General features: G+C 41.7%; 4 protein-coding genes and 1 non-coding gene across 9 annotated transcripts; 2 read left to right on the top strand and 3 right to left on the bottom strand.

Moving 5' to 3' along the window:
* Nucleotides 1-10,817: 10,817 nt before the first annotated feature.
* On the bottom strand, nt 10,818-32,553 carry LOC136826841 (glutathione S-transferase Mu 4-like). The gene is made up of 5 exons (XM_067084332.1): nt 32,020-32,553; nt 25,762-25,902; nt 21,113-21,292; nt 20,850-20,945; nt 10,818-11,314 (listed from the first exon to the last, which is right to left on the bottom strand). The coding sequence occupies exons 1-5, from the start codon at nt 32,053-32,055 to the stop codon at nt 11,117-11,119; spliced, it is 651 nt and encodes a 216-aa protein (XP_066940433.1). The 5' UTR covers nt 32,056-32,553; the 3' UTR covers nt 10,818-11,116.
* Nucleotides 32,554-67,327: 34,774 nt separating this feature from the next.
* Nucleotides 67,328-96,300, bottom strand: Dek (protein). 3 transcript variants are annotated; one of them, XM_067084302.1, is made up of 8 exons: nt 95,328-96,300; nt 85,012-85,228; nt 83,438-83,592; nt 83,085-83,239; nt 80,187-80,325; nt 79,752-80,072; nt 73,458-73,610; nt 67,328-68,095 (listed from the first exon to the last, which is right to left on the bottom strand). In XM_067084302.1, exons 1-8 carry the CDS (start codon nt 95,361-95,363, stop codon nt 68,084-68,086), a joined length of 1,188 nt encoding a protein of 395 aa, XP_066940403.1. In that variant the 5' UTR covers nt 95,364-96,300; the 3' UTR covers nt 67,328-68,083. The 3 variants fall into 3 exon arrangements, with proteins under 3 accessions (XP_066940403.1, XP_066940412.1, XP_066940419.1); XM_067084311.1 differs by having other exon boundaries at nt 95,058-95,452; XM_067084318.1 differs by lacking the exon at nt 95,328-96,300 and adding an exon at nt 95,152-95,250.
* On the bottom strand, nt 91,296-91,402 carry LOC136829036 (U6 spliceosomal RNA). The gene has a single exon (XR_010850280.1). It is a non-coding gene; the product is annotated as a U6 spliceosomal RNA (small nuclear RNA).
* A 5,849-nt stretch (nt 96,301-102,149) lies between the features above and the next one.
* On the top strand, nt 102,150-122,325 carry LOC136826826 (tyrosine-protein kinase Src42A-like). Its single transcript, XM_067084286.1, has 11 exons — nt 102,150-102,791; nt 107,204-107,324; nt 108,965-109,064; nt 110,359-110,465; nt 110,763-110,884; nt 114,457-114,620; nt 116,488-116,656; nt 117,694-117,852; nt 119,756-119,937; nt 121,372-121,528; nt 121,886-122,325. Exons 1-11 carry the CDS (start codon nt 102,674-102,676, stop codon nt 122,095-122,097), a joined length of 1,611 nt encoding a protein of 536 aa, XP_066940387.1. The 5' UTR covers nt 102,150-102,673; the 3' UTR covers nt 122,098-122,325.
* Nucleotides 122,326-124,687: 2,362 nt separating this feature from the next.
* On the top strand, nt 124,688-139,798 carry LOC136826811 (tyrosine-protein kinase Src42A-like). Of its 3 annotated transcripts, none has more exons than XM_067084275.1 (11): nt 124,688-125,635; nt 129,866-130,046; nt 130,416-130,515; nt 132,086-132,198; nt 132,801-132,922; nt 134,111-134,274; nt 134,948-135,116; nt 135,460-135,618; nt 135,882-136,060; nt 136,565-136,721; nt 137,822-139,798. In XM_067084275.1, exons 1-11 carry the CDS (start codon nt 125,515-125,517, stop codon nt 138,031-138,033), a joined length of 1,677 nt encoding a protein of 558 aa, XP_066940376.1. In that variant the 5' UTR covers nt 124,688-125,514; the 3' UTR covers nt 138,034-139,798. The 3 variants fall into 3 exon arrangements, with proteins under 3 accessions (XP_066940376.1, XP_066940359.1, XP_066940367.1); XM_067084258.1 differs by having other exon boundaries at nt 130,386-130,515; XM_067084266.1 differs by having other exon boundaries at nt 125,088-125,635; nt 130,386-130,515; nt 135,882-136,064; nt 136,569-136,721.
* The last annotated feature ends 4,381 nt before the right edge of the window (nt 139,799-144,179 follow it).

The raw sequence follows: 144,179 nt of genomic DNA, 5'->3' as shown, positions 1-144,179 counted from the left end.
TTTCTTCATGCCTTTCAAACTTTTCAGCAAAAGGAGTGTATGGATGAGTCATTGTAGTGGCCACATGTCACAGTGAAAAAGCGGATTGTCTGGCTCCTCCATTCATCAGTATAAAAGCAAAACACAAAGATCGATACATTGTACTTGGACCCTGCTGCAAATTTTATTTTCATATGGCGTAATACAAAAATTTAAAGTATATATATATATATATATATATATATATATATATATATTAGAAATAATCAACACACAATCACGTGTGGAACAGAAATAAATTTCTGAAAGTTCTGACTCACATCAGGATCGAACCCAACTTCTTTTAGACTTGTATGGCCTAGTGGGCAGCGCCCTTGCCTTTCAATTGAAAGACCTGGGTTCGATCCTAGTGTGAATCAGAAATTTATATATGTGTATATATATATATATGTGTGTGTGTGTGTGTGTGTGTAGAATCTACTGGTCACTTTTTACCAGATACATATGTAATTGTAATAGCCACAATGCCCTCTTAACTTTCTCGAATTCTTCGCGCTTTTTGGATACGCTTGTCACTACAAAGCCTTAAGATCCAAGTGCAAGAAATATGAAGAAATTCTGATGACCGGTGGCGGGAAACGATCCCAGGTTCACTAATCAGAACGAGGTACCATTGTCCACCTGACCATCGTTTCCTGCTACCGGGTATCAGAATTTCTTCATATTTCTTGCACTTGGATCTTGAGGCTTTGTAGTGACAAGCGTATCCAAAAACCGCGAAGAATTCGAGAAAATTAAGAGGGCATTGTGGCTATTACAATTACATATGTGTGTATATATATACTCGTATGCCCGGAGATACTGTTATATATGGGGACTCTTGAAACAGAGGGCAGTGAGAAGCTGGTCACCGAGGGAGCGTGTGAATGACGACAGCCATGCCCCGATACTGATTTGTGAACTTATAAAAAATTTCAGTGTACCTCAGACTAATAAGTGAGAATTCTAAGTCCAAGTTGCAAACTTACAGAATATTCACTGTGCATAAGATAAGTCTCTGTCATAATAACAGGTGGAAGAATTTATAACTTTTAAGACACTAATAAATTTAGAAAGGGAATCATAATTTCATTCAGAACAAAGATTTTCACAACACTTTATCTCAGCACGATAAGTTAAGCCCAAGAAAAAACTACAGCGCAAGCAAGTTTGTTCCTACTGATGTGAAAGCCCACAGTGAAACAGATCTAGCTTTTCCAAAGAATAAATCTCTACTATGCACACAAACACATACACACATATATACATACATATATATATATTTATATGTATATATATATATATATATATATATATATATATATATATATATATATATATATATATATATATATATATATATATATATTTATATATTGTATGTAAAAACAATAGCTAAGACTGCATAGCTCGAATGTGTCCATTCTCGAGAACAATCAAGATTAACCCTGTACCTTTTTGGATTGGGATGAAATACCTCCTTCTGCAAGATGGGAAACAACCCTCTCCCCCTCAAGACTAACAAAATTTGAACTTGCTAGCAGCGTCCCGAGGAGCAACTATAAAAATAATGACAGACGATGAAATATATTGGTGTCTTCCGAGATAATCTTCAGCTCAAGAAAACCTCAAACTTTCTCGTGACCAATAAATGGTGAGATAGGAAAAACATTACGTAGAGTTGATAAATGTGAATAGGATGAGGGATCAAGATGACAGGGGCGACCACCAAAGCGGGTGAAACTTGGGAAGTAAGAAGAGAGTGGCAATGGCCATCTACTGCACCGGGGCGAGGCCACCAGGATTATGACGCGGGTCGAGTATTCAAAGGGCTTGCGTCTGACTGGGCGATTATTCCAGTGAACTTAAAATTCTGGAAAATTCGTGTCATTCAAACACATTTCACCATTGCTCCGGGATACAGAAGTATTAGTATTCTAAATACATGGTTGCAACGTGTATGCAGTGTTTACTTGTGCATTTTTATCTTCACTTACTAATGCACTCGGATGTAGAAACCTGATTGTGTAAGCTTCTTCTTCTTCTCAACAGTTGTTAAAACAGAAACACTCCAAATGTCTACTATTCATATTTCATCTATATATATATATATATATATATATATATATATATATATATATATATATATATATATATATATATATATATATATATATATATATATATATATATATATATATATATATATATATATATATATATATATATATATAATTTCTTCATACATCTTGCACTTGGATCTTAAGGCTTCGTAGTGACAAGCGTATCCAAAAAAGCGCGAAGAATTCGAGGAGTTAAGAGGGTACTGTGGCTATTTCAATTACATATGTATCCAGTAAAAAGTGACCAGTAGATTCTACATATATACGTATATGTAAATTACATATATGAGAGAGAGAGAGAGAGAGAGAGAGAGAGAGAGAGAGAGAGAGAGAGAGAGAGAGAGAGAGAGAGAGAGAGAGTAGGAATACCAGATGAAAAACAATGCGAAGCGAACAAGTTTAAAGTGTGTAGTGAGGTTTTTTTTTCACCAATTTCGTATAAACAGCAGACAAATTCAAGAGAGCTGAGATGAAATGAAGAATGGAGATCCCAACTACATCAAATGGAGAATACGGAGTCTAACCTCCCTCGATATAAAACCGCAACTTTTAATTACGATAAATACGATTTTCCAATTTTCATAGGAAATGAAAATCACGTGACTTCGAGAAGACTCACTAAACACAAACGGCATACCTGTACTGTTGTATATAGTAACAGATTTAAAAGATCTTCCCAGTTAACTCTACAACTTCAGCTATATAGTTATAAAGCATTTAAGAACAAAGCTGTACAACGAAAAAGGCACTTATAAGAATTTCCTGACAATGTCTAAGTTTTGTATATATCAAGCGCAACGTGGCATATGACAAAATCTGTATCAAACTGAAAATTATGGGAAAAGAAAGATACATATAAAAAATATTTAAGATACACGAGACAACGGTGCAATTTCGTTCATGTGAGCGAAAATCACCATGCTATTAACAGGACAGGGACAAAATTGTTGGCGAGCTCTTAATAGTCTGTTAAATTGCAATATACGAAAATTAATATCCATCTAAAAATGCATAAACTTGATCCATTTACTTGTAAAGAAATATAAAGGAGTGTAAGCACTGTAGAATATAGAATTTAGGACAAAGGCCAAGCGCTGGGACCTAAGAGGTCATTCAGTGTTGGAAGGGAAATTGGCAGTCAAAAGGTTTGAAAGGTGTAACAGGAGGAAAGCCTCGCAGCTGCACTGTGAATCAATTGTTAGGAGAGGGTGGACAGTCAAATGAAAGACAACATGAACGGCGGTACAGTAAAATGAATGAAAGGGGTTGCAGCTACTCTCCAAAGGGACGCTGCAAAGAACCTTGAGCAATTCTTACATTGCACCGCATGAAGTGCACTGACCGCGCTACCACCCCCCTACAGGGTATGAGCATTGTAGTCCTAACATCAAAAATCATTTACCAGAGAATTTTCCCTTTGAAACTAATGCAGGTGCAAGGAAAGCAGCCTGTCGAAAAACAAGACTTGTAAATAACATGATCACCTGGCCATGAAAGCAGCTTAGACCTCAGCTATTTTAAAGGTTTACACATTTTTGCCTACCTAGATTATACAGTATATTGTAAATTTCCGCAGTGTACCAGTTCTCTTGCAAATGTCTGGTTGAGACTATGACTTTTGGTTAATTCTTCATTTTGTGTATATATGTGATATATATATATATATATATATATATATATATATATATATATAATGTTGTATGTCATAATGTGGTTCGGATTCCACAATAAGTTGTGGTCCCGTTGCTAAGTAACCAATTGGTTCTAGCCGTAAAATAAGTCTAATCCTTCAGGCCAGCCCTAGGAGGCTGTTAATCGCTCAGTGGTCTGTAAGTAAAACTAAGGTATTTTTTTTTTTATACATATCACACACACAAACCCATATATATACAAATATATATATATATATATATATATATATATATATATATATATATATATGTATATATATACATACACACATGTATATATACATGCTATATACACACACACACACACACATATATATATATATATATATATATATATATATATATATATATATATATATATATAATATATTATATATATATATATATACATACACATACATACATATATAGTATATATATATATGTATAAATATATATACATGCACACATACATATGTAGGAAGGTATTCACTTCTTATAAACTGTCTGTTGTACTGCTTGCTTAACCACTTTCTTTGTAGGAACAAGTTGCTCGATAATTAACTATGCTGGAGCTTGCTTATCGTGCCTTCAGATGTTGTATCTTCCAGTTTTTACAAGTTCTCCTTTATACATTTTGTTTAAATGAAATTTATGTTCCCCCTTAAATACATTTATTTAGTCTTTAGTTAGTTATAAATGATTTGTTTAACCAGACCTCTGAACTCTTTTAGGGTTCTTCTCGGGCTGGAATATTTAGTCTTTAAACTGTATAACTTTTCCACATTTCAGTGGGTAGGAGTGACCGAGTCTTTATCTTAAAAAGCACATTGTAAAATTCCTGGACTTAGAATTTCACTTGCTATGGGCATTCAGAAATTTTATATATATAAGTTCACAAGTCTCTTCGAGCTTTCACTGTCACTTCTCCACACATCTCGCACAGTCCCTGCCCTTTCTCTAGTCCCTCGTTGGACGAGTCGGTAGAGTTGTTGGCTGGCACTCTGCTAGGCCCGAGTTTGAGTCTCCGGCCGGCCAATGAAGAATTACAGGAATTTATTCCTGGTGATAGAAATTCATTTCTCGGTATAGTGTGGTTCGGATTCCACAATAAGCTGTAGGTTCCGTTGCTAGGTAACCAGTTAAGGCTCTTAGCCACGTAAAATAAGTCTAATCCTTCAGGCCAGCCCTAGAGGCTGTTAATCAGCTCAGTGGTTTGGTTAAACCAGATATACTCATTTCTATGCTCTAACTCTTGCTTCCAGAGCCTCATATATGGGTTTGTGATGCTCAAATTTAGTATAATTTTCCCTAAAAGTTTCGTCCAGATGGGCTTCCTTTTCCATTAATGTTTCAACGTTTCAATTGTCTATACAATGCGATTTTCAACGGTTGCTACTGAGTTAATGTTGTAATAAAGTAGAGAATCACCGGCGAGGTCAAGATCTAAATTAGTTCATCTTTTTGCCCAGTGTTGTATGAGGTGAACACTTTGGTTCTCAGGCGATGAACGGTTAAACTCGGCATCTTTTATCACTTTGTTTCGTTAACGTCTTTTCTGTTTTGCTCTCTCTGTCTTTATCAGTGATTTTCTGTGTGCCCTTGTGCATATATCAAAATATTTAGTTTATTCAATTATAGACTCGATTCTATTATATATACATACAGATATATGTATAATGGAAATGAGTCTATAACTGAATAAACTAAATATCTTAATATACGCACAAGGACATACAGAGAATCACTAGAGAGGAAAACAGAAAAGAGGTAACTTCGAACTAAGTGATCCCAGACTGCTGCCCATACGAATTAAAGTGTTTATTTCATACAGCACTTGACAAAAGAACTAACTGAGATCTTGGCCTCGCCCGCTGACCTCTTGCGCACCATAACATTAACTAGATAACAACCGTTGAACAAAATGTAAAGATATATAAACGTGAAACAATAATGGAAAAGGGGAGCCCTGTATGGACGAAACTTTGGACAATTTTACCAGATTTTGGCATTGAATGAATGCCATATATACAAAGACTCTGGAAGCAGCGTCGGTTGGAAAAAGGCATCAGGGCAGGAAGTGTGCGAGATGTGTGGAGAGGTGACAGTGAAAGCTCAAGTGTCTTGTGAACTTGTATGAAATTTCTGAATGCCCACCCATAGACTAAGTAAAGTTCTAAGTCCAAAAAATTTAAAATGTGCCTTTTAAGATAAAGACTCGGTCACTACTACCCAGGTGGAAAGTTATGTAGTTTTGAAGACTAGAATAAATGTATTTAAGGGGAGACATAATTTTCATTTTAAACCGAAATTTGAAAAACCACTTGTGAAATATTGAAGATAGCTGATATCTGAGCATGATAAGCGTAAGCTCCAACATAGTTAAATATCGAGCAACTTGTTCCTACAGAAGTGAAAGTGCACGGTATAACAGACAGTTTTCAAGTAAGTGAATATCTCCCCATCATTATATATATATATATATATATATATATATATATATATATATATATATATATATATATATATATATATATATATATATATATATATATATATATATTATTACCAACATATATACATATAAATATAACGTTATAAGGATAAAAATGTCCTTTTTATCCTTATCATAAAAGAGACGTGATTGTTCTTCATGATCATTATAATAACGATACCAGTCGATCATTAAAAATAATAAAATTCTGGATGCCAGATGTAGTTTATATATATATATATATATATGAATTTCAATGTAGCTTATATAATATATATATATATATTATATATATATATATATATATATATATATATATATATATATATATATATATATATATATAATATAGTGTATATATATTAATTTCAATGCAACTCCATTATATCCCCAATCCTGCTAACTTATGTAAAGTTTTTTATTATTCAAATTTTTTAACCATTACCTATACGGAAGGATAACTTGGATATAGTCTGACTTTTTGATTAACTGATGATCTGTATCCTTTAATTATAAAGACATCCTATTTGATGACCATTCTATATATCCTACAGTCCATAAGTTCCTAATGCTAATAAGGGCCCTCACAGATTTCTAGATACTGATATTAGTACCAATAATGAAAAGTTTCATACTAAGAGCTCTGATTAAGGGAATTTTTGTTTTGATATTCCATCATTTCCAGCACGTTCATCTAATAAGCCTATAATTCAACCTTGGAATGGTATTTTCACAATTTGGTCAATTTGCTAATGTTTGTATGGAAGGGCACGACTTTAACTGTCAGCTTTTAGTTTTCCTCTCTTTTTTTTTTTTAAATAAAATTTCTTTGTAGAAAAACAAAGTCTATTAGTAAATGAATTTTTAACAATAGACAGATTTATCATAAGTTCTGACTACAATCTGCACACTAGAATACTAATTTTTTAAATATCAATTCATTAAAGGCAGTAACCTTTGCCCTTAGATAATTTACTATGATTGTATGAAGGATCTATGATCTGGGAGTCGTGGCCTAGCAAGATAAATAATTATGGGGCATACAGCTTTTCTTCATATGGAAAATAAATTTTTTGTGTTTTCTGTATTGTATTACATAATTAATGCAGAAATTTACTATTGAATAAAGACAGACACTTCATAAATGATCACAATGGGATTTGCATTGAACCGAGGACACCATTATGTTGCCTTTTGGCTGTTAGAGGTCTTTTTGATCTAGTCATATGGACAGCAGCTTCGGCTGCTTCTCAGCTTTTTTATTTCCTGTTAACGCCTTCATGTGCAGGGGCCAGACATATGTCAACATTTATACTGGTTACATGAAATTTGTGGAATGAACATAACTTATTGGCCAAGGGGATTTTTTAGACGGTTTTGATGGGGTCTTAAAGTACTTCTTGTCACTGGGATTACAAAGTTATTTTTATGAATCTTAACTACTGACCACATTGCAGAAAATTCTATTGTGAAAACAAATGCATATCCAAGGAGGAAATTCTAGTGTTAGAGAAAGTGCTATGTTTATATTATTGTCTCAAAGATTCCGTTAGCTATGATCCAGTGACAAGAGCTATCATATTCACAAGATGGAAGGGACAGGAACGAGGGTGCTTAGCAGTGACAGCGGGTGGGAACCAATATTAAGAAACAATAAGATAGTCACTGAGAGGGGAAAAATAAAAAAAAACCTGAGTCAAAAGGCTCCCTAGATCCTCCAAAGAAAGGCCTCAGCTAGTGGCTGAAATGACATGAGGCAAAAGCACGGCATTAAATTCTACATCCCAAGCAGCAGCAGCAAAAAAAAAAAAAGATTAAGGTTGCTGACACAAAAGGGAAACCCACGGAAGCTGATAACAAGGCCAAAGAACAAGAGAAAGACAGCAAAACAGAAAAGGGGGAAACATGTTTTGCTCTCAAGAACACATCAAACAGCACAGGCAAAGGAAACTGCAAGTATCAACTGTAGTACAGCCCAGGCAAAGGGAGCACAGCGGACAAGACCCAGTAAGGTGTGCCTCCTAGTAGCATTGTGAAAATCCACATGAAAAATTACTAGAAAATGTAGAGAACGAAGATATGTCATGACTAACAATATCTGACTGTAACTGCTGCCATAGGCAAACCAACAGATGAAATCCTCATTGCAGAATGAAGCACATAACTAGCCCCACGGCAGACCAATGATCAAATGATGAGCTGGGGAGGTTGAGCCCTCAAGACACGGGAGAGAGCCTAGAGAATATGTCCATATTCTAAAAACCTCTACTTAAGAAATGGAAAAGGGAGGTAATGCTGTCACTGGAAAGGTCAACAAACATACTACTGAAGTCATATGCTTCAAAAAAAAAAAAAAAAACACACACGCAAAGATATTGCTTCAACACCACTTTGCTACTGAGAGACCAACATCTCCATTTTGACTTTTCATCGTCAAACTGGAAGGCAGTAACCATAGCACCTCAACAAAAATTCATGAAAAGTCAATAAAAGGGATCATTGCATGCAAAAGAAATGGTGCTCCTAGACACCACTTCTTGACTGAGCAGGAACCAGAACTTAGTATTGTTAATCCCCCAACAAGGTATTGTTGACCTCCCGACAAATCAGGCAAAATGACAGGAAGTTGTGAGCTCAAGCCTTGGATCATGGATACGAAAGACATCCCCTAGGTGCCAACAGCATCTGAAGTTTCTAGGAGGTACCTTATCCAAGTACTGACTTAGTCCCAACGTTTCTAACCATGGATGAGAGAGACTTCTCCTAGGGATCAACAGAACTCGGTGCTCCAGGTGGTCACCTATCCAAGTACTGACCTGACCCAACCATTGCTAACTTCGCTGATCAGATGAGAAGCAATATTTTCAATGTGGCCTGGTCGATGGCTGTTATACCCCGGTCATAGAGACTGAGCCGAATAGTAACATCTTTGGAGTGTTGAGATTGAAGGACTAATTGGCCGTCCTCCTACATTGAACAGTTCTTCAAAATGTGGTGTCAAGACAGATTGTCGATAACACTGACCCTAGTGACCGAACTTGTTTGTTATACATCCATCATCCTGGAATGTGTCTGATTGACCGCTGTGCTGAAATGTGCTACTGCAAACCCATTCACAAATCCTTACTTACCCAGACACATCTAGCATGAACTTAGGCAATCTTATGTCATTAGTTGAATTGATGATATATCATTCCCTAGTGGCAAAATATCTCATTTAATATGAATCAGGGTTACCTTTAAAATCTTTGCAACATAAAAAGGATATGATTGTACATAAAGTTAACTGAATTTCATGCCAATCACAAATACCACAATAATTACTTTATTATACTCGTCTATAATTTATCAAGCAGTTTCAAGAGACAATTGAGCCACATCATGACTTCCAAAGGCTTGCCTGAAGGATTTCGTCTTAATGTGTGAAAATTGGAGCTAAGGGGCAAGAGAGCAAAAGGAAAGAACAAATAAAAAACCACATAATTCAAAGATCCTAAGGGAAACTGCAAAGTCTTTCATACCTTCTATAGTATGTCATACAAAGGACATCACAGGTGGTACTCACTGAAATGCATCCCACAAAAATCTTTAGTTTACCAAGAGGTTTTATAAAGTTCCTTCCCAAGGCAAAAGTACAAAAATCTAGACTATTAGCCAACCTTGGTTTGAGGATGCCTTTGCCCCAGCATACCAAGACAAAGTTCAACCAAACTATAACTTTGGATCTAGCACACCTACTGTTCAACGAACCAAGGGGATTTGACCAAGCTGCTTCATAGGACCTTTGAAACTGACTAGTCTTTAGCTGATGTTACTTTCCTCCATTAAGTACCTATCGCTTGTCAAATTTGCTTTTTTGCTCAACTAGACACTATGGGGGCCCATATGAGTTTTCCCTCCACTTTTAAAAAGTTGCACCTGATTCTTTGTAACAAATTATTCCTCATGTTCCCAAAAGTATGCCATATAAATAGTTACTGTAATTCTAGGGTTGCCAGAAACCGGAGTTTTAAACACTTACAGAAGTATACCTCGAATTCTGACATTCTTCCTGATGCTCTGATAGTTGTGCACCTATTCATCATGAAAATATTTTCATACTTTGTTTCCCTTTAATGTGTGAAATGGTCTTCATGGAAGTATACTCATAAGCTTGACTGAGGTGGCAAACATTTCTTGAAATGTAACATTTCCTGTTATTTCTGACATTTGTGGATATGTATATATTTATGGGGTGATTTACCTTTGTTTATTAACTTCTAATTTCTTTTCTCTTTCTCCACATGTAGGTAATCTACTCTACAGAATTTGCTAGACAAGCTATTGGAAATTAGGTTAGTCTACTTGACAGTCCCCTCTTATATAGACTGAAGATTTCCAACATTACATAATACAAAAAGATTTTGTGAAAAAGTCAGGTATGACAATTTATTATTCATATAAAATGACCAACTTCAAAACACAGGTTACCCTTCCATTATACCAAGACAGTTCAAGGCATAAAAAACAACATACTTTAAACCTTTTATTTCAAAGCAGTTTATATCAAAATATGTCTTCAAAAGACCTTCAAATAAAACTTACATAAGCTTACTCAAAAACAAAATGACAGTATTCTGCGATACTATATTTATCACATATTTGGTTTTACCTAGTGTAATATCAGGGATATCAATCTGGAAATTATTAATTTCTTTAGCATGTAAGTACTCACTAAATTAGGAACTTTTATCACTTATGATGCTGCACATTTGTATTGTAAGCAAACAAAAAAAAATAAATGTTAAACATTTATGCTCTTCACAACAAAGTTAGTTTCCAAACTTTGCCATTTTGTTATTAAGTGGACTCTTCATGAATCGATCAGAGGCCATGTACTTCTTGATGGGTTCCAATTCTTCAAAACGCTTCTGAAAGTCTTCCAGGTTCTTGAAATCCTTAAGGAGGTTTGGTTCCAACTGCAGATGCTGATCAATAAGTTCATACATAATGAAATCCACAAAAGTGATCTGAAATTTGATCATTATGGTGAGATTTATTCCACAGCTCTTATAAATAATTACAGGACTCTACTGTAAAGTTCTCCTGCTCCTGTGCTTTAGGTTTTTAAAAAGTGACCATGCAAAAATGTTTCCCCATATAACTGATCAAAGGGAAAATAATTATATCTACGGTATATCTCAAATACCATCATCCATTAGTAAGGGCCTATGAAAAAGGCTAATGTGATTCAAAATTTTCAGACACATTTTTTTACAATTTTCAAAATCATGATTGCAAGGATAAATCTGCTTATTGGATACAAACAATGACTATCTTTCAGATTCTAATAATGCATTACCTTCTCAGAATATTTCAATGCTTCATATGCATTTTTTTAATACAAAATATTCAAAATAAGGCAAACAATACCCTGTAAATGCTAATGTACAATTTGATTTAATTTAGCTTTCGCTTCAATTAATCCCTAGTGTAATCTTTTTTATTTATTGGATTATTGGAGTGTATTTTATTTTACTGTCATGCTCAAGTCATTAAATGACAAATTATGCAAACTTACTGAACAACTTTCATTATCATACAAAACATCCACAAAGTTCTAAGCAACACAATCATTTTTGCAATATTTATAATGATGTAATGTAAATTAATTTCTCCTTTTAACACAATTCCTACCAATAACTATATTTAACACACTGACAAAGTGACTAAACATCAAAACATCAGGACAAGTTAACAGGCTGGCCTCAGCTGAAGCAGCAAGGCCTGAGATGTATCAAACTACATTAGTTACTATGCCAAAAGAGAGGGGGGATTAGTGTACCTTGAGACTTGATGGGGGGAAATGTACTGCCCCTCCCTATCCCATGACATCTTATTTATTTATTTCCTCATTAATTTACCTAGGGATTGCTGTTGATTTTAGGTTCTTATCTTTTATGGTAGTATGACAGCTATAACTGCAATTTTGCAAAGTAAAGTGCAGAGAAATATTCGAAAAAACATGCGTACCTCACAAAAAGTTACTGCATCTCCCCATCTCAGTAAATCTTGTAAATATTTTACAACAAAAATACTCAGAAACTTTTAGTTCTTATCTGTTACGATTTTGTTTGAGCTGTCATTATTTTACAAAATAAAATAAATATTATTAGAAAAAACATGTACAACTTGGTAAAATTAGCAAATTTTTACGAGTGTCTTGTAAAATAGGCCCCACACAAGGTTCTAAATAGTCACTTTCAACTTCCTGTCAAAGGAAGGGAAAATTTTTTTTAATTGTTTTTCTTATACCATGTGGATTTGCATATCTTCCTCTTTCCATTGATGTGTTTTTTCTTAAACTGGTCAACCTTAAAGTTTGCCCAGTCTGGGGGTGTGCTTGATATATATTTAGCCGTCCCTTAACCCTTAAGGGACGGCATAATTTATCAATGTGCAGCACCCCAGACCGGGGAAACTTTGAGGTCGGCAAAAAAAAAAAAAAAAAAAAATAAATCAATGGAAAGAGAATGACACGTACATTCACACTGTATAAATAAAAAATTTCTAAAAAATTTTCCCTACCTTCCACGAGAAGTTGAAAATGACTATTTACAACCCCTTGTGGGACCTCATTTACAAGACAATCGTAAATTTTATCAACTTATATATGTTTTTTCTAATAAATAAGCTTCTAGGATTTTGTAAAATTATTATTACTGCTCACACAATATCAAAACAAGAAATAAAAGCAGTAACAAATTTTTATATTTGTACCGTAAAATATTCGTAAGTTTCTGAGAAGGAAGATTCAGTAACTTTGTTTTTTTACATGCTTTCTAATATTTCTTTGCAATTTTCTTTGTAAAATTACATTTTACAACCCGACATACTATCGTAAAAGACAAAAACAAAAACAACAGCAACCTTCATATATTTACTAGCAGATTTACAAAAAGACTCATGTGAAGAGAGATGGCAGGTCTGCGCCCTTGAAGTCACAAGCATTACTGATACTGGCCTAGCTCTCACGTCCGTATAAAAGTTGCCATTAGTGAATTTACAGCATGTAGAAGTATTGGCACCTTTGTTTTGAATCATTATTACCATAACATTGGTGCGTAATTCTGCTTCACACTGGAGCGCAATCTGTCCACCTCCACAAACCTGTTTTACTTCACACTCAAGCTCAATCCGTCCACTAAGGGTTAAGGGTTAAATGAACGTGATTTAAAAACATCTATATATTTTTTAAATACGACACCTAAATTGAACAGACTTCCACTTATTGGTTAGTCTAAGTCCAGAAAAACAAAATTACAGTTTGTCCTCAATGGAATAATATAGTAAGCATGCTAAACACAGCAGATCTCGAGACAAATGTCAACTATGCATGCCTGACTAAACCTACAGGTATGGGTTATTCCCAAGGTAACTCAAGTCATCATGCCTCACTCTGTATCTTTCTCACATTAACTTCGTCGTTAGATGATCAAAATGCAATCTTTTAAGTACAATGTAAATTGCTACAAAGCAACCTGGCTGAACCAGTGTCGTACAGCTATGTTTTCTGTTGTACTATTCATTTGGTGTATTTTGGTTGTTCTGTATTTATGCTCACATATCAGTGAATCTATGATCAATTAGTTACTGCAAGTTTTTGCCAAATATTGAAGATCATCCTCATATATATTATTGTTATTTTATTTTTAGTTACAAAGGAGGTCAATTTCAAAGGTGTGTCAAGGCAAACTGTCGACCCCAGAGCCTCACTAACGTTTCCTTTCTCTATTGGAGGAATGAATTCTCAACTTACACTACTGAAGTTCTTGTTAATACCAAACAATGCATACATACAGATGCTTATAAAAAGTGTAATTCTTAATATCAATGCTATAATACATACGTAGAAAAGGTTTCTATTCATAAACAAGCAAATTCATAAATGATGAAATGCAAAAGTAATTCATAAATAATGACAAATACAAGTGACAACAGAAAACAACTGACATCCTTTGATTCTTGAATAACTATAAGTAATAAAATTTCACATTATTGTGAACAAAAATATACAGTAAATATTATAATGTAAAATGGTAAAATATGACAAAATCTGATATAAAACTTTCAAATTACAGTATATCTTACAACGTACGTTTCACATATGCAAAATATTTTGATCATAGATTTTTGGGAAATATTCTCCAATGAAAAGTACTGTGAAACCAAATACTGTACCTATTACATTAGGAGTGGATGAAATACAAAACTTTTGAAGATTACAACTGTTGAAAGAAACAGTTAAGCTGAAATGTTCTGACCTTTATTGATCAACCCACTTCTTTTTATAACACTGACATTTATAACTTTTCTATCTTGGTGCCAATAATGATAAATTCTGAAGGAGATTTTACAAGCTGCTGAATACAATAATGAATGCAACAATAAACAGTGTAAAATAATACAGCATACACTGCATGTGAGTATTTTATGCAGTGAAGCTACTGTTTCTATTTACCAGTTTGGTCCAATATGTCTAAAATTAAAAACTAATCAAAATTTCATCCAAATCTGTGTCCACAGATAAGTGTTATTTGCCTGATCTGGTGCACAAAAATGTACAAAATCCTTACACTTTTACCAGGTAATTACATAGCTATACTTTCCACCCGCACGGCAGTTAAAAATTTGAAGTTCGCGGTAGCGATTAGTTTATTTACAGTGTAGGTAAATATCAGGAACAATAGGTACAACATTAACAGCAATCGTCACTACTTTCGTGCATAATGTCCATCAGAGGGGAGGGAGGGCAGGCTCTTGTAATTACTTGGTAAGTATGTCTGAAACTTAATTTTATTATGAAAATACCATTTTCATATATGTAACTTACTAAGTAATTACATAGCTGAATCCCACACTGATAGGTGGTGGGATAAATGGACATAATCTGTTTCAAAAACAATCTGATAAGAGGATGAATTTGCAACATAAAAATCTGTTAGCACTGATAAAATGCTAGTTGTAACCTTACCTGGTAAGAGAGCAGCAGTAGATGATTACTGCCTTGGACTGTGCTAATCTTGACCTGTAGCAACTTAGTGGAATGGCCATGACAACTTCCTACTTATGATAGGGGGGGAGGGCCTTAGAGTGAAGACTTCCAAACACCCATAAAGCAAAACAGGAAAACTGTCCTTGCCTAGGGAGCAGTACCAAAATACAATTGACCAATGAAAATAGTTATCAACACCAACAACAATAAAGATTAAAACCCTCATGCCACTACCACAGACAGGTGGGCATTCCGGGTATAAGTACCCCGCAAGGCTCCCTTAAAAAACTCAACACCCAAAATTTCAAGGTGAAGGAGTTACGGGTAGGAAGGGTTGCTTCCTATACTTCCTCCTCTAATACTAAGCCAGCCACAGCCACTGATAATGGACCTAAGGTACAGCAATTTTTTTAAGTGGTTTCAATTTCTTTCAGATGGTGCGAGGCAAAAACGGAATTGCATTTCCAGTATGTCAACCGGAGGATAGTTGAGAGTGACATACTTTGCCTAAAGGCAGGCATGAGAAGTGGCAACAGCTTTAATATCGTGTGCTTTCACCTTAAAGGTCGGTAGGACATCATCATCTATTTGAGTGCGTGCCTCGATGATCAGACTTCCAAGGAAAAATGACAGAGCATTCTTAGACAACGGTTTTGAAGGATTTTTGACGGAACACCAGAGGTTACTGGCAGGGCCTCTGATTCTCTTTGTCCTGTCTAAATACCTAAGCACCCTCACTGGGCAAAGGACCCCTTCCTTCTCCTCTGGTCTTAGAATGTCCATAAGATTTTTAATAGAGAACAAGCATGGCCAGGGATTAGACAGGGACTCGTTTTTAGCAGGGAAGCCAAGTACGAAGGTGCACACAGCATCTCCCTTTGAGAAACTGATGCGCTTGTCTACAGCCTGCAACTCGCTTACTCTTTTGGCGTTTGCCAAGGCAACAAGAAAAAGTCTTTTCTTAGTTAAATTCTTGAATGAAATGGTACGGAGAGGTTCGAAAGCAGGACCCATTAACCATTTAAGTACAACATCCAGATTCCATGACATGGAGTTGTCCTTCACCTGTTTATAAGTCTTGAAAGACTTAATCAGATCTGTTAGGTCTTTATTGGAGGCCAAGTCTACACCTCTATACTTGAAGACTGATCCCAGCATAGCTCTATAGCCCTTAACAGTCGATGGAGAGAGTCCTTTGGAAGTCCTGAGAAAGAGAAGAAAGTCCGCTATTGGGCTTACAGTGGTTTAGCACACGAGATGTTATTGGTGCTGCACCGCCTACGGAAGATAGCCCACTTGGCCTGGTACACTTGGCTGGTAGACTTACAGTAAGTCTACATCTAGACATAGCTTCCGCAGCTTGCTTTGAAAAGCCCTTCGCTCTGACGAGTCTCCAGATAGTCTGAAGCCTGTCAGAGCTAGAGCAGATAGTCCTTGATGGAACTTCAAAACATGAGGCTGTTTGAGAAGATGCGGACTTTGAGGCAGTAACCTTCGGACGTCCACAAGAAGCTTGAGACGGTCCAGGAACCATTCTTTGGCCAAAAGGGTGCTCCCAGGGTCATCGATACGTTTCTATAACTCTTCAATTTGTTGAGAACCCACCTCACCATGCTGAATGTTCGTAGAGGTCCAGGTTCCACCAGTCTATCAGCATTGCGTCTGTCACCCATGCCAGAGGAACCAGGACTGGCGAACAAAATAGAGGAAGACGGTAATTCTTTGATGTGGCGAACAGGTCCACTGGAGTGCAGGGTCCACTCTGTTGGAAGGACCTGACCCCATCGACTTAATCCGTCTGCCAAGACGTTCACCTTTCCATGGATGAATCTGGTGGTAAGTCTGACTTGATTCTGGTCTGCCCAAATTAGCAGCTCCTTCACTGTCTGGCAAAGGGAGAACGAGTGGGTTCCACCCTGGTTCTTGACATAGGAGAAAGCCATGGTGTTGTCCGAATGTACCACCACAGTTCTGTTTGCTACTGCTTATGCAATGTGTGCTTCAGGCCAAGGTGAATGGCAGATAATTCCTTGGCATTTATACGCAGCTTCCTTTGATCCAGAGACCAAATGCCGGAAGCTTCCTGAGTGTCCAAAGAGCTCCCCACCCCTGGTCTGAAGCGTCTGCATAGAAGGAGAGGTTGGGTCTCAGAAGTAGTAGAGACGTTCCCTCTGAAAGCCTCTCCCTGGATGTATCACCACCGGATATCCTCCTTTATCTCGTTTGTAATTGGGAATGTCACTGTGTTGGGTTAACGTCTTCTGTTCCAGCTTGTGAGTAGAAAGAACTGAAGAGGCCTCATATGAAGTCTTCCTAGCTTCACAAACTATTCTATGGATAAGAGGGTTCCCAGCAGACTCATCCATCAATTCACTGAGCAAACTGGAAGTGAAAGAAGGTCCTGTACTGACTGAAGGCAGGACTATCCTCTTGGGGAGGGAAAAGCCCGAAAACTCAGAGTTGATCCTCATCCCCAAGATAGAGAATCTCCTGAATTAGGGCTAGTTGGGACTTCTCTTGATTTATTAAAAGTCCAAATACCTCTGTAAGAAGAAGGGTGGTCTGCAGATTCTTCGTGCACTGTTCCTGAGACTGCGAGCAGAGGAGCCAGTTATCTAGGTATAGGCTTACGTTGATACCTAGGAGGTGAAGCCATCTCGCAAGGGGTGACAGGACTTGCGTGAATACTTGCGGGGCAGTGGAGACTTTGAAACAAAGGGCCCAAAACTGGAAGACTTTGCCTAAGAAGTCAAATCTCGGGTATTTCCTGGACTCCGGATATATTGGAATGTGGAAATACACGTCCTGCATATCGAGTGTTATCATCCAGTCGCCCCGTTGGATGGAGGATAATACTGACTGATTTGTCTCCATTTTGAACTTCGTCTTCTGTATGAAGAAGTTCATAGCACTGACATTGAGGACAGGTCTCCATCACCCCCCGATGACTTGGGGACCACAAACAAGTGGTTGTAAAATCCTCTTGAAGTCTGATCCTCCACTACCTCTATGGTGTTCTTCCTTAGGAGAGAAGACACTTCCTCCGAGAGAGCTAAGAACTTCTCGGAGCCCTCTGAGTATGCCGTCAATGCTATCCACGATTTCACAAGAGGAGGGTATTCTAAGAACGGGATTGGGTAACCCTCTTTGAGAACTCTGATCGTCCAAGGCTCCGCACCTCTTGCACTCCACCTCTCCCAGAAGAGGGAGAGTCTGGCTCCCATGGGTGCACAAAGGATAGAGGAGTCACTTTTGGAAGAGGTTTTGGCGAGCACTCTAAGACTGGGAGGCAGTCTGGCAAACACTCTGGATGCTCATATGGGTGCCCAGAAGAAGAAGAGCATTTATGAGCAGAGTGATGAAGTTCAGCATGTGAATGATCGAAGGGCGAACAGGGTTGTGCCACGTACTTGCAACCCGATTGTCGACCAGTGGAATGGTCTTTAGCATGCTTCGGAGAAAAGGGAGACGTCTCTATCATGATGTCAGACGATAACTGATGGCCCTCTAAAAACGCTTTTAATTGCCAAATACCCTGTACCCCTTAAACTAAAACACTTGTAACTGCCTATTTTAACAGTTCACATCTAATTTAATAGTTCAAACAAAAACATACCTTAAATTATCATAATACAACAATTTAATATTTCAAACAAAAATACACCTTACACCATCATCACAAAACACCCAAATTCATCTTACATTACCCTCCTACAACTGTTACTCTTAGGTATATACATCTCTAAACCGCTTATAACTGCCTATTTTAACAGTTCATCGCCAAAGTTGACAGTTCAAATAAAAATATACCTCAAACAATCATCCCAAAACACTGCAATATCATTTCAAAGTCATCTTACAACATTACGTACCAGCCTACAATAATTATCCTTAAGTATCCCCTATAATTCAGACGCACATTTTCTTTTGCCTAACGTAATTTTGCCCCTTGTCTACTGTACCGCGCATGATGTACATACATTTTAATTATATATATTGCTGTGCTGTAAGATTTTGAAACATTTACTGTACAGTATCTATTTTAGGATAGTATTACTGTATAGAGGATATCTAAAATACATGGGTAGTTTAGAATGATGGGACACACTTTCCAAACAGAATGCTAGGTTTGTTACGTCACGTTAGTAATTTTGTGATTACGTAGAAATACATTTATGATAAAAAATGATTTAGTACAGTACGTTCTTGGTTTGCGTTATACTCGACCTAGCCCTATTGCGGTTAATCTTTACCATCTCCAAGAAAATTAATTAAAAAATTCTTGATCCGTCATTCTCTCTCTCTCTCTAAGTATACATAGCCTTCAATGAAATAACACCAAAATATAAATAAAACATTTCACTTACAGAATCCACTTATACCATATTATTATACTGATCTAATCATCTTAAAAATATTTAAAATCCAAATTTCATATGTAAGCGACTCAAAACCATCATTAGCAGGTTCTCCGATGACGGTCTCAGCTCTCTCTCTCTCTCTCTCTATCTAGCACATATCAGTACTGTACTGTACATATCCTTAATGAAATGTCAATTGCTGTACCATAAACAAAAATATAAGAGAATAAACAAACCAGGAAGTTCACTATGAGCAAGTGCATATGTACGTACATGTTGCCATATTTTTTGGTTTGTCTGATTTAGTATTATGCCGCATTTCATTAGTTTAGCTGACTATGATTATCATACATATTATAACAGTACACAAGGGAATACTTTATCACTGCTGATGTTTCATCTCTTATCACCGTAAAAATATTTAAAATCCGAATTTCATACATAGGCAACACATTCTTATTCTCCTCCCCAGCTATAGTTTAACAAAGTCTGTAAAGTCTCGTCCCCAGCTAGTTACTGTGCTTTGACTGTGATAAATAAACATCAGCTCTCTTTCTCTCTCCCTGTACATATATCCTTTAATGAAAAAACAGCAAAATATTAATACAACATCATTTCATTTACAGAATCCATCTATACTTTGCTTAAACTTTGATGTAAACACTCAAGTTTTCTTTCTCGCTCTCTCAGTATACATATCCTTTAGTGAAAAAACACAGAAATTAGCAAATACACATTGCTTAAAAAAAAAAGTTATAATTTTAGAGATACGGTCCATAATAAAATTCGCGAATTGGTGAAAGTTCCGACATAACAATGAAAGATATATTCCCCAAAAATCAGCAACAAAGTGAAGTGTGAAAAAGTGGAGTGCATAAAAGTAGGATTCCACTACTTTTTAAATGGTTTCCAGAATAAACAGCTATAAATGAGCTAGTGACTTTCTACTTCTCATTGGGGATGTCACACTTAGCTGACATGCACAACAAACTACCGTAAGCTTACGAATATTCTAAATTTCCTACATCCCAACCAAAGACAGAATACATAGAGACACATTATAACTATGTACTACCATACCAATGTATTCCTTAAGTGTTCATATAAAAAGTGAAAAGTTTTACCAAACACACTCAATACTTTACTTACATTATCACCAGCATACCAAGGTCGTTCACCAAGGAATGTTGAGAACAGCTTCATTGTAGTGGGTAAAGCCTCTAGGTAGGTCTCCTTCTGGCTATCCTAAATGATATATTGAGATTATAAAAACTCATTCCAATTCAACTAGGCCTCAAGCCATCAGCTAAAAAAAATATATCAATATACACTACTGTCCAAAAATTACGACAAAAAATTTAAATTTCACTGAATATGAATCACACCAAAATGCAAAAGTATAAAATACTCACAAAATCAAGATAGCACAGTCGAACAAAACCATTCCTGAAGTCCATAGACTGGTTCTCCATAATATCAACACGGATTTTCTCAGATTCAGTCTTGCCACAAAGATCGTGCTTCCTTGCAATGTACCGCATTATGGCATTGCTCTGAGTTACTTTCACATCTCCATCAACATAGTACGGGAGCTGGAAAGTATGGCATCGATTTGAGATTCCCTGACAGTCTGAATATAGTAATTCATTTACTACCATGTGTGTTCTGCACAAGTGTACCAGATACTGTACTACACAATATTTTCAAAATATAATCATTCCAACAACTCTTGAAGTACATTGTTTGAACACGCAATGAGAGAGAGAGAGAGAGAGAGAGAGAGAGAGAGAGAGAGAGAGAGAGAGAGAGAGAGAGAGAGAGAGAGAGAGAGAGAGAGAGAGAGAGAGAGAGAGGAAACCAGCTAAAATTCAATATTTCAAATGTTATTCACTGCACCAAGAACCAGAAGGGGTGTCTCTGTCAAACAGTAATAAGACAAACTAAAAATAAAAATAAAAACAAATAAAAATATATATATGTATATACTGTATTATTTATAACTTTTCATAAAATTTATTATTTGGCTATACAGTACTGTATCTACACACAGGCAAGTCAGCATTCAAACATGATGATTACTTAGCTGATATGGATGACTTTCTAGTTCACCTGTTCTCCACCAAGAGTGTTTCGAATGTTTTTGATTGACTGACTATGAAATTTAGGCCTTGAAGACCAAGCACCAGAACCCATCAGGATTATTCAGTGCAGCAATGAAGATGAAATATATAAATTAATCATGTTTGAATGTTCTTAGAGAAACTTCGACAAGAGAGATTGTACTTTTCCGCAATTTGTGGTGTAGTTTTATGTGTTCTTTCTAAATTCACATAAGTGGAAATGTGTATTATGCCGAAGAAAGATATGTTTTGTTGTTTAAATGTAGTTGTGAAAAGTTATTTTTGTGCTGTTTCTTGTATTTAATTGTAAGTATACATGTATCGATGCTTAATTACCAGACAACGGTTGCTGTTCAGTTGTTAGTTGAATGTTTGGTGGGGGTCAAGGATGGCCATAAAGCCAGTCTCATCACAGCCTTGGTGCAGTGTAGTTTTATCTAACAGGGACTCAAGAAAAGGGAATGCAGCCATAGCTGTCTGTGCCTTCAAGTCCACTTACAGTAAGTATTCCTTTTTATCTCAAAGGTCATTCAGGGAAATTTCCTTTTGGAGATATGCATATCTAAGTGTAAGGAGAATTTCTTGAAGTGCACTTCGGATGAGGGTTACAAAGTAGAGATTGTGCTCATGCCAATTTCATTCTAATTCAGGCTAGGAATATTGAATGAACCATCTGAACTAACAGTAAGTTTGTATCTCATAAATGTGTCGTCTATATGAGAGTGAATAACGAAGGCGACCTAGAAAAATTAAGGACTACTTCTGAAGAATGTTCTGTCCTCCGCTTCACGTGCGAACAGTGTTGACGGTGCCCTTCCCTTCCTGGATGTTCGAGTACAGCAGACCCTGACGGGTTATACCACAACTGTATACAAGAAACCCACAAACCCGGGTCTGTGCCCTAATGGGTCCAGTGAGTGCCCGGACAAGTATAAAAAGTTTGTAGTTGAGCCTACATCCTTCGCACCCTCTCACACTGTTCCACACGGAAAGGGACTACGGAAGAGATCGACAAATCAACACACATACTCATTAACAACAACTTCTCTAATCACATGATTGAACAACAAACCCGAGTCTCTATAAATAACTGACACCGGGATAGCATGACGGGCACCGGAAACAACCATATTAAGTCCATAAAACTATATTACAGGAACTACATGCACCAAAAATATGCAGAAGGCAAGAAGGCCCTCAGAAATAATAAATGAAAATGTAACCCCTATTGCACAAGATGACAAAATTGTCCTGATGATATACTATAAAAATATGAAAACATGCCAGCTATTACTTTAAAACAACCCTGCGCCACCAGAAACGTCTTTGAAGAGAAGTACAGTAGTGTCACCTACGAACTTACATGCCCTGAGGAAAGATGCCATAGCTCTTATATCCGGATGACTACTAACGAACTCTCCAAGCGTCTCTCCTGTCACCTCCAAGAAGGGGCTATTTTTAATCATTACACTCAAAAACATCAAAGGCAGCTTGGAAGAGAAGAACTCCTAAAGAACAGCAAAATCATTGACCAGGCCATGGACTGCCGACGCCTATGGCTTCTCGAAGCTCTAAGTATTTTAGAAAAAAAAGCCGAACATTAACATGGTGAAGGAAGAGAGAGAGAGAGAGAGAGAGAGAGAGAGAGAGAGAGAGAGAGAGAGAGAGAGAGAGAGAGAGAGAGAGAGAGAGAGAGAGAGAGAGAGAGGTGGCAGATTATCTGAACAACTTATAATCCCAGATAACAGCCACTCCCAAATTCCAATATTGATTAGGTCCAGAGGGTCTTAAAGCCTCCAGGCCCAACTTCGTCACCAACCCCGGACAAACCAAAACACAGCTGAATAACCAACCTGGCAACTGTACACCCACCGCCCCACCCCCACTTGCTATATATACCCTTGTAACCTGCATGCCATTCCATTCACTCTTTGAAAATAAACGCCAGAGCGCATTTGAAACATCCGTGGAAATAAACCTAAGAAAACAGAAATCTTTCTTTCTATGTCATTGGGAAACCTGATCTACCAGCTACAGGCTGAGGAAAAAAAAAGGCAATAAGAACAGAGAGGACTGTATATATTAAATGCCGTGGAAACAGCTACAATTTTTAATGCAACTGCCCTCAGAGAAGGTCTCGTCCCTAATTATTATAATTATTGTTATTACTACTATTCTGTCAAATATTTATCTGAAATATTATGCAATACTCATACTCAAACAATATAGTAATATTTCAGGAATGTGGTCTTGGTAAATTAACGTGACTGCGGAATACGATACAGGAGGGGTCAGATGTGCTTGCCTTATCTGTTGTTGGGTGGTCCAATGACCATGACAAGAAATGATCTTGAAAACTACCCCTTACTTTGGTTTCTGAGCTAAGATGTGAGACATGAGAGAAATGGTCATCAGTGAATTTGGCTACTTCAACCTGAACAGCGACTATGGGTATACTGGCCTGGAGGGTTTCACTCGTACAAACCCTTTTTTAACACTGGAGTGCTGGGTTGAAATGAAGTGTTTAGTAGACGCATTGAAGGGAAGAAGACTAACTCACAGACAGATCCTTTAGGTAATTGTATATTGACAGATGAAAAAGGCCATGCATCAAATACTGGTGTTCTCTCTCGCCCCCTCTGTCATCTTCACTTCAGCCATTCATGCTTTGCCATTAATCTAAGGTAAGGCCATTAGTGCCTTTTAATCAAGGTTGTAAGAAGTTTTGACAAGACCTAAACACTATAATCTAGTAACTTTAAAGGATAAGTTACCTAAAACTATTTTCATGCATTACAAATTGCAATATTTTTGTTATGGACTTTATACAGTGCAGCAAACACAATGATGCTACAGTGTTGGATTGTTACATCTAGCCCATTATACAGATGGGATTGTTTTCCACTTGGGTTCATTGTTTCTGCTGTTATTGAAAGATACTTATAATGATTTTGAGAATATTTGACTTTACTAATCTTTGTAATTAGGTCTATTCTTTTTTTTTTTTATGTACTCTGGATGTGGCAGGCTTTCCCTGATGCAGTGATGATTGTATTTTGTCACTAGAGGTTGATTTATCCTCAACTGTAAGCAAGCATGTGTGGGTTATTTTGAGTGCTGCGGGTTTTCATGTTTATGTGCTGCTGTACAGACTACTGAACTTTTCTTTTTATGAGAAAATATTCTTTACGATTTAATAATGCAGTGGTGCAGACTTACATGAATTATGATGCAGTTGATGGCTCAATGAGCAGAAAAATCCTTTGAAACCAGAAGGAACCAGGCTATTTCATATGGATGGTTTTTGCTTGGGTATTACAACACTAAATTTGTCCCGTGTTGATTTATGTTTCATACCTTAATATTATACTGAGCTTCACAATTTTACTGTGTAAGTGTTACAAGAGGCACAACAAAATAAAAATGGTAAACCCTCAAAGATTTGGATTTTGTGAAAAAACAGACATACTGTATTGTTTGTTAGATCTCTAGTGAGAAACCAAAGATAACTGACATCTGATACATTGTAAGGGGAAAAAATTTACTTTTTCACATCTGGGGTTAGAGAATGAGAGCCACAATTCAAAAGGGAATAGGTCCTATACATATATTAATTTTATCACTAAATGGTACACAATCGAGCAAATAATTACAGTATCTTAGACATAACCATGCTCTCCTGCATTCCTTTGTACTCTAAAACTTTCATTATTTCTAAATTAAAATCTACTATATTCAATCCACTATTATTTTACCATTAAAACTTTGCGGGGAGATAAATATTATCAGGGTAAAATTAGTGTTGTCTTATGATTGTATAGTCAATTATAAAAAATTGCAAAGATCAACATCTTCCCAGGAAGATTCCAAAACAATTAGTCTCCATCTTTGAGAGCTTACTGTACAAACAAATTTCAGTACAAATATCAAGTCATACTTACATTAGGAAAGTCAAGGCCTAAGGAGTACTTGATATCAAACCAGCAAGATTTGTCAAACTTTGGGGCTGGTCCACACTCATACATCTTGTCTTCAAACTCTGTTCCAGTGTATTCCAGAAGCAGCCTAATGGGCTGGGCAAGCTGAAAAAAAAAAAAAGTATAAGGATAGCACCGCAGTACGTTTCTCTCATTCAAATTACTGTAAGCAGAACCTTTAAAAGCACTAAAATTCCCAAATGTGAAAGTTGAGGGAACAAGAATCTCATGGCAAACAAAATATATTGCAAATGTAATAACTCTCCCATCTTCCTCTTGCCTTCCTTTCAGGCTGGATCCTGAGGAGACTAAAAAGATTAGGGAAGGTTCAAGTTCATGGGGATGATGGAGGTTGGCCTTCCTATTGAGGTTTTGATAATGGGCCTTCTAAAAATCCTATGCAGCAGTATTGTATAGCTGCCCCTCAAAGGCTTGGCTGTAGTTGTCAAGACTTGGGAGACCACATCCTGGGTCAAGGCATCCTGCTTGTGGGAACACTTTTTCCCCCACCACCACCTCAACCTTACTCTTCAAAAAGAATAAATAAGTCTACACCAACCCATTTTGCAAAAAGAGGCTACTCTTAGCCAAAACTTGTCAAAACAAGAGTAAGTTCACCCACAGGTGAGAAAGGCAAGTCAAGAATCTCTCCGATCAACACCAGCCACCTCCAAAACTTTGCCTGGTTTCCCTAAAGTAAAGTTGGCAAACATGCTCAACCACTGTCAAGCCATGGTACTACCTGGAAGGCCATGGCAACCTGGCTATAAGTAGAGAATGAACAACTTTCACTCTAGTCCCTCTGGGAGGTTTGCCAGACCTCAGATAGACATGTCAACCTGAAGGGTGATAAAGTATCTCCACACCATGTTGCCCAGTAAATTTTTTTTTTATTCAGACAACCTAATTCTGAAGTATCCCGTCATTTTGCCACACTATGGAGTCATTTTGCCCCCCAATGGAGTGATTTCACCCACACTGCGGAGTCATTTCGCCCACACGGTTGAGTTATTTCGCCCAAACTGTGGAGTCATTGGTTACAAGTTGCTTCATATTCCGTTTCATTTGTAATTGTCCATACAACCAAACCAATCAGTGTAGCATAATAGTACCAAAATAATAATAATAATAATAATAATAATCATAATATTAATACAGTAATAATAATAATAATAATAATAATAATAATAATAATAATAATAGGACCAGTTGTAGCTTGTAGCTAATTGTGGTTGTCACTACTGTCTTCACTGACACCCATTTTTTTCAGTCAATCAGAAACTAGTGCACAACGCTGGTAAACTCGTTCCCCTCCCTTGTTGGTTAAGGAAGGGAAGTAGCTTATCAGCGTCAGGCACTAGTTCCTGACTGACTGGCCTTGTGTGTGTGTGTGTGTATATGTTTCTGTGCAAGCACACATTCATGGTTCACTTACCATACTTGTTTACTGCGCATTTAGTTTCGAGTTTGTGGTTCATTTACCAATGTTTTGTAATTGGTCATTATCATAGAATTAAAACAGTTCCTGGCAAGATGGTAGACTACCCAGATGAGTATATTCAGTGTCTTTTACCTGTACGGCCAAGGGAAGAAGGTCTGCAGTGCGACAGGTGGCAGCACAGGAAATGTAATACTGGTGTATCTCGTGCTGAATACTGGACAGGTGTGAAATCCGGTATTTCTATTGATTGGAATTGTAATGCTTGCACCTTCACTGACGAACCAACCTCCCATCAAGTGGAGGACCCAGCCACCCCAGCAATTGAACAAGATCCACACGTCCCTGCAGTTGAACTAGAGTCTTCAATTGATGACCCACCTGACTTCCCAATGGAACTAGAGGATTCACTTGGGGACCCAGCTATACAAGATACTGAACTGCAGCCAAAAAGTGAAGTTACATTCCAGCTCTTTGAGAAGGGCACACAGCGTGGTAGCGACAAGCTCGCTGACAGTCACGGGTACACTTACAAAAAAAAAAAAAAAAAAAAAAAAAAAAAAAAAAAAATCAAATGCAGCTTACTGGCAGTGTACTGTCTGCCCTAAAAATAACCCGTGCAAGGCACTAGTAACTCACAGAAATGGAAAATTTGTAAAACACAACTTATGTCACAACCATCCATCATCAACAGGCTCTGCTATCGCCACTAAAGGAACATTACAGGTAAAGAAATTGGCAGCACAAGACCTACTTAAACCAGCATCTGCTATAGTGGATGATGATGTTCTACAAGAGATGGGAAATGCACCATGCCCTAGTCTGCCTAAGCCAGAGCACTTGGTAAGAACAGCAAACAGACAGACAAAATTTAAGACTGACAGAGCCCAAAGACCTGATTTTGAACTTGATGCAGCTCATAATCCTGACGACTTTCTTAAGAGGTGACGTATCAGTTCGTGAACGCTGCCACTTTATCTTCGAAACAACTCGGCAAATAGGATATCTAACCAAGGCGAAGTCATGGTACATTGATGGCACATTTACGCTATGCAGGCACCCGTTTATGCAGCTGATGACAGTCAACGCTATTGTGAGAGCAGAGGACTATGCAAAACAAGTCCTCTTCCTGTTTGTCATCATGTCTGGGAGAAAAAAAAAGTGATTACCAAAAAGTTTTCCAGGAACTTTTAGCCAGTCTACCAAATGAGCCTTCTGTTCAACGCATAAGTCAACTATGAGAAAGCAATTTGGAAAGTCTTGCCTACGGTTTTGCCTAATGCCAAGGTCAAGGGATGCGTACTCCATTGGACACAGGCTATTTGAAGAAAGGTTAGTCAATTTAATTGCCTACAGACTTTTTATATATACCTGTCGAATAGCAGTTTCAAAACAAATTTCATCAACATAATGTGACCAGATTTTTTAAATGAAAAAGCAGGACATTATATACTTGTGTATATATACACATATACTATACTGTACCTAGCAGGACAATTTTACCACTTTTGTACAGTACAAGGTCTAATTTCTTTGTCTTGATATAAGTTCAAGAGGTTGGTCTCCATGCATGCCTACACACATGATGACAAGGCATACAAATACTTGTGTAAAGTGATGACCCTTCCATTTCTGCCTGAGGCAGACATAGTTCCCATGTTTGAACGTCTCTCTCGCCAAGTTACCACAGCCCAGTTATAAACTATAATGTAGTATATTTCAAGAGCATGGATCCACAGCTGCACATGCCCACCTTCTAGCTGGAGTATTTTCAATCAGTCTGTGCATACCAAAAATGACACTGAGGGCTGGCACAATCAACTAAACAAACGTGCTGCAGTTAGATGCAACCTCAAGTTTTACCTCCTTGTAAACCTCCTCCAGAAAGAGGCTAAATTGACAACTGTCTACATAAGGCTAGCATCTGAAAAAAAGCTACGAAGGGAAAAAAGTATGGAGACTTACAGGGTAAAATATTCACTCTTTGGGATGAGCATGTGAGGGGTGAGAGTCTTCATATTAGCTGCTGAAAGCGTGTGCTCATCTCAATGGCCCAGTGTGCAGCTGAATCTTGCATGTACAGTATGTATTTTTTATTAAAAGTTTCTTTTTTAATTCTGTCACCAAGTTCATTCTCATCCCACAGAGTCATTCTGGCCTGGGGCATTATTCTTTGTAATAAAAATACATGGTAACGATGGTAAATAAATACTCCAACAATGTATAGCGAGCGGTGGACATGACATGGAATATGTGTGGAGAATGAACTTTTATGTGGACGAATTGATTCTTATATGTGGGCGAATTGACCCTTATATGTGGGCGAAATCTTGTGGGCAAATTGACTTGGGGGCGAATTGATGTGTGGGCGAAATGACTATAAACCGATTCTGATCACGAACAAATTCCATACAAGACACATCACAAAACACTTAAAAGCTTTTCTGACCATACACTGTAACATGAGAGAGAGAGAGAGAGAGAGAGAGAGAGAGAGAGAGAGAGAGAGAGAGAGAGAGAGAGAGAGAGAGAGAGAGAGAGAGAGAGAGAGAGAAATAATGCATTTCCAATACAGTAAATCTATGCTACTTCAATTATAATCTTCTATTTTCTGCCAATTATTGCTATGGAAGTTTGTAATGCCACATACAGTATAGCCTATATGCACTACACTGGTCATTTTATATAGCATAATTTCTATATATATATATATATATATATATATAATAAAAAATATATATATAATACCCCAAAAGAAATCACTGTCATCATTTGCCATGAATGCATGCAATCTTTCCTGGAAGTGTCAGGGACATTTTACAAAATATTATGACCTATTTTACTCAAGGCAGGGGAAACAAGAATGCTTTATTGTTAAAGTACATCTGGCTTACTGAACTACACCATAAAACCACTACTTTAATATAAACTTCAAAACAACAATCTGTAACCAGAGCAGAAGAGCAGATCTGAATCTGATGGCAGCTGTAGAAAAAGTTTCTTTGCTTCTGACTGCTGAGTAAGCAGACAAGTTTAGATCTGACAATTTTATCATTTATATTTAGGCTGCCTGTTAATGAAGAAGTTTGAAGAGTTTAAAAATTTCCACAACACTCTTATGTTACCAGACTTCCACTTCTTATTTTCGTGAAATATTACAAGCCAATTCCATTGCATCATGTATATTATTCAAGAGATTTACCTCAATCAAAAAAACTTTAAGAATTCAGATTTATGAATAATGGCCCACAATTGTTATCAAGTAAAAATGTTGTGATAACATGGCCAGGGGCGTCATTTAGGGGGGGACTGGGGGCAGTCCCCCCAGACTCAAGTTGCCCGCCCCCAGCCTCAACTTGCCCCCCTCACCCCACCAAGCCCCAAGAAGTAACAGCAGCTGCTTTTCCATTATTCCTACTGAAATTCAAATGTATCACATTAAGTTATATCTTTTAAGTTATATCTTTCTATCTATCCACTTCATGTGCTTCACAACGCACATGAAATAGCTCAAAATCAAAAATAAACCCAGCTGATTAGACTCGCTTCGCTCGCCAAACTGCCTTTGACCCGGCCCCCATCAAAAATCTGAAATGACACTCCTGAACATGGCTATATCTGGAAAGGAGATAGTCTTCTAAACTCCATATCGTGCACGGAATCAAATATGGCTTGTAGCATTTTTCAATCCTTCAGGGCCGGCTAACCAATTTTTCAAGTGACTGGTAACTAATTGCCATGCAGCTAATGAGTTAACATTTAGCCCTTCGCCAGCTAGCCTACTGCTTGCTGTTTGCAATTAGGACCATGTGTGAAAGTTAATGAAAAGATTAATTCCTTTATTTCACTTTCCTGCATTGGGTTATGATAATCAAGGCAGGGCGAGGATTGGGGGAGGGGAGATCCTATGCAGGTAAGGGCTTGGGCTAGGTAAGGTTGGGCAAGCTGAGGTTTGGATTCATATCTGTAACGGTCCTGCTTTACTTTCGCGTCTTTTGTAATGGATACTAATTAGGCTAAGGACACGAACCATGTATTATTTTTTCAATTATGTACCTTCTTGTTGGGATAACTCGCTAATTTCAAAGCCTTCAGTCAAAACATAAAAATAATGCTGTCTCCTTACAATTACTAGGTTGCGGAAACAAAAATAACCGTGGCTTCAATAACAATGCCGGTTAAAATGGCATAGAATGCACGAAGTCAGGCATCATTTAAGGTAGTTTTTATGCGCAGTTGCCCATCCTCCTTTCGAAGGTCGCGGCCTGCTTGAAAGCGGATTAGACATAATATTAATATTACCTAAACGGACAACTTGACATATTACCTAGACATTGACAACATGACATATTAACTAGACACATTTCAACATGGACAATTTTACCAATATCCTTCCTTTCCTTTAACCTAACTATTCTAAGGCACCGCGCCCGGACTCGACCTTGAAGGGGGGCAGGGGGGCAAGCGACAATCCGACCCCCAGCAACATGACATCAAGCACGGCGAACATGGACGTAACTATTCTGTGGCAATTAGCCGGGATGTGCGCTTCCTGTTTTAGGTTTGGGATTAAAGAACTGCATTGGCTTATACACAACAATAAATAATAACGTGGCGCATAACTGATATACAATAAATAATAACGTGGCGCATAACTGATATACAACAATTAGTAACGTGGCGCATAACTGGACGTGCTGAACATGTTGAAGCGGCAGTTCACTACTGCATGACAATCCCCCCTTGAAGATCAAGCGCCAACTACAATAGCCGTTATTACTTACGCCTCGAATGTTCCAATAGGCAAGAGTTGGTGCCATCTTCACGGGATCTTAACTGGTCTCGGTAATACACCAAACAAATGTTATGACAACCTCTGCTTGAAACAAAGTACAATACAAAACAGAATGTTTTCACGTAGGTGTCGTCTGCCTTCTACGACGGTTGGTTGTGAACTGTGGGCCGCGGCCGCCTCGGCGAGTCGGCGTGAGTCGGCGGCCGCTGAATGATTCGACGGTTAAAATGACGGGGGTTGTGGGAGGGGGTAGCAGAGGGAGGAGGAGGTTGTAAGAACAACAGCCGGCGTGCGGAACAGTGTTGCGTTGAGTCATCCTTCAACGGTAACCTTCCTGATGCAACAAGTTGAACCTGAAAACGACGTTGAAAACGGACCTTACATCGGGTAGGGATAAGGGCGGAAATGTCCAAGCACTTTACCCTCCCGACGGCGTTGTGCTTGTGGGCCACCTTTTGCAGACAGAAATAAACCGCATAGAAAAGATGGCCTCCCCGTGCATCAAAGCACCAAGTTCATGTACATCTTGGTACCAACAACATGGGGGTTGCCGGACGTTGGAATTACTCCAGGGCTGTCTAAAACGACTGAAGTGAAACCATCACAGTCATTAAGCAGTTTTGCCAACTTACCGGAAGACCAACTATTTGTAGGGAATTCGATGACATTGGCGGATTTCAAACCGCAAATGCGGGAATCTGGCGGCTTTTGAATGATGTTAGCGGATTTTGCCTGAAAGTCCAAAATGCTTGTCATTCTCTAGTATGCCCTTGTTAACTTACTCATTCAGATGTAAGTTAATGAATAATATATTTTTAGACTTTAATAATCCATTTAGAAATTTAAACGACCTTGCAATTGGTAAATTTTCATTACCTCTTGCAAATGCAAGGTTGAGACTTTTCTGTCAAATAAATGTGGTAAAAACTAGGTCAAGAATCAGAGTAAGCTTGAAACCAGTATACATTGTTTTCTGTACGAAAGGGACTAAGAGTATAAAGAACTGCTATATATAACGATATTCCTAAAACGTGACGAAGAAAACAGGAACAATGGCTCATTAAATTCAACATATTTTGTTGGGGAAGGGATTGTATCGGCATTGCTTCAATCTCCGGCTGAAGGGACAATAAAAACTTGCAAGGTGAAGATCTTACTTTTTCATTAGATTAATGTGGAAGGTTTCTGTTCACATATACAAAACCAGTGAAAATAATCAGCTGAGCATATTTTATACGTCTGGAATCTTAATTTGGATTCATGAAGTGAAAAATCTAGCGGATTTGGGTCATGATAGCAGATGTAATAGCTGCTTTGGCGGATTTCTGTTATCTATGGCAATAAAGGAGACTCACGCTGCAATCTGCAATAAGGTGCATTGTCATGCGGCGTCTTCAAAATCTCACCTAGACACAACTGAAATACAGTTGGCCACAGATAAAAAAACACGCGAGTAATATATATATATATATATATATATATATATATATATATATATATATATATATATATATATATATATATACTTTTAAAAGCTATTTATTAGAAATTATCATACATACAGATATAGAGCTAATGTTTCACATAATTTGATGTACGAAGTCTCACTGACACTCTTTGACAATTAAACTATCCGGCAATGTGCTCTTCCTAGAGTTCATTGATATTCGCGTCTGCAAACATCTGTGAAAGGAAATGCTTGCTAATCTGCCTACTAGGCAAAGTCAAGTTGTATGTTATAACAGCCAGAGAACCAAATAGACCTGTTTTTACAATGATGCAGATACTGTAGTTCATGGTATAACGGTAACAGATAGAGCAAGCGACGAAAACACTCTTCTAGAATTACATTATTTTATCGTTCATCTTATCAGTTACTCTCGAGAAAGGACCGATGCAGATATGCCTTGCAGAACGATTTGAAATTTCACTTCACGAATCTTCGCTTCTATTTTTCTTAACGTGTTTAATTACTGATTGTGGAACAAGTAAACATGCATGCACATTAACTTTAACGTAATTTTAAGTTTGATTTTCTTTGTGATTTATTTCATGGAATTCGTTACCTTCCGGTTGAGCGTGACTTTTCTATAAAGCAAGATTTCTATATACTGGAGCAGGAGTGTAACACTCAACTTCTGTTCTTTAGATCAACATTACTCATAGATCATCATTACTGTTATTATAACGTAGTATTAGTAGCAATATCAGCATGCAAAAAATGGTGGTCCCTAGAAGCTGAGGAAGAGATGATGGAAATATAGCCTAAAGGTGTTGAAATGGATTGGACAAGTGAGGACTGAAAATAAATTAAGGAATACAAAGCTTTTGGTAGTGAATCATGTGGAGATGTGGCTATTGTGGAGCATATGTTTAGGGTGAACTCGGTGCATGCATTGAAGAATTGCCGAATATTCCAAGAGCAAGATTTTCGTTACCAAAAAATGCATTACAACTGCAAGTGTAGAATAGCAGAATTGAGAACCCAGCTGTGATAGATGGGGAGGTGGGTGGAGGGCTCAGTAGAAGAAAAGCATTTCTGTTACCTTTGGAATATAAAATTTAGACCAAAGGCCAAGAGCTGGGACTTTCGAGGTCAGTAATCCAGTGCTGAAAATAGTGTTGGAACAATTATTAGGAGTGGGTGAAAATAAGATGGAAGAAAGAGAATATGAACGGAGGTATAGTAAATGTGCGGAAATGCTCATCTAAATTATTATCACTACTTACTTTTGCTAAATTTTCTCCTATTACATTACTCATTTCTTTAGGACCAAGTATTCTTTTCCCATCTTTTATTTTGGCATGTCTCATATTTTTTGCATGGGAGTATTTTTAGAGAGATCTGACACATATTTCCTCCATGAAATGATTCTTCCTTGAATGACTTCTCTTTTAAATTTTGCATATATTTTGTTATATAGAGGTTTTAATGTATCAATTTCTAATAATAATATAGTAATTTTTTTGTGAAGTTAATTAATATCGGTAATGTTTTGTTTACTTTACTGAACTTTCTATTCAAGTTATCTAATCATCTTCCAAGTTGGTGTTTTATTTTTATTAATTCTGTTAGTTTTTCAGACCACCATGGGACTTTGTGTTTTGCTGGATGAGATTTGGACTTTGGTATTGCTTTATGTTCCATTGTATAATATAGCTATTGAAAATATTTTGCTATACCGGTCGAGTTTTACTCTTTTTTTTTTTTGTATTATCTATTTGGATTTTTTTCTAATAATTTACTCACGACATTCATTTGTTATTCTTTATAATATACTAAGTGCTCAATGCACATGCAACTTCTTTCATGGGTACTCAAATACGTAGTTTCTTTTTTCCTATACTTCATAAAATTTCTTATAATGTTTGTTAAACGATCTTTTGTTATGCCTTTGTTGTTACTGTATAATTCAATGAAACAATCATTACATCCACATGTATTATCATGCATATTTCTTTTTTCATTTGCTCTTGTACCAATTACTGGAGAAGGAGGCATTCGGGTCGTTTCGGCCGTAAGTCGTTTCGGCCCTAAGCACGTTTACGTGCAAAATGGGCGCCGTGTTTAGTACCAGCCCCTTGGGGGTGTACGTAAAACAAAATAATAACGGTAAATACCATAAACAAAACGGTAAATACCATAAACATAACGTTTTACATTGTTTTGGATGTTACGGCCTAAGTGACTTACGGCCGAAACGATCAGGGCCGAGAAGGAGTAATCTCTTCCTCTTTGACATGATCATTGTTATCTATGGTGTGCTTTTCTTTCACTTCATTGTTTTCGACATCTGCCTTCATAGGTTTTACTGTTATTTTAGGAGATAAAGGTACGTTCTTGGTTTTTTTTTTTTTTTGCTTTTGTTCCTTTTTCATCCCCTTTATCTTTGGTTTAACCGATGTTCTCTCCAAAGGCCTTCTTTTATCTTTAATTTCCAGTCCATCACGACCCTCCTCTGTTACTTCAGTAGTAGAATCCTCCTGTGTTTCTATTTGCATTAATATTTCAAATGGATCGGATAAAATATTTTCCATCTCATTTGCACCTGTTTCTTTATTCTATACCATTTTAGTTTTTATTTCTAATTTACTGATTTTTTCTTGAGATTGACTTTTCTGTGCTCTGTTGCTCTAGTTATTGAAGAATATATGTGTTTCTTGGACGGATCTTGAATTCCTCTCACTTTTAATTCCAACTTAGCCTCTTTTATAGACATCCCCGTTCGTTCTTGTAGTATTTTCAGTTCTGTATTGTATATACAATACATGCATTCTTTGGATCTTGCATGACGATTCTACCTACAGTTTACACACTTAGGTTCACTGCACTTCCACTGTGTGGTATGCTCAGTAGATCCACAATAAGCGCATACCGGTTCATTCCTACAATTTTTCTTTGTGTGCCATACTTATTGCAAGTTTGACACTACAGTGGCTTTGGGGTCTTAACTCTCTAATTTGGCCTGAAATTTTTATTTTTTGAGGTAGATCTTCACCCTCAAATTTTATTTTTGCTATTTTTAATATTTGTCTATTGCTATTTTTACTAGGTACAACATACAGTATACCTCCCAATCTTGGACTTTGGGGTATCTTTTTTGAGAGGGTCTAATGGCAATTCCTTATCGACTGGTTCGTTGTTGTTTTCAGGAAGTACAATGGTACCCTGAATGCTCCTCATAGTATCGTGTTTTTTTCACTTTTATGTTAATATTGTTTTATGTTTTTCAAAGACAGTCTTAAGACTGACTTATTGTTGTGGCTTCTATAAGCCAAGATTTCTCCTTTATTGGTCTGAACGACATATCTGTCGTTGGATGTTTATCTAACAAATAATTTTCTAATTTTAAAGCTGAAATGTTTTGGTAAGCTTCCATGGTTAGAAACTTTGACCAACTTCCACTCCCAAAGAGGAGTCGAAGTGAGTCAAGGTTGGGTCATGTCGGTATTTACTCTTTTTGGGAGTTTTATAAGGTATATATTAAGGCTTTAATGCCACTCTGATTTTGATTATTTGGATTATCCAGAGAATTGTCCATTTCCATGCTAGAAGATTTGCTCTGTGGTGGAGCAGTGGTCGTTATCTGTGCCGGAACAATGCCATCAGAGGGCCAAGGGGTACTTGAATCTTTAAAATTCCTTAGCATAAGATTTAAGAATAAAAAAATGAAATAAACCTGAAAACCTTAAAAAGATATCATCAGCCTTTCATGGAGTTTATTCTTCCACCAATGGCACAAGTGAGAACTGGCTCCATGGGATGGCTCAACATGATTAGAGTGGCCCAAGTGTAAGCCAAACCCACTTGCTAGGACTGCCAATATTATTGGAATACAATCATCCCTACCCTTATCATGTTATGGGCAAACCGGATAGAATACTGAGAGTCCTATCCCCAGAACCAGACCCCCCTAGAATCTGGGGTCCAGCCCTAAAGAATAGTTCCGCCTGATATCTCTCAGGTTCGAACATTATCGGGCAGTTGATGGTCCTACCACAGTTCCCACTATTTAGCTTCGGATATAAACCCAATCCCAGTTATGATGTCTTTACCTATTTATCAGGTCCAATAAATTTTAGCAAAAGCGGAAAATTCCGCAAAAATCAATTCAAAGAAATACAGAATGGTATGTGGGACTCTTGGACTCAAACCCGGGAACAGATTCCACGTCAAGGTGGTCCCAAATCGAGAGGGCCAGGGCCAGAACATCTAGTGGGCCCCCAACCGCTGTTCGCCAGCCAACCTTGGGCGGTCCATGCACTGCGGTTGGTCTCAGAGAGCTTAGGCTTAGTGGGCATGTGCAAGTGCCAGTGAACATCCAGCAGCCCCCAAACGCTGGTTGCCTGCAGACTCTGGGCAATGTGTGCTTGGCCTAGTGGGGTTGTAGGCCAGGGCGACGGTGAGCTCCCAGCAGCACCCGTGCCGCTGGATGCCCGGCAACCCTCAGCAATGCGTGGTCTCCTGGTTCCAGCCCATTGCCTTGGCCTAGTGGGCTTGTGGGCCAGGGCGGAGGCGAGCTGCCAGCGGCTCCCCAGCCGCTGGGCGATGCTTGATCTCCTGGTTTCAGCCCATTGCCTCGGCCTAGTGTGCTCATGGGCTAGGGCAGTGGCAAGCTCTCAGCAGCCCCCAGCCACTGGGTGCTTGCCAGCCCTGAGCAATGCGTGGTCTCCTGGTTCTGATCGATTGCCTCGGCCTAGTGGGCTTGTGGGCCAGGTTGGCGGCGAGCTTCCAACAGCCCCCCAACTGCTGGTCGCCCGCCAGCCCTGGCAGTTGCGAGGTCTCCTGGTTCCGGCTGATTGCCTCGGCCTAGTGTGCTCATGGGCCAGGTCAGCGGCAAGCTTCCAGCAGCCAATCAACCGCTGGTTGCCCACCAGCTATGGCCGTTGTGTGGTCTCCTGGTTCGGGCACTGCATGGTCTCCTGGTTCCGGCCGGTTGCCTCGGCCTAGAAGGGCACGTGGGTCAGGGTGGCGGCGAGCTTCCACTGACCCCCAACCTCTGGAAGCCCGCCAGCCCTGCCCGTTGCGTGGTCTCCTGCTTCCGGCCAATTGCCTCAGCCTAGTGGGCTCTTGAGCCAGGGCAGCGGCGAGCTTCAAGAGGCCCCCCAACTGCTGGTCGCCCACCAGCCCTGGATGTTGCATGGTCTCTGGTTCCGGCTGATTGCCTCAGCCTAGTGTGTTCATAGGTCAGGTCGGCGGCAAGCTTCCAGCGGCCACTCAGTCGCTGGTCGCCCGTCAGCCATGGCCGCTGCATAGTCTCCTGGTTCCAGCATTGTGTGGTCTCCTGGTTTCGGCCGATTGCCTCAGCATAGTGGGCTTGTGGGCCATGGCAGCGGTGAGCTTCCAGGAACCCCCCAACCGCTGGATGCCCGCCAGCCCTGGGCGATGCGTGGTCTCCTGGTTCTGGTGTTGTGTTGTCTCCTGGTTCCAGCCAATTGCCTTGCCCTAGTGGGCTCGTGAGCCAGGGCGACGGTGAGTTTCCAGCGTCCCTCCAACTGCTGGTGGCCCACCAGCACTGGCTGTTGTGTGGAATCCTGGTGCCAGCGTTGCATGGTCTCCTGGTTCTGGCTGATTGCCTTGGCCTAGTGGGCCAGGGCAGCGGCAAGCTCCCAGTGTCCCCCTAACCGCTGGTCGCCCGCCAACCCTGGCCGTTGTGTGGTTTCCTGGTTCTGGCCAATTACCTCAGCCTATTGGGCTTGTGAGCCAGGGTGGCGGCAAGTTTCCAGCTGCCGTCCAACCGCTGGTCACCTGCCAGCTCTGGCCGTTGCGTAGTCTCCTGGTTCCGGCCCATTGGCTTGGCGTAATGGGCTCTTGGACCAGGGTGGCGGCAAGCTTCCAGCGGCTCCCAAACCACTGGTCGCCCGCCAGTCCTGTCCATTGCATGGTCTCCTGGTTCTGGTGTTGCGTGGTCTCCTGGTTCTGACCGATTGCCTTGGCCTAGTGGGCTCATGGGCCAGGGCAATGGCGAGCTTCCAGAGGGGCCCCAACCGCTGGTTGCCCACCAGCCTTGACCAATGCATGGTCTCCTGGTTCCGGTGTTGCGTGGTCTTCTGGTTCCGGCCAATTGCCTTGGCCTAGTGGGCTCATGGGCCAGGGTGGCGGCGAGCTTCCAGCAGCCCCACAACCACTGGTTGCCCACCAGCCATGGCCGTTGCATGGTCTTCTGGTTCTGGCATTGCGTGGTCTCCTGGTTCTGGCCGATTGCCTTGGCCTAGTGGGCTTATGGGCCAGGGCGGCGGCGAGCTTCCAGCGGCCCCCCAACTGCTGGTTGCCTGCCAGCCCTGGCCGTTGTGTGATCTCCTGGTTCCGGTGTTGTGTGGTCTCCTGGTTCCGGTTGATTGCATTGGCCTAGTGGGCCCATGGGCCAGAGTGGCGGCGAGCTTCCAGCAGCCCCACAACCACTGGTTGCCCACCAGCCATGGCCGTTGCATGGTCTTCTGGTTCTGGCATTGCGTGGTCTCCTGGTTCTGGCTGATTGCCTTGGCCTAGTGGGCTTATGGGCCAGGGCGGCGGCGAGCTTCCAGCGGCCCCCCAACTGCTGGTTGCCCGCCAGCCCTGGCCGTTGTGTGATCTGGTTCCGGTGTTGTGTGGTCTCCTGGTTCCGGTTGATTGCATTGGCCTAGTGGGCTCATGGGCCAGGGCAGTGGTGAAAGTGGTCTCATGGTTCTGGCCGGTTGCCTTGGCCTAGTGGGCTCATGGGCCAGGGTGGCGGCGACCTTCCAGCGGGACCCCAACCGCTGGTCACCTGCCAGCACTGCCAGTTGTGTGGTCTCCTGCTTCAGGCCGATTACCTTGGCCTAGTGGGCTCGTGGGCCAGGGCGGTAGCGAGCTTCCAGCGGCCCCATAACCGCTGATCGCCTGCCAGCCCTGGCTGTTGCGTGGTCTCCTGGTTCCAGTCGATTGCCTTGGCCTAGTGGGCCAGGGCAGCGGCGAGCTCCCATTGTTCCCCTAACCGCTGGTCGCCTGCCAACCCTGGCCGTTGTGTGGTTTCCTGGTTCTGGCCAATTACCTCAGCCTATTGGGCTTGTGAGCCAGGGTGGCGGCAAGCTTCCAGCTGCCGTCCAACCACTGGTCACCTGCCAGCTCTGGCCGTTGCGTAGTCTCCTGGTTCCGGCCCATTGGCTTGGCATAATGGGCTCTTGGACCAGGGTGGCGGCAAGCTTTCAGCGGCTCCCAAACCACTGGTCGCCCGCCAGTCCTGTCCATTGCATGGTCTCCTGGTTCCGGTGTTGCGTGGTCTCCTGGTTCTGACCGATTGCCTTGGCCTAGTGGGCTCATGGGCCAGGGCAATGGCAAGCTTCCAGAGGGGCCCCAACCGCTGGTTGCCCACCAGCCTTGACCAATGCATGGTCTCCTGGTTCCGGTGTTGCGTGGTCTTCTGGTTCCGGCCAATTGCCTTGGCCTAGTGGGCTCATAGGCCAGGGTGGCGGCGAGCTTCCAGCAGCCCCACAACCACTGGTTGTCCGCCAGCCATGGCCGTTGCATGGTCTTCTGGTTCTGGCATTGCGTGGTCTCCTGGTTCTGGCTGTTTGCCCTGGCCTAGTGGGCTTATGGGCCAGGGCGGTGGCGAGCTTCCAGCGGCCCTCCAACTGCTGGTTGCCCGCCAGCCCTGGCTGTTGTGTGATCTCCTGGTTCCGGTGTTGTGTGGTCTCCTGGTTCTGGTTGATTGCATTGGCCTAGTGGGCTCATGGGGCAGGGCAGTGGTGAAAGTGGTCTCATGGTTCTGGCCGGTTGCCTTGGCCTAGTGGGCTCATGGGCCAGGGTGGCGGTGAGCTTCCAGCGGGACCCCAACCGCTGATCACCTGCCAGCACTGCCAGTTGTGTGGTCTCCTGCGTCAGGCCGATTACCTTAGCCTAGTGGGCTCGTGGGCCAGGGCGGTAGCGAGCTTCCAGCGGCCCCATAACCGCTGATCGCCTGCCAGCCCTGGCCATTGCATGGTCTCCTGGTTCCAGACGATTGCCTTGGCCTAGTGGGCCAAGGCGGCAGCGAGCTTCCAGTGGCCCCCCAACCGCTGGTCGCTCACCAGCCCTGGCCATTGTGTGGTCTTCAGGTTCCAGCGTTGCGTGGTCTCCTGGTTCCGGCCGGTTGCCTTGGCCTAGTGGGCTCGTGGGCCAGGGCGGCGGCGAGCTTCCAGCGGGCCCCCAACCACTGGTCACCCGCCAGCACTGCCCGTTGCGTGGTCTCCTGCTTCAGGCCGATTGCCTTGGCATAGTGTGCTCATGGGCCAGGGCGGTGGCGAGCTTCCAGCGGCCCCCCTAACCGCTGGTCGCCTACCAGCCCTGGCCGTTGCGTGATCTCCTGGTTCCGGCATTGCGTGGTCTCCTGCTTATGGCCAATTGCTTTGGCCTAGTGGGCTCATGGGCCAGGGCGGCGGTGAACTTCCAGGGTCCCCCACCTGCTGGTCGCCCGCCAGCCCTGGCCGTTGCGTGGTCTCCTGGTTCCGGCTAGTGGGCTCGTAGGCCTGGGCTGTGGCGAGCTTCCAGCGGCTCCCCAACCGTTGGTCGCCCGTCAGTCCTGGTCATTGCGTGGTCTCCTGGTTCCTGCCCATTGCCTCGGACTAGTGGGCTCATGAGCCAGGGTGGCAGTGAGCTTCTAGTGGCCCCTCAACCGCTGGTCACCCGCCAGCCATGGTTGTTGCGTGGTCTCCTGGTTCCAGCATTGTGTGGTCTCCTGGTTCCGGCCAATTGCCTCTGCATAGTGGGCTCATGGGCCATGGTAGTGTTGAGCTTCCAGCAGCCCCCCAACTGCTGAGCACCCGCCAGCCTTGGGCGATGCGTGGTCTCCTGGTTCCAGCGTTGCGCTGTCTCCTGATTCCGGCCGATTGCCTCGCGCTAGTGGGCTCGTGAGCCAGGGTGGCGGTGAGCTCCCAGCGTTCCCCCAACCTCTGGCCTCCCACTAGCACTGGCTGTTGTGTGGTCTCCTGGTTCCGGCATTGCGTGATCTGGTTCTGGCCGATTGCCTCGACCTAGTGGGCTTGTGAGCCAGGGTGGCTACGAGCTTCCAGCATCCCCCAAACCACTGGTCCTGGTTCCAGCCCATTGCCTTGGGCTAGTGGGCTCGTGGGTCAGGGTGGCGGCGAGCTTCCAGCCAGCCCTGGTCATTGCGTAGTCTCCTGGCTCCGGCCGATTGCCTTGGCCTTTTGGGCTTGAGGGCCAGGGAGACGGCGAGCTTCCAGAGGCCCCCCTACTGCTGGTCGCCCGCCAGCCCTGGCCATTGTGTGGTCTCATGATTCCGGTGTTGCATGGTGTCCTGGTTCCAGTGTTGCGTGGTCTCCTGGTTCCGGCCGATTGCCTTGGCTTAGTGTGCTCGTGGGCCAGGGCGGCGGCGAGCTTCCAGCGGCCCCCCCAACTGCTGGTCGCCTGTCAGCCCTGGCCGTTGAGTGGTTTCCTGGTTTCGGTGTTGTGTGGTCTCCTGGTTCTGTCCGATTGCCTTGGCCTAGTGGGCTCATGGGCAAGGGTGGCAGCAAGCTTCCAGTGGCTCTTCAACCGCTGGTCACCCACCAGCCCTAGCCGTTGTATGGTATCCTGGTTCCGGTTGATTAACTTGGCCTAGTGAGCTCGTGGGCCAGGCCAGTGGCGAGTTTCCAGCGGCCCAGCCTAGCCATTGTGTGGTTTCCTGGTTCCAGCTGATTGCCTCATCCTATTGGGCTTGTGTACCAGGACGGCGGCGAGCTTCCAGCTGTCCCCCAACTGCTGGTCGCCCGCCAGCCCTGGCCATTGCGTGATCTCCTGGTTCTGGCCCATTGCCTTGGCCTAGTGGGCTCGTGGGCCAGGGCGGCGGTGAGCTTCCAGCAGCCTCCAAACCACTGGTCGCCAGCCAGCCCTGCCCGTTGCGTGGTCTCCTGGTTCCGGTGTTGCGTGGTCTCTTGGTTCCCGCCGATTCCTTGGCCTAGTGGGCTCGTGGGCCAGGGTGGTGGTGAGCTTCCAGCAGCCCCCTAACCGCTGGTCACCTGCCAGCCCTGGGCATTGCGTGGTCTCCTGGTTCTGGCCGATTACCTTGGCCTAGTGGGTTCGTGGGCCAGGGCGGCAGCGAACTTCCAGTAGCCCCCCAACCCCTGGTCGCCTGCCAGCCCTGGCCGTTGCGTGGTCTCCTGGTTCCGGTGTTGCGTGGTCTCCTGGTTCCAGCTGATTGCCTTGGCCTAGTGAGCTCGTGGGCCAGGGTGGAGGCAAGCTTCTAGAGGCCCCCCAACAGCTGGTCGCCTGCCAGCCCTGGGCGTTGCGTGGTCTCCTGGTTCCGGCCGATTTCCTTAGCCTAGTGGGCTCATGGGCCAGGGTGGCGGCGAGCTTCCATCGGACCCCAACCACTGGTCACCCGTCAGCCCTAGCTGTTGAGTGGTCTCATGGTTCTGGCCAATTGCCTTGGCCTAGTAGGCTCATGGGCCAGGGCGGCGGCGAGCTTCCAGCGGTCCCCCAACCTCTGGTCGCTCGCCAGCCCTGGCTGATGCATTGTCTCCAAGATGTCCTTGGTCTAGTGGGCTAAGGCAGCAGCAAGCTTCCAAGCGGTCCCCAAACCGCCGGTCGCTCGCCAGCCCTAGCCGATGCATTGTCTCCTGGATGTCCTCAGTCTAGTGGGCTCATGGGCCAGGGCGGCAGCGAGTTTCCAGCGGCCCCTCAACCGCTGGTTGCTCGCCAGCCCTGGCCGATGCGTTGTCTCCAGGATGTCCTCTGCTTAGCGGGCTCGTGGATCAGGGTGGCGGCGAGTTTCCAAGCGCTCCCCCAACAGCTGGTCGCTCGCCAGCCCTGGCCGACACATTGTCTCCTGGATGTCCTCAGTCTAGCGGGCTCGTGGGCCAGGGCGGCGGCGAGCTTCCAAGCAGTCCCCCAACCGCTGGTCGCTCGCCAGCACTGGCTGATGCATTGTCTCCTGGATATCCTCGGTCTAGCGGGCTCGTGGGCCAGGCGGCGGTGAGCATCCAAGTGGTCCCACAACCACTGGTCGCTCGCCAACCCTAGCCGATGCATTGTCCCCAGGATGTCCTCTGTCTAGTGGGCTCGCAGGCCAGGGCGGCAGCAAGCTTCCAAGCGGTCCCACAACCGCTGGTCACTCGCCAGCCCTGGCCAATGCGTTGTCTCCTGGGTGTCCTCGGTCTAGCGGGCTCGTGAGCCAGGCGGCGGCAAGCTTCCAAGCAGTCCCCCAACCGCTGGTCGCTCGCCAGCACTGGCCGACACGTTGTCTCCTGGATGTCCTCAGTCTAGTGGGCTCATGGGCCAGGGCGGCGGCGAGCTTCCAAGCAGTCCCCCCACCGCTGGTCACTCGCCAGCACTGGCCGATGCATTGTCTCCTGCATGTCCTAGGTCTCGTGGGCCAGGCGGCGGTGAGCTTCCAAGTGTTCCCCCAACTGCTGAATGCTCGCTAGCCCTGGCCGATGTGTTGTCCCATGGATGTCCTCAGTCTAGTGGGCTCATGGGCCGGGGCGGCAGCGAGCTTCCAAGCAGTCCCCCCACCGCTGGTCACTCGCCAGCACTGGCCGATGCATTGTCTCCTGCATGTCCTAGGTCTAGTGGGCTCGTGGGCCAGGCGGCGGCGAGCTTCCAAGTGTTCCTCCAACTGCTGAACGCTCGCCAGCCCTGGCCGATGTGTCGTCCCCTGGATGTCCTCAGTCTAGCTGGCTCGTGGGCCGGGGCGGCAGCGAGCTTCCAAGCAGTGCCCCAGCCATCGGTCGCTCCCCAGACCTGACCGATGCGTCGCCTCCTGGATGTCCTCGGTGAAGGAGGCTCGTGGGCCAGGGCGGCGGCGAGCTTCCAGGCAGTCCCCAAACCACCCGGTCGCTCGCCTGCCCAGGCCGACACGTCGCCTCCTGGATGTCCTCGGTCTCGCAGGCTCGAGGGCCAGGGCAGCGGCGAGCTTCCAGGCGGTCCCCTAACCGCCCAGTCGTTCACCTGCCCCGGTCGCTCGCCTGCCACGGCCGATGCGTTGTCTCCTGGGTGTCCTCAGTGTCGCGGGCCAGGGCTGCAATGAGCCTCCGGGCAGTCGGTTGCTCGCCTGCCCTGGCCGATGTGTCATCTCCTGGATGTCCTTGGTCTCGTGGGCCAGGGCGGCGGCGAGCTTGCGGGCGGTCACCCAACCGCCCGGTTGCTTGCCTGCCCCAGCAGATGTGTCGTCTCCTGGATGTCCTCGGTCTCGCGGACCAGGGCTGCAGTGAGCTTCCGAGTAGTCGGTCGCTCGCCTGCCACGGCCGATGCGTTGTCTCCTGGATGTCCTGGGCCTCGCGGGCCAGGGAGGCGGTGAGCTTCCGGGCAGTCCCTCAACAACACGGTCGCTTGCCTGCCCCGGCCGATGCGTCGTCTCCTGGATGTCCTCGGACTCGCGGGCCAGGGCGGCGGCGAGCTTCCGAGCGGTCCCGCAACCGTCTGGTCGCTCGCCTACCCCGCCGATCGTCATCTCCTGGATATTCTTGGTCGTGCGGGCTCATGGGCCGGGCGGCGGCGAGCTTCGGGAGGTCCCCAGCCGCCTGTTCACTCGCCTGCCCTGGCCGATTCGTCGTCTCCTGGATGTCCTCGGTCTCGCGGGCCAGGGAGGCGGCGAGCTTCCGGGCGGTCCCCCAACTGCCCGGTCGCTCACCTGCCCTGGCCGATTCGTTGTCTCCTGGATGTTCTCGGTCTCGCGGGCCAGGGTGGCAGCTTCCGGGCAGTCCCCCAACCGCCCGGTCGCTTGCCTGCCCCTCCAACCGCCCGGTCACTCTCCTGCCTCGGCCGATGCGTTGTCTCCTGGATGTCCTCGGTCTCGCGGGCCAGGGTGGCAGCTTCCGGGCAGTCCCCCAACCGCCCGGTCGCTTGCCTGCCCCTCCAACCGCCCGGTCACTCTCCTGCCTCGGCCGATGCGTTGTCTCCTGGATGTCCTCGGTCTCGCAGGCCAGGGAGGCGGCGAGCTTGCGGGCGGTCCCCCAACCGCCCGGTAGCTCACCTGCCCTGGCCGATACATTGTCTCCTGGATGTCCTCGGTCTCGTGGGCCAGGGTGGCAGCTTTCGGGCAGTCCCCCAACCGCCCGGTCGCTTGCCTGCCCCTCCAACCGCCCGGTCCCTCGCCTGCCCTGTCCGATGTGTCGTCTCAGGGATGTCCTCAGGCTCGTGGGCCAGGGTGGCTGTGAGCTTCCGGGCGGTCCCCCAACCGCCCGATCGCTCGTCTGCCCCAGCCGATGCGTGGTCTCCTGGATGTCCTCGGTCTTGCGGTCTCTTGAGCCACTGCGGCTGCGAGCTACTGGGCGGTCCCCCAACCGCCCGGTTGCCCGCCTCCCCCGGCCAATGCGTCATCTCCTGGATGTCCTCGGTCGTGCGGGCTCGTGGGCCAGGGCGGCGGCGAGCTTCCGGGCGGTCCCCCAACTACCCGGTCACTCGCCTGCCCCGGCCGATGCGTCCTCTCCTGGGTGTCCTGGGTCTCACTGGCCAGGGCGCCGGCGAGCTTCTGGGCGGTCCTCTCACCACCCAGTCGCTCGCCTGCCCTGGCCGATGTGTCGTCTTCTGGATGTCCTCCGTCTCGTGGGCTCGTGGGCCAAGGCGGCGGCGAGCTACTAGGCGGCCCCCCAACCGCCCGGTCACTCGCCTGCCCCGGCCGATGCGTACTCGCCTGGCTGTCTGTTCGGGCTCTCGGGCCAGGGCGGCGGCGAACTTCCGGGCGGCCCACCAACCGCCTGGACGCTCGCTTACCCCGGCCGACGCGTACTCTCCTGGCTGTCTCCTCGGTCTTTCGGGTCTAGGGCCAGGGCAGCGGCGAGCTTCTGGGCGGCCCCCCAACCGCCCGGTCGCTCGCCTGCCCCGGCCGATGCGTCCTCTCCTGGCTGTCTCCTCGGTCTCTTGGGCTCTTGGGCCAGGGCGGCGGCGAGCTTCCGGGCAGCCCCCCAACCGCCCGGTCGCTCGCCTGCCCCGGCCGATGCGTCCTCTCCTGGCTGTCTCCTCAGTCTCTCGGGCCAGGGCGGCGGCGAGCTTCGGGCGGCCCCCCAACCGCCCGGTCGCTCGCCTGCCCCAGCCGATGCGTCCTCTACTGGCTGCCTCCTCGGTTTCTCGGGCCAGGGCGGCGGCGAGCTTCCGGGCGGCCCCCCAACCGCCCGGTCGCTCACCTGCCCCGGCCGAGGCGTCCTCTCCTGGCTGTCTCATCGGTCTCTCAGGCTCTCGGGCCAGGGCGGTGGCGAGCTTCCGGGCAGCCCCCCAACCGCCCAGTCGCTCGCCTGCCCCGGCCGAGGCGTCCTCTCCTGGCTGTCTCCTTGGTCTCTCGGGCCAGGATGGTGGCGAGCTTCCGGGCAGCCCCCCAACCGCCCGGTCGCTCGCCTGCCCCGGCCGAAGCGTCCTCTCCTGGCTGTCTCCTCGGTCTCTCGGGGCAGGGCGGCGGTGAGCTTCCGGGTGGCCCCCCAACCGCTCGGTCGCCCCGGCCGAAGCGTCCTCTCCTGGCTGTCTCCTCGGTCTCTCGTGCCAGGGCGGCGGCGAGCTTCCAGGCGGGCCCTCAACCGCCCGGTCGCTCGCCTGCCCTGGCCGATGCGTCCTCTCCTGGCTGTCTCCTCGGTCTCTCGGGCCAGGGCGGCGGCGAGCTTCCGGGGGGCCCCCCAACCGCCCGGTCACTTGCCTGCCCCGGCCGATGTATCCTGTCCTGGCTGTCTCCTCGGTCTCTCGGGCCAGGGCGGCGGCGAGCTTCTGGGCGGCCCCCCAACCGCCCGGTAGCTCGAATGCCCCGGCCGATGTGTCCTCTCCTGGCTGTCTCCTCGGTCTCTCGGGCCAGGGCGGCGGCGAGCTTCCGGGCGGCCCCCCAACCGCCCGGTCGCTCACCTGCCCCGGCCGATGCGTCCTCTCCTGGCTGTCTCCTCCGTCTCTTGGGCCAGGGCGGCGGCGAGCTTCCGGGCGGCCCCCCAACCGCCCGGTCGCTCACCTGCCCTGCCGATCGTCCTCTCCTGGCTGTCTCCTCGGTCTCTCGGGCCAGGGCGGGCGGCGAAGCTTCGGGCGGCCCCCAACCACCCGTCGCCACCTTCCCGGCCGATCGTCCTGTCCTGGCTGTCTCCTCCGTCTCTTGGGCCAGGGCGGCGGCGAGCTTCCGGGCGGCCCCCCAACCGCCCGGTCGCTCGCCTGCCCTGGCCGATGCGTACTCTCCTGGCTGTCTCCTCGGTCTCTCGGGCCAGGGCGGCGGCGAGCTTCCGGGGGGCCCCCCAACCGCCCGGTCGCTTGCCTGCCCCGGCCGATGTGTCCTGTCCAGCTGTCTCCTCGGTCTCTCGGGCCAGGGCGGCAGCGAGCTTCTGGGCGGCCCCCCAACCGCCCGGTAGCTCGCCTGCCCCGGCCGATGCATCCTCTCCTGGCTGTCTCCTCGGTCTCTCGGGCCAGGGCGGCGGCGAGCTTCCGGGCGGCCCCCCAACCGCCCGGTCGCTCACCTGCCCCGGCCGATGCGTCCTCTCCTGGCTGTCTCCTCCGTCTCTTGGGCCAGGGCAGCGGCGAGCTTCCGGGCGGCCCCCCAACCGCCCGGTCGCTCACCTGCCCTGGCCGATGCGTCCTGTCCTGGCTGTCTCCTCGGTCTCTCGGGCCAGGGCGGCGGCGAGCTTCCGGGCGGCCCCCCAACCACCCGGTCGCTCACCTTCCCTGGCCGATGCGTCCTCTCCTGGCTGTCTCCTCCGTCTCTTGGGCCAGGGCGGCGCGAAGCCCGGGCGGCCCCCAACCGCCCGCCGTCGCTCGCCTGCCCCGCCCGGATGCGTCCTGTCCTGGCTGTATTCTCGGTCTCTCGGGCCAGGGCGGCGGCGAAGCTTCGGCGGCCCCCAACCGCCGGTCGCTCGCCTGCCCGGCCGATCGTCCTCTCCTGGCTGTCTCCTCGGTCTCTCGGGCCAGGGCGGCGGCGAAGCTTCGGGCGCCCCCAACCGCCCGGTCGCCGCCTGCCCTGGCCGTGCGTCCTCTCCTGGCTGTCTCCTCGGTCTCGGGCCAGGGCGCCGGCGAAGCCTCGGGCGGCCCCCAACCGCCCGTCGCTCGCCTCCTGCCCGGCCGATCGTCCTCTACTGGCTGTCTCCTTGGTCTCCCGGGCCAGGGTGGCGGCGAGCTTCCGGGCGGCCCCCCAACCACCCGGTCGCTCTCCTGCCCCGGCCGATGCGTCCTCTCCTGGCTGTCTCCTCCGTCTCTTGGGCCAGGGCGGCGGCGAGCTTCCGGGCGGCCCCCCAACCGCCCGGTAGCTCGCCTGCCCCCGGCCGATGCGTCCTCTCCTGGCTGTCTCCTCCGTCTCCGGGCCAGGCGGGCGGCGAAGCTTCTGGCGGCCCCAACCGCCCGGTCGCTCGCCTGCCCGGCCGATGCGTCCTGTCCTGGCTGTCTCCTCGGTCTCCGGGCCAGGGCGGCGGCGAAGCTTCTGGGCGGCCCCAACCGCCCGGTCGCTCGCCTGCCCCGCCGATGCGCGTCCTCCTGGCTGTCTCCTCGGTCTCTCGGGCCAGGGCGGCGGCGAGCTTCCGGCGGCCCCAACCGCCCGGTCGCTCGCCTGCCCGGCCGATCGTCCTCCTGGCTGTCTCCTCGGTCTCTCGGGCCAGGGCGGCGGCGAAGCTTCGGCGGCCCCCAACCGCCCGGTCGCCGAGTGCCCGGCCGATGCCTCCTGTCCTGGCTGTCTCCTCGGTCTCTCGGGCCAGGGCGGCGGCGAGCTTCTGGGCGGCCCCCAACCGCCCGCCGCCGCCTGCCCCGCCGATCGTCCTCCCTGGCTGTCTCCTTGGTCTCGGGCCAGGCGCGGCGAGCTTCGGGCGGCCCCCAACCGCCCGGTCGCCGCCTGCCCCGCCGATCGCGTCCTCTCCTGGCTGTCTCCTTGGTCTCGGGCCAGGGCGGCGGCGAGCTTCGGCGGCCCCCAACCGCCCGGTCGCTCGCCTGCCCCGCCCGATGCATCCTGTCCTGGCTGTCTCTCGGTCTCGGGCCAGGGTGGTGGCGAGCTTCCGGGCGGCCCCCCAACCGCCCGGTCACTCGCCTGCCCCGGCCGATGCGTCCTCTCCTGGCTGTCTCCTCGGTCTCTCGGGCCAGGGCGGCGGTGAGCTTCCGGGCGGGTCCCCAACTGCCCGGTCGCTTACCTGCCCGGCCGATGCGTCCTGTCCTGGCTGTCTCCTCCGTCTCTTGGGCCAGGCGGCGGGCGAGCTTCGGCGGCCCCAACCGCCCGTCGCTCGCCTGCCCCGCCGATCGTCCTCTCCTGGCTGTCTCCTCGGTCTCTCGGGCCAGGGCGGCGGCGAGCTTCTGGGCGGCCCCCCAACCGCCCGGTCGCTCGCCTGCCCCGCCACGCGTCCTCTCCTGGCTGTCTCCTCCGTCTCGGGCCAGGGCGGCGGCGAGCTTCTGGGCGGCCCCAACCGCCGCTCGGTCGCTCGCCTGCCCGGCCGATGCGTCCTCTCCTGGCTGTCTCCTCCGTCTCTTGGGCCAGGCGGCGGCGAGCTTCGGCGGCCCCCAACCGCCCGGTCGCCGCCTGCCCCGCCGATGCGTCCTCTCCTGGCTGTCTCCTCCGTCTCTCGGGCCAGGGGCGGCGGCGAGCTTCGGCGGCCCCAACCGCCCGGTCGCTCGCCTGCCCGGCCCGATGCATCCTGTCCTGGCTGTCTCCTCGGTCTCTCGGGCCAGGGCGGCGGCGAGCTTCTGGGCGGCCCCAACCGCCTCGGTCGCCGCCTGCCCCGGCTGATGCGTCCTCTCCTGGCTGTCTCTCCGTCTTCGGGCCAGGGCGGCGGCGAGCTTCCGGCGGCCCCCAACCGCCCGGCCGCTCGCCTGCCCGCCGATGCGTCCTCTCCTGGCTGTCTCCTCGGTCTCGGGCCAGGGCGCGGCGAAGCTTCAGGCGGCCCCCAACCGCCCGGTAGCTCGCCTGCCCCGGCCGATGCGTCCTCTCCTGGCTGTCTCCTCGGTCTCTCGGGCCAGGGCGGCGGCGAGCTTCCGGGCGGCCCCCCAACCGCCCGGTCGCTCGCCTGCCCCGGCCGATGCATCCTGTCCTGGCTGTCTCCTCGGTCTCTCGGGCCAGGGCGGCGGCGAGCTTCTGGGCGGCCCCCCAACCGCCCGGTCGCCGCCGCCTGCCCCGGCTGATGCGTCCTCTCCTGGCTGTCTCCTCGGTCTCTCGGGCAGGGCGGCGGCGAGCTTCGGCGGCCCCAACCGCCCGGTCGCCGCCTGCCCGGCCGATCGTCGCTCCTCTCCTGGCTGTCTCTCGGTCTCTCGGGCCAGGGCGGCGGCGAGCTTCCGGGCGGCCCCCCAACCGCCCGGTCGCTCGCCTGCCCCGGCCGATGCATCCTGTCCTGGCTGTCTCCTCGGTCTCGGGCCAGAGCGGCGGCGAAGCTTCGGGCGGCCCCCAACCGCCCGGTCGCTCGCCTGCCCCGCCGATCGCGTCCTCTCCTGGCTGTCTCCTTGGTCTCGGGCCAGGCGGCGGCGAGCTTCGGCGGCCCCCAACCGCCCGGCCGCCGCCTGCCCCGCCGATGCGTCCTCTCCTGGCTGTCTCCTTGGTCTCGGGCCAGGGTGGCGGCGAAGCTTCGGCGGCCCCAACCGCCCGGTCGCCGCCTGCCCCGGCCGATGCATCCTGTCCTGGCTGTCTCCTCGGTCTCTCGGGCCAGGGCGGCGGCGAGCTTCCGGGCGGCCCCCCAACCGCCCGGTCGCCCGCCTGCCCCGCCGATCGCGTCCTCTCCTGGCTGTCTCCTCCGTCTCGGGCCAGGGCGGCGGTGAGCTTCGGCGGGTCCCCAACTGCCCGGTCGCTCACCTGCCCGGCCGATGCTTCCTGTCCTGGCTGTCTCCTCGGTCTCTCGGGCCAGGGCGGCGGCGAGCTTCCGGGCGGGTCCCCAACTGCCCGGTCGCTCACCTGCCCCGGCCAATGCATCATCTCCTGGACATCCTCGGTTGCACTGGCCGCTGCGTCGTCTCCTGGATGTCTTCGGTCTAAGCGGGCTCGTGGGCCAGAGCGGCGGCCAGCTTCCAGGCGGTCCCCCAACCGCTGGTCGCTCGCCAGCCCTGGCCATTGCCCCGGCCGATGCGTCCTCTCCTGGCTGTCTCCTTGGTCTCTCGGGCCAGGGTGGCGGCGAGCTTCCGGGCGGCCCCCCAACCACCCGGTCGCTCTCCTGCCCTGGCCGATGCGTCCTCTCCTGGCTGTCTCCTCCGTCTCTTGGGCCAGGGCGGCGGCGAGCTTCCGGGCGGCCCCCCAACCGCCCGGTAGCTCGCCTGCCCCGCCGATCGTCCTCTCCTGGCTGTCTCCTCCGTCTCTCGGGCCAGGGGCGGCGCGAAGCTTCGGCGGCCCCCAACCGCCCGGTCGCTCGCCTGCCCGGCCGATGCGTCCTGTCCTGGCTGTCTCCTCCGTCTCTCGGGCCAGGGCGGCGGCGAGCTTCGGCGGCCCCCAACCGCCCGGTCACTTCGCCTGCCCCGCCGATCGTCCTCTCCTGGCTGTCTCCTCGGTCTCTCGGGCCAGGGCGGCGGCGAGCTTCTGGGCGGCCCCCCAACCGCCCGGTCGCTCGCCTGCCCCGGCTGATGCGTCCTCTCCTGGCTGTCTCCTCCGTCTCTCGGGCCAGGGCGGCGGCGAGCTTCCGGGCGGCCCCCCAACCGCCCGGTCGCTCGCCTGCCCCGGCCGATGCGTCCTCTCCTGGCTGTCTCCTCGGTCTCTCGGGCCAGGGCGGCGGCGAAGCTTCGGGCGGCCCCAACCGCCCGGTCGCTTCGCCTGCCCGACCGATCGTCCTGTCCTGGCTGTCTCTCGGTCTCGGGCCAGGGCGGCGGCGAGCTTCTGGCGGCCCCAACCGCCCGGTCACTCGCCTGCCCGGCCGATCGTCCTCTCCTGGCTGTCTCCTCTCTGCCTCGGGCCAGGGCGGCGGCGAAGCCTCGGCGGCCCCAACCGCCCGGTCGCTCGCCTGCCCCGGCCGATGCATCCTGTCCTGGCTGTCTCCTCGGTCTCTCGGGCCAGGGCGGCGGCGAGCTTCTGGGCGGCCCCCCAACCGCCCGGTCGCTCGCCTGCCCCGGCCGATGCGTCCTCTCCTGGCTGTCTCCTTGGTCTCTCGGGCCAGGGCGGCGGCGAGCTTCGGCGGCCCCCAACCGCCCGGTCGCGCTCGCCTGCCCCGCCGATGCGTCCTCTCCTGGCTGTCTCCTTGGTCTCTCGGGCCAGGGCGGCGGCGAAGCTTCGGCGGCCCCCAACCGCCCGGTCGCCGCCTGCCCCGCCGATGCATCCTGTCCTGGCTGTCTCCTCGGTCTCGGGCCAGGGCGGCGGCGAGCTTCCGGGCGGCCCCCCAACCGCCCGGTCACTCGCCTGCCCTGGCTGATGCGTCCTCTCCTGGCTGTCTCCTCGGTCTCTCGGGCCAGGGCGGCGGCGAGCTTCCGGCGGCCCCCAACCGCCCGGTCGCTCGCCTGCCCGGCCGATCGTCCTCTCCTGGCTGTCTCCTTGGTCTCGGGCCAGGCGGCGGCGAGCTTCCGGCGGCCCCAACCGCCCGTAGCTCGCCTGCCTCGCCGATCGTCCTCTCCTGGCTGTCTCCTTGGTCTCTCGGGCCAGGGGCGGCGGCGAGCTTCGGCGGCCCCCAACCGCCCGGTCGCCGCCTGCCCCCCGCCGATGCATCCTGTCCTGGCTGTCTCCTCGGTCTCGGGCCAGGGCGGCGGCGAAGCTTCTGGGCGGCCCCCAACCGCCCGGTCGCTCGCCTGCCCGGCTGATGCGTACTCTCCTGGCTGTCTCCTCCGTCTCGGGCCAGGGTGGCGGTGAGCTTCGGCGCCCCCAACCGCCCGATGCCGCCTGCCCGCCGATGCGTCCTCTCCTGGCTGTCTCCTCGGTCTCTCGGGCCAGGGCGGCGGCGAGCTTCCGGGCGGCCCCCCAACCGCCCGGTCGCTCGCCTGCCCCGGCCGATGCGTCCTGTCCTGGCTGTCTCCTCGGTCTCGGGCCAGGGCGGCGAGCTTCGGCGGCCCCCAACCGCCCGGTCACTCGCCTGCCCCGCTGATGCGTCCTCTCTGGCTGTCTCTCCGTCTCGGGCCAGGGCGGCGGCGAGCTTCTGGCGGCCCCCAACCGCCCGGTCGCTCGCCTGCCCCGCCGATCGTCCCTCTCCTGGCTGTCTCCTCGGTCTCGGGCCAGGGCGGCGGCGAAGCTTCGGGCGGCCCCAACCGCCCGGTCGCTCGCCTGCCCCGGCCGATGCGTCCTGTCCTGGCTGTCTCCTCGGTCTCTCGGGCCAGGGCGGCGGCGAGCTTCCGGGCGGCCCCCCAACCGCCCGGTCACTCGCCTGCCCCGGCTGATGCGTCCTCTCCTGGCTGTCTCCTCCGTCTCTCGGGCCAGGGCGGCGGCGAGCTTCTGGGCGGCCCCCCAACCGCCCGGTCGCTCGCCTGCCCCGGCCGATGCGTCCTGTCCTGGCTGTCTCCTCGGTCTCTCGGGCCAGGGCGGCGGTGAGCTTCCGGGCGGGTCCCCAACTGCCCGGTCGCTCACCTGCACCGGCCAATGCATCATCTCCTGGACATCCTCGGTTGCACTGGCCGCTGCGTCGTCTCCTGGATGTCCTCGGTCTAAGCGGGCTCGTGGGCCAGAGCGGCGGCCAGCTTCCAGGCGGTCCCCCAACCGCTGGTCGCTCGCCAGCCCTGGCCATTGCATCCTTTCCAGGTTGGTGGCGGAGTTCACCTAGTCCTATTGAACATTCGTTCCATTCCTTTTGCTTTCTTCATTTTCTTCTCGAGACCATCTTCTCAGGCAATCTTTGACATAACATCTGCAAAAAGAGAAATAGAATACGTGTTAGAAACAAAGGTGAGGAAAAGGAAAAGACTGTAAGAAAGAAAGGGATAGAGAAAGAGATTATTTAGAGAGAAAGAGAGAGCGAAAAAGAGATAGAGAGATTATTCAGAGAGAAAGAAATAGAGAAAGAGAAATAGATGATTTAGAGAGAAAGACAGATTGAGAGGTTATTCAGAAATGAAGAGGAAGACTTCAAGCACACTCAAAATCATGCATACTCTTACACTCACCCTCCCTCCCTCCTACCTACCTATACCTACCCTCTCCCACCTTCCTACCTACCTACCCCTTCATATACACCCCCTTACATACACACAAACAACTGAGCGCGCTCACATATCACACAGTCACATACACATATACACATACACAGAAAACTTCAGGTTCAGTCCTCGTCATTCCATTGTTGGTGAGAAGAACTCCTTCTCTTCCTCTCTATTTCATTCATGGTATCCTCTCCTAAGACTGGGACATTCTCTTCGGAAAACCTTCCTCCATGTCGTTCATCTTCGGCGTTATCATTTATTTCCACGGGATCTTTTTCCCTATTTCTGCTTCTCTTCTGCGAACCTCTATACCTTCGGTGCCAGCAAGCTCGCTTTCTCTCGATCCCTTTCTTGTTTCTGGATGTCGCGCTCCTGCTGTACATCTCTTTCTGTTTGATGATACTTCAGCTGTCGATTATCTCTCCTGGGACTTTTTCCTCCCGATTCCCTTCCTGTTTCTGGGGACGCGTCGTTTAGCAGCAGTGAGGCAACCTCCTGCTAAACAAGTGTTGATTGATGATACTTAGTTTTCGAATATGTCCTCTGGGACTCTTTGAAGACGGGTAGGAGGAGAAGGATTCGGGGTTCGAGTCAAGCTTCGGGGAACTTCACAGGACCTCTCGTTAGTGTTATAATATATGTGAAGGATCCTGGCTGCGAATCCAGCTTCGTGGGGTTTAACAAGACCTCGCATTAGTACAGTAATAAATTGAAGACGTCAAGGATTCTGGCGGAGAGAGAGAGAGAGAGAGAGAGAGAGAGAGAGAGAGAGAGAGAGAGAGATGTCATAACAGATAATGACTGGATGTGATCTAGTCTTGAAAGTGGAGAGAGAGAGAGAGAATTGAGACGTTACAGAGATTTCGTTTCGACGCATGAATGGTTGCAGGCAAATGGCATAAGTATTCGATGAATGGTTTTGTCATTCGTTAAATCTTTGATCTAAGGGAACATAGCCAAAACTATTATTATTATTATTACTATTATTATTATTATTCCACCAGATGAACCACTTAATACTGGTTCTTGGATATGTTAAAAATATACATTTCATGTGCATCAAAATGCCTCTAAAATTGGTGAAAAACAAGTCCCCCAGCTGTAGGGGCTCTCTGCTTCGCCTGGATCATCTTCCACGAGAGTAAACCCCCACCCGCCCCCTTACTAAATTCCTGGCTACGCCACTGAATCTATCCAAGTTATAATGTCTATTCAGGTTGTGCTGTCAATCCAGTCTAAGCTGTCTGTTCAGGCTAGGCTGTCTATTCAGGTTAGGATGTCTATTCAGATTAGGATGTCTGTTCAAGTTAAGATGTCTTCAGATTATGTCTATTGAGGTTAGGATGTCTATTCAGATTAGGATGTCTGTTCAGGTTAGGATGTCTTCAGATTAGGATGTCTATTCAGGTTAGGGTGTCCATTCAGGTTAGGGTGTCTATTCAGGTTAGGATGTCGATTCAGGTTAAGCAGTCTATTCAGGTTAGGCTGTCCATTCAGATTAGGATATCTGTTCAGGTTAGGATATCTATTCAATTTAGGGTGTCTATCCAGGCTAAGCTGTCTATTCAGGTTAGGATGTCCATTCAGGTTAGGATGTCTATCCAGGTTAAGCTGTGTATTCAGGTTAGGCTGTCTATGCAGGTTCGCGGGTGTCAATTTCACTCGCAAGAATTTTCTTTCCGGGAAACTCATCTACATCTCTTATTTTCCGTGAGAGATCAACCATCATTCTCACATTGTCTGCAGTCTCTGTTCTGGGTTTCCTCGTTTCATATTTGAATATATATACACACAGTATACATATATGTGTGTGTGTGTCTTTGCGTGCGCACGCGCATGTCCTCGCTTGCATTTACCTATACATATCCAAGTTCATCACGTAATGGACTGCGCAGGATTGCGCTTGGAAGGGATAACATTATCATTACTGTCGTCGACAAAAGACGAGTGCAGTTTTATTACACCCGCTCTCTATCTCCCATTATCGAAAGCGGAGAGAGAGAGAGAGAGAGAGAGAGAGAGAGAGAGAGAGAGAGAGTCTTTTTGAAGATCGAACGGTATAAAAATTTCCGAAACTAATTTCTATAAGGGTGCTCGCCGTAAAAAAAAAAATTCTCTCTTGCTGTACTTTTCAAGTCGCGTTTTTGTTAATGAAAAACGTCATTATCAGGAAATGATTGATGCTGATTGATTCATTACCATCTTCTTGCGTAGGAGAGAAATTTTCTTTATCTCTTGTGCTGAAGATGTCAATCACAAATTATTTCCAATAAAAAGATTGATCAACTTTTGAGACGTTTCTTACCCTGGACATTCCGAAATAATCAAGAAGTAAATTTAATCAAAATTACTTCTTCATTATAGTAAAGCTCTGAGATGTAAAAAATTATGTTATATGCATTTTCAGACCATAAAATTCTCTTTATATTTTGTCTATAATGGAGACTTGACTTGATTCTCGAAACACAATAATTTTGTTGTCTCCTTGACTTAAAGCCTTCAATATTATTATTTGTTTATTTATATAATTAATCATTACATATCTTTACATAAAATAAATCCCTTCCCAACACTTGGATGTTCATTGACGAAGCATTTGAAGTCAAGTACAGTTGTATGCAAATCATTTGTCTTGTATTTTGGTTATCTGTTGATGATGCGTTCCACTAAGATACAGTTCTCTCTCTCTCTCTCTCTCTCTCTCTCTCTCTGTAAGGCTTGAGTTACACTATTTATTGTGAGCTTTGATTAAGTTAAATTTTAGCGTGCTTGGCGAAGCACTTGTGTAGACGGAGAATTAATATAGGCGCTCTTAATTACTAAATGCAGGTTCTTATGCATTTATTTTCAATACAGTCATTTTAAATCTTTGTGCATTTTTATTCAGCGTCTTTGAAAAAGTAATGATGTCATTATGATGTACTGTATGTAAGGTATACACACACACACACACACACACACACACACACACACACACACACACACACACACACACATATATATATATATATATATATATATATATATATATATATATATATATATATATATATATATATATATATATATATATGTGTGTGTGTGTGTGTGTGTGTGTGTCAATTGATTTATACTTTCATACAGTAAATTCAGATATTAAATATTACTCCAACTGTCTGACCTCCCCCTCCCCCCAACAAAAAGCTATTTCTTCTATTCCTCAATCTTAGACTCTTCCAACGCCCTTTACCATTGTTAATGACGCGAGGAAAATTCTATATTTGGCCAAGGGCGACGATGCCCTTGCAAGCGACTGACACGGAGTTTTTTCGCAATTAAGCGCGACCCAAAACGAAACAAGTTATAATTGCGAACCTCCTCCTCATTAGCAGCGAGGCTCAACTGATTTTTTTGTTTTTCTAGGTGGATTTTCTAATTAGCTTTGTCCGGCGCTTACTCATCCATCAGTAGTGTAGCGCCCTGGCTGGATTTGTTTCTGTTCGTTGGCTCTGTCAGGTGAAAAATGGCTTGTTTACATTCCTTGAGGGCCCTTTGCATGCTGTGTTCTCCCTGCTTTTGCCCTTCATTCTTAGGAATGCATGACCATAATCAAGTTCTGTTGGACTTCATGAACTTTTGTTAGACTTCATGAATTGACCTGAATACAGAATTTAGGCCAAAGGCCAAGCACCGGGACCTATGAGGTCATTCAGCGCTGAAACGGAAATTAACAGTAAGAAGGAATGAAAGGTGTAACAGGAGGAAAACCTTGCAGTTGCCCTACGAATCAATTGTTAGGACAGGGTGGAAAGTAATATAGAAGAAAGAGAATATGAAAGGAGGTAGAGTAAAAGGAATGAAAGTAGTTGCATCTGGAGGCCAAAGGCATGCTGCAAAGAACCTTAAGTAATGCTACAGGGCACCGCATGAGGTGCACTGATGGCGCTACCTCTCTACGGGGGTTAGACTTCATGGACTTCTGTATTTCATCTGTATTTCGTAACAAATAATTTCTCATCTTTCACGCTGAGGGTTGTCCCGCCATGAACTACTTTAGGTCAAGCCTATATTGTATTGAAAACAAATATTTTTTGGGTTCATTGGTACTCACACCTTTCTGACCCTCAGTATTTCGAGATTTTTTGTCTGTGTACGTAGGAACATAAAAAGATCTACGTTCATGCATGTTCAGGATGGTTATCGATGTATGGTTTCACCCAGCTACTATTGTAAAGTCACCACATCGGCGCCAGGATAGTGTTTCGGCGGCGCCATTAATTAAGTCTCCGCTGAGCTGTAAAGTCACCACATCGGCGCCAGGATAGTGTTTCGGCGGCGCCATTAATTAAGTCTCCGCTGAGCTTGTTTTCTTTGGTGACTTCCCATTTTCTTCAAGCTCGATTAGTCACGCCTAAAACGTGCCAGGTCACGCATTTTAATCATTTTTACTTTATGGTATTTATACGAATGTCACACATTGTGTATCACATGTTTCTTCATTCACAGGCATCAAGACTGTATCCATATTGTAGCTCTGTATGTTTTGTATTGTAATTTGTACTCGTTCACTGCATATTATTGTTTATTGTTTCGACCTCAGGTCACAGTCAATTCCATTGTCTCTCACGGCCCGGCGTCAGTCGGCCGCAATATAAGCTGCCTGGATCTGTAATAAAGTAGCAGTAACTTTTACCTGCTCGTTTCTTTGACACCTTACACTATTTATGAATGCTGATTTTGAGGGAAGCAGAATTTGTTTGAGATATTGAAGTAGATCTTTTTTGTAGATGTGTCAGTGTTAGCATGTGTTCCCAGAATTTATTTTAGACGGGAAATTGATTTATATTTGTATTTAATTCGGATGCTTCGATGCATTTTCACTTAATGAAGGAGATTTGTCGGGGTGTTGAAATTTTTAAAAGGGACAGTCAGCACAAGGAGGTGCGGGAAAATATTTTGAGTCCTCAGATTTTTTCCCAGGCAGCGCTGGTTGGTCAACTTATATATATATATATATATATATATATATATATATATATATATATATATATATATATATATATATATATATATATATATATAATACAAATACAATATACAGTATATATAAACAGGAAATGGTCAATTCAGTGATAAACCAATTTGATAACTCATTCATCCCCCTCACATCAAAATAGTGAAACTCTGCCCCCGTCAGATTTTCCCGGAGTCATTCAGTTTGCAGCTTTTCAAGAGGGTAACGACTCATCACCTGAGAAATACTGTTCCTTAACTTCCTTCCCTTTTTTTCTCCCTTTGCTTTCACAGAGCTGAGCTTTAATGTGAGCATAGTATTGCCCGTCTCAGTCTCCTAGCTTTAAAAAAATAAGTAACGGCTGGGTACTTACCTTGAGGCAGCGCTTGTAATTTACAAGCTTTCTCTGCTGTTTAAGCAATAACTGTGCGATATATGTTTAACTGTTTTTGGTTAATTAGGTGTTAGGTTACCTATGACCCTTCAATAGACAATAGGAAAGCAAAATATACTAAACAACGCTCCTGAAACCTCTCCCGGGGACGAGATGCCGCGGTCTGCTGAATGGTCATTAGTAATATCATCATTTGCCTGTAAGATATTGGTAAGGATTAGAACAAAAAGAGTTTATTTTAATATTAGCAATTAATTTTGCCGTGAATCGTCACAGGACATTCTCGGGTTATTTTGCCCAACTCTTTTGACATGTACAACAGCTAGGTTCACAGGTTTATCATGTATATGAAGGAGAGTATTAATGACAGTAATATTTAGTAGTACCAGTAATGGTAGTAATGATGCAAGTGATACTGGTGATAGCAGCAGTGATGATAATGCTAATGACAGTTATAGTGATAGTCGCGTTAGTGATACTAGCAGTCATAATAGTGTTAATGATGGCAGCAGTTATATATTTTTCCATGTGTAGAAGTTTTGGTAATATTACTGGTGGCAGTTTTAATGGTACCAGCTTATGTTTCACTAGTAGCGATGGTAGTGCGGTTGATAGTGTACGTATATAGCAACTACCATTACTGTACTAGTACTACTTTCATTGTTACCACTTACTACTTAGATTTAGCAGCCTTGTGCTGGCACTGGCCCTTGCTCTATAGCAGCCCATAAATTACCACTTGATAAGGAGGTTGAATCTGCGAGACAAGCTAAGGTGTACATCCAAGAGGTCAGGCAAAACAATCGAAGTATTTACGTCCATTTCAGGTTCACAGCAAAATGATAAACTGCTGTAAAAATTTACATATGTACCCTATCCACTCTCTATAAAAACAAGCATAGTTCCGTGAAAGTATCACTTTGAAAGTTTTTACTAAAGCAAAAAATTTATATATCTTTGCAAGTGAAATTTGTAAGCAACAATTTCTAATATACTTGATAATTCACAAGAATTGATGCAAAAACGTTTGAGAAACAGTATATATGCATATTTAATATTATATGTATATAATATATATATATATATACACACATACACACCTTATTCACTAATGGCTGACAATATTGTATCTGTTCAAGGTAAAGCCAGGATGTCAGCATGCAAATACTTAGTGATGATTAGTGCAATCTCAATAGATTCTTGATATACCTGAAATTACATGATTTTTAAAGCTTGATAACTATTTTAAAATTTATCATATCAACGGAAGAAAGTTAATTTCTGTACGATTAGACCCAGTACTAGTTTTAGGATAAGCTACCTGTATTCATAAGCTATATATATAATTTACATTTCACTTTCATGTGTGCTAAGTGTCATGATTAATAATGTATAATTGCAACATGCTGTAGTTTGTTATTTCATCAATAATCACCAATACAGTAGACTAATGCAAATACTCAACCTAGATTGGCGAGTCAGTACATAACTGGTATGCAATTTTATTTTTATATTCTAGATTTCCTCAACTTGACCATACCAATGACAGAAGTATATTTCGTTTCAAGTTACAATTAGACCTAGTGCAGCTATAGTCTGAGTACGAAGGCATGAGAATCATGAGATTCGAAGAAAGCCATATTAATTAATGTACACCATAACCTCCTCAATTTCCTCACGTTCATTTTCAAAGGACCCCTTTCAAGAAATCATACTGCGTGTTCTCACTTTCACCCTACTTCTCTGCAGTTTTTCGTCGCAGCTGCAGCTATCACTAGAAAACATCAGCTCTAATGGCCTTATTCGAATCTCTCTCATCTCATTGTAGACAGACTAGCTTTAGGATAGAGCCTAATTGAACTGAGGAGTGTAACTGATATTTCACTAGAATTCACACATGCGCTAACATCACGTAAATTTATTCCATTATTAATGATGTTTCATAAAGGCTTATTCATGAATGGGTTAAATACATGAAAGTACGATTGCCTCACCTCATAGAGGTAGGATATCTGGGAAATCGGCCACAGACAACAAAGTTTCTGCCTCGTCAAATTTTCCGCCGCTCTCTCCAGGCGGTCAGTGAGTGATGGCCCAATTCTAAATGTAATTTATTATCAGTAAACCATTCATAAGTATAGAAATGGTTAAAAAACTCAAATACAAAATTTTGGTATAAAAATTTCATTCTGCAAGAGCTATTTTCCTTCCTTGCCATGTGAATATACATGGTGGAAAAATTTTCCGCCATTTCCATCATCTTTGAAGTGGGACGTCATCATCCGTTTCTCGGACGAATTTCCACTGAAATCAGCACTGCTCTCCAACTATCCCAGTGACAACCCATGTGTTCAAGGAGCGAGCTGTGACGACCCAGAACCAGAACTAGTTACAAGAGACACAGCAGAATTAGAAAAAAATTGTAAAACCTCAAAGATCTGGATTCTGTGAGGAACCAGACATATTTTTGTTACCATCTTTATTTATAAATCAAACATAACCGAAAAAACTGAGACAAGAACTTTTACTGACAAACAATTCAGTATAAATTTGGTTCAATTTTTTTCCAGTAAAATTTGAAGTACTGATGCAAAAGCATGTGTTTGGTAAAGGTATAACCTTTTACTGATAATAAACATTGCAGGACCTATTCCAACTTGATGTCAGAGAATGAGAAGCATAAATCAAGAAAATTAATCCTACACATTTAATATCCATTTTGTTACTACTAATACATTCTACATAATAGTAAATGACAATGCAAAATGAATTTTTGTCTTTTAAAATATATATGCTCTCCCCCATTCTTGTATGCAATAATTCTTTCATTATTTCTTAGTGAAAATGTACTGCAGTAATTTCATATTTATCAGTAACTTTGCTTGAAGATAAAAGCAAAAATTAGTGTTTACTTATGGTTATATCATATGATAGTCTACTATAAACCTTTAAAAAGGTCCACATCTTTAAAGGAAAGCTCCCTCACAATTACAGAAGTGTGGATCTTTAGGGGCTTACTGTACAAACCATGACTCTACATCAAGTCACGTACTTACATTTGTAAAGTCAAGGCCCAAGGAGTACTTGATCTCAAAATAGTAACATTTATCAAACCTTGGGACTTGTCCACATTCAAACCTCTTATCTTCATACTCTGTTCCAGTCTAATGGGCTGGGCAAGCTGAAAAGTAAAAGAAACAAACCAATAAACGATAGTACCAAAGTATAATTACCTTACTGAATTATTGTTCTATAAGCAGAGCTTTGAATTTGGTGCATTTACCAACCATATTTTTTTAGCACCTTGAGGGAACAAAAATCTAACCATTTCAATCACAGCCTTGTGTCAACCCTTGTGGCTCTGATTGGAAACAGAGTCCAGGTACATAGATGCTGAGGACCTCTGGAGACAGCAAGATATCTCCTGCAGAGTCCTGCAGGAAAAGCCTCTCTCTCACAGGGGCTTCTAGATATTCTCTATCTGCGAAGGAAGAAACATTTCATGACTGGTGGTGCCTCAAAATGTCAGGCTTGCAAAGAAGTGTGGGCCATTAAGGAATATCTCTCAGTGGTTTGACCATAAGAGCCAACAGACTGGGGTACCACTGGGCTTGTGGCCAGTGAGGAGCCACAGAGATCATCTTGAACCCTGGGTCAAATGGGATAAAGGCATAAACATCCAGATGATCCCCTGGTTGCTGAATAGCATCTATAGTCTGGTATGGGAAAGCAGTACAAGAGCTTCCAGTGTTCTCTATAGCTCAAATCAGCTTCTTTGCCAAGCAAAATGCCCATAAATTGTGTATATGCCTCACAAACAGAGAGGAGACACACCACCCTCCTCTCCCTGTTAACATATACTCCTGAAGTAATGTTATTGCTCATTAACTCTACCCAAAAACCCCCTCATTTGATCTTGGATTGCTTGAGGGCCAGCAACACTGCATTCATCTTCAAAACGATGTCAATGCCAAGATCGTCTCCTGTCCACACACCTACAGTGCTAGGTCCTCCAAGTGATGAGCAATTTTGTTTGGTAACTGGATGATAGGACTCTGAAGGAGTTCTGCTGAACTCCCTACCTCGAGATATATTCAAGGTCAGCTACCAAACAAAATTGCTCATCACTTCCTGGCCAAGGCACACAGGATGAAAGGAGAGTCACTGGTGGCTGACCAGTGTTGCACCAAAGCAAATGCTGGTTTTGGTGCCTATGTGAAACAAGCTACTACCAAGGTGACAGGTGACCAAGCAGAGCTGGTTGATCTGGTAGATACGAACTAAGCTGTTACCTCCCTGAACCTGCTGACATGAGACTGAAACAACCATACTGCTAACATGTCTACCAGCATAATCAGGTACTTATCCTGCTACTTGGGCAAAAGATCTGACATCCTCCAATTCACTGGTACCCCCAGGTCATGACCAAAGGCAACAAGGAAGTTTCTGTCCTGGAGCAACTGTGCCTCTGAGGATGATAGTCTAAACAAAGAGTAGAAGGCATATCACGTGTATAGGTCCAAGGCAAAAATTCAGGTGAAGAAGCACAGAGCTTTGAACTGGTCATCTGTACTTTCACAGAAAAAGCAGCAGTAATTCATAAAGAATGGTGGATGGGTTTCAGAAAATTTGCATCCTTCAGGTTTACACACAGCATGGTTGTCCTCTGACGGGATCCAACACAAACCGTGTGGTTTCCATCTTGAACAGAATAAGATGATCAATCTTATTTAAGGGAGAAAAGTTACTGTGCAGTTGCCAACCAACCGTCGACTTTTTTAGCAAGCGGAGTTGGCAGTAAAAGCCAAGGGTCAAATTCACTGCATTCTCCAGCATTGTCATCACCTTGCTAAAAGGACCTGAGCTTTGATGGGCCACGGAAGGTAGGCCAGCTTATTAATCAGTGAGCACAAGGAGGGAGGCAGTTCTTGACACAGACTACACAGCTCTGCCCTTTTTCACTACCTTGTTGCCCATTGACATAACAGGTATCCCTCTACTCACAGCAGCTAAAGGTTACCTTCCCTAATTTCCCTTGCCTCGCTTTTAAGCCTGATCCTGAGAGGGAGGGCAAAAGAGCTAAGAAGGTTCGAGCCTCTCAGCAGGGACAATGGTTAGAAATCTTTCATGCTTCGAAGATAAATCTGCCTTCCAAGAACCTTACACCGCAGGCATAGCCACCCTGGAGGATTGCTGCAGTTACTTCAGCAGTTGCTGAAGATTTAAAGGAGGCCACTAAGGTGATCAAAGCATCCCGATTGTCGGAACACATTCTCTCCAGTTTTGCTGTAACCTTACTCTTTAAAAAGAGTAAAGGGGGATTTTAACACCAACCCTCTTCACAAGCCAAGACTATTCTTGTGCCAAAACTTGATAAAGTTTATCTGGCTAACAACTTTAACGCTAGATGACAGCCTGGGGGTGGTAATGTTGTTGCAGCAACTGCAGCAACCACTTCAGGATGATCACCCTCCTCAGTGGATGTAAAAGCAACATAGCAGGAATAAAGGAGAACCATCCTCCTCTGCAGCAGCCAATGGCCCAGAAACTGCAAAAGATGGGCTACTGGAGATGTTAACGGTAGGACTGATCTGCAAACGCTCCACGGATGATGACTTGCTATCTGGAACATCACGATCATTAGTTGGTGTAGGTGAAAGACATACCCGAGTTAGTGCCTCAACAGGAGGCACCAGTTCAAGCACCCAAATCCTTCTCTGACAAGGGTGAGTGGTAGGAAGACCAATCAATACGTTCCTTGCAGGGGAAAATGCAGGTGCAGTATTTCCCCGTGGAAGAGGCAATAACTGTGAGGGTCAACACTTGTGAAGGACATAACCGCAGAAACAAAAATTTATATCAGTTGCCCAGCATTCCTTACAATATTCAAAATATGAAATCTCTTAAATTGAACAAGAAGTTTGAAGGACAAATTGGGGTAGTAACTATATGGAATTACTGTACAGGATATGGTATGTTGAAGTGTAGGGTCTTTGTTACAAGTTGGAATATGCCACTCACCAGAGGATCAGGAACAGAAGCATCCCAAAAGTTGTTAACACTGTATTGAATATTAATTTTTAAAACACATTTTTGTTTGTCATTACATTCCCTGAATTCCATTCACAATCCAGTTCTTTACTCGACTCTACATTTATAATTCAATTAGTTACAGACAGGCAATCATCTGAACAATCTAATAATTTTCTCGTCATTGGTATAAAAAATAGCTAAGTATGGAGTCTGACACTCCATACAGCTATTTTTCAGGGCAATGTATATGTCTGTACACTAATAACTACAACAATAAGTAACAAAAGAACTTTCATGAACACTTCTAGATCACCAAACTTTTCCTAGTCATAAACAAATGAGTTGGATTATAAGGCATTTTATTCAGCTCACTAAATCATTTAAGGTAACCTCTAAAACAAATTTATTAAAATATCTGTAAATTGGACAATCAAATTCACCTTATATTTAATGCCATATACTCCTTAAAAAATGGACAGTGAAAGAGGGCAATAACTAAAGTTTTATTAGAATAATTTTACATTTTAAGACCTTACCGGACAAAGAACAGGAGGGTAAAATCTGGGAAAAAGCATCAGGAATTCTGACCAGTGAAAATGCTATGGTTTCAGTTTCATCAGTGTAACATATTGCGGGTTTCTTATCTCGATAAAAATACTGGTTGCATTTTATCTACATGCCATAAAAGCTTTACATGATTAAAATCAGGTCTGCATCGGCAATTTTAAAAAAATAAAGTAACTATTTCAGTTTCACAATTCTCAGAATCACTGATCATAAACTTGAAAAAAATTAGTTGTTAGGACAGAAGCGTACTTAAGATTCAAAAATTTATATATAAATCTCGACATCTGGAGTAAAACAATGTACTACATACATTCTCAATTTAAATATGAAGTCAAATTGACAAATTAAAGTAACAATTTTAATTTACAATGAAAAGCTGTCAACTGAGTATAAACAACCTACTGTACTCATAGCTCAAAATATCTTACCATCAAAGAGTTGTCAATTTCTAATGGCACGATTGAAAGCAAACCAAGCCAAACCAGTGATATAAAAAAATAATCCAATATAAAGCTACACACTCATGTTTCCAAGGGATAGCTATGATCCAGAAGGCAAAACAAAAAGGACATCGAGCCCTCTTTTGGCTTCTCAAGATGCTGAACTTTCTCACATATTCCTCTGACACATCTATAAAAACCGACAACTTTGTACTATGCACAAATCACTTGTTAGACAGATCACGAGATAATCTGAAAGAAAAAAATTCATATCAGTTACAAGAATTAGATCTCTAGGGCTAAAGGCAATGACTTTTAAAAGCTTCACAAACCAGTAAATACTGTTTTGAGTATTGTTCTCTTTTATCAATATAACAGTAACTCAACAGATGAACAACTCTTCAACAAACACCCTATGTAAATGGAATATAGCACATAAAATTTTATGCTGTCACGCTTGTGATTCTCACGTAGTTGCAAAGTCTAATCGATAAACTTAAAAAAATTTAAAAAGGTGAAAACTATTGGTGACATAACAATTCAATAATTAAGTTTGTGACCTGGATGTTGTGACATAGTGAAATACCTAAACAAAGTGTACTTGTGATACTTATGTTGCTACACATGAACAGACATAATTGTGTCTTTATTCACTACATTCTCAAATCCTTTGGCCATTGCACTTTTTCATCTTTTTGGCTAGTAGCTATAAAACAGGCAGTGTGATGGAAGAGCAAATGGGAGCACCCTTTTGCCCATCCTGTACTTGTAATCATCACTGTCCCTACTATTATTTTTTCTATTTCAATCCTGTTGAGTATGACACAAGTGATATGAACGTACAGGGTAGTGAAGTAAGCTTTAAGGAGGGTCTTAACACCATTACTATGTCTGAAGTGTTGGCCTTCTTACCTACAAAGCAACTTCAAACTTTGCCCCTTTACACTTTTGATCTTGAATGTGGAATTCATCATTCATGATAAATCATCATACAATATTCTCTTCTTCTACCAATCTAGTTTTCTCCTGCCATTATTATATCATAATATACTCTTCAAATAATTTAGTTTCCTCCTGGGCCTATCTTCTAATTTAGCATGCTTTTTTTAACACTTATTTAATTATGCAATTATTTGGAACACTTCTGACGCTGAACTGTCTAAACAAAAATGCTAAAAAAGTGTTCAGAGTACAGTGATGACAAACAAAACTGAACTTCTTTTAATTGTTGAATTCTGTTCTAGTTCCCATAGTTTTCATCTTTCTAACATCTGCATTTATTCATCAGTTATACTTTCCAAATTTGAAAATGAAAACCACTAAATGACAGCATAAAATACATAGTGTATTGCATTATAATAGAAAAAATAATTTTATTAGAGCATGTTAAATTTTAAACATTTTTACAGCCACAAAGTGAAAAATTTATGTATAATCATTAGAGCATCTTATATTTTATGAAGATGGGGGACTGACTCTTTACATCCAAGAAACACGATCTTAAAATACAAGTGCAAATCTTTGTAAAAAATATTTTGACAAATTTAGTAACAGTTACCCTCAAACAAAATGTTGAATTATATGTTACTGATACGAATTAAAAATGAAAAATATCAAGGAACACTGTTATTTTGTAATCTGTAATATAAACATCTAGCTAATATTAAGAGATCATTTGTAAATTAACTTGGAATACTATGAACCCGTACCTTAAAGTGGCAATAAATCATTTGTGTATGTTATCAAAATTTCATAAAAATCTGAAGTAGTTTAGATTTATTACCCCTTAAACGCTGAGCCTCTATTTACAAAAACGTCTCCCGTATGCCGGCAGCGTTCGGGAGTTAGCGCCGAAGCGGAAAAAAAGTTTTTTTTTCAAAAAATCACAGCACGCTTAGTTTTTAAGATTAAGAGTTCATTTTTGGCTCCTTTTTTTCTCATTGCCTGAAGTTTAGTATGCAACCATCAGAAATGAAAAAAAATATCATTATCATATATAAATATTGGAATATATGACAGCAAAAAAAAAACTCATATATAATTGTATACAAATTGCGCTGTAAGCAAAACGGTTAAAGCTAATGAGTTACTTTTTTTTAGTTGTATTGTACACTAAATTGTGATGATTTTGGTATATAACAGATTGTAAAACGATCAAAGCAACACAGAGAAAATATTATCACAAAATGGTGCATGAATTCGTAACGTGGACGTAAAAAAATGTTTTTTTCAAAAATTCACCATAAATCGAAATATTGTGCTGGAGACTTTCCGTTTGTTAAAAAATGAAGCTAATTGATTGAATATTACTAGACTGTAAGTTTTTTAGCTTACAATTGCAGTTTTTTACCATTTCGGTTGAGTTAAAGTTGACCAAAAGTCGAATTTTTTCTATTTATCGTGATTTGTATGAAAATATTTCAAAACTGATAAAAGCTACAACAATGAGTTATTTTTGTTGTATTGTACATGAAATTGCGCACATTTTCATATATAAAACTTTATGTAACGACTAATATAAAACGGTGCAAATATTACGACAACGTGATGAAAGAATTTCTGAGATGTTCGGCGAGTTACATGGACGTAAGGAAAATGTTTTTAAAAAATTCACCATAAATCGAAATATTGTGCTAGAGACTTCCAATTTATTGCAAAATGAAGGTAAATGATTGAATATTACTAGAATGTAAGAGTTTTAGCTTACAATGGCGTTTTTCGACCATTTCGGTCGAGTTAAAGTTGACCGAAGGTTGAAATTTTGGCAGTTATCGTGATTTATGTGAAAATATTTCAAAACTGATAAAAGCTACAACCACGAGCTATTTTCAGTTGTATTCTACATGAAATTGCGCACATTTTCATATATAAAAGTTTATGTAACGACTAATGTAAAACGATGCAAACATTACGACAACGTGACGAAAGAATTTCTGAGATGTTCGGCCGAGTTACCGCGTGCAGACGTAAGGAAAAAGTTTTTTTTTTTTTTTTCAGAAATTCACCATAAATCAAAATATTGTGCTAGAGACTTCCAGTCTGTTGCAAAATGAAGGTACATGATTGAATATTACTAGAATGTAAGAGTTTTAGCTTATAATTGGGTATTTTGACTATTTCGGTCGAGTTAAAGTTGACCGAAGGTTGAAATTTTGGCAGTTATCGTGATTTATATGAAAATATTTCAAAACTGATAAAAGCTACAACCATGAGTTATTTTCTGTTGTATTCTACATGAAATTGCGCACATTTCCATATATAAAACTTTATGTAACGACTAATATAAAATGGTGCAAACATTACGACAACGTGACGAAAGAATTTCTGGCGCGGACGTAAGGAAAAAATTTTTTTCAAAAATTCACCATAAATCGAAATATTGTGCTAGAGACTTCCAATTTGTTGCAAAATGAAGGTAAATGATTGAATATTACTAGAATGTAAGAGTTTTAGCTTACAATTGCATTTTTTTACCATTTCGGTCGAGTCAAAGTTGACCGAAGGTTGAAATTTTGGCAGTTATCGTGGTTTATATGAAGATATTTCCAAACTGATAAAAGCTACAACCATGGGTTGTATTTTGCTGTATTTTACATGAAATTGCGCACATTTTCATATATAAAACTTTATGTAATGGCTAATATAAAACAGTGCAAAAATGAGCGACAAAATGACGAAAGAATTTCTGAAATTTTCGGCCGAGTTACCGTGCGGGTGTAAGGAAAAAGTTTTTTTTCAAAAATTCACCATAAATCGAAATATTGTGCTCGAGACTTCCAATTTGTTGCAAAATGAAGGTACATGATTGAATATTACTAGAATGTAAGAGTTTTAGCTTACAATTGCGTTTTTCGACCATTTCGGTCGAGTCAAAGTTGACCGAAGGTTGAAATTTTTTGTAGTCGACGTACGGTACTCCACTTGGCACCCAACAGACAATTTTAGTCGACGTATGATACGTCCAGTAGGCGTTTAAGGGTTACTAGTTCTATCAATTTAATCAACAAAAATACTTGTATTCTATTTAATTTTTGATAAACTTAAAAAAGAAAGTAATCTAAGATCTTAAACAAGAAACTTGCTCACAGCTCAGTTATTTTCCTCAAACTTGCTGGCCCCTGTTTGTCTAGTGGAAAGAGAAAAACTTCCTAGATATTGGGTGTAATCTGAGATCTTCAACTGTTAACATGGATGCATCACCTATACTTTGTGTTGTTTTAACTTTTGAACCATTTTATCCCAAAATATGTCTTGTGGTATAGCATACCCCTCAAGTTAATAAACACCTCTTTACAGCACTTGCTAACTACATTACAGTATGATGACCATTTTATGCTAGGCCACCGTTCAGGGCAGACAACAAAAAACATCTGATGGGGTAAGGAAATACAGTATTTCTCAACAACATACCATGTTAACTTCGCTGTGTTTATTCATATACTTAACCTGCTTCATTCATTGCTCATGTTTTCATGAGAACTAATTGCAGTGAAGATTTTTCCCCACAGCATGCATTCTGTGGCATGCTTGTTTTGAAGGAATTCAAAACACTTTGAAAGGATTTAGTACTTGTGAAAGATGAAATAAAACTTGTGTTTTTTTATTTGCATTTTCTCTACATGGTAAGTTTTGTTCACGATTATATTTCTAACAAAACAATGAAGCTAAAAATAACTAAATTTTGGTAATGATATTAGCTGCAATTCTTCCAAAAGATTTTGACACTAAAGTACATATGACGATTATCAATTACTATGAAATAATTACTGCTGATTGGTTCTCAGAAGCAGTCACACCTTTGGATTGAATCAAATGGTTCTTAAACACCGACATAAGTGTTGAAGCTGTTGTTTTGGGCGAGAGAGACATAAAAGTATTAAGAGCTGTTTTTTAGGCGAGACAAAAAAGTATTAAAGCTGGAGGGAGACATAAGTATTAGAGCTGTTTTATGGGTGAGAGAGACAAAAGTATTAGAGCTGCTTTTTGGGGTGAGAGACATAAAATTTTGTATTAGAGCTGTTTTTGGGTGAGAGACACATATTGTTTGGGTGAGAGATGTAAAAGTATTACAAAAGTATTAGAACTGTTTTTTGGGCTGAGAGACAAAAGTATTAGAGCTGTTTTTTGGGTTGAGACAAAAGTAATAGAGCTGTTTTTGGGTGAGACATAAAAGTATTAGAGCTGTTTTTTGAAGTGAGAGAGACAAAAGTATTAGAGCTGTTTTTGGGTGAGACAGACATAAAAGTATTAGAGCTGTTTTATGGGTGACATAAAAGTATTAAGAGCTGTTTTTTGGGTTGAGAGACAAAAGTATGAGAGCTGTTTTCTGGGTGAGAGACACATGAAATCCACCAACCGCTTTCTATTTGTGTAGTGCATAAAATGTCTGCAAGAGAGTCGATTCAATATCAAATCACCAGTTTTGTTAGGAATGGATTAAAAAGATAAAAAGTTTAATTGTGACTGTGATGAAGAAAGGAAATGTGCAAGATAAAAAAATTAAAAAACGGACAAGCTAAGGAATAAAGGAAAACTGTAAAACCATAAAACTGCACTATCTTGCACATTGCACTGTTTTACTCTTTCAACGAAATCTATTAAAAACCAAACTTACCGACTTGACAGTTTCTTTTATGAAGTCTTTTTTATGCGTCAAATCAAAATCTGGGTAGCTGTCATAAACTTGTCTGCAAACACTCTTCATTGTTACTTCCTCAAGGTTGGCGCCATCTAAGATCTTCTTAACCATAGCCTTAATTTCACCATCCTGGCAATGCAAAATGAGTGATGAAGCATGACCACATACTGCAACTGAACTTGCTATGAAGTTTCAACAAAGGACACTTAAAATGTCAAGCAGCATAGTCAAGGAAAGGTAAAAATTACATGAAGACAGTACTCTACAAAAAAAAAAATAAAATAAAAAAATAAAATAAAATAAATAAATAAATATGAATCAGATGTTTACGTGACAAGGGAACTGATAAACCCAGTGAAAATACCTTCTACCTAAATACATACTATCAAAAGCAGCTACAGATAAATTCACTGTGGAGTTCACCAAAATACACAAAAACATGACAGAAATGATGGGACCAAAAGTACAGGAAGGACCTACTAAAAGAAGGATGCACAGTCTACACTGATATACTTAACACTGCTTGAGCATGGTATAAAATCCTGGGAGAAGGTGCTGGAGGAAAGGCTACGTACCTACCAACGACAAAATTGTTTTTTGACAAAGATATAAACCACAAAGTCAATCTCTGCAATAAGACAAGGAATTGAAGAAAAAGTCCTGCTGGATATGGCAACTGCAATCATCACCACACAACTGAATAACTTTCTTGAATCTTCTAAGAGGGTTAGCCAAAGGTTTTGTCCTTAATAGGTGGTTGTAAATGGAAAGAAGTTGGGTTTGTTTCATAACTGCATTAATCATGCACTCCTACTCCCATGGACAAGGAAATCGTACTTTCATCAGACTCGCATTAGTTAAGATCCAGAATACCCACTACACAGCTACTGGTACTGCCTCCATTTCACCCTCACTTTTTCATGGAACTTGGTAATGTCAAAAATATCACAAGATTCCCTTCCAACAGCAATAGTGTTGGCAAGTCTATTTTTCATGCATCCCATCTTCTTGCTGTCTTCCTTGATGCACATACCCACTTTGAATCAAGCCAGACATGAATGAGCACAATGGGATGGAGAAGGGCAACAGTCTGGAAGGAAGGAACCAACACATTCAGCAGCATCAAAAGCAGAGTAACCCCCTCATTACCATGCTCCAACAACTGTTTCCACCTCATGCCAAGGAATACTCTTACAGCAAAGGCTCTAGGCAGCATTTCTGTAAGAATTATATTTTAAAGAGCAAATGATTTGATTTCTCAAGAGTTTGCAATTCAGTGAATCTTGGGTTCTTTAATATAGAGTATCTGCAGAAGTTAAAAAGACAGAAAAAATCCAGTAGCTATAGCTTTTTTATAAACTAAAAAAAGAAATTACATGCACTTAGAGTTCAATTTTTTTTACTTATTCATACTGTATTATAATAGGGCCTTATGCTGTCAATGCTCACCTTAAGTGTGTTTATACAGGTTTGGAAATATGGGGGTAGTCTTGTGGTTGCACAGCCAAGGGTACCCTACAACTACTCCTATGACCACACACTGAATGTAATTGGACCCATTAGTGCAAATAATCAAGGGGTCACTAAATCTTGCAACAGGGGAATCTGTCTGACGCTTTTCAACGTGGTGGTGGGAAGGAAACTAGCCACACTACAAGGGCAAGCCAGCCCAACTTAATTGCTGGTCCAAAGCCCAGATAAATACAGGAGGGTTTGAGTCACGAAGGGAATCAGTCCATAAAACACCCTCAGCACCTGAATATTACCTTGCACCTGCAAGTAACAATTTATAGCTGTCGAAACATGGATCTAACATGCTGAATCTTCTTCAAATGGTACCTAGCGTTTCCAATGAAGCCTTGTAAGAAAAGCCTCTCTCTTACAAGAGCCATTAGATCACCTCTAGCTGTGAAGGGCAAGTGACTCAACAGACTGGTGTTACCTAAGCAGATGATGCCAAGGAGTGGGTCATGGGGGTATCTCACTAGGTACTCCACATCCCAGACCCAGTTTGTCTGTGGGCAATGAGGAGCCACCAGGTTCATCCTGAGTCCTAGGGTGATCATTACATGTTTTGATCAACAGATGGATCTACCTGAAATGGGGACCATCTAAATATATTCTAGGTTCCACAGATGCTGAAAAGCAAGGCAGCCCACAGGTCTAGGACCAGGGAACAGAGCAACAGCAGCTTTCTGTTGTGCTGTGCTGTGTTAAGTAGGATCAACTGCACTGCCACAACACAAAGATCCTTCTAGCTACGATATGAAGCAAGGACCACTCAATCGCTAAATCGTGACTCTAGAGACCGAGTTGGTCTGCTATGAAAATGTGTCTGCTCAATGAGTACCTTGCATTTAGGTGAATTGCCATCATGTACATTTTCCTTGACAGTAAACACAGAGGGAAAGAGTCCACCCTGCCCTACTTGCTGACATAAGCCAATACAGTCAAGATGACAATCAACACTACTGAGTGACCCATCAGATGATCTGAAATGATTGCAGCCATGACTTACAAGCTGTTATGCAGAAAATGATCACCAGGGACTGCCTGTGATTACATTGCTATTAGTTTCACTCATCTGGCGGCTAAAATTTTGAAATTTGCAGGTCGCGCTATTTTGCTTTGGGTAGGTGACTAGCCCCGCCCACTTTCGGGGAAAGAGAGGAACAACTCCCAAAAGAGCTTCAATTTGTTTATGCCATATCTTCATGTGAGGGAAGGAGAGTGGGCTCCAATCATGTAATTACTTGGTAAGTATGTATAAAACTTGATTTTATCATAAAAATGTCATTTTATATAAGTAACTTATCAAGTAATTACACTGCTGATTCCCACACTGACAGGAGGTGGAATGCATGGATATATCTACCCCAAAACATTAGGAATGATAATGAATTTGAGAACAGAAAAAACTGCTAGCATTAACATAATGCTTGTTGTTTCCTTACCTGATTAGAGAGCTGCTGCAGGAAGATACTGCCTCTGGTTGGCGCTCATCTTGTACAGCAGCGTGGCGGTATAGCTGTGGGTCGCCTACTATTTTGCAGCAAAGGACAATTCCGATGGTAACAATAACATGTTTCCCCTGCCCTGGGCACAGTAAAGAATATATAACCAGAAAAGATACTGTTACCTAAACCACAAAAAGATTAAAACCACTATCCAACCATAAAAGAACTGGAGAGTACTCAGGGTACACAGTACCCCCGGGCTCCCCTAACATCTCAACACAATTACTTCAAGGCAAAAAACCAAAGGAAGGAATACTTCCTACGCTTCCTCCCCCAACACCACGCCAGCCACCAAAAACGGACCCCAATGTACTGCAGTTATCATATATTGTCTCTATTTCCTCTAAATAATGGGAAGCAAACACCGTTTTGCACTTCCTAAAAGTTGCCTGTAATATGGAAATGAGAGATAAATTACATCTGAATGCCAATGAAGTGGCTGCAGCTTCATGAGCTCTCACTTTACACGAGTGAAATGCATCATCCCCAACCAAGCAATGAGCTTCCAAGAGGAGGTCACTGAGGAAGAATGCCCTGGCATTCTTCGACAGTAGACACGAGGGGTTCTTGACAGAACACCATAAGGCACTTGAAGGTCCACGCACTCCCTCTGTTCTGTGAAGGTAATACTTCAGAGCCCTCACAGGGCACAGAGCTCTCTCTTCTTCACCTGGACCTAAAATTTCTGACAGACTTTTAATGATAAACAGGGAAATGGAGCAGACGGCATTCCCTTGGGAGAAGCCAACTCTTCTATCCATCACATGGGTTTCACTGACCCATTTTGCTGTTGCCGAGGATACCAGAAGAAGAGTCTTCCTAGTCAAGTCCCGTAACAAAATTGAGTGCATAGGCTCAAATTGAGGGCAGGACAGCCATCTAAGAACTACGTCTAAGTTCCATGCGACTATTGCCATCTCCCCCTGCTTCAAAAGATTTAACGAGATCTGACAAATCTTGATTAGAGGAAATATCCACTCCCCTATGTCAGAAGACAGAGCTTAACATAGCCCTATAACCTTTGACTGCGGAAGTAGACAGGCTCCTAGAGGTTTTCAAATGTAGCAGAAAATCTGATATTTCTGCTACAGATGTCTGAGTAGACAAGATCCCGTGCCCTCTGCACCAGGCCCAAAATATTGCCCACTTAGCCCGATATATCTGTCAGAGGACTGCTGTCTGCACTTGGCAATAGTTTGTGAAGCGAAGCTGATCTTGAAAACCCCTTCTTTCTAAGGAGCTTCCTGACAGTTTGTAGCCTGTCAGGGCCAGAATAGACAAACCCTGATGAAACTGGCTGAAGTGGGGTTGTTCGAGTAGAAGTTTTTGAGGTAGCAGTCTTGGAAAGTCTGCCAAAAGGTTGAAAGGGTCCGGAAACCACTCCTTTGTTGGCCAAACGGGGCTACTAAAATCAATAATACATTCTGAAAAGTCTGAAATTTATTTAGGGATGTTTAAATGACAAAAGCCAATGTCAAGAGGCTATCTGTGGCCATATCCCAGATGGCAGTGTTTCCTTATCAGACCAATTACCTCTTGGAAATGCCTTTCTAACTTGGTTCACTGTGGCTAGGGAGGCATAGGGCCCTCAGGCCCTACTAGAGCTTGGCAGGCTAGGAAGGTGACCAAGGTCCCTGAACTGCAGAAGACAGATGAGAAGTGCAAGTCTAATCTGGTGAATACTTTGACAATGGTATAGAAATCTGGGACTCAGCAATGAGCCTTGACCAAAGATGCAGAAACAGACCAGCCATGGTCAATTATTTCATGTCCATGTTGATGACCAGCAACAGAACTGGATCAAGTGCTGCAGGGGTTAAGTAGTCATGAGTGCTATTGTGCCCATGCTGGCTGGTAACTGACCTCACAGGACCAAGGGACCAGTCCCAAACTGATTCTGAACAGACAAATGGAAACCAAGCTAAGCTCATGGATGAGACATACTATACTGTTCTCCTCCAGAGCCCATTCCTGTGAACAAGAACAATGACTGGCCCCTCTTCAAAGAAGAGACCTCTTTGGTAAAAGGTTTCTGGATCGTCTTTAACTTCTATGGCCCAGATGATGGGGTAAAGAATATGCTCAAGGACATATCAGGTTGGGGAAGAACATCTGTGGTTTGACTCCTGCAATGACTTTCACTCTACCCCTAAAGCTGAGGACAATATCAAGGAAGGAGTCTATACAGCACTGGAGATGGAGCAGCAGCAGGGGATCTGTTGCCAAACCATGATGACCATAAATAATTGCTGCAAAAGGCAGATGTAAGCTCCCAAGGCACCAAAGGTAAACCAAGCTCCAAGGTCCACCAAGGAAAAACCAAAGTGCAGTCAGTCCCTGGCTATTGGCAGGGGTTTCGTTCTGATGGCATGATAAGCGAAACTCGCTGATAACTGAAAATCGGCGACTTTCGGCGCTTATAGGCGATTTTTGTTGCATAACGGCGCTGATGACCTGAGATCGGCGCCTCTGTTAGGTATTTATTGGCGCCAATACCCGACTATCGGTACTGATAAGTGGAAAAGGGTGCATGCTGGTACTGGCACTGAAATTCGCCGATTTTTGTCACAAAACAAGCACCATAAAACCAGATCGCCGATAACCAGGGACTGCCTATAACATCGAGAAGTCTCAGGAATCAGAAGGGCACTATCCATAAGGGGAATGGGCACCAGTTTAACACCTGTCCCACTAAGGGCAGACACAGCAGACCTGTCCACCACTGTCCCCCTCTGACAGCTCCCTATGGACAGTGTAGATCCTGGAAAAGGACAAGAAGCAGGGGTCCAAGTAGGAAATGATCCAAAGAGAGGTGTACCAGAGTGAAGGGAGCCCTATTCTCTCCTAAAAAAAAAAAAACTGATGAGACAGCTTATAAAAACTCCTGAGGAAAAGCAGTCTTGTAAAGCAATAAAGTTCACCAAAGGTGAGGATTCAACAACAGTCTGGTCTTAAAGTATGCCACAGAAAGAGTGAGGGTAGGCAGACAGGTGAATGGACAATGACACCCTTCACTCACCTATCTGCTGCCACTTAACTAAAAATAGAAAAATAACAACTCCACCTGATGCTGAATATAGCATGTATAAATGTTTGAATTCTCAGGAACAAACTTCTCAAGTTTCTTGTCAGCTAAGTTTAGCAAACATACTTTCCTCTAATGAATTTTCTTAAATTTCCACAGTACCCACAAGAAAACCAACTCAACATGTCCCAATAAAACTTAGATGCACAAATAAATCAGATAACTTACTGAAGGTGGATGTTTTCCTTTTTTGGTCGGCAGTTCAACATCAGATTCGCTGTCAGAATCTGAGGACACAGCCTTGGCTACATTAGCTTGTGTCTTTGCAGCAGGTTTTTTTGCCGCAGGTTTTTTAGCTGGGGTCTTCCTTGCAGGCGTCTTCTTAGCTGGAGTTTTCTTGCGCTTTTTGGTAGGCTCTTCATTGTTCTCCTCATCCTCACCTCCCTCATCAGAACCTCCTTCATCCTCACTATATGATTCAGTGGAGGTATTCTGGGATTGATTAGGGTCTTTTTTGGGTCGCCCCCTTGCTTTGCTAACCTGAAGTACCTGTAAAGCAAACAAGCCAAATTTACCAAACGCATGTAAATAGCTAAAGCTGCTTATTATTCTTGACAATATCTTCTAAATAAAATGCAAAAAATGAAGTTCAAATATCTTTACCTTTATTTTTGGTGGTTTTTTTTCCATATCTTGAGGCAGTAGCATGAAATCCAGAAGTCTGTCAATGACATCACCTTTAGAACCACCTACTTCCATACCCAAGACCTTTAAGATTTTCATAATTTCAGGCTTCGTAACCCTGAAATTAGAATCATCCTTAGCTCAGAATGACAGTATTTAAAATTCTATCAAAAATATTTATGAGAATTAATACAGTCACCATCCCGCTTACGACCTATCACAATTTTGTTGAAGTATTTATGAGAATTAATACAGTCACCATCCCGCTTACGAGCTATCACATTTTTGTTGAAGTTTACATTCCCGAGGCAACTCAAGAAGTCGTAGATTATATACCGTTTTCACTGCATTTTTAAATCATGCAGTATTATAAAGAATTACTTTGGATGTTAGAAAGGTAAAAAGAAAATAAAATTTAGATTCATGCAACATTCAAAAGTTTAGTATATTTTCCAGGCTTTGAAAGTTATGAACTTTAGAATTTTGCATGACCAGCATCTAACATTGGAAGTTGGTCAAGTAAACAATGCACACTGCCATCTACAGTGGGTCCCGGCTGCACTGCGTATCAGCAATCGCTGCTTTAGTTAATCACTGGTTTTTCTGTGGAGATAAGCTCCACAGAAAATCCCCAAATATATCGGGGAAAATTCACCACAGGCAGTCCCCCGGTTATTGGCAATCCAGTTTTATGGGGCTTGTCTAGTGACGAAAATCAGCAATTTATGGCACCGAAAATCACCGATTTCTGCTTATCAGGCAGACAATTGGGTATTGGCACCAATAACCGAAAATTGCCGATTTTCGGCACCGAAAATTGCAGATTTTCTGTTGTCGTCACGCTGTCAAAACGGAACCCCCACCAATAACCAGGACTGCCTGTAATTTGCTGAATTTTTTCATATAGCAACATTCACTAATTACTGTACTTTCATTTTATTCTCATGACTAAATACATTATAAAAAAATTATTCACTAATTTTCAAATAATATTAATAATGTAAGCAGCAAAATATCAATAAATGCTAAATTAAAATCCCACAGAACCACAAAACAGCTTACCAATGTACATGAACACCTCAGTTCAACCTCCCCTGGGTCCCCCTCCCTTTCTCTCTCTCTTGCAATATACATATCTTTTAATGAAAAAACTGTTGTATAAGTAAAAACCGAATGTCTCGACATCTGTAATTGTTTTTACTGTAAGTACATGTTCCCATATTTTTCCTTTCTCTGATTTACTGAACCATGCTTCGTTACAAGTTTAGTAGTGGACTCTATGATTATCACACACAATATAACAGTACACAAGAGAATATTGTACCACTGTTAATGTTTAATTTCTCCTCCTCAGCGCTGACTAAGTCAAGTCTCGTCACCAGCTGCTGTGCTGAGACTCCCATCCCCAGTTCTCTCTCTCTCTCTCAATGAAATATGAATTGCTGTGCCATAAATTTACAGGTAGAAAATTAAAAATAATCCCATTAATAAATTAATTTCTTTCAGCTACTAAAAAATTATTTTCCTAATTCTTCCGATTGTAGTGAGCCTCAATCAGCTGATTCTCAGAACGTAAACATTACAAATGTGGGACAATCTTTTTTTTTTTATAGGTATTACAATGATAACATATTAAAATAATACAGTATAAATGGATTCTGTAAGTGAAATAACATACTAATGTGTTTACATTAAGATTAATATTTGAAAATTAGTATATCATTGTAACATGTACATACACAAGAGAATATTTTATCCCTGTTGATGCTTGGGAAACATTTTTCAAAAGACAAAAATACACTTCACGACACATATTGATTACTGTATTTTCCTGTGTTTACATTAATATTACAGTAAGTGTATTCATTCAAGAAAATACTAAAAAAAATATGTACGTAGATCGCCGTGGTGTAAGCAAACCTACCGTTTTGTTTGTTTGTACGTATGTATTGTACAATATGTACTAACAGTAGTTACATCGTTCTACAAGCTACCCACGTATTTTAGACATGCTCTAAACTCATCCCAGAACACTTTGCTGTACTGTAATATTTCAAAATCATCTTGATGTGTAGTTGGCCATATCCTCACACAGTTCTCTGCTAATGTTGTAAGTTGACTTTGAAATATTATAATTGGCAATTATAAGCATTTTTAAAGGTGGGTCTTTGGTGTCTGAATTAATTAAATAGGCAGTTATAAGCATTTTTAGAGGGGGATACCAGCAACACGAATTTTTGCTTAACGCAGGTGGTTGCGGTCCCTATCCCCATGAATACCAGGGGGCCCACTGTATTAACAAAAATACATACTAAACTTTTCCTAGGGGGAGAGAAAATATAGAAAATGGGAATTCATCACAGAATGGGATAAACTGGGAAGATGTAAGTAAGTAGGAATATTCTACAAGTATGAACGAGTATTCTCATGACTGTACAAAGACAACATGGTGGCTAACCATGACAACACTCGGGATAATCAAGAGTTGAAGGAACAAGGTCTTCTTTTTCCTAGTGCTCTGTTTTTTGCAAAAATCCTTACTAGCACAGTAGGTGCACAGAGCAAAATTTTAACTTGTGACCCAGTATGTTTGCATCTATGAATGTTTGTTAAGTAGGGTGGTGACTGTATTAACAAATAACACAACAATGCAAATTAAAAGAAAAGAGAGAAAAAAAATACATGGTACTCTAATGCAAATAAAAAAAGAAAGAAAAAAAACTAAGACAAAAATACATGATACTCTAATGTAGTGCTATAGCTTCTCAATCTCACATTGTAAATTTTGTTCTTAGATGTAGAAAAATGCAATGTCAATCATGATATATATAAGGGTTCTCAAACATAAGGGCACATAAATGACTAAGAATCACTTACTTTTCTAAACTTAAAGCCTTTGCTTCAAACTTTCTATCTTCTTTGGTAAATGCAAAACCATTGAATTTTCTGAGATTTTTCTTGATTTCTGCACCACTTCCTGGGCGACCATAGGCAACCCTGTGTAGTATTTTTAGTTCATCTTGGTGTGTTTTCTGAGGAATGAACAATAAATACATGCAGTAAGCAAAAGTTCAATATAAAAAATTACACTAATAAAAAATTATCACCCATTTGCAAATATCACATTAACACTATCAGACATAAAGACAACTTTTGAAGCATCTATTAGTATATTTCACAAAATACATCCAAAAACATTTCTAGCAAAAGCCCAACATACAATCACTTACTTTTAGCATAAAATCAATGAATGGTATATCTCCTAAGGGAGTACCACTTCCTTCAAACTTTAATTCCTCTTTTTTTTCTTCTTGTATGAAACGTTCCACTTTCTTACGATCGCGCTTGCCACTCATTTCCAGGGGTTGGTCATACAATGGTACAGCTGAAATATATGCATACATTAGCACTGTACAATAAGAATATATCAAGCACCAATCTTCAAGTCCAATTTCTTATAAAAACGAGTTACTATAAATCCCGAATGCATAATACACAATATACAACTAATACAATACAGACATATAAATGAACATTTACAGACGTAAGGACAAATAAATCATGAATGAAAGAACTGTAACTTTTTTGCAATGAAGAAAAAAATAAAATCTTAGTTTAAAACTATGGTAGTGTCAATTCTCTCTCAAATGAGGGAGACAAGAGACCTGCCTCTTAACCCTTAATGGACGGGCATCATCATATGAGTATCTATAACAGGTTTTGAGTGATGGATGAGCTAACTCACATGACTTATCAATATTACGCGCCATACGACCTGGATGAATTTAACGGGAAAGATCCTCATCACTTCATTGGTCAATAAATGACTCATGGCAACGGTAGCAGCTCTGCACAGGAGAGGGGGAGGAACAGAGTAGTATGCCTTGAGACTTGATTGGGGAATGTTTTACCCCTCTCTATCCCATGATGTCTTTTTATTTATTTGCTCATAAATATACCCATGGATTGTTGTTGGTGTTAGTTCGTATCTTTTATGATAGTATGTCAGCTATAATTATAATTTTGAAAAAAAAAAAAAAAAAAAAAAAAAAAAAAAAAAAAAAAACTCACAAAATGTTGCAGCATCTCCCCATCTCTGTAAATCTGGTAAATATTTTAAAACAAATATACTCAATTTGTTACTGATTTTAGTTCTATGTTATGATATTGTGTGAGCTGTAAATATAATTTTACAAAATACAATAAAATAAATTAAAAAAATATTTAACTTGGTAAAATTAGCATATTTTTACGAGTGTTTTGTAAAAGAGGCCCTACACAGGGTTACGAGTGTTTTGTAAAAGAGGCCCTACACAGGGTTGTAAATACAGGCAGTCCCTGGTTATCGGCGATCTGGTTTTACGGCGGTTGTCTAGCGTCGAAAATCAGCAATTTTCGGTGCTGAAAACCATATAGATTTCCTCTAATCGGCGTCGATACATACCTAACAGAGGCACTGATAAGTGGCGAAAATCGGCGATTTTCGGGTATTGTCGTGCCATCAGAATGGAACCTCCACCAATAACCAGGGACGGCCTGTAGTCACTTTCAACTTTCCGTGGAAAGTATGGAAATTTTTTTTAGAATTTTTTCTTACACCATGCGCATTTGCATATCGTCCTCTTTCCACTGATGTGTTTTTTTTTTTTCTTAAATTGGCCAACCTTAAAGTCTGCCCAGTCTGGGGGCGTGTTTAACATATATTTAGCCCATCCCTTAAGGGTTAAAAGATGAAAAATAAAAGCAAGAGAATTCCAAAACCAGAAGAAAGATGCCACACTGACGCTTGATTACTTCAACTCACCTTTCTCTGGAATTTTTATTTCTTCTGGAACAATTGCTTCTGTCTTTGGCTCTGGAACCTCTTTTATCTCATCTGTTTCCATCTTTTCAGGAGTAGTTGTTGTGTCTTCTGTCTTGTCTTTTTCATCATCGGCCTTGTCATTTGCCTCCTCCTCTACCTTTTCTTCCGTCTTCTTATCTTCTTCAACGCCATCAGTTTTAATTGGCTCTGGTGAAGGCTATAAAACAAAAACAAAAAATACATTGAGAGAGAGAGAGAGAGACTTTTTTTTTTATCAAACACTAAAAACTTCCAAAACATCAGTGACTGTCTTCCTACTTGGTACCCAATCTTGCCCTCTTACAGTTTAACTTAGTAGTGCTTAGGACACAGTGGACTCTCTTCATAGAAGGTTTTTGTGCTGTGTTTGAGTGAAGTGGACACAAGGACAACCCTACCGAATGCTAGGGCAAACCGCATGTACTGTAAAGTCACCAATTGGGGATTGCTGTACTGTATACAGGTATTATCAAGTTTAACCAGCATCCATTTATTCTGGTAAACAGTAGAAGAGGATACAATGGAAATCTGAAAAATATTTTTGGAAAATATGCCCTTCACTACTGCTGGAAAGGAAGCTCAATTTCTAGGAAAATTACATTTTTATCATAAAATAGTTTTATATATACTTACCAAGTAATTACATAGCTATTAGTTCACTTACATGGCAGCTTGAATTCAAAATTTCACAGGTAACACTTCACACGTATGTGTAGGTGACCAGTTCCGCCCACTAGCGGGAATAGTAGGAACAACTTTAGCAGATAACTTCAAATCTGTTCATGCCTTATGTCCATCAGCAGGGAGGATGGTGGGCTCCGATCATGTAATTACTAAGTATATATAAAACTTTATTTTATCATAAAAATATGTCATTCTTATATAAGTAACTTACCAAGTAATTACATAGCCGAGTCCCACATTGATAGGAGGTGGGATACATGGACATATTCTACTCCAAAAACATTAAGTATTTAATGATTTTGAAAATAGAAAAAACTGCTAGCATTGAAAACCAATGTTGTTGTTACCTATCAGCTAAGAGACCTACTGGGATACAGCCTCTGGTAGGTGCCCATCTTAACTCGTAGTGGCGTGGCAGTATAGCCATGGGTCGCCTCCTACTTAGTGGGAACTTTGCAGCGAAGGAAATACTCTGATGGCTAGCAAAACATGATAGATGCTCGCCCTTGCCCTGGGCATAGCACCACAATAAAAACAACCAGACGACATTGTCACCTACACTGAGATAAAACCACAACCCATTCACCGAGTGGTGGGTGCTTCAGGTACAATGTAACCCCTGCCTCCGCAAAAAACTCGACACCTTATTACATGGTGAAGAGACAGTAGGAAAAACTAATCTTATGCTTCCTTCCGTGGTACCATGCTAGTCACTAGAAATGGTCTCTAGGCACTGAAAGATTAAACACTGTTTAACTTCCATTAAAAAGTGAGAAACAAAGAACGATTACATTCCCAGTAGTTCGAAGGTAGAATGAATGTACAAGGCATAAAATGTATGCAAGCTAAAGACGTAGCAGCTATTAAGACGTCCTTAGCTTTACTTAAAAGAAGGCAAACTGCTCTCTTAATTCTGAGTGTGTTCCAAGTTATAAGTCCATGAGGGCAACACGTTCTAGTCAACAAATGAAACGGATCTTGCCATAACACCATATGTAGAGGATGGTCCCCTGAAAAACTCCAGGACAGAGACCTCCCTATTCTCCCACAGAGCTGGAGAGGGCTTGAACGCTTGGAGAATGATCTGGCGTCAGGCCCTGCAGCCGGCGCCAGTCGAGCTAACAGCTCGGGCAGGAGCTCGTGGGAACTAGCAGGCGCTCAGAGCAAGAGCTGGTGCCAGGCTAGGCGCCAGGCAAGCTGGGAGCCAGATGAGCTAGAAGCTCGTGGCTCTGGAAGCTCTATAGCTGGCACCAGACTGTAGAGCTAGAAGATCGAGATCACTTGATGAGAAGCAAGACGTGGAGGACGACTATACAGCAAACCCCGTCAACCATGCTCTCACGATTCGCAGGATTTTCTATGGAACATATCTAAAAATTATTCGCGAAAAATTCGGCAATTCATGGACTTCTTTCGTTGGGTAATATTCACTAAATTAGTGTATTTTGAAGTTTCATGACTAAATATATTTTTTTATGCTTAAAAATGATTTACTAATTTTCAAATATTATAAAGATTAATAATAATATAATAATAATAATAATAATAATAATAATAATAATAATAATACTCTAAGATCAAGTAATACGTAATCCTGAGAGAACCTGGTTTTCTCCCCCCCATTCAGGACAGACCTGACCTCATTAAAGCGAAGATAGATGCTCAGAATTTATACTATTGAAATATTAAAATTATATTAAAGTACTACTGAAATTATATTAAAATCATGCATAAGTGTTTCAGGATGATAGTACTGTATGAGCATTTTTAGAGGGTACATTTTATAATAAAATATTTTACGGTACGTATAATTTTATAATAATATTAAGTTTAATACAGGTTGTCCATCACTAATCCGGCAATCAGTAGTCCGGAACAATCAGTAATCCAGCACAAATTTTGCCTAGAGTAATTTGTAATGTTTCTGCACTAATTTTCAAATTTCCCGGGTCACTGTGCTAACTCGCTCACTGGCCGCTTCGATTTGGTGGTGCAGTGTGCTGCATCAACAAACTGGAGGTGTTTGTAAACACAGGCATGCTTTTGCTGTTGTATATATATGTATGTAATCAGTACCATCTGTACATATATGGTAGCCTACCTACGATACACAGTATACTCTATACATAACCAGTGTAGTAATTATTAGTGTCAGCTAATTCTGCGGGTTCAATGCAGATTGACTTATGATAATTCAGTATAAAGAGAAACTGAATAACAAACAAGGCTTAGCCTACGCTATGGTATATCGTATTGGCTACATATACGGTAGCCTAGCCTACATTATACTGAACTCTATTCACATATTAACAGTATTATACAAACATCAACATAACGAATGTGCATCTTTTTCAAGGATCTTTTAAAAAGTTATGCTTTACTGCATTGTATCCAACTGCGTATATTCTCATGTTGCTTTTGTATTATAAATTGTGATCAATGTTTTGTTTTGTGAATCAATCACGCGGTGTTTATTTCGCCACATTTAACTCAGTTCAGAGTGCTTTTCTTGCTTCTAGTTAGCGTAAATGTATATAGATACTTTATTTATTTGGGACAATGATATTTTTCGTTATACGAAGTATTTTTAAGTTGAAATATAACAAATACGTCTCGTTGTGAAATTAATTTAGCCACTTTTTCGTTAATAGATGACGTTCGTGGGAATTGCGGCTGGCCGTTTTGGGGCATGTTTGTTTTATGGAGAAAAAAAAAAAAAAAAAAAAAAAAAAAAAAAATTCCCGTTCACTATTTTCTCTCGATTTCATCATAATACGAGCTTTACGTATTTATCTTTTATCGGCATGAAAACAGCAGTAATATGTACTCTTTTATGCCCAGTAGTTTTTATTAAAATACATTCTCTCCAATTTTATTTATGGTCGAGTTTCATCCATGTTGCCGATGCACGATAATTTATAGTCATTAGCAGCTTGAACATTATTTTCTCAGCTTCAACTTGCAGCTTAAAGTTACTGTAGCAGTATATTTCCCTGCCAAGCTTTTCTCCAAAGGAAATAAGGGTATAGTGTAAAAAATATATCAGTCCTATTGTACAGTACTTAACGTCATTTGTAACATAACTACAGTAATTGTTTAACCATACGATGGTTGAAATACAAGCAAAACTGTTGTTCTCCGATACGATTATCATTTTCTTTTACTTTTTTAACTAGCAGATGGAATAGAGATGGAGGAAAAGAAATTAGTCTATTGTAAGTTGGTCTCTCTCGCTGCCTGATTGTACACTGCAGCCTGCGTGAAATCTAAAAATATTTCCTAAATATGTTCGTATCGGTATAATTGCTAACCCCATTGTAAACTCAAAATATTGTAAGTCGAATTATCGTAACTCAAGCACTACCTGTATTTGATAATTGTCTTCTTTATTAACCAACTTGTACTGATCTATGGGATATTTTAATTCTACGATGAGGTGCTTAGCTACTGGGTTTCATGTACTCTAGCCTAATAAATGGCTAATCTGGCACCTTCCAGGTCCCAATGATGCCGGATTAGTGATGGACAACCTGTAGTATCTTTTAAAAGATTAATACAGTGATAGGATAACAATTTAAGATATATTTGATGCAAGTACAATATTTGTGAATTTGGGGTCTGGAACACATCCCCTGCGAATACCGTGGATTTACTGTACTTCCAGTAGGGCTATGTGGAATGGAAGCAGAGACGCGGACGAATATAACTCCAGTAGGACCAAGTTGAACAGACAAAAAGGGCAAATGAGCCTGAAAGCTAAGGAGGAAGAGGCTGCTCTGATGTCCTTGACTTTCACTTAAAAGGCAAAATGTTTCCTTAAGCATTAAAAAATGAGCACTTCAGGATGTGATCTTAATCTGATTCTGTTCATGTAAAAACCAGAAAGCTGTAGGAGAAGGAACGGATCGAGAGCTTGAATAGATCCTTGATATGGCTAACAATCCCAGGGAACCCGAGGAAAAAAGCATCTCCCCGTGAAAATGCCCTCTCTAAACGATGACTTGGATCTCACTAGTGCGTCCTAATCGAAGTTAGAGGTCACTCAGAAGGGTGCCTTTCATGTAAGGTTGCCGAGAAGAGGAACACCGGAGATCAAACAAGGGACTTGTCAGTCATTCAGAAAACATCCAGGCTCCAGAAGACCGGATTCCTTCCTCGCTTGGACACGTCACAGACCAGATATGGTTGTAAAAAGCTAGGCCGCTATGCTTGAGCACTTAGTTAAGCATAGATCAATACCCTTTACTGATGGAGTACCAATACCCTTTATTGATGGGGTACTAAAGATGTATATCTCCTCAGGTACAGAAGGGGTATCCAAAAATGGGCCATAGATGTCTCCAAGAAGAGGGGTAGAGACTGCAACCCCAGCTTCAAAACAGGCCCACTTAGTCTGGTAGATGGGGCTAGAAGAATGACATCTGCAACCACACTAGTTTAGGCAATACGTCTAGAAGAAAAACCTTGTACTGGTGCTTTCTGAAGCTTCGAAGGTTCCTTGAGGTGGCAAATAGGATCACAGACAGTCCCATGGACTCCATAGCTCCCGCCAGACCAGGGGACGTAAGGAAGTACAGTACCTGCTCTCAGTTCATCCACATGAACTTTAAACGACTTGAATGAAATCAAATCCGATCTGTTAACAGTACAGTAGAGGTTCTCTTGCTTGGAGAGAAAATGAGAGAGAAAACAAGCCTTTCTTCTCTACGGATACGATAGGAATGAAATCTCGTCTAGAGAGAACTACCGCAGTGCAGGTGTAAACTAAGGTCAAGAAGCACTGAAGCTCCCAAGAGAAATGCTTGCAGCTCTCTAACATATGTGAGAAGGATCCATCATCTGGGGAGCACGACCCGTGAGTTCCTCGACCAAGATCCGAGGTGTTAAGTAGAAGACTAGGTCTGGGCTTAGAAGAAGGGAGTTCCCTTCATCTATGTATGTACAGCCACCATTACAGGTCCGACTTTAATCCAGGGCTATAGTAAAAAGGCGACGGTGTCCAACTGTGTTACCTTGTCCCAGTTGTAACCAAAGTACTTCGGTCAAGACAGTCGTTCTTGGTCAAGACTGATGTGAAGTCCAGAAAAGAAAAAAAAAAAGGTCAAACGAAGAGAGAGGACTCGTGAGAAGACCTAAAATGCCGCAGAGAGGTCGAGGCACAAGTCCCCGAACTGAGAAAACCCTGTCTCAGAAGACGGGCCTTCTGGTTGGTCTCCATTGTAGACAACTCAGCGAACTCGCAAAGCATCATGCAGTGTCGTGTTCATGCAAACCAACTGCCAACTCTGTGGACTCTTGATGGCCATGCGAACACTTGGAAATCCGGTAGGCTTGACTACACCTCATACAGACCACAAAATTCTGCGGTAGGACATCGTCCTCCACAGGCCAGTCACAATCCTTAAACAGAGAGAAAAAAAAAGCTGAGTGATGAGCAGAGTAGGTGCCTGGCAAAGGGGACTGGTGTCGACTACTTGGAAGATGGAGCCAGGTGTTCCATCGGGAACTAGCGCCCAAGAAAGAACAACAGTGTTTCTAATGAAAAAACCTAGGCGCCAATCGAAAATTGTGGAAGCTTCACAAATTGCATGTCCTTGTGCAGGGGCCACGCTAATTTCCCTGGATCGTTCCAATTGGAGTATATACTGGACAAACACTTGGCGCCAAAAAGAGGCGTCAGCCTAGCAGGCTGAAGACCGGTGCTCTGGAAGACGACAGTTTTGAGTGATGCTCACACTGCACATTGAAACACTACGCTTTCATCATGATGCCTTTCCAGTGGCTGTGTGACGATACCTAGATTACAGGCTCAAAGTTAAGTATACCTTAGTTTTACCAGACCACTGAGCTGATTAACAGCTCTCCTAGGGCTGGCCCGAAGGATTAGACTTATTTTACGTGGCTACGAACCAATTGGTTACTTAGCAACGGGACTTACAGCTTATTGTGGAATCCGAACCACATTATACCGAGAAATGAATTTCTATCACCAGAAATAAATTCCTCTAACTCTTCATCAGCCGGTCGGTGGAATTGAACTCCGGCCCATCGAGTGACAGTCTGAAGCTCAACTGACTCAGCCAACGAAGGGCTGATTACAAGCTCAACTAAGGAACTTATCTAACACTTGCAGGTATGCACATCATTACTGAAAATATTGGTTCGGGAGCGAACGCAATGTTTATAATATTACGCTACTCGGAAAAGGAGAATTAATCAAATGATCGCAAATTTGCAAGAATAGCAAAAATATGAGCTTGAATAAGATCTTGAAAGTAACCAGATGATAAAATACCGATCCTGAAAGGTTATAAGCTTGAAGGTTAACGAAATCTGCGATACTTCACTGAAATCCGGTTATATAACCGGCAAATAATTAACAAAGATGCTGCAAGTACTCGATGATTACACCAAGCACGGCAGAAACAGAATGAATTTGTCTGGTAAGTTGTTCCTAGTATTCCCAGTGGTGGGCAGGACTGGTCACCTACACTAAACAATCAAAGTGTTACCGAGAATTTTGAATTTAAGCTGCTGTGTTAGTTAAAAACTATAGCTATGTAATTACTTGGTAAGTTACTTATTTAAAAATATAAATTTCCTACTGGTGTACAGCATTAGTTTTTGGTTTTCTCCACTCAAAACTCCAAGTTTCCCAAAAGGGTCCCCCATAATGATTGATGATAGGGTATACGTGTAAACATAATGACTGGTTTGCCCTAACATTAATGGTTGTAAATTCACAAAATACAACAGGGTAACCTCTTAGGAACAAGATACTGCTCGTGCATGCAGCTTCAAATTAGTATCACATAGTTAGACGATGTAAAATTCTGTGGAAAATAAAAGGACAATAGCTACAGTTCACCACAGCTTGACCCTCATTGTTCATACAATCAAGAGTATCATCCTTGTGTACACCTATGCAGGTACTATGAAGGATAAACCTACAGCAAGTTAGGTTAGAATAATGGGGCAAAACATGTACTGTACTACCCTAAACCTTGCCAGAAAATTGACACAAACCACATCTAAATAGAATTTTTAGTATAAGACTGGGGGCCCCTTAATCTTTCTGAGAGAACTTGGCCATGTCTATTAACAGATGGTCTAACCAACTGTAGGTGCCTTTGCATCTTTGCCTAACGTGAATCAATCAAGGGTTCTAGAGCCCAATCCCTGTGAATCTGCCCAAAACATTTGAAAGATCCATACACTGGCCAAAATTTTACCCTCCCGAAAAAACATTCGCTGACCATTAACTGCAGGATAACCTACATTAAAATCGTAACCCGACCCTAAACGATTATGTTCTAAAGAGACAGACATGAAGCACTAGCCCTAATTGTATTAGGGAACAGTCATGCATTAAATTATTGATAGCACTAACACAATCAGCCCGAGTGACACTGTAAGGCCTCATTTTTTTTTTTTTTTCCCCTAGACATCTGTCTCAAGCAACCAACTGGGAGGGAAGACCCATGAGAAAAGTCTGTCAAAATCTGTCGTACGCAAAGACAAATCGCATCGATTCTCCTTCGTTCATCCTCAACTCTGTCTGGTTGTGCTGCGATATAAATTTCCCACTGATGTACTGTACTAGTTTTAGGTTTTCCCATTCAAATACCCCACTTTAACCATAGGGTTCCAAGGTGAGGTGCTAACACAATGACTAGAGGTTTAACCCTACCAATAACGGTCGAAAATTTACTAAACACAAAAGATGTCAACCACTCAGGAAAAATATACAGTTTGTGCAAGCAGCTGGCTATGAATTAGTTTACAAAGTATTGGGTAACGGCTAGAGTTCACCCCACTTCGACCGTACTTATTACTACAGCCAAGAGCACCATCCTTGAGTACGCTTTTGGAAGGTACTATACAGGAAATACCTACTGTAAGATAGGTTAATGGGAACATGTACTAGCCTAAACCTACAAAACAATTGACACAAACCGTATCTAAATACATTTAGCATTAGGCTAGAACGTGCCACCTTAACCTTTATGATGAGAGAACTTGGCCATGTTTTCTAACCTAAGATCTAACCAACTATAGGCTCTTTCGCCAAGATACCCGAGTTTTGCCCAACCATAGGATCCTTTGAATCTTTACCTAGGTACCTAAATCCTAACCAACCATAGGCTCCTTTACATCTTTGCTTAACATACCTGAATTCTAACCAACCGTAGGTTCCTTTGCATTTTTACCTAAGGTAACTAAGTTCTAACCAGTCATAGGTTCCTTTGCATCTTTAACGCACGCGGGTTCTAATGAGTCATAGGTTCCTTTGCATTTTTAATGCACCTAGGTTCTAACCAGTCATAGGCTCTTTTGCATCTTTAATGCACCTGGGTTCTAACCAGTCATAGGCTCCCTTGCATCTTTAATGCACCTGGGTTCTAACCAGTCATAGGCTCCCTTGCATCTTTAATGCACTCAGGTTCTAACCAGTCATAGGCTCTTTCGCATCTTTAATGCACCTGGGTTCTAACCAGTCATAGGCTCTTTCGCATCTTTAATGCACCTGGGTTCTAACCAGTCATAGGCTCCCTTGCATCTTTAATGCACCTGGGCTCTAACCAGTCATAGGCTCCTTTGCATCTTCAACGCACCCGGGTTCTAACCAGCCATATGCTCCTTTGCATCGTTGCCTAACATACCCGAGTTCAACCGTAGCCTCATTTGCATCTGAACATAAAGTACCTAGCCAAGTTCTAACCTGTCATAGGCTCCTTTGCATCTTTAACACAGACAAGTTCTAATCAGTCGTAGGCTCCTTTGCACCACTGCCCAACATACCAGAGTTCTAACCACTCATGAGCTCCTTTGCATCGTTGCCTAAAGTGCCCGAGATCAGACCAACCACAGCCTCATTTGCATCTGTACATAAAGTATCTAGCCAAGTTCTGACCTGCCATAGGCTCCTTAGCTAACGCACCAGAGTTCTAACCAGTCCTAAGCTCCTTTGCATCGTTGCCTAACATAACCGAGTTCTGACCAACTGTAGCCTCATTTGCATCTGTACATACAGTATCTAGCCAAGTTCTGACCTGTCATAGGCTCCTTAGCATCTTTACCTAACGTACCCGAGTTCTAACCAGTCATAGGGTCGTTTGTACCTTTGCCTAACGTACCCTAGTGCTTACCAACCATAGGCTCCTTTGCATTTGTTACCTACGGTACCTAAGGACAAGCCACATGTAGACTTGTACACTACTTCGGGTGTTCGCCTAATTCACCCGTGGTCTAAACCAACCGTAGGCGTCTTCGCCTAACGTACCTAAGGTCTAACCAACCGCAGGCCCCTTTGCCTAACGTACCTCAGGTCTAACCAACCGTAAGCTCCTTGGCACACGTCTGACGTATCTAAGCTCTAACCGCCCGCAGACTCCTTCGCATCCCCGCCTAACGTACCCGAGGCCTAACCGAGAAATAGGCTGGCCTGCATCAAGCCCGAGGAACGGAACGGGAGAGGGAGGACCCGTGAGAAAGACCCGTCGTACGCAACGACAAGTCGCATCGATTCTCCTCCCTTCCTCCCCAAGTGTCTCCCTTCGTCCTTACCCTTTCCACTGGTCCCGGTGTCTTACCTCTTCGGCCTGGGGTTTTACCTCGTCCTCGGACATTTTCCCCGATCGTGCGACTCCCACTAGACGTAAATACGGACCAACAGAGACATGGAATGGCGGGTAAAAGAAGGCTGTCAAATCTAGCCAATCATAGGCCAGGTACGGATGCCGCCAAGAACAAATGAAGACTGACGGTGCGTTGTTGCGATCTTTACGAATGTGGTTGGATCGGTTCCTCTTCTGATTTCGTCGCTCGTGCTCCTTTGCGCTTGAATTCTTGTTCGTGGGGTTAATGGAAGCGATATGAATAGGACTCTGATTAAAAACGAATTGTCCTTGTCCTGCCAGTTGATCATAAATGGCTGTAGGCTAAACGTACCCGAGCAGTCAAAAAAATATTTTTTTTTGTCATGCAGTTGGTTACTTCATACAATAAGAATTCAGTAAATTCGAGATAAAAATTTAGGCGGAAATAAGACAGAGCAACGTGATTGAAGTTTTTTATGACATGTTATTTTGTTATTCATTGATGGCATAAAAATAAAACTTTTCAAGCATTGTTTGTGAACTTTTCAAAAATTCTAGTTGTTGGATATCGAAATTCACCGTTGCATTGCATATACATTTTGGCACATGGTCTACAATATAATGACGTTAGTTTTAGAATTAGAGAAGGGAACTATAAACTTTAGATAATTTGGTTTGTCTGTTAACGTATTTTCAATGACGAAAAGATTGTTGACAGAAGATTCCATCCGTCTCCACAAGTGCAGACTGCTCCAGTGTCATGACAATTTTCAGAACTATTTCAGTCATCATTACTTTGAAATCTACAATTCAAATTTGCAAGAAATCATTTTCATCAATAATAATGATTCTGGGGAATTATCAAAAACATTTTGAAATACGACTTCAAAGCAGAGCCTATATATACGAGGCGGCCGCGCCACTTCCAGGATTCCCATTGGATTATAACAAGACACCATGTTTGTTTACATTTAAGGCAAGGTGCACAGCGCTCCAAACGGCCTTGGGACGTAACTATTAACTTAGAGCAAAGCCAGCATATACAGACTCTGCTTAGAGCACTATGGACAGTAGATTTTAATTGATATACATATTTTCGATGTTATGATGGGTTGAAAGGACAGACATACATTACTTAACTGTGCTTTTGTGTGGAACAGAATATTTGAATGCATGACAGGGCCAGTGTGACAGCCTCACTATTACTCATACTGTATTTTCTTGGCCTAGACAGCATTCACTGCCAAAATAGTGTTGCTCTTTCAACACACGCTGCAATATTAATGAAAATATGCATGTGTGCAATATCAGTTACATTTATTTAAACAGCTACGTAGGCAGTTCATATGACATCATGTTATGGCAGTCAACCTCTTCAGCTGACAGCTTCCACCTGTCAAAATTATGGCTACAGAAATGGGTCAAACCTTCAACCCTTACTTCAATGCAATTTAAGTAGCTACTTTCTGAGATAAATTCAGCATTCTTGGCTTTTTCAAATATTTTTCAAAAACTGCAATAGTTCATTAAAATCATTTATTATATATATACAACAATAATGTAGAACATTCTTTTGCCATTGTTTTTACAATCACTATCATTTACAATTATATAGAAAATGACACAATAACTAGCCCAGTAGATATCAGTAATTTCAACAATAAAGCTCTACTGCAAGGCGGATGCACTATGGCATTATAGCGACTATAAAACGGACGCTGATGACAGCATGTACATGATGTAATATGTAAGACATATTAGATAGGACTGTTGAAATATACACCTGAAGGCTACCTGGAGATTGTGAAATAGAATGGACAGATCTCAGCCTGTATAGTATTGACGGGGCCAATTTATTACTATAGACAATAGCAATAAATTGTCTATAGTGCATGAGTCAAATGCATTGACAACACTAACCCCATTAGGATGATGTGAATTACCTCACAACCACTATTTAACCATTATTAACATAGTAAGACATTTAATTAACGCAAAACCACTACTTGAACTTGATATCTTTATGCAAATTGTCGTGTTCAAATGGGATATATTTAAAATCCGGATAACTCGTAGATATCGGCAGCTTACAATGCATACGCCATTATTGATTGTACATATATATGAACATATATATATATATATATATATATATATATATATATATATCTTAAATGACTACTTATTTGGTTGTCTTAAAGGTGTCCAGTAACTTAAAAGTGTGGTACGCATCGTGTTGGTCTCACTCAGGTGCTACCTCAGAGCACCCTTACACACGTGTTCCCACAGAGAAACTCATCATCAGATACGTAAATAACAAGTTCAAACTACAAGTCAGTAAGTGGGTAAATCAAGTAGACCATCTCCAACAAAAGACAAGCACACACATCGGTGCAGTGCCTGTTATAGTAGGCCATAAGATTCGCTGCTCGTCGGATACCAAGAGTAAAATACACTTGGAAAATGCTATGTTATATGCAATTTGTTTTACAAATACGTATGCGATAAAAAGAAGGGATGGTTGCCAATTATAACAGTGCTTTATTCTATTCAGGATTTCATTCATTCATCCATTCACTTCAGCCTTCAAAAGTCCTTTGTTGGATGTAGGCCTTCTCCAGGTTCCTCCACAGATATCTATCCTCCACTGCTCTGTGCCACTGTCGTTTATGTCTGTCTAAGTCATCTCGCCAGCGGGTTTTTTTTTTGGTCTTCCTCGGTTTCTCGGTACACAAGATTCAGGATTTGCTGTTCAGTAAATCTGAAACGTTTTGGCGGACAAAACAGCACACCAATAGTTCAAGTAAGAGCCAAAAGTCCCCTAATGTTTGGTGTTGGTTGACTTAATATTTCTATAAGCGAATCTTTAGGCCTAATTTTGAAAAGTTCGATTAATGTAATGTTCTTCCCTTGCTTGCTTGCATGTCATGTGAATGATAAATAACTAAACTAAGAAAACAGCAGTTTTCTTGGGTTGTCTCTTAATTATTCAGGTTTTGTGTTTTTTAATGCGTGACATGGTAGGCCATATTTTGAAAATGTTTTTGTCCCGGTGCGAAATCATTGTGGCTTGGTTTGGGTTACGGCTTAGAGCAAGAATTCCGTGTGTTACAAAATAAAGGACAGTGTGATGTTTGCATTGTCTTTTTTTTATATACCCGAATAAATATGAAAATAACATTTTTAAAAAATATCTCTGTGATATTTCAAGTCACGTTAAATGTTGTGTATCTACTACAGGTATCATTTAAAAGCCAGTTGCGCCACGCAGCGGTTGAGTATCACGCGCTACAGACTTTAAGTCACCATACGTTCATTTCCTGTCATCCAGTTAATGTTTTGTGGCTCACAATGAGACATTCATCTGTCCGCCAAACGAAGAAGGGTGACAAACAAAGGCAAACTAAAAGGTTTGTCTACAGATATCGACAAAAACGTTTGCTTGATTTCAAGTACAGCATTTCTTGGATGACAAAGCGCATAATGAGCACATCAAAATCGCAAAGGTAAACGTGCGTTTTACCATAAAAGATAAGATATGCTTTTTGTGTGTCATTGCACTCGTAGATATCAGCACGTAAGTCCACATGTTTAGGCTTTACATTGTATGCATTTATGAATTCACTCAATAAGCTTTGTTTACTAAGACAGCATTAGAGTAATGGGAGCTTGAGGTTTAAGTTTAAAGGTAATAAATAGGTTGAAAACAAGTCAACGAACCATAAGTACTGTACACAACGCATCCTTGGCAAATAGGCTACTGGATAATCGCATGAGGCACGTGTGTTTAGAACGTGTTTTACTGAAGTTTGGAGATACACTAACAGAGCAAATACTTTACTGACAGAATGTTCCATTACAATGCATGAACTATTGTTTATTTGCTATTTATTGGTACACACAAGTTTATGGCTCCTGCAGCATCTACTAGTAGGCCTACCAAATATCATCCAAGGTTCCCGGAGTGCTCGTTAATCATAAGGCTTCCTGTACAAACACTGTTGATGATGTTAATAAAATCTGCTTCATATTCTTTGTTTTATCAGGATTTGGAGCCTCATCCGCATTCTAGGACTATGATTCAAAAGCCAGAATGGCTCGAATGTACTATTTCCTTCTGCCTATAAATGGTAACTATGATTCAGATTATCGTTAAGGGATTTCCTGATTGGGCATAAAAATTCCCACTTTCGTTCGAAGTTGAACCCTCTTGAGTTGACAGATGATATATTTTTATCTATGCTAATATCCAAGCAAATATAGTTTCTTCTTTTAAAATTAAGGCACTGTTCACACGAGACGGAAACCACGGCGGAAACCGCGCCGATGCAAAAAGTTGTGACCGGAGACATTATGGCGGTTACCCGCGCTGTCCATTCAAAATTAATATGGAAGCGGAGGAAATAACTTCCGTACGATGTGTTCAAAAGACCGGATCCAAAACTGAGAGAATATGAACCCAGATTCTTCATTTATTGTGTGTGGAGGTATGCACTCATAATTACATATCAATGAACACACTGCATTATGTTATTTGATGAACTATCATCCTTATTCGGTGTGAGTAAATCGTCAAATTATTCTATGGTCATTCTGCAATAAATGAAGAATCTGGATACAGTCTTTTGAACATATCTTGCGCATGTTATTTCCTTTATGGGCTCCTTATATCAAATCTATTATGAGGAGCCCATAAAAAGGCCAAAATGTGGAAAATAAAGGCTATATTTCAGAGACTGAAAAAGTTACAGAAAAACTGTATTTATACCAGAAGGCCCATAGGTCAGCCGTTACGTCACTCCAGTTGACAATTTCTCTTTAATCTTCTTCATTGGTGGTTGGAGGAAGATTTTATCTATAATATCTGAATCCCAGGCTCCTCTTGAGAGATTCATTGCATTTCTTTGTTTAATCAAGGCTGGTTCCACCATCTGGCTTTTGAACCGACAATTGCTGCTATAAATTATACGAGACATATTCCAGTTCATTCTGTGGTTATGGTTATTCATGTGGTTAAAAATAGCTGACCTCTGCTGTCCGTACCTAACTGAACGTTTATGCTGTATTAATCTCTGGGGGAATGGTTTGCCTATAAATCCCGTATAAGATTGGTCACAATCGAGGCAAGGGATTTCGTAAACTCCTGTGTCTTTGGGGACTGGCTTTTGTTGGATGTTAATCAGGGATTTGGCTAAAGTATTTGGGTAGGTAAAAGCAAAAGGGTTAGAGTTTCCAAGTGTCTGTGTCAACGTCTTAATCGTGTCCGGATGTGGGATTTTTATTTTATTGTTGGGCGTCTCTCTGGTCTTGGTTTTCGGGGGGGGGGGGGACCGGTAGAAAATAGTGTTTGCTTTGTGGATCGTTTTCTCAACTAAATGGTCAGGGTACTTTAAAGATGACAGCTGCTTACGGACTAGTTCAACTTCCTTTTCCAGGAAATGCGGGGAGCAAATCCGTATAAGACTCATAAGAATAAATTGCTGGCTACGCCAGTTTTGATAGAGGTGCCATGATAGCTATAAAAATGGATGTATGATAGAGAGAAAGTTGGTTTTCTGTATATGGTAAATTTGTATTCTGTCGAGCCTTTAGTTTGTCATAAGTGTTAGTGTCGCTAAGGAGTTGGTTGATTTTGAGGAGAAGCAGTTTGGTCTCTGAAATATAGCCTTTATTTTCCACATTTTGGCCTTTTTATGGGCTCTTTGTATTTGATGGAATTCTGTTTTAAAAGAAAATATTTCACAGTCATATATATATATATATATATATATATATATATATGTGTGTGTATTTATTTGGTATTTTTTCCTATTTTTATATTTATCATTTATGTTATTATCATCTAAATGTTCAATATTATTATTTTGTCATTATTTTTCATGGAGGGGGGGGACACGTGCCCAGGTGCCCCCTGCCCCCACCCACCTGGATCGGATAATGATTTCCCATGACAGGTCGCTCCCCCACATAATATTCTCTTCCATTTAATGTCTCCGCTTGTTCTCCGCTGGACATTCCACATGTACCGGAGAGGCCTTCGGAATCGACGGGTAATGATCCCAGCCGGAGAAGGCGCGAGGCTCGCAACATCATCCCGAAAGAATTGGCGAGCTTAACACTGTACATCATCACGTTTCACGAGCTGAGAAAACGAAAACGACGGCCCAGTTCAGCAGGATCACGGTGATCATAAGATGCATTTTCTTCCTGAGTGATTGTTTGATTGTCGGCCTGAGAGCGTTTTGTAGGCGGCAGATCGGATAAGTGCTGTTTAGGTCAGGGGGCATTATGAAGGAGAGCATTCTCTTCTCTTCTCTCTCTCTCTCTCTCTCTCTCTCTCTCTCTCCAATTCATTTCTCTCATACCAATTATGATGCCCGGTTTATGTAGGAAATTAGTAAATCAATGGATTAATAAACATTAATAAACGCTTAACTTATTTTCAGTGTGTAACATAAATCACAAAATCGTGATCTCTCTCTCTCTCTCTCTCTCTCTCTCTCTCTCTCTCTCTCTCTCTCTCTCTCTCTCTCCGATTCATTACTTTTGTACCAAGTATGATGCCCGGTTTATGTAGGAAATTAGTAAATCAATGGATTAATAAATATTAATAAACGCTTAACTTATTTTTAGAGTGTAACATAAATCACAAAATCGTGATCTCTCTCTCTCTCTCTCTCTCTCTCTCTCAGCTGCACAACGTATCAAGATTTCCGGCTCTTTTTTGTATATGACATAATCTTTAGAAATTATTTTTCGAAGCTAGTGATTTCTACGTGTCTCGATAGTGAATAAAGCCACCTAACTAAATTCACCGTAGTACGAGTTGACCTTTCCATCTTTGTTTTCTTCACCGGAGGAAATACTGAGACTGATATGCGCTGCTCAGTTCTTTGCAAGATAAAAAGAAAACCCCGAAAGCCCCGCAACCACGAACAAACAGCGCTGTGTATCGTTCTGGCATTTCTGTACATCCTGTGTGACACCAGTAGTCGATAAGACCACCAGAGGAAATTCAGAGCTCGTCTGTTAAAATCAGTGCCAGCCGACAGTAGTCCTAGACCGAGTGCCTTTCTCCACGGTTCCTGTGATTATTTGTAGAAGTGCCACTGGAAAACAGATTCTTAATTCACTGAAAAGCTGTGTTCGAGTGAAGTGTTTGAGAGCGTGTTTTCATCAGGTTGAAAATTAATATTTGTTTGAAGAACCAAGTTGTCTGTTTTGCTTGATACGTCCAATCTTCAAAATATGGTGTAGCATTATCAAACGTCCAGTTCCGTATACTGAAAAGAGACAGGTATCACTTTCCGTAGACAGGGAAGACAGTATCAAGAGCAAAGATGCCTTTTCGTTGGCTGTTGAAGAAGCTTAGGAGAAGATACGAAAGAGACTACGGCCCGAGCAAGGACAAAAATGTCAAAGCGAGCGGCAGACCCAACAGCCTAGGAGATCTGCCCAGTAAGACGGATGTGTAACTTCCACCACTTATTAAATTCATTTAGTACATTAGAACCTCACCACAGAACCTTTTATTTGACCTACTTCTATTCGAGGCCTGTTTTAGGTGTCATGAATGTTTATGATCTTTTATGACGTCTGACGCAAACCGAGTTCTTTCTCTCCAGTCCACCCTGTCCTGTGCAGTTTCAGCCTGCATTCCAATTTAGTGCAGGTCTCCCTCCGTGGCCCTTATTCCTTGTTTTCCCGGGCACTTCCCACTGAGTTTCTACCTGCTTTTTCCATGTCTTTTACTCCACTGACTAGAATGATTTAAGATGGCTTGGACATATAATGAGAAGGGGCTAGGAACAGTTTAAGAGAAATGTAGTGGGCGTGGAATACACAGAATTCACTGATCGTTCTCGCAGGAGTGGTTTTTTCAGTTTGGTGTGATGTAGTACTAAAGAAAAAATCTAGTAAAGATTTGGTCTGTCTTTAAAGGAAAACAGGGGCGATTATTTCCAACATTCTTGGTGTTTCTGTTTCCTAATATCTTGAGACATGTATGTTTAACGCTGTAAACTAGAAATCATAGTTTGGGACGTAAGATGGCGAAACTTCCCCTAAACCATAGCTGGAGCCTAGGCCAGGAGGAAAAGAGTTCCCAGTTGATGACGTTCAAGTTCATTGTTGGCTTAAATTGCAGTGGATGAAAGGATATTGTTCTTATGAGCAACGAAAAATTACAGATTTAATTTTGATATTCATAGTTTTCACAAACGGAAAATATATAAGCATTACTTAATACTGGACTACAGTTTTTGACACAGTTTACCGAAAATGTTATAGTTAAAACCGAATTAAAAATCCTGGTTTTCTCAAAGCTTTAAGAAAAAATAAGAACTTCCAGTCAGTTTTACTACCGAAGCCTGTCGAAAAAAGAACATCCACCTACTCTCATTACAGCAAAGACTTCAGTTCTGAAACAATATGTAGTTAAAGCAATATTTTCAAGAGGCGTGAGTATATTTTGGTAAGAGTACTTTCACATTAATTAAGTTCTTTAAATTATCCTCTGAACTAGTCGTTTCTTAAGTTATCCTCGGCACTAGTCTTTCATGGTCGACGACCATAATTCGTTACCATGCCAGTTTAAATCAGTTAATCAACTGTATCACGCATCTCATCTTAGAACAAACTTCCAATCATGGGGTTCAGAAGTGATCATTTCTTCGAGGGGAAATGATGTCGTATAAATAAACCTTCAGTAACTCCGACTAGGCTACTGGTATTGAAAAGGACGTTTTGTATGACCATCTGCAACAAATGCTCTTCTTCTTCTTGTTATTGTTTCCTCTATTCCTAATCCTGCATCTATAATTTCTTCATTTTTATTGACACATTCCTATTGCTTCGACTTGTGATAGTATGTATTCGTTTAGAATTCTCTCTCTCTCTCTCTCTCTCTCTCTCTCTCTCTCTCTCTCTCTCTCTCTCTCTCTCTCTCTTGCATAACTGGTTTCGTTTCTGATTGGTAGCAGTGAAAGTCGGAGCATCTTCTTCCTAATCTCAGCGCTGTTTGGTCAACTCCCCAGGCCATTTGACAAGCCAATCGCACGGTCTTTTAGACCAATTTCGAGATCAGGGCTTAACTCCTCTGCAAACCAACCCCTTTCTAACGCTTTGCTCACTTTATTATTTTTGTTGGCGTTGACATTACACACGTCCTTTCCCTGTTTCAGGGGACGATTTTCAGAAATCTGATCTTTGCCTCGTCCTTCTATATAATCGACCTTCTTCGTACACTTCTTCTTCTGTACTTGTTGCCGGTGATGAGTCAGTCATCCACACCCCTTTCTTGTTCACTTTCAAGCCATCGAGTTGCTCGCTCCCAATCTCAGATTGCATTATCCTTTTCCTTTATATCTGGTCTAGTGAACGCTATCTGATATAACATTTTGTTTACAAGACAGATGCTTTATCTGTTTCTCTGTCTCCTCTCTCGTCCTGTCTTTTATTTGTTTCTTTAAAGCCCAGACCTGCCCTTACTCCTTTATCAACAGTTTGTGTTCAGTCGTCTGAGAGCTGTTCTGCGAATGACATAATCACAATGGCTACGTTAACTCCTTCAGAATCAGACGTTTAGTTTATTTGTCAATAATAGTTTTCAGCATCAAAATTGCTCTAGCTTTACACCTGACTTATCCATTCCGGTTTAGGATGTTCCTTTGATATTTAAAGCGTTAGGCCTACCATTTCCTTGAGAAAATCCAATAAAAGACCCATCCCTTACAACTTTAGGTCATTTTCTCCGAACAACAAAGCGTCCGCCACGTCATTTTCCGCAGCTGTTATCTCCGGCAGTGTCCCACTGAGGTGACAGAGAGCCTTTTTCATCTTCTTAGGTAGTCATATAAAACAGGTTAACTATGACATACCACATTTAACTGACCATCCGACTAGCGCAGAGTTGTATAGTACTATCAGTTTGCTACAGGCAAGGCCTTGCCCAATCAGGCGAGTGTGTGATTTGCAAACCCCTTCATTTGGGAATTGAAAAACAAACAAGTGAGAGAAAAATTACGAAAATCGGACTAAAATTTTGCTCATTATGTCCGCTGAAATTTATTAACAATGTAACGAGACAGAAAAGTAATGAGAAAGTGGTCAGAAAGCTCTATAGAATATGAGCAAAACCAAATAATGAAGTTTCACGCGGGTTCTATAGAACTTATTGTTATCTCGGACAATAAATGGAAGGTCATGGAAGATTACTAAAAACAATGTACATGAAACCTAATTGACAGTACACTACTCACTTAGTTCCTTTTCAGTCTGTTGTGGGTAGCTACTCTATATTGCGAAAAGGAATGAAGCACCTTAAGACAAGTTTTCCTCCCTTTTAAGCCGCCCCTCTTAACAGGATGTTACTCCTGAGAATACCATTACACCAGTTACTGACACATTCAGCGATGAACCTCCTTTACGCAAAACTTTCCCATTAGTCATTTCATATACATAGACAGGAGGCTCACTATAATAGTAGTATGCCAACCTCCTCTACACTGGGGCCATTCACATTCATCTTTTATGTACTCTCTGGAAAGATCTTCAGCAGTAAGACTAACAGCTCAAATCATCAACTTCCTTCAAAAGTGTCTGAATTTTCAGCATTTTTCATCAGTCTTTTCCCTTCACGTTATCAGACCATCTCCAATTACTCTTATCCATGTTTTCAATTGTGCTCACAATGCTATTGCGTGGCACACTGTAGACGGCACTAAAGATTGCATGAGGCTGCCTTGTTTCCTGCCTTCTCTTTTCCACTCGCTGCTTTCAGCCTCTTCATATTTAGCTGTTTAGCTTCTTTAACTTGAGACAAGCCTTACAGAGTCTGTAAACGTGAATTGGTGCTCTACTACTAACAATAATGAAAACGTACGACGATAATGACAATCACTGTAGTTTCTCGTCAAGGTTCTGCTGGAATTTCAAGAAGCGGATGTTGATGCAGACTATTCTGGCCAGTCACTTGTTCATCCTTTCCCGGGCCGAAGTTGCTATTTCTGTACGGTTCATGTCACGTCTCTTTCAGTAAGACGCGGCCTTAAAGCATTTAATTAATCCTCGATCAGTTCTTGTCGTCTTCTGTTAACGCTACGTTTGTTAAAATTTTAAAATACTTTAGACCACTAGTGGGTCCAGAAAAATTTCATGGGGGCGGCACCAATTTTCACATTATACATACATATGTTTATATGTATATATACATGTATATGTATATGTATAAACTGTATCAAGTTAAAAAAAAAACAGTAAGTCATCCTGGGCCTCTGTAGGCTCATATAGGGCAGGCGCTGATTTCCTGCTTCTTAGGCCGACAGCCAGCCGGGGATATATATATATATATATATATATATATATATATATATATATATATATATATATATATATATATATATATGAAATGGACAGCAATCGCCTGCTCTATGAAGAAATACCGAATCTAGTATCATTATCCTTAAGATTATTATTATCATTATTGTTATTATTATTATTTTTTTCTCAATGTTATTATTTCTAATAGATTTTTATTTTTTCCCATTTTTATATATCTCATGTATGTTATTATTATCTAAATCTTCAATATTGTGATTTTGTCATTATTTTTCATGGGGGGCACGCGCCCAGGTCCCCCCCCCCTTCTCTAGATCCACTAGTGCTTTAGACTCACAAGTTACCTGCAGGAACACTAAAGATTAAAATTATACGTTTATCTTATTGGCACAACTAACAATGGAAATACTTATCTAAAAATGCTCCAGGTATAGGTTGACACATTCTTTGTTATTTCACAAAATGTGAATTAAGTATGAGGCCCTTATAGCAAGATTAATAATAAAAATAATATTGGTATATTTACCTCCCAGGTGCGTCTAGTAAAGAGCCGAACGAGGAACCAACGGTAAGCAACCATAGCAACTTCTCCCAGCCAAACGCGTATGTGGCCCCCGATGCACGACAGGAAGAGGAAGACTCGTTACCACCAAAGTAAGTCATGTCGCAATAAGCATGCAATATATATATATATATATATATATATATATATATATATATACTACATATAGGCCTATGTAGAACCTACTGGTCACTTTTTACCGGATACATATTATGCAATTGTAATAGCCACAATGCCCTCTAAACTTCTCGAATTCTTCGCGATTTTTGGTTACCCATGTCACTATAAATGCCTGAGGGCATTGTGACTATTACAATTACACACACACACACACACACATATATATATATACATATATGCGTATATATATATTTATATAGACGTATGTGTACGCACTCTTCCCACTTTATTATTAGCTCTTGCGCATGCGCAAAAGATACGGAAGAGAATAACCGTCGTTGCCAAAATCACAATTTTTGTTGTGATAACTTCTGCTTGATATGATTTCGACAACCCTTAGGTGTTAATAAGGTCAGTCTGAATATCCTATGATATAATATTGGAAATGAACAGTATCAATATTGCTTCCCGTCAGAGAAAAGTGAGAACGAATGCTATCAATGCTGCTTCTTGTGAGGGAAAAGTTTGAAAGAATGCTATCAGTGCTGCTTCCCTTCAGATTAACGAGAATTTATGATGTCATGGTTGTTTCTACAGAGGACGATGAAAATGAATGCTGTCAGTGATGTTTCCATCAGCGAAAACTAAGAGAGTACGATCAATGGTATTTTCCATCAGGGGAAGGTGAGAAAAATGGGATTATATACGAGTATTATCAGTACGCTCCCCACCAAACAAAAGTGAGACTGAAAATCACCAGTGCTGTTCCCCACCAGGTAAAAGGGAGATCAACTCTGGTTCCCATCAGGGAAAACTGAGAAGGAAGACTACCAAACTGTTTCCCATCATAGAAAACGGAGAATAAATATTATCATTGGTCTTTCCCACCAGTGAAAAGTAGGCTTGTGTCCTACCATTTCTGTTACCTATCAGAGGAAGTGAGATTAAAAAATATCATTTTTTCCCATCACAGAAAAGAAAGAATGAATATGAGTCTCACTGAGGGAAAGTGTGGATATATATACTTTGAATATTGTTCCATGTTTGATAGAGGAGGTTACGTTGTAGGCTATTAGTGTGGTTTCCTGCTGGAAAAAGGAATATATTCTATTTATGCTATGTCCCAATTTAGAAACATGAGAATGTATGCCCTTATTGGCCTTTCTCACTGATGGAAATGAATTATCTATACTGTTAACGATTAGCGATGTTTTTTTATCGCAGGAAAATGAGAGTCTATGCTTCAATGTTGTGTCCCTTACGGGAAAAATAACAATGCATGATATCAACAATGTTCCCCGTGAAAGAAATGTAGTAATGTAGACTCATTCTTATGCTTAACATTCGGGGAGAAGTAAGAAGTATCATAATCTTGTTTAACCAATTTGTATGATGACCTGTGAGTTACGTGTAAGCTTGCTATTCCTCTTGTGACCAGTTTTCGTCGAGATTTTGATTCTTCTTTTTCCTTCACAAACCTGCTTTGCAAAAACTGGTGATTGCTTTTGGTCTTACAAAAATGTTTTAAATAACGTCGAACTTCTGATGATAACTTTCTGTATTTCATAAAAGTTTTCTTAACGTCTCTTTTTCTTCTTCTTCTTTTTTGCAGTAATCACGAGACACCTGAGGGGCGACTGTATGTAGTGTTGTATGACTACGACGCCAGAACATCGGGAGAACTAAATATCAGGAAAAACGAGATAGTTGAGGTACGTTAACAAAAGAAAACGCTTCGGAGGAAGTTCCTAGGGCTCGTATGGTGTCTTACAGCTCCGCCATAAGTAATTTGATCTTATAATGGCGTCTTAGAATTTCTCCAGATGCATTTGCATTTCTTACAGTGTCTTGAGGTTTGTCTCAAATGATTAAGATCGCATATTATAGTGCCCTACATTTCTCCAGAATGACTGAGGGGTTCCTCAAGGGAGTAATTAGGTCTTACATGGTTTCTTAGTATTTGTGGAGAGGTAATTAGGTCTTACATGATGTCCTAGAATGAATCGTTGATTATCTCATCTTTAGAGAGATTTGAACTCAAGTAATTTGAAGCCTTAGAATCGGCATACATTGAAAATTTGCGTTTAGAGCTGCTGAATATTTAATTCTAGTGGTCAATATTTTCATAAAAAGTATCCTAAGATATAAAAATCCCATTTCCCCAGAATATGCTATTGGCCAAAGTTTAGCTACTGTGTATGCCAATTTTTTTTTTAGACTGGTTGCTAGAAGAGTTATGCAAATGACAATCACAGGAATTTTATACTGTTTTGAGGCTTACTGTTACTGAGAACATCGAACAAAGAAATTTGTTCATGGTTAATATCTCTCAATTTGTATTTCAAAAGCAAACATATGCTTTTGTTTGTTCACTCTGACATATTGTGCTTTATTATGCTTTCTGTGTTTTTTACTTATAAGTTCTTGATTTCGATCTTCTTATTTTGTAAGCAATTTATTCCTTTTTATGTGAAGACATCGTTATCGTTTACGAATATATTGCATATCATCATATGTGTGAGACAAAATTTGTGATTTTTTTTATATTCTTGTATAGAACAGAGTAAATGAACCACTGTTCATCTAAGAAGAGAAGGGAAGTTGATGACAATCAGTTTATTTTCCATTTTTTCCTTTAATGGATGGAAAATTTCTCTGTAATAATTTGTCAAATAATAATAATTTGAAGAGGAATCATTTTCCTTATGAAGTGTACTTCTGGTGATGTAAATTCAACTGCTGGCATTTTTTGTCCCACTGTTAATGAATCACTTTGAGCTGCTATACGTTGAATCAGGTTTGTTTGAAAGTTTGCTTACAGGCAAGGTGCTCAGTACTAAAAGTAATGTGTAATTATGCAATTTAATGTCTTTTTTTTCGAGTTTCTTGAATTTTAGCTGACAAGATCTTCATTAATCTATGAATGGACGAATTAAAAATTTCAAATCTAATTTCATTGATTTCATGATGCTTCTAAAAACTGTTAAATTAACCTTTTTTTTTAAGGTTTTGAATGAACCGACAGCCGGATGGTGGTACGTAAAAAAAAATTCGGAAGTAGGTTACATTCCAGCCAATTACATCGCCGAGTACTTGAGCATCCAAGCACAAGAGTAGGTGGTCATACTTCTTAGTAAATTTATTGTCTGAGCAGCGCTTAGTTTCATTTTGATAATAGTTCCAGGTATAAAGTTAAAGAATAATGCTGGTGATGAGTATGTCAACGTCATTACCTAGCCACTTATTCAAGTGTTCATTGAGTAAACTCTTGTATTTCAATCCATTAACTGGCCACCATTTCCAATAAGAATCTAATTTCTATTGTTTCATAAGTCATGCACCATAAAAGAAAGTTTGTTTGCTGAACATTCAAAGCTCAAGTATTAACAACGATTAAATACGTCATACAGATGGTACTTCTCTGGAATGAGAAGAGTGGAATGCGAACATCTCCTCTTGAACCGCTACAATCCACAAGGCGCCTTCCTCATCCGGGACTCTGAAACTAGGAATAATTCCTACTCTTTGTCAGGTAAGCAAGTGCGCCACACGGAAGCTCCGTCGGAAGTTTCCCGGTACATTGTCATCATTTCTTAACTTGTTGATTAAATGCCACTGCTACTGGGCATGATAATATATATATATATATATATATATATATATATATATATATATATATATATATATATATATATATATATATATATATATATATAATCTATATATATGTATATATATATCACATACATATACATATTTATATATCTATATGCATATATACAGTGTATATATAAAAGTGAATGTTTGTGTATTTGTTTGTCCACTATAGAAATCCGAACCGCTTGACAGACCCAGAAAAAATTTTGCTCATGGCTTCTATGTCACCCCAGAAATGTCTGTAACTCAAAATCAAACCCCTACTCCATGACAGACATGTAAACACGGACAAAACAAATGAAAATTTCGGTTTTAGTCCACCTTTTCTTCAGTAACGTTCTGGGAGTCGCGAGTAACTTGGGTGGAAAGATCCAAGTTGTCTGGTGACGTCATTAAACTCCTCCCACTGCAAACCTTCAGACTGTGGTAGCCCGACAAATGCGAATTTCCCCATCAGTCATGCTTGGACACTCCAGCAGCTGATAGTTGGGATTTCTTATCATGCAAACTGGCAAAACACCTCAGTGCATACGGAAAATGAGTTTCTTTTCACGTTGCTTGGTACTGATTACCTGGAAGATAATGACTGAAAATTCTAGATTAAAACTTTCCAGGAATGTAGATCATTACATTTGGAAACCTTTTCGGAAAAGGCACTTGCAGAATCTATGTTTATGGAGGCTAAATGTATACGATGCAAATAGGGATTAAATTAAGAAATGGCAACTACTGCACTTCGACAAACGATGAAGTACTCACATTTTACACGGCACGATAATTCGTACCTTATGTTGATGTAATCATACTGTAACGACTTATTACGCAACTCTTGTTACAAGAAAATTTGTCTTATTCCAGGTTATAAAATATAGTTTTAAAAATACCATACATGGACAAAGCTCGTCTAAGAGCAGAAAAAAAGTGACAATTCAGTGGAAACACTGAAGGGGATAATAATATTGATAGTCATTTTAACGTAATATTTAGAGATTATTACACAGCTTAAACATTAACAGGTCCCCGAATAACTGAATAAAGGGACCTTATTCACTCTAATCCACCGATCTATTTTACGATAGATAAAGAAACGTGTTAGAGAAAAAGGTAGAAACGAATCTGTCACACTAAAGCGTAATTCTCTCACATACGACAGGAAGAGACACAGGAAGGGAGGAGAACCTTAATCCCAATATTTACAAACTCAGAATTTAACATAATTACAATTAGGCTAAAGCTATTTCCTTCGCTCGAGTGATCATAAGAAATCCCAACACCGATGATCTTAGACGAATACAGTCATCGGGTAGCAAGCACAAGGCTGTCTTAATAATCACGAAGATATGGACAGCTGAACAGGGGTAGCCTTTTATAAAAACAAAGCTGGTAATTCACGGAAGACACGCTTACCCTTCTTCGTGACCAAAAGGCCTCCTAACGGCACCGAAAGACTCGACACGGCAGGGAGGCAGAGCCACGGTAGGTAGAGAGGCGGTGCAGCAGAGAGGCGGTGCAGTAACGTACAGAGAGACGGTGCAGCAGAGAGCAGGATGTCCCCGCAACACCCGCAGGAGACGTGTGTGTCTCAGGATATATCACCCAAAATAACAGGATGGCTTCTTGTGATATCCTGACAAAGAGTTATACCAGCCCCAACAAGGCGCGCAATGACACGCGCCCTAAACGTCAGCCACAACAACAAACACAAGGAAGGTCGCCACAGGAATACACTGCCATGGTTCCCAATATCGGTCTAGTTCTTTCCTATAAGGCGCCGAGTACCAAAATCCCCTTAAAACACAACCCAGTGTCCATAAAACACCTTCTTTGGGAGAAAACGAAGGCGCAAAACCGTCCAGTGCTCGTACATGCAAAGAAAAAGAAACAGACCCTTGGTGGGAGCGAAAAGACCCTATCCAGCTATTTGAAGCTCGAGAGAAAAACAAAATAAATGAAAACTTGGAAAGAACTGAACAAAATATTTGCGTCAATAAGAGCCACGAACAAAAAATTAAGCAGCTTAAAGTTACAATACACAGTGAGGAATTATATTCCCATCATTTAGGAAAATAAAATTATTGTTTATAGTTATATATTAGAATGATATATATTCATTTCTATCTTTTATCAAAGCATATTTATTCAAAACAATAAATAACCGGTTGCCTAACATTCCTCCAAGAAGGGAAAGATTTTGTTTGATTCATGATTACCCTACTACCAAGGGTACGAATTGACCGAGTTTGTAGATGCGTACGGACATGCATAGCGTTAATTTTTTTTCTAATGATCCGTGTATCTTTAAACTTCATTCTACATTAAGGAATCTGATGTCATTGTAAAGATAATGAGTTGTAATTTATTATGTCATGTTAAAAACGACCATAAAACCAATATAAAGAATACATATCACGAATTGAAGTTAGCCGTAAAGGAAAGTGTTTTGCCACTTTTTTTTGCTTAGTATGAAACTTGCAGATATTTTCACTTAATAATAGGCGTAACATAGTAAAGACTAAATATACCTTATTAAAAACAGACGTCTATTCTCATACAATATTAATGAATGAATTTAGATTAGAACTGAGAGTTTGGTTCAGTTGTTTATGAAATGGACAATGAAGTTTACTTTCATTATAGTAACACATATCTTAAAAAGATATCATGGCCTAGGCCTAAACCAAATTGTCTGTATCACATGGAAATGTTTCAAATTTTTATTGTATGATTCGGACTTATAACGGCCTACAAATAGCGTTGAAGGGTCTAACAGTGAAATGAATAACATCCATACATAATTTATTCATATTCTGATCAGAGTGTTTGAGATGCTTCCAAGATGAAACACAGCGGCAAACTGTCACGAAATTGATGCTGAGAGAGAGAGAGAGAGAGAGAGAGAGAAAGACAGTTCATAGGTTGTTATTCAGAGTTTTCACGGGCAGTGCCGGGTTGGTCAGCTAGAAAATATACATATATATATATATATATATATATATATATATATATATATATATATATATATATATATATATATATATATATACTGTACATATGTATATATATACATATATACCGTATATGTGTGTGAAATCACAATGACACCTGTTATATACGTGCAGATGTCCCACATGGAAAATGAATCACTGAGTTTAAATCCTGACGGTATTGTCTAAAGTACAGAACTAAGGCGTCTTCAAGAGGACTGGTACATAGGGTAGAAATTGACAATATATCAGTTTTTGCCACCTGAAGGTGCCTTAGAAATACAAAAGACGAAACCGGTCAGGATCTATAACCAGTGTTTCATATTTTTTTTAATATCTAAATTTTGTAAATGAAAATTGCTTTAAGCCTTTTATGACTTGTTAAACAATACTGTACTTCAAATACACTTTTGGCTTCAGGTTTAAGACTGAGTATTAATAATTCTTTCTTTATTATTTTCAGTCGTCTGCGATAACAAAGTACGCCACTACAAGATTCACTATACCGATGACGGTACATATTCCATCAACAGAACAATGCAGTTCAAATCCCTCGAGTGCCTTGTAGCCTTTTACAAGCAGGAAAGTGCTGGACTCTGCACGCGGCTAACCAGACCTTGCACCAAGGTAAGAATATACACACCAAGATTAACAAACCAACTGGTTAGGCCTACTCACTGCGCCATGTAAGCAGGTTATACTTAGACACGAGCAATATGTAATAGTTGTACAGTACATTCACGAAATCCGATACACCATGGGCAGCAATGCACCTAACAACTTTGGTGCTACACTCACTCAAGCGAGACTGCCCGTCAGACTGACTCAATATCTCCCGCCTTAAACACATTTTGGCGGGAATATAAGTAATACTTCTTTTATATACAACATATGGGAACATCCTGCAATGGAGTTATGAACTAAAAGGAATCCGTATTGTAGCATCGTGCAGGGTTTCTGATGTTCTGCTTTCGGATTGCATTAAAACAAGAGGTTTCGGAGGCCGCGAACTTCGGTTCAGGCTGAAGAATTTATAAGTCTTCTAAAAGTTAATCACTCGTTACCAGTCAAGAGACCGCCTTTGATAATAATTTCGTGAAAATAAACAACGTTTTGCATTATCCTGCTAGCGAACAGACAAATAAGCAAACACATAAAAATAATCATAGCTTGGCATGTGCAAATATGGAGTCAGGTTTTTGTGTTTAAAGCTTCTACACATTCCAGCATATAACATCAAATTTCTTAAGTCTGTCTATCTTCTGTTTTTTTTTTTTTTTTTTTTTTTTTTGCTCAATGTCTCATTACTGTGAAGTGTTGGGACGAAGGAACGAGAAAATTATATTTCAACTGATAGACATGCATCGAAACTTTTCGGGCTCGTTCTTTTCAACGTGAAATAAAAAATCAAATAATTACTCAAAGAACGATTAATGTCAACGGAATCCAGGAGTACACCACAGAGCTCTTCCCGGGCAGTATGATTTTTTATGATTATGTATAGAAATACATCAAACACCTTTAATTCTCATCCTGTCTCCCATCTTAATTGCAGCTCGTATCTGAGATCAATGATGCTATTCCTGGCCCTCTCTACATCTTAAACCATAATTCATGCTGCATCCAAGGACTGGTCTTTGATTTAACAACATCTGCACACTTTGAGTTAGACTATCATTTTAAATCATTCCTTTCAGCCTTTTATTTTACGTTGGTACTATATTTTTTAAACACCAATCTTCTTTCTCATGAGTCTGAGTATGTGTAGTTTATTCGAGTGTATTTTGAATTGAAAGAGCAGTTTCATTCGAACTACACTGAAGTAGGTAGGGAAGAAAAACACTTTCTTAGATCATTTACCACTAGGCCTAAGAAAATTGTAGCCATTATATATTTAGCACATTTGCCGTTAGTGACATTTTCTTAATTCCCCAAGTAACTAAGTCAGAAACTCTTCCTTATCGTATCATTTTGACAATGCTATTTAGGCTAGCATACGGCTTACTTCTAGGTTCTCCTCAGAATAAAATTTTGCCTCAAAGTCCAATACTGTGAAATACTGACGCCACTTCCTGCTTCAACTGTTCCTGCTGAACAAACCAGTGAATGGATATTTAGGTAAACCAAGGTCCCCCTTCTGCTAGCATCCGTGCAAATGTGAAGTTAATATCGTCCCCGTAAGAGGCTAGTGCTTTCAGTGCACCTTACGTTGTGCACTGAGGCATTATATGGAGGGTGTTTGCAGAGTCCTTTCGGCCACTAGCTGCATCCACTGTTAGCCCTTCACTCTACCTCCATATCCAATATACGTGGAAATATAATCCATATCAGCTTATAAACACAAACAACAGACGCAGGGCAGAACTCATCAGCAAGATGATAAAATTAATTTTAAGTCTCACACTTGGCAATAACTACTGTATTATGATCATGTTTGATGGAACTGGCTGACGCATGGCGTCGTTATACTAAACATGACCTTTTCTCTCCTCAGGTTTGCAATCCCGACACCGTTGGTCTATCTTTCGACACTTCCGACCAATGGGAGATTCCCAAGAGCATGATAACACTATCGAAACGTCTGGGATCTGGGAATTTTGGCGAAGTTTACGAAGGACTCTTTAACGGCCACACCAAAGTTGCTGTTAAAACGCTGAAGCCAGGTGAGTGTTTTGTCAGGTCTTACACAGTTCTTGAGGGGAATTTACTAGACGTTTCTCGACTGACACTGTCGTTTCTTCATTGATAACTAAAAGAATGAATGTTTCAAAGCTTCTTATATGCACGTTGTCATGGCCGGGATGCAGGGAAGACTGGAAGTGCTACTGAAGGTTGTGACGCTCGTCATTTGTCTTGTGGCAGAACAATGTAGTGTCTTAGGTGGTAATCTTAGTAGCCTATTTTGTAGGTGGTAGGGCGATGTGTAGCGTCAGAATGGTGAATAATTCTTCATACTGTAGATTAGTTGAGGGTATTTTTGTGTATGTGAGGTTTATCGATAATCTCAGACGTCTTGGGTTCATTTCATAAACAAGGATGTATGTATATATATATATATATATATATATATATATATATATATATATGTGTGTGTGTGTGTGTGTGTGTGTGTGTGTGTTATATATATATATATATATATATATATATATATATATGTGTGTGTGTGTGTGTGTGTGTGTGTGTGTGTGTGCGTGTTTGTTGTTGAAATCGCATAGATTTTGAAAGTACCTTTAGAAAGATTCTTTTGAAGTATGCCTTAAAATTTGTACCACAATCTTTTTAGAATCCAGGATATTAACAAAACCAGTAGATATATATTCACTCAATGAATCTGAGCTAGTATTAATGATGGTATGACGAAAATGTTGGTCATTAATCAATAAATAAAGTTATGTTCGCAAAGATGCTGTAAATATAAGCTGTCAGTCGATTTTGGAAAGAAAGAGAGAGAAAAAAACTATTGTCTCAATATTGTAATTTATGCAAAGGGGACAAAAATAAATCATTTAGTGGCCTGTTTACATGAAACAACTTGCACATTAATTCATTCAGATCATAACTTGCAATATTTTGCAAGTTAAGACCTGAATAAAACACAGTCTCTAGTACGAGCCTTATTTTTTCAAGAAACCGAAGAAGCGTGCAGGTGAACGAATGGTTTCTTAGTGGGTTCAGGGTTTTAAGGTTTTCTCCACTCCAGGCACAATGCGAAAAGAGGACTTCTTGGCCGAAGCTCAGTTCTTGAAGAAATTGCGTCACAAGAACCTGCTCCAGCTGTACGCCGTGAGTACGAAGGAGGAACCGCTGTACATCATCACAGAGCTCATGCAACATGGGTCTTTGCTCAGCTACTTGAGAGGTAACGGTAGCCCCTTACTTGACGACTGTATTGTGTGGTTTTCCTTGGTTGGCCTAATGTTAGCCCAGAGTCTTTTAGTCCTAAGTCAAGTCTGGTAACTTGAATGAACTTCGGTCTTGTTTCTTAAACTGCATTCCCAGCTGACAAGGAACGTATTTGCAACGTCAGTAGGTTGGTGGAAGTGTGACATTCAGGGAACGTTACTGCAACGTTGCAGCCATACTCTTAGTTTCTTAGTATGTTGATTATGTTAGTAAAATGTACTTAAAATGTTACGGCAACGTTCCTTGGAGTCTACAAATTGACGTTAACGCAACTTCAATGCAACGTGGCTGCAACATTCCAGCAACGTCCATTTGTTAGCTGGGTTTAGTATTTCATGTTTTCATCATTTGTGGACTTAAATCTTGTGGCCTAGATCTATTTTTGTGATTAATTTCAAGTCACTGACTGGGTAAGTCAAGTATTCAAGTTCGATTTTAGTACTTTTTCATCATTTGTGGACTTGAATCTTGTGGCCTAGACCCATTTCTGTGATTAATTTCAAGTCACTGACTGGGTAAGTCAAGTATTCAAGTTCGATTTTAGTACTTAACTTGAACCTTACAGCCCAGTCGTAGTTTTTTTTATTTCTACTGTGTATGATTTTTATTAGCTTGTCGTCGGTCGAATTCATTCGAAACTGCTGAGGCCATCTTATTTGATTCTTGTGACTTTAACCCTCATCTCCTTCAGAAATACATGACCCAGCCTCTCTCTCTCTCTCTCTCTCTCTCTCTCTCTCTCTCTCTCTCTCTCTCTCTCTCTCTCTCTCTCTCTCTCTCTCTCTCTCTGTAGCCTTCCACTGCCTTATACATTCAAGCTTATCCTGCTGAACAAATGCCCCTCTCCTTCAGTTTGCCATGCTTCCCATGAACTGCTTTCAGTCTGGTATATTTAACCCTTACCCATTTTTTACCTATGTTATTGCTACAAGTTCTTTCAACATTCTTGTCAAACTCATGTCTTAGTTTCAGTTACAACAACATTCTGAACCATTCTTCTTTAACTTAAGCTACATTATTTTCTTTTTTGTTTCAAACCGTATGTTATTAGATAGAAACCACTCCTCTTCTCAAGATTATATTCATTAGCGCAGTCTTTGATTTATTCTGTGCCAAAATAATCTGACTAACTCTTTTCCGTATCAATTTATCTTTCTCAAAATTACTCATGAATATTATTTTAAAACTAGTATTCCTAACTAACAAATTTTCTAAGGATTTTCTCTCATCCAATTTACTCCAGGTACTTTAAGCCCAAAGTACCACACTGTCTTTCCCTCACCTACTTTTGCATTAAAAGCACCAAGCACAACCATTCATGTCCTCCAAGTACAGCCAGACCCAGATTCCCTTTTTGTTTTCCATTCCTAGAAAATGTGTGCTTGCTGTCAAAATTTGGCTCTACTTATTTGGACTAACACATTTGTACCCTTTCAGAAAAACCCAGATTCTTCTTAAGACAAGAACTTCCCACTCCCTGTCCTTATATTCCTTGTTTGTACCAGTCTTCATTAATCTTTGTCTTTCCCAGTATTTTAAACCTGTCCTCTCATTTTAGTTTGATTCAGTGTTATAACATCCAGCCTTCTACCCTGGAACAAAATTACCGTTTCACTTTATTTCTCCTCTGTAACCTGTTCACGCAAACTGAGAATTCCATGAGTTAATACATAGTCCATGGTCCATAGCTCTGGCCATACAGAGTAGTAGCTTTCAATTACAGATGAGCTGAATGTCATACTTTTATTTCCAAGCGATAAAGGAGTGATTAAGGAAATGGTAACACGTGCTATGCTTTTTTCTAATACGATTTAATTCACCTGAATGAAATGAGTGATTCTCCAATTGCATTTTGTCAGATGGTCCTGGTCAGAAAGCAGAGCTGGACGAACTCATTCACATTGCAGCTCAAGTAGCTGGTGGGATGTGGTATCTGGAAACTCAGAACTACATTCACCGAGACTTAGCAGCCAGGAATGTCCTTATTGGAGCAGAACTTCAAGTAAAAGTTGCTGATTTTGGATTGTCGAGGCTTGTCGACGTAAGTATGCAGGTTCTTCAAAGTTCCTTAAATTAAGGCACTCTATTCCACGCTTAGTGATATGGGATGTGGTGACAAGGTCATTGACGTTTTTGCCAATGTGCAATTGAAAAAGTAGAACACCAAATGGGTGTTCCTGATTAGCAAGACTAATTAGTCAGTACCCTTGATGATAGTTTGATATAAATGGTAATAATCAAATCTTATAGATCATTTTTAGCCAGTTGTTTCCATTTGCTAATACCTAGTAAGGAAGAGTGACCAAGATCTCTATATATATATGTAGAATCTACTAGTCACTTTTACCAGATACATATGTACTTGTAATAGCCACAATGCCCTCTTAACTTCTCGAATTCTTCGCACTTTTTTTTTGGATATGCTTGTCACTACAAAGCCGTAAGATCCAAGCGCAAGAAATTGAAGAGACTGTGATGCCCGGTCGCGGGAAACGAACCGGACATCACAGTCTCTTCAATTTCTTGCGCTTGGATCTAACGACTTCGTAGTGACAAGCATATCCAAAAAAGCGCGAAGAATTCGAGAAGTTAAGAGAGCATTGTGGCTATTACAAGTTCTATATATGTTCAGCTTAAGGGTGTAACTATTTACCTATTAACTCTGTTCATATCTGTAATGTCTGGGACCGGGGGATCATCTTCGTTTCTATAATATCCTTTGCCCGTCCGCTGCCTCTCATGCGCGACCATGAGAATTCCCAACGAGCTAACATATGACTCTTCCTCTTCAGTTTTTGTCGTAAGTCGTAGCTTCTGTTCCCCAGATCCTGTTCCATTTCAGGTTTCTCAGCTAATTAGCCCTGGTTTGAAACTCCCACTTCTCAGCATTACAGCTGAGGAAGAGATGACATTGCTCATTATTATCCTGTTGCTACTCATGCTTCTTACTGGCTGGAAATCGTTGCACATCTCTGCTTCCAAAGTCGACATCTTTCATTTTCTGAAGGGAAATTATATTTTCTAAACTTGTTTCCTCCTGAAAAGTTCTATATGTGTAGAAGTTATTCGTGTTAATGAATTTAAATGACACCATTTGTTGTTGATGAATTAGTTGTCAATGTAAGTAATGTGATCTATTATACATAACACATAAGTATTTCTTAGTATAACCGGACCACTGAGCTGATTAACAGCTCTCCTAGGGCTGGCCCGAAGGATTAGACTTATTTTACGTGGCTAAGAACCCATTGGTTACCTAGCAACGGGAACTACAGCTTATTGTGGAATCCGAACCACATTATGACGAGAAATGAATTTTTATCACCAGAAATGAATTCCTCTAATTCTTCATTGGCCGGCCGGAGAGTCGAACGCTGGACCAACAGCGTGCTAGCCGAGAGCTCTAACCACCCCTCGAATGAAGAACTTAATATAGAACCAGTATGAATCAGACCTCGTTTGTTGTTTTCTACAGGAGGAAATTTACCAGGCCAGGGAAGGAGGGCAGTTCCCAATCAAATGGACGGCACCTGAAGCTTTGTCCCACAACAAGTTCTCCATAAAGTCTGATGTCTGGGCGTTTGGAGTCCTTCTGTACGAAATTATCACCAGAGGAGGCAGACCTTATCCTGGTAAGCAGAACTTTTCATTCGAGAATCAAACTTTCCACCATTTGCTGTGAGCTCTGAGTGCTGTTCAGATTTTTTAGTAGTGCTTCTCCCATTGAAAGGATGCCATTTAACTTGAATTGCACACTAGCTCATCAAAGAGAACCTAGCCCATTATGAGATGCCGCGTCCTATCTAGCTTGCCTTTGGATACTGTGACCATACCCCGACACCCCCCTCCCTTTCCCTCAAGTATCAGCCATCATTGACTTTTGGAATTGTGGAGCTCCCACTTAGTGCAGATGATAATTCTCAGCGTTTTTAACCGCTTTAACATACCTTGGATACTTGCAATCTCTACATCCTGTTTCTGTTTTGCAGGGATGAGCAACAATGAGGTCCAGGAGAGACTAGAGCAGGGGTATCGTATGCCCAAACACCCTGGCTGTCCACAGCTACTGTATCAAATTATGTTGAACACTTGGGACATCGAGCCCCAGAGAAGACCCAATTTTGAAACCCTGCAGTGGAAATTAGAAGATTTCTTCAGCCTTGACGTCTCCGAGTATAAAGACGCCGAAGCAGTGGCCTGATTAATTAGACATTTTTAGATTAAGTTTGATAGTAAAGAGTGCTGGTTTGTCTGTTTTCAAGGAGCAAGCTTCTTATCTGTGGGAACATGCAGTCTTGAATACTGTGAGCTATAATTATGGCATACAATGTAAAAGAAATGTAAAAAAGTAAAAGGCTATGCCATGAAATACCTAAGAAACGTTCTAACCACAAACATGAAACGTAACTTTTGTAAGAATAATATAGGGGGAAGAAATCTCATACGTAATGAAATCCACAGATGAAAATAACACATTTGAAAACCCTTCGGAAATGTTTAAGTTATTAGGGGACCCAAGAACTAGTTATCATCGCAACTACAGTGAAAGCTTCTGTTACAAAGGATTTATGTTTGCAAAGGATTTATATTTTCGGATGATGGGGAGAAGTAAGCTGTAAGATGATATGATTAGGAACCAAGGAAAAGACTCAAAACGAATTCGAGCCTTATGGCAGGGAAGGTAAGTGTTCTGTTCAGTTATCATTTACTCAAGTAAATTCCTACAAAGCATAGACAGGCGGTTCCTGACCTTTGCTGAGGTCTGAATGAATTTGGTTTCGAAGATAAGTTTATTAGATTTGCCAATCCAGAGGAAGGTTTTGTAACCCAAGGGAAACGATTCGGTGGGATTACTGGAAAATGAACTCTTCCAGGAAGAAAACAGTACCCATTAAGATAATTAGGCGAGAAGACATGTCACTAACTTCAGCATACAAAAACCTTATTGAGGAATTACCAGCATCATCATGGCCCCCAACGTTCCCTGCGGTATTCTGCCACCCATATCCTCCCTTCCTTCGCTTTCTATTGTATAATTCTCCACTCACCTCTAACTTCCCTTCTCATAATTGTCATTCAAGCAGATTCGGCCTTCCAGCTCTCATGAAGTCCACAATGGCTGATATATCAAAAACGATTTTCCCCGAGGTTGTGCGGACATGTACAAGCCATTTCCATCTCCCTCCATTATTATCTCATCTACATTTGGAATTTTCTTCATTTCTCTTGTGGAATCATTTCTGACTCTATCCTGCACTCTGACTCCTAATAGTCTCATTAAAGCTTTATTCTCAAATCGACATAATCTTTTTGATATAGTTTCATTGTCATATCATGATTCATGTCCGTATAGCAGTACAGTCGTACTAGGGTTATGTAGAACCTTACGTTCTTTGGCAGTTTCAATCTATTTGATTTCTTAGTCTTATTCAGCCTGCCAATTAAACGTTTGATTTGCCATTTTTAATATTGGATACCATTGTTCCTATGTACTTGAAAAACCAAACCTCATTAATCCTTTCTTCATCTCTTTTCGAATACTCTTTCCATACTACATCTGTTTTTTGCTCCGGTCTCTCTAGGTATATGATGCTTTCGGTTAAGCAAATAATATAATTTTTGTGAGTTTTGGTAATGAAAACAGCATCATCTACATATTCTGAATTTGTCAACTTTCTATCTTTATCCACTTAGGCCTTCTCTTCCATCTCTGACCATTTTTTCCATTATAAAATCTATGAGAAGGGCCATCAGCAAAGGTGAAAAAATATCCCCTTGTAGCACGCCACCATCTACTGTAAATTTACTTGGCAAGACCTCATCAATATTAACTAATCAATATTGGCTACATGTGTGTATATATATGTATATATATATATATGTATATATATACATATACAGCATACATATACACATATGTATATATACACATATATATATGTGTGTGTATATATATTGTTACCAATTCACGTGTAAATTTTTTATGCTTTCAAATAATATTCCTTCTGGACTTGACACAAGTGATAGTGACTTATCCAGTAGGCCATGGTTAAATGAAAAATTTACTGGCATCTCTGTATAATCAAACTCGGAAGACATATCCTGGCCAGGGTAGATGTAATGATTATAAATTATTGTCTTTGGGGTTGGGTAATTCCCAAAGTATAGTGAATTCTATATATTAAAGTGTATTTGTGTCTTAATATTTGATATATGTTTATATGTTCATATGTATAATATATATATATATATATATATATATATATATATATATATATATATATATATATATTATATATATATATATATATATATACTATACAAATTTATGTATAATATATATATATATAATATATATATGTATATATACTCTATATATGTATGTATATTATACATATATATATATATACATACATACATGTATTCTTGGTAGTAAGCAGATAAACAGTCAATCAACTACGACCGTAATAGGTCGCCATTTCCTGCGTTACGTGTTGCTCTTGGTCGTAGTGTGACTTATACTGTAGGTCTTAAATTGACTTTGAATGGAGCCAGAACTTTTTTTTCCTATAAAAAAAATTGTGTATTTTGTGCAAATATAAATGGTTTATTCGTCTAAATAAACATTCTAATGACAGAATTCACTTATTTATTTTGTGGCCCAACCACCCCTCTATAACAGTCTTCAAAAGTTCGGACAACTGTTGAATCAAATATCATACGGTTATTTCATCTTGACACAGCTTATCTCGGCTGATAACGATAAGGAGATAAAGAGACCGTGGTTTTATTAGTTGCACTTCGTGTGTTCAGTGGTCCAACCTGACACTTTACTAGACGTGGTGAAAATTGCTGTGCAGCTTTAAATCAACATCTGTGTAGTTCTGTCTCTTCATTCCGGCGTCTGTAACGAAAGATCAAGAAGAGGAGAAGGCAAGACGCTGTGCTTAACAACCAGCTGTCAAGTTAGGGAAATGTTTACACTCTTTTCTATCTAAAATGGAAGACGACGAATGATGTCTAGGTCTCGTCGGATTGTTCCAGCATTTCCGACACTGCCTCCTTGAAATTTGAAGAGAAGTATTATTTAACAACTGAAACATCGACCCGTTCCATATTTATATTGCAATGGTCTCGAATAAGTTCCAGAACTATGGCTGATTGGGAACCTGTAAACCTTAGGCCGACTGTAAATCCCTAGAGATAGGCTGACTGGAAATCCCGAGTACTGTGGCTGATCGTGAAATCCTAGAAACTGTGGCTGACTGCATTCACAGAACTGAAGTCGATTGCGAATCCCTAGAAGTGTGGCAAACTGGAATTCTGTAGGACTCTGGATGATAGTAAATATGAGATCAATGAGAAATAACATCAGTAATTGCAACAGCACCACGTCCTTTATTTACACCGAAGTGACTGAAAAACACGAGGCTCTGATTGTCGGCTTCACCTGGGCGTTGTTTTCTGGAGCACTCCTCTGAACAGAGGCTGACTGGACCTTCCTGTAACGGCGTCTGACTGTGAATCCCAGGTGCTGCGGCTGACTGTCGACACGCGATAACAAATAAATTGCAACCCTTGAACCTTTACAAAAAGAGAAACAGCAGGACTCCCAACCATGTCGCTTTCTTGGCTAATGCACAAACTGAGAGGAGAAGAAAGAGGCCACACGAACAGGCCAGTGGGAGTGGAACTTGAGCACCAGAGGAAAAGGGCTTCTTCTCACAGCAACGCTGTCGGTAAGGGATCAGATCATCGAAAAGGCCATTTCTCTTATATGTATATGTATTTTTTTACTAACAGGACCTCTTTGAGACTTGATGGTATCTAGCGGAGGTATTGATTCAATAAAAAAAATTACAAGCTTTCCAGGACTAACAGTCCCCATTGTTAAGTATCCGTCCTGTTAGTAATTGTATTAATGCACAGATAATTGTGTAAGTGACAAAGTTAATATATATATATATACTGTATAATATATATATATATATATATATATATATATATATATATATATAATATATATATATATATATATACAGTATATGTGTGTGTAGGCTATATATATATATGTATATATAATTATATACATAGGCCTATATGTATATTATATATATATATGTATATATAATTATATACATAGGCCTATATGTATATTATATATATATATATATATGTATATACATTTTATATATATACACTGTATATGTATATATATATATATATATATATATATATATATATATATATATATATATAAAAAACTTCGAAGGCGATTGATCTTGCACTCTGTTGTTTCAGATTTCCTCGCGGCCTTTCAGAATTTTTATATTTCATATCCCGTCATCATTCTCGTGTCATAAACTTTACTTTCGCACGCGCACACATTCAAATATTTATTGTTATATTTATTGTTACGCTGCGATGCAGACAGCCACCACGAAGTTATGTGGGGCGATGTCTCGTCTGCTACAAAACGAGTGTGTGTGTGTGTGTGTGTGTGTGAATTCAGAGGCGCACTAAATCCTTACGAATCCTACTGCAAGGCCTTGTCCAACTGGACAGGAGCGGCCTGCATACGACTGTATATGCTGTATGATGTCTCTCGGGCCTGGGTGTGTCCGTGCATTTGATTGGACCAGCCGTTGCGCTTCGAGCCTCGTCTGTGTCTTCTTTGTTTGGTAACAAAAGTGCTGAACCAAGTGTTAAATCGACTGGACAATGTTGCGCAATGCTAACTGCTTTCAAGGTCTCTATCACTGGAATCCTATAAACAGCCGTTTATTGGATTCCTCAGCCGCTTGGTAGACTACCATGTAAACAAAACATTAACCGCGATACCTTGGTAAAGAAAGCTGACGTCACCACCGGTGACAATGACGTCACAGGTATAAAAGAAGAAGAGAAGAATTGGAAGGCACGGCCAAACTGCGCACGCATTCCTGAAAGTTAAGTGACTGAGTTAAGAAATAGAATTTAAAGTAGGAAATATAATAATAGCCATTTTACCTCCGGTGCAGGAAATCGTCATGATTTGTGTGGAACTATAACGAGATTTTGCGTCGCACTGAGGTGTTGTATACATGTAGTAAACTCAAACAAAAAAATGCGATTTTTAATAGTTCCGAAGTTGTGATTGTTTTGCCTAACCCAACGTTCGTACAATCTCTCTCTCTCTCTCTCTCTCTCTCTCTCTCTCTCTCTCTCTCTCTCTCTCTCTCTCTCTCTCTAACACACACACAACACACACACACACACATTTATATATATATATATATATATATATATATATATATATATATATATATATATATATATATATATATATGTGTGTGTGTGTGTGTGTGTGTGTGTGTGTGTGTGTGTGTATCCTCATTTTTCAAAGGGTTGCCACCTGTCATTTAGAAACTAGATGTATACATAATCATTACTTTCCTTTCGAATGAGTGGTTCCGATCCTCAGGAAATGTTTTAGGATGCAGTTGCTAGCCCCTCACACCTTCACACAGGCTGCGGAACATCACAGTCGACTAATTTCCATATGCGTGACACTGCTCAGGGTGAGAAGAGAGAAATATTAATTTGAGATTTATCTATTTATCTTATTTTGTTAAGTGTCCTAATTCGTTAACGCTGTCATCCTAAGACATCCCTGAATATTGACCCACTGGCTTAGGTTGCCAGCGAGAGCACATTTCAAACAGTTCGTAGATATTATTAACCTTGAAAGGGAGTAATTAACTGGCCGACGTTCAACTGTAATCTGGAGTTGTAAACATTAAGAGCAATGCATTATAAAGCGAGGTCTCTGGTGAAATGATTGACACAGTTGAGTTGGAGGATTTTGACCTTTTTTCGGTGAAAATACAAATAATACGTGATTTAAACAGAAGTATCAGTATAAATTTACCAACAGAGAGACAGGGCACAGGAGGCATGAAGGCAGCAACTTAACCCCAAAATACTTGCGCATGCGCGTTTGTGTGTGTGTGTGTGTGTGTGTGCGTGTTTGTATGTAAGGGTAAATGCTTAGTAACTGAACGTGTCGCAATGCATAGGAATGTTAATAATGGCGTCTAATTGATGTTTTCCACATTCTGCAGGTCAAAGCTTAGGGAAGTTATGACTTCGGGATGCGAGGTTTGCGAGAACACCCTGAATGAGGAAAATATGTGACATAACGCCTTACATGATAATTCGCCGATTGATTTGTTTCTGTAACCTGGCGTTGTAACGATTATGGTTATCACCACCGGAAATACGTGCATGATTATGAAATATCTGGATTAAAGACAATAAATCGATTATTCAATAACAGTGATATATTAATCTTCGGAGAATTATTCACTCAATCCGTATGTATATATATATATATATATATATATATATATATATATATATATATATATATATATATATATATATATTTTAATTGATAAACACGGGCTGCAGAGGTGGAGAAATAAGACTCTCATTTGATTGTTCTGGAGTTATGTAACAGTATATACAAATGCAAGTATATACCTGTTTGTTATTGAGTATATCCCTCCATGTACTTTGCTGTGTACTCATTTAATAACCATTGCCTCCACTTCCTCGAAGGCACGATCTGTAACATTACGTTTCTGGCGAACCGATACAGTCAATGGACAATCTGAAATACCAGGAAAAGAAAATATGCCCTAATCTAATCTTTCTTATCCAATTATGACTCAGTAATCTTTTAGCCTATCCTTAAAAGATCACGAAGCCATGCTCAAACGCACTGACACACACACACAAAATAATATATATATATACATGTATACAGAGATATATGTGTATGTATGTATGTATGTATATATATACATACATACATTTATATACTGTATGTATATGTGTGTGTAAATGCTTATTCATAGACAACGACACAGAAAGAACGGGAAGTGCAAAACTGTCGGTTGAGAAAAAGGGTCGTGGATGGAGTTTGGAGTGGCTGATGTTTGCTGACGATGGTGTTGAGTGGTGATAGTGAAGAGATCCCAAAGCTGGTAAAAGTGAGAAAGGTTTTCTTTTAAAGTGCCGAAAGCTGTAAGTTACAAGAGTAAAGAAATGGGGGGCGGGGGGAGGAGGATCCCATGAAGATGAAGAATTGAACATTAGTTTGGATGGTTGGCTCACTAATTCATTTGGCAGTGATGAATGAGATTAAGATAAAGAATTAAGTGCATTACAGGATACTTGAGGCAAGGGAGAGAGCAAGATATCTGCCAGAGGCTTAGCATACAAAAGGAATATCAGCGTTACAAAAAGTTGAATTCTTAAAGAACTGACTTTCGAGTCTACTCTCCTTCATAGAAATGAAGTGTGGATGGAGAAATGTGAGCGAGAGGGAACTGGCAGACACTTCTGAGGCGAAATGTGTTTGTTCTGTATGTGGAGTGGAATGATGGGCCCGTGTTTTGGGATAGTTTGGTCACACGTAGTAAGGATAACAATAGACTGGTGATAAGTGGGTAATCCAGAAGTGTTGAAAAAGAAAAAGAGGACGGAGACAGAGAAAGTACTGGCTGCATTGATTTGGTAGAAGTACTGGAACGCAAAGCTATGAATCCAGACAGCAACTAGTGTTGCAGAGATAATCTCAAGTCAAGTTAGTTTATCTTGAACTATCTGTCTATCTATCTGCCTGTCTATCTATCTATCTATTTAACTACCTATCTAGCTGTCTGTCTCTCTATTTGTCACTGAGTCTATCAAAATACAGAAAGCAACTAATGTTGCAGAGATAGTCTCAAGTCAGGTTAGTTTATCTTGAACTATCTATCTATTTGTCTGTCTACCTACCTATTTAACTACCTACCTAGCTGTCTGTCGATCTACGTGTCACTGTGTCTATCAAAATACAGTGTGTTTGTACTTTCGCTCCATCGTCTGTCCACTAATATGCCCATCTGCTTACTTGCCTTCGTGTATCGACCATCTTCCAGACGAGTACCCCGCGACACTAGTACGCTCAGACGCCAGAAAGAGATCAGTGGATATTGCGAAAGTTCATGACGTCAGAACATTGAGACCCCAAAGTCATTCTCCGGCCATCGATGTCAGGAATACTAACGCGGCTGTGAATGCGAACACAATGCATTCCAGAGGCGCTTCTAGATCGAAGAGGTGGGTTGAATTCCACGTGTGTACCTTTGTGTGAGATTGTCAAGCTAGAAATGCATAAGTAATCGGGTCCTCTTTCGCGTGATAGATGGCAATATGCTGTAAATACCTGTCACGAGGAGAGAGGCAAGTATTTGGATATTGGACCACATGCATAAGTAACAGAGCCTTCTGTCGTGTGAGAGGTTAATTTTGTATCGAAAATAACAGTTTGTTGATAGAAATGCTTGATGGATATTGACTGGTTTTGAACTTGTTATTGACTAAGGACCTTAGAAAATCCCTGTTTATAGCTAACTATACAAGTGCTTTCACCAAATAAATGAATGAATAAATGAACAGTTTCATATCCGGGTCACCTGGCTGCTCCAGCGTATCCGGCCTGGCCACTGGACGGATGTACGTCGCCTTGTACGACTACGACGCCAGAACGGATCAGGATCTCAGCTTCAGAAGATGCGAGCATCTGGAGGTTAGTGCATGATCAAGTCCTGGCGAGATTTAGATTACGACCCTGTAACAATTCACCTTGTGTGTTAGTAACTGATCTATATTTTTATCTATTCATCTACTGATTTACCTTTTTTCCTGATCTCTTCTTTCTGTATTTCCCGTTACCTTCTGTACCTTCCTTCAAATGAACATCATATTCTTTGGAAGCTTGTATTTCGAGTCAGTGTCCCCTGTATTAGCCTACGTATACCTTAGTTTTACCAGACCACTGAGCTGATTAACAGCTTTCCTAGGGCTGGCCCGAAGGATTAGACTTATTTTACGTGGCAAAGAACCAACTGGTTACTTAGCAACGGGACCTACAGCTTATTGTGGAATCCGAACCACATTATAGCGAGGAATGAATTTCTATCACCAGAAATAAATTCCTCTAACTCTTCATCAGCCGGCCGGGGAATTGAACTCCGGCCCATCGAGTGACAGTCCGCAGCTCTACCGGCTCACCCAACAAAGAGCTAAAGTGTCCCCTGTAGGCTTGTCCCATACGAATAGGGGTTTAAATTCTGAACAACAATGATAATAATCTGCTTAGATGGGAAATGAGGTTTAGTTTCCCGGATGAAGAGGAAAACCGAGATGCGGAAGTGTTTAGCTTTACGGCTGACGATGTATTTTGCGTAAATTTGTTGCTTTTGAAGATGAAAAAGGTGAGGAAAATACTGTTATACAAAACCTTAAACTTTATTCCTGAATGAAGAAATGTTAATTTGCCGTTACACCTAACAAGACCGGGCATAAATACAGATAAAAACTATAGGGGTTTAATTGTCTCTTAATGGCTGTTGGAAAATTTTGGAAATAGCTGCGATGATTTAATTCTGTCGATTTATCTTCACTCTTCCAGTGTAGCTTGGGCTAGCTTTCCTTAGTCCATAAATTTTCATTTTATTTCTTGGTTCTTATAGCCTTTCAAAGCCACCATTTCCTAATAGAGGCTTTAGTGACACTTCAGCGCTTGAAACACAAGTTGGGATATAACTGCTGTCTTGCTCTCTTGTTTTCGTTTTCCCAGAGTCGCCCCTGTCGAATCTATATCTGTAGTCCGCATAGTTCGGTGGTCATCGACCTCGTTGCAACAACAAATGACCAGAGTTATGTCCCACGCGACTGAAACTTCTTTGAACTCGCTCTCTGGAAAATCTATTGTGTACACGTTGACCTTTCTGATGAAATATTACGTGGTGGTTATTCGACTGTGGTAGGTCATGACAGGGTTTTCATTTCTCGTTATAATGTTGTTCGGATTCCACAATAAGCTGTAGGTCCCGTTGCTAGGTAACCAATTGATTCTTAGCCACGTAAAATAATCCTTCGGGCCAGCCCTAGGAGAGCTGTTAATCAGCTCAGTGGTCTGGTTAAACTAAGGTATCCTTAACTTTTTTTTGAGAAGGGCCTGGGGTTAGCAACCTCATTCCAAAAAGATTTACCGAGAATCGGAAGGCTGCTGATAGCTCCTGTAATCAGCCCTCTAAGAAGAAAAAGTTGACAGTGGAATAAAATGTTTGATGTTTAATCATTTCACTTCGCAGGTCCTGGAAGCGTCGTCAAACGACTGGTGGCTGGCGAAGAGTCACGTGACTGGGCTTCAGGGCTTCATCCCGGCTAATTACGTCGCCCAGCTGAAGAGCATCGAGGCAGAAGAGTGAGTCCTTTGTCCTTTTTATTAAATATCAGTGAACTTAAATGATCTCACTTTCCATTTTCATGATCTCCAAAGATTTCCCAGAGAGAATCTGCGATCTGGTCCCTTGGGGGCAACGGGCTTTCCCAGATATTTTCAAGAACTTAGTTTCTCGTTAGCCTTATGCCTGATATACTTGAGCGATTGAAAGTTAAACAGACACTTACGAAAAACGGGGAAATCAGACATTTTGGAAGGAAATGGACTTTTAACACTTTATAAACTCGCCAATTTGCATGATTCAAGTCAAGTTAAGTATACCTTAGTTCATCCAGACCAGATCTTCCACATTCGCTGCATTATGCTCATAAGCTATTTTATTCACAGTTTGTGTATCATACATATACATATCTATTTGTGTATATATATGTATATATATATAAATATATATTATATATATATATATATATATATATATATATATATATATATATATTTATATTTATATATACATATATATATATATATATATATATATATATATATATATATATATATATATATATATATATATACATACACATAAATTCTTTCTCTCTTTCATTATCTCTTCTCTTTTTAAGGTGGTACTTCGGCAGCATCAGGAGAGCCGAGGCTGAAAGACGTTTGATGTTCCACGAAAACGACCACGGGAGTTTCCTCATTCGAGATTCAGAGAGCAGGAAGAATGAATTCTCCCTCTCAGGTGAGAGTAGGTTATTGAGCATTACAGCGATTTATCCTGCATGAATGTCTTCCACATTCCTCTGCATTCAGCCTTCAGCTAACCCTGTGCGCTTCGTAAGTAAGTATACCTTAGTTTCACCAGACCACTGAGCTGATTAACAGCTCTCCTAGGGCTGGCCCGAAGGATTAGACTTATTTTACGTGGCTTCTAAGAACCATTTGGTTACTTAGCAACGGGACCTACAGCTTATTGTGGAATCTTCGTAAAGTTGTGAGGTGGGTGATGGTGCTTTCTTTTTGGGTGACAACAGCAAGAAGAGCCATTGTGACGAAAAATCATCGACATGTGATCGTGGGTAGAAATAAATTCATTTTAGGCGTCTTGAAGAGTAAGCTATGAAAAGCCTCGTTGGAAAACTTCCTGTCGTCGGAGAATGTGTCGTAGTTGCTGCATGGCTCTACATACTTTATTTTTTCCTAGCACTATATAGGCATTTCTCAAAATTCGGCTGAAGGGGCTTTCTCGAAGAAGGCTTTATGAAATCTGTAAAGATAGTTAGCTACGCATAATTTCTCTTACATTAGAATCTATTGTAAAATTCTCATTTTCATTTCTTGTACCATTTCCTTCCATGTTTGGCGCCCACGCTTTTAGTTTTGTAGACATGATTAATTGTAAGAAAATCCTGGAGTGCCTCAATAGATTCATTTTTCACTTTTTAGTGCATTTTGATAAAAGCATGTTTAAAATTTTTTTTTTTTATTTACAATTCAGCTGCAAATCTTATACCTGAAAAAAAACTCTCAGGGCCTCCAAAGATAGCTAGCCTCAAATTCTGGTGTGCCTCAACAGATTTATTTTTCACTTTTTAGTGCATTTTAATAAAAGCGTGTTTAAAAATTTTTTCATATTTTTTTATTTAAAATTCAGCTGCAGATCTTATACCTACAAAAAAAAGCCTCTCAGAGCCTCCAAAGATAGCTAGCCTCAAAATCATAAAAAAAACTCTATGATAGTTTGCCTCACACTTAAAAAAACTTCCAAGAACAGTTAGCATTACAGCCTAGGAAAAACATCACAAAAATACTCAGCTTCACACAAGCATTTCTCTTCCTAAATTCAACTGCACATTCAATACCTTTCTAAAGAGAACTTCCCAGCCCCTAAAGGTGGTTAACTCCTGACATCTTCTTCTTCTTCTTGCAGTGAGAGATGGCGACAAAGTGCGGCACTACAGAGTCCGACCCAGAGACCACGGAGGGTTCTTCATCACGAGGAGGGATCCCTTTTCCTCCCTCCACGATCTCGTCGATTTCTACAGGAAGGACGCTGCGGGATTGTGCACCAGGCTCAACAGGCCTTGTGCTAGGGTTAGATTTTTGTCTGTTTGTCCGTGGAAGCTTCGTAAGCTGATGGATGTTTGCAGCTTTGGAATGTAGATTAGGCTAAATTTAACTCTCTCCTCTCGTGCTTCATGCACACACACACATATATGTATATGTGTGTCCTACATTTAGCAACTCTTCAAAATGCTCATTAAATCGAAATACAACAGAGCTGCATTCTCTTCAGCAAGTAGCTCTCTCTCTCTCTCTCTCTCTCTCTCTCTCTCTCTCTCTCTCTCTCTCTCTCTCTATATATATATATATATATATATATATATATATATATATATATATATATATATACATATATACATATACATATACTGTACAATGTACAGTATATGTATATGTATATATATATACATATACATATATCTGGATTCTTACATGTGTGAATGTATTTCAGTACAAGAATACAAGCTACCGTATCGATATTCAGGATGTCATTCACACCATAACAAGAACGGAATTACGAAGATGTCATAAAGTCTTTATCCAGTTATGAAAACTGAGTAAATACTATAATTAGGTTTAATCTATGTCAGGTGGTAAGGGTAAATAGACACTTATTCATAAACACGTTATATAGACTTACATCCTACGGCTACGAAGCCCATGACAAATATATGTGATGGATTCTCATCGGCGTCTTTTGCAGCTGGACAAACCTGACACCGTCGGGCTATCTTACAACACGTGGGACACCTGGGAGATTCCGAGGGACCAGATCATAATGAAAAGGTTCCTGGGGTCAGGACATTTCGGGGAGGTTTATGAAGGACGATGGAACAAGACTGTGCCAGTAGCTGTGAAGACTCTAAGAGCAGGTAATTTTTCCTTTTCTTTCTGTTTATTGGCCGCAGTTGGTTCGTAGCCGTGAGTGTGAGGAACAGTTTTCTTGATACCTAGGCATTGAGATAATGCAGGGCCAAGTGCAAAAGTTCACTCTTGTTTGTCAGTGGTAAGTGAGATCCTTTTCATTTGTTGCACATGATCTGTGACAGTTATGTAAACACTTAGGTATAAGGGTCAGTTTGTTTCTTACTTGGTCACTGAGATAAGAACAAGTCATTTGCAAAAGGTGCCGAGAGCAATGTAAACTCTCTTAATACCTTCATGAACACTGATCTGTTAAATAAGCCTACTTTAGGTACCTTGTGTCCTTAATAGGAAAAATGCACGCCGACGAATTCCTCGCCGAGGCTCAGTTCTTGAAGAAATTACGTCATGCAAAACTGTTACAGCTCTATGGCGTGTGCACAAGAGATGAGCCCGTGTTCATTATCACAGAACTAATGCAGAATGGGGCGTTGCTTGATTATTTAAGGGGTAAGTTGTACAGTGTTCATTTCCATGAGACTGAACTTGCTTCATGCTTTTAAGGAACGTTACCTTTTTTATAGAATTTCCTTTTTCTGCTTTCAGATCCCTTTCGTTTTCAGTTCTGTATAATTTGATATCTCTCACAAGTTTGAACTGAATGTCTTAATCAAGTAGTGTTCATAACTCTTACGTCAGTTTTTCTGTGGCTTTATCTTGTCAAACCTCGATCATCAGATGGGTCATTAATGTAGCAATGCTTATAATGGCAGGTCTTGGAAGAGGGATGGTACTAGAAGACCAAGTCTACATAGGAGCCCAAGTAGCAGCTGGGATGGAATACTTGGAAGCAGAGAACTACATCCACAGAGATTTGGCAGCTAGGAATGTCTTGGTCGGCAAAAATCATATCGTCAAAGTGGCAGATTTCGGTTTGTCGAGACTCGTCAAGGCAAGTACTATACTGTGGTATGATTATAGATGTAATTATTAAACGAAATAGATATAAAACCGCGTTGTAAGAATGAAACAGGCACTTAATTGGACCCTGAATATTTGATTTTGGTCTTCGTTCAGTTTTACATAACCGTAGACCTTACCTTTCTCATCTGACTCCGGGTAAGCCTAAGCGTTTCTCACTCATCCAGCCTTGAGAACCCTCTCTAAACTTTCCTCTTTAGTTTGTAACTTAAGCTGTATTTTCTGTTTAACAAATTATAATAAAACGAAAGTTAGAACGCTTTATTATAACCCTCGACGTAGGCTTATCTGTTTCTGAAAAACGACAGACCATAAAAATAAATAAAGAATCGAACTTGAATAGGGCTGCACGAGTTTTTCACCGCGACATTATGTTAGCTTTTGCGCCTAATGGTGTCATGACCTATAAGTTTTATGAAGTCTCAACTGGAAAGGAATGAAGCATCTGAGCAAGTCTTGATGTTGTCTTTGTCAGGAAGAAGAATACCAGGCACAGGAGGGGGCTAAATTCCCTATCAAGTGGACGGCTCCTGAAGCTCTGAACTACAACAAATTCACCACCAAATCCGACGTTTGGTCCTTCGGCGTCCTCATGATGGAGATCATGACTTTTGGTGCAGTTCCTTATCCTGGTGAGTGATTAGACCTGTAACTCTCGTTTTTGATGGGCTGTACAATACTCCCACCAACTGTCCTGGTCTGATATATTTTTTTTTTTAACTTAAATTCGTTTCATTGTCTTTAATTGGCTATAGCTTGTGCTTTTAGGGGCCCCTTTCTAATTTTTTCCTGTTTTTAACTGCCTTTGATGCGTTGCACATTGCTTCCAGTTGCCCTGTCCTGGTATTTCCATTCTATTTTAATTTTTTTTATGTCTGTTTTTTTTTTTATACTGAAATACAGAAGGCCTGCTTGCCTTCATAAACAAGTCTATGAACTGTAAATATGTCTGCTAACGAAAAGTATTTGCATGCTCCAGGCCATAATCATGTTCAATATATTCCAAAATTCTGGTTGGCCCATTCGATAAATTTATGTTACTCTCAAGTAGATTGTACCATTAAACTCGTCGGACGATTTGTGAAAGATTTGTAAACCAAACATTTGCCATGATTCCCTTGATCCCCTAATTTCTTTATAATAAAAGATGACAAAAAATCTTCTGTTGTATCCGCAAGAGCAGCCAAGCTTTTTAAATGCTGTAAAGAGCTTCATTCAGTAGTGTTCGAAGGAATGCCAGCAGTAATGACTTCGACCTCCCAATTTTAAAGGTATGCATGGTTAACCTCCCAACTCCCCCCGGCTTAGGTTAGGGAAGGTTTTGTAAGTAGCACTAGCATAATACTCGTATCACTCCTCTGACTTTTATCTCTGATGACTCACCCCTTTTTTTATGTTTCACTCGTTTGATACTCACCCTCTGCATTAGCTATGGCGACGAGTGAATTACATGAGTTAGGCCGTCGGATTACTGAATTTTCCTTCGACACAATACTCACGATTGCGCGAATCTTCTATTCTGCTCTGTGGCACTGGTGAAGTTAAATGAGAAGCTGGTGACGTATTTGACGGCATAACTTGCGTGAACACCGAAGGTTCAAAGCAAGGGTCCTTGTGAACGCCTTGAGCGATATGCTGATGGAACAGCAGTAGATTTTCTTTATGACATTCGTTTATATTGTTACTTATCCCATTCATAACAAACAATCGTCTCCTTCACATTTCCCCGTAGGAATGACGAACGCCGAAGTTGCCGACCAGATAGAGAAGGGATACCGGATGCCACAGCCTCCCACTTGCCCGAAGAACATGTACAACATCATGCTCGAGACTTGGGCCAAGGACCCAAACAAGAGGCCGACGTTCTCCACTCTGAGGTGGAAACTGGAGGACTACTTCACCCTCGATGACTCCGACTATAGGGATGCTGACCAAGTTCCTTGAGACGCATGGAAGACTGTCATGGAAAAAAAATACATGATTTTTTAAAATATTAATCATTTGATTAGGTCGAAAAATGTATATGATTTATTTTTTGTAAATATTGATCATTCGGTTATGGTACGCCAACCGAGTTGCTTCAGGTGTGTGAAAGATTTTGTGTCACTGAAAGAGAAATGTTTGTTCTAATGTTTATGAAGTGATCACGTCGTTCTGTTATTTGTTTTGGGTGAAGGCAGCGAATGTTCATTATACGGTTTTGTAAACAGTGACCCTTTTGTTGTGTCGTCACTTCACTGCTTTTATCGTCAGAATTCTTTATATTGCAACACTGAAAACTGACAAACAATTCACACGATTTTTGTAAATATTGGTCAGGCTGGTTAAAACAATTTCTCATTTGTTTTGCAGCGCTCCTTGAAATTCAAAATTAAATGCCTCCGTTTCATACGTAAGCACTCGTAGAAATGTGCGGTTGATGACGATGTTAATCAGTTGAGATAGCCGGCATTTTACGTTCTGTTGTATGTACTGAGTTTCTTACCTGTAAAGAGGAAAACCTTCTTATTAATACAAAGCACTTCATCCACAAATAATTCCCAGATATCCAGTCATCCTTTAGAGCATTTTTCTGTTAACCCGGAATTTACAGCATGCAAAGGAATTGTAAAGAATTGTTTTACAATTCTTGAGTAAATCCTGGTGTTTAGGAGTTGCCTAAAGCTCTCAAAGACTTCCATAAACTCCAACTGAAATCAACTGACGCTTATCTTTACTTCTGGTGAAATCAGCAGATAGGGGAAAGTCGTAACAAATAAGATTTGGTCCATAATTCATAGAGAAGTCTGTTTTTAAATGTAGTTAAATTGAAATGATAAATGATAAAAAATCTTTGAAAACTTGATGCGGGAACGAACAATGCCAATTTGTCTTAAGCTAGGGAATAACTGAAACTGCATCGTTCCTGTGAGCTTGTTAAACGCGCCATACTGATTTACAGGAATCTACTGAGCCTAGGATGTAAGTGACGCCTATATATATATATATATATATATATATATATATATATATATATATATATATATATATATATATATATATATATATATATATATATATATATATATACTTACATGTTCAAGTATGCAAATATAGTGCACATGTATGTATGAATGCGCAACAAATTAACAGCCAAACTCTTCTGAAACTTTATGTGGATGATGGAATAGCAATATATTCTAATGGTCCTTTTCAAACTCCTCATTTTGTAATAAGACCAGCCACCCTGGGGCTTGGATGGGCCCCCGGACAATGACGGCCCTAGAGTGATGGTGATATGTGGAGGTGAATCAGAATCCTGTTGTGGACCTATGAATTAGATTAAACCGGACTTATACTAGCATGGGCCCACACTAAGACTGTGAAGGGAATCAAAGGCCTTGTATAGACCTGTGGACTCAGCCGATCAACCGAGGCGATCTAGTGCTTCTTCTTTGTATTCAGCATAAGAGCCTTAGTTTTATGAAGGATCAAGATTTTGTGTAACTGGTGTTCATTAAATGGGGTGTGGTCTCTCGGTCCAAATATGGGTTAAATGATTTTTTTTTTAATTTAAACTTTTTTCCCCGAAAAGTATTACATGAGGATATTTAGGATGACTGAGTTCTTTTTTCTTTGGACGAATTAATTTTGCCTATTTATTTCCCCTCTGCTTGTATCCACGTATGCTTTTGAAAGACATGAAAAATATAAAAATTTTCATTATTCAGTGTCAGTAATTTTATTTTCCTGCGATTTCTCAAGCAAGCAGATTCAAGTACTTACTGGAAAAGCAACGACCTTCCATTGTTCGTATATAATAAACAGAATTTCTAACTTCCTCGTCATCACCGCCAACACTGAACGACCTAAAGGGCCTCTGTGAAATTCTTCCACCCATGTCTGCCCTGTGCTTCATCTTTCATATGCTCCACTCATCTACAGTTTTACTTCTTACTGTTCTTATCCAAATAAGTCTAAGTCTTCCGATTCAGCTGGTTCAACCCAGAGTTGTCTTTCTTCTACTTCTGATCTAATGATTAAAGATCTATTCCTCAGTTTGATTTATTTATCAGACAGTTGTTTCTCTTTAGTAGACACGCACACACACACATATATCAAATTAATCATAGCAACCACTGGTCATTCATAGGAAAAGCTTTATTTTTCCTGAGAATTAATATTTATGTCGCGCGAAACATTTATAAAATGATACTTCATAGATGGAGTGCAAGATTGACTTGTGAAAAATGTATCAATATTTTGTTATTATATGTAAGTTTATTATTAAAAATAAATTATTTTCAGCTTTGATAAACATTGTTGCTATAATATAATCTACAGATATTAATCTGTCAATTAATTTCACCACGGCTAGCGCGTTTAAAAGATCATGATTCCGTCTTGTATTTTGTTAACAAATAAAAAGATGGATTTAATGAAAATCCTATGAAATTAGAACTCATTTAGATGTAAGTATAGTTTGGCATTTATCTTTATTTTTGATGCATTAAATGCCTCTGTTCACCTTTTTGTTTGAGAGCTTGATGGAAGCATTCTTTGCAAAAGAAATTGTCTGATGTAGTGATATCAAAGAAATTTAATGTTTTAGATTGTAATTTTCGTGTAATTTTTGCTCATAGCCCTTTGTTAATTAATTCTTTATACTTTTTAAAAGATTTATTATTAATTTGGATAGATCTGTTTGGTTGATATAAAAATCCTTCATTTGATTTATTGCAACGGACAGTACAGCGCTTTACGATGTCAGTGATTGTTATGCTGCTTACCGAAGTGTTTGTATACAGTGTGGTTTCCCGTGTAGTGTTAGTGATTGTAATTAACATGAAGCTTCTATTTATGGCATAATTTGTCTGGAAACATAACGTTTCTTCTTCAGTGGTGGATTTGAAGTTAATAATTCAGTGGTAAGTGAGAGAGAAATGTTAGTCTTACATACAATTACTGTCGAGGTAGCCTAGAATTTTTTCCAGTAAGCACAACAGTCTTCTAGCCAGAGGAATGTTTTATTTTTTCGAATAATTTCGTTGATCCTCATCAAACCACTGTTTTTTGCATTGTGGTACATCCATAATCTCTTTTGGCCCCCCCAAATGAGCAAAATATACGGTAAATCCAAGCAACAGCTCCTTGGAAATTAATTATTCCTGTACTGGTAATGTTGCGGATGAAGATGGTGGGCGATTATCGCCGGTCAGTTGTTATTTTAACCTCATATCTACCCAGCATGGCCGGGGACCCTTTGGGAACGCGGGGTTTTGGTTGGGGGAAATCGTTGGGAGAAAGACTGGACTGCCATATTGTTGTTATGGAATGGTTGAGCCCAAGATCTCCCCTTTGAGGGAAACTCCACTTTTTTACCGAAAGCGCCCCCCCATAACTGCGCATGCGCGATAGCATTCCAGGTTGGCCAGCCCGTAATTTTTCGAGACTCCAGCCAGCCCGTAATTTTTCGAGACTCCAGCTAGCCATATTTGCATGAAAAATATAAAAATGGTTAGGAAATGACAGGGTATTAAAAGAACCTAAAAATACCAACCCAACGTAACCTAGGGGTGTTTACCGGTTACAATTTTCCCGTATTAGCTATGAAGGGGGTTGGGAGCCGGTATTGTCTTACCGTATAAGTTGTAATTTGATTAATTTTTTTCCTCTTAATAAGCATTTGCGAAGGTTATGTATTGAGAAGAATTTTTCGTTTTGAAGTGTTTTGCCCAGGAAAAATATGAATTATAATGTGGTAGGTGGCTGGAGTCTTCCGAAAAATAACCGGCCAGCATACAACTGCTGACTCAGCTGAGTTTAATTTAGGTTAATTACAGCCGACCGACAACAAATAATAATAAATTCTTAATAAGCAACGAAAATACTGTAGGAAAAATAAATTTCCAAAGTAATACTCCATGTATTTGGAGCTATTGCTTATTTCTACCAAGTATGCTTTTGAATTTTCATAAAAAGATCATTATCAGAAGCATTGAAAAACATGAATATAGGTTATGGTAATACCATGATAGGCCTACCTTTTATTCTTGGATAAATTAGCTAGGCTACATGAACCATATATTTTTCAGGCAAAATTTTATAAGTTGCCAATATAAAATAATACCACGTAACGTCGCGGTGTTTACTGGTTACTATTTTGCCGTATTAATTATGAAGGGGGATGGGGGGCTGGTGTTGTCTTTACCTTATAAGTCGTAATTTGATGTAGAGCACTTTTCAAAAATATAGGTTACAATTTCATATCGTGTATTGGCAGCTGATAAAATAATACCTTAAAAATTAATTTCCAAAGTAATACCCCATGCATGCAGAGCTATTGCTTAGTTCCACCAAATATGCTTTTGTATTTAAAACAAAAGATCATTATCAGTAGCATTGAAAAGCATTTAAATAGATTGTGGTAGTACCATGATAGGCCTCCTTTTTATTCTTGGACAAATAGGCTAGGCTTAGGCTACATGAACCATATATTTTTCAGACTGTGGTTATAGGAAAAAAAGTCAAGTATGACCATCACTCAACATTGCTGATATTAAAATTCGATGTGAGATAGAAATTTTCAGTATAGTACCTTAGGCCTATTGCAGTATCCTAGGGGCACATCCTTAACTAACCTTACATTATCATAACAAACTGCGCCAAAGGTACAGGCCTACCTAGTTCGGAAACTCAAGGTAGAGCTCCACACAGAGATATTGTACATTAATAAAATTTTTTTATTTAACATTTGTGTTTCATATAAGTAACTTACCAAGTAATTACATAGCTATACTTTCCACTCGTGCAGCAGCTTAAATTTTAAAATATGTGGTAGCGCTCTGATTGTTTAGCGTAGTTGACCAGTCCTGCCCACTAACGGGAATACTAGGAACGACTTAGCAGGCAACCTCCTCCTCTTTCTGCCGCTCCCGGTGTAAACTTTGGGTGTTTGCAGTTGCATAGCTGGATTTCAGTGAAATTTTATCACTGATTTTGAGTTTCAGTAAAACTTTATAATAGTTGCGCGGCCTGATTCCTGCCAGTCGTCGACCGGGACAGGTTTCTCATACATAAACAGTCCTAACCAGATCTTACCAACCTAACCTAGCTTAGGGCAATGTGCCCTGACCTGGCTGGGGGGCCAAGCCCCCCTGGACCCCCAGAAAAAGTCGGTAACCTGTCTGGTCGGCGACTGACGGGAACCAGGCCACGCAACTATTGTAAAGTTTTACCTAGCCATGAAGCCTACAGCTTTCAGGATCAGTGTTTTATTGTTTTTTTTGTTAAGATCTGATTCAAGTTTATCCTGTTTTGCTACAGCAATGTTGCAATCAGTTGATTAACTCTTCTTTATGAGTAGCATAATATAATGTAAATATCGTATTTGCTACCGAACCGATGTTTTCGGTGGTGAATACTAATCGACAAGTTTCAAATAATGTTTGATAGGTATTGAGATATGTTTTGTGTGATGGTACTTTGTGTACTTAACAACAATTGTTGGTAAAGAATTGATTAGAACATCTTATTACACTTTCCTTTGCAGAGAATTGAAAAAGTGTAAGGGCAGAACGTAGTAAGGAGAGAAATTACTTATTTTGGTGGCGATGGACTTTTGGATAAATAGACTTTCTTGACAGCCGAGAATCAGCACCAAGTGTCCAGGAGTGCTCACTAGCTACCCGAGCTACTAGCTCACCCAGCAACCAGCTCGCCTGGTGCCAGCTCCCGATCATCTGGCACCAACTCACCCCGCATTAATTTTTCTCTCCTGCTACTTATCTTCTCCCACGCCTGGCTCTCTCACTTCCTCCCCGTGCCTTTGCCAGTCTTGTTTCTGGGTTAACAGAAGTTAACTTTGTGATAGTGAAGTGTTGGGCAGTGGAGGAGATGATTATCCAGCCTGTAAGTTCTCCTAGACCTAAGTCACTGTCATACTCCACTGAACCTGGGAGGTGACATTCTGAAAGTCAAATGGAGGCTGATGGGAAGTACCCCAGGCAAACCTGTTGTACCTTCCCAGGTTGTGACAGACAGCCACTGAAAAGGTGTTTTGCCGGAGGTCCACGGTAGGAGGTGCTATCCTGCCTGTCTGATTTCCTGGA

Source organism: Macrobrachium rosenbergii, chromosome 3, assembly GCF_040412425.1.
Source record: "Macrobrachium rosenbergii isolate ZJJX-2024 chromosome 3, ASM4041242v1, whole genome shotgun sequence".
Taxonomy (NCBI): Eukaryota; Metazoa; Arthropoda; class Malacostraca; order Decapoda; family Palaemonidae; genus Macrobrachium; species Macrobrachium rosenbergii.
This window is presented reverse-complemented; position numbering and strand designations above follow the sequence as displayed.

What these genes read in the sequence shown, in the direction of transcription:
- LOC136826826 (XM_067084286.1), top strand. Translation starts at nt 102,674, where the DNA reads ATGCCTTTTCGTTGGCTGTTGAAGAAGCTTAGGAGAAGATACGAAAGA. An exon ending in TTGAGCATCCAAGCACAAGA is followed by an intron (nt 110,466 to 110,762) that starts GTAGGTGGTCAT and finishes TACGTCATACAG; the next exon opens with ATGGTACTTCTCTGGAATGA. An exon ending in TGTTAAAACGCTGAAGCCAG is followed by an intron (nt 116,657 to 117,693) that starts GTGAGTGTTTTG and finishes TCTCCACTCCAG; the next exon opens with GCACAATGCGAAAAGAGGAC.
- Dek (XM_067084302.1), bottom strand. Translation starts at nt 95,363, where the DNA reads ATGTCCGAGGACGAGGTAAAACCCCAGGCCGAAGAG. An exon ending in AAGGCTTTAAGTTTAGAAAA is followed by an intron (nt 80,326 to 83,084) that starts GTAAGTGATTCT and finishes TTCTAATTTCAG; the next exon opens with GGTTACGAAGCCTGAAATTA. An exon ending in AAGGAAAACATCCACCTTCA is followed by an intron (nt 73,611 to 79,751) that starts GTAAGTTATCTG and finishes TTGCATTGCCAG; the next exon opens with GATGGTGAAATTAAGGCTAT.
- LOC136826811 (XM_067084258.1), top strand. Translation starts at nt 125,515, where the DNA reads ATGTCGCTTTCTTGGCTAATGCACAAACTGAGAGGAGAAGAAAGAGGC. An exon ending in AAGAGCATCGAGGCAGAAGA is followed by an intron (nt 132,199 to 132,800) that starts GTGAGTCCTTTG and finishes TCTCTTTTTAAG; the next exon opens with GTGGTACTTCGGCAGCATCA. An exon ending in TCAACAGGCCTTGTGCTAGG is followed by an intron (nt 134,275 to 134,947) that starts GTTAGATTTTTG and finishes CGTCTTTTGCAG; the next exon opens with CTGGACAAACCTGACACCGT.
- LOC136826841 (XM_067084332.1), bottom strand. Translation starts at nt 32,055, where the DNA reads ATGGCACCAACTCTTGCCTATTGGAACATTCGAGGC. An exon ending in CCTATTGGAACATTCGAGGC is followed by an intron (nt 25,903 to 32,019) that starts GTAAGTAATAAC and finishes TTTTTTTTTCAG; the next exon opens with CTTGCCCAGCCCATTAGGCT. An exon ending in CTTGGTATGCTGGTGATAAT is followed by an intron (nt 11,315 to 20,849) that starts GTAAGTAAAGTA and finishes ATCAAATTTCAG; the next exon opens with ATCACTTTTGTGGATTTCAT.